At 38.5% G+C, this 144,179-nt stretch overlaps 3 long non-coding RNA genes across 3 annotated transcripts in view; 1 reads left to right on the top strand and 2 right to left on the bottom strand.

The window, feature by feature from the left end:
• The window catches only part of LOC125179948 (uncharacterized), a 119,071-nt gene extending 53,916 nt beyond the window's left edge, over positions 1-65,155 (top strand). Inside the window, exons 2-3 of the long non-coding RNA XR_007158047.2 lie at positions 56,924-56,988; positions 64,719-65,155. This is a non-coding gene — a long non-coding RNA (uncharacterized lncRNA). The remainder of the gene's footprint in view (positions 1-56,923; positions 56,989-64,718) is intronic.
• LOC136788634 (uncharacterized) lies at positions 28,359-58,780 on the bottom strand. Its single transcript, XR_010827290.1, has 3 exons — positions 58,742-58,780; positions 30,387-30,456; positions 28,359-28,548 (listed from the first exon to the last, which is right to left on the bottom strand). It is a non-coding gene; the product is annotated as an uncharacterized lncRNA (long non-coding RNA).
• Positions 65,156-88,168: 23,013 nt separating the features above from the next.
• On the bottom strand, positions 88,169-138,063 carry LOC106043918 (uncharacterized). Its single transcript, XR_007158046.2, has 3 exons — positions 137,942-138,063; positions 92,821-92,953; positions 88,169-88,294 (listed from the first exon to the last, which is right to left on the bottom strand). It is a non-coding gene; the product is annotated as an uncharacterized lncRNA (long non-coding RNA).
• Between the last annotated feature and the right edge of the window lie 6,116 nt (positions 138,064-144,179).

Here is a 144,179-nt window from a genome sequence, read left to right as displayed (position 1 = left end):
TCTCACTCCCCCTCCTCAACAGGACGGGGCAGGGAGGGCAGAAATTAGGATGGGTCAAGATAAAGACATGAAGATCGCTAACGAGTCATCCCCATATGCAACACAGGCTTGACTTGGGCAAAATTGATCATGGGTCAAATTGGTGTGTGTCGTCCCCATGGACTGCAGCCATTCAAGAACTGCTCCAGAGCAGGCTTTCCACAGGCTGCCATCATTCAGGATAAACCTGCTCCAGTGTGGGCTTTTCTACAGGTTGCAGTTCCTTGAAGAAATATGCACCTGCTCTGCCATGGGGTCCTCTAGGTACTGCAGTGTTGATGTCTGCTCCAGCATGGTCTCCACGGGTTTGCAGGGAAATTTCTGCTTTGGCAGCTGGACCACCTCCACCCCCTCCTTCTTCTCTGACTTTGATGTTGCACTACTTCTCACTTTTGTTCTCTTCTTCTCTGCCTGTTTGGCTTTTTCTGCCCATTCTTAAATCCACTTTTACTGAGGTGCTGCTGTCTTGGCTGCTGGGCCTGGCTGGGCCCTGTGGTGGAGCCATTGGAGCTGTCAGCAACCGGCTGTGCCCAGCATGAGGCAGCCCCAGCCACTCCTCACAGAGGAGTCCCCGCTGCCAGTACCTGGGCACCTGCACCTAGTACAAAAAGGATGCTGCTTCTGAGTGCTAAGTATTTTAGATTCTTTTATTTTGGATGAAAGTTTCACAGAATGTAACACTGTTTATGTGACTACAGACTTAACTATAGTAAGAGCACTTACAACTATTACAAAAATTAAAATTCCCTACAGGTTGAGTCTTTTTCTAAATGAGTGAAGATGGACAGAAAAAAGGGATAGTTTTTATAGGTTTTTTTTTTTTTTCAAATACTTCCAGCACAAATTAAGTGCATACAGAATGGATTTTATACAGCCAGATTATCTGCTGATTTAAAGCAATAGAGCTAAGAGTCCTCTGTTAAAGCCATATAAGCTATGTTGATCTACCACAGCTAAGGAGCTCAGTCACTCAGTGAACAAAAATACCTACATCTCTTTGAGAAACCTTATTGATATGACACCATTGACAACAAAGTTTGTAAATAAAATCTCTGGAAATTACAAGGGATGAAGTCTGGGAGACAAGAAACTAAAATAAGCATTCAATGATTTTCAGTTGTTTGGGATATAAGTACTCAGAATCAACTCTTAATACCAAGGGTCATAATTCTTCCCATGTCAATAGGTATCTTGTATCTGCCTATGCTCTTAGTAATTATCTGCCACACCTGCTTTCCTGGTCATGTATTGTCACAGCTGTCCTACCACTTGAACGATACAAACTTGGTCCATGGGGGAACCCCAGACATCAAGGAAAAAAGAGCCTGTCTGCAGCAGAATGCCTTCACATCCTCTGCTGCAGGGAATTTTTGTGTGGGAAGTGTTGTCCTGGTTATTTGTGATCACCTCTATTTGGTGGTCTCAAGGGAATGATACAATAATTCCACTCTCCAGATCACAGGTCTCAGTCTATATCTTCTCCTGCCTCTCCTTGTCTGCTCCACTAGTTTATTTTTTTCCTGACAAAAAAGGCCTGCATAAGTGGCTAACACTTTTATGCCCTTTTAACACAACCTCATTAGTGGTGCTCTTAATACCTGTCATGTTTCTTTGGTGTTAAATAGGCAAGAAACTTTATTCAAACATAGAAGAAAGGAAGATCTTGGCAGCTGTAGTAAAAAGGGATCTCAGACTCCATATTCTTGCCCAGAGATGGATCTAGTAGAAATAATCTTTTTTTTTCTAATGCAACCCCCCCCCCAAAAAAAAAAAAAAACACAACTTAGGTTCAAACTAGAGTGAATCATAAAATCATAGAATGGTTTGGGTTGGAAGGGACCTTCAAAATCACCCAGTTCCAACACCCCTGCCATGAGCAGGGACACCTCCCACTAAATCAGGTCACTCAAAGCCCCATCCAGCCTGGCTTTGAACAGTTCCAGGGATGGGGCATCCACATTTTCTCTGGGCAGCCTGTTCCTGTGCCTCACCACCCTCTGAGTGAAGAATCAGTTCAACTTGTTGCACCAAATTGCCCTCTGAACTGTGTTAGCATTATTTTCTAATAACTAGACTGGGTGCCTATCATCACTTAAATCAGGCTTATCAGATAAGTGCATCAATTTAAGTGGGAAGAATCTGTTCCTGTGCAGATTTAATTCAAGTGGTTTGTTACATTTCCTCACATTCCTTTTTTTATTTTTATTTTTATTTGTTTGTCATATTTTTGGCCCCGTTGTCTTTTTAGTTGAAGTGTTTTTTAGCCTGAATCACACTAACTAAAATGGAATAGTTTCAGATTAGACTGCAGTCTTGGCAGAGCTTTACTGCTGATGTATGTTTCTCTGGTGTTTAGGGAAACGGAATACGAATATGGAAAATCCTTTGCAATCACAAAAACATTGACACTACTAAAGTTTTCTTATGAAATTGAATGCAAGAAGGCAAGAGTCATCTGCTGATATGACACTGAAATTATTATCGATTCAGTTTACTTAAAATGTCAGAAGATTTTGTCAAAACCTGTGGTTTCCGTACCTTCTGACACAGTACAAAGAAAGGATAACAATGGAGAAAATATTCTGATGTCAGTGACGATGTGTATAGTTTTATGTTGATTCTTAGACAAGTTTTTTTGTTTGTTTGTTTTGTTTGTTTGTTTGTTTTATGGTCACATTTAAAATACCAGATGGTGTGTTAATGCTGCCTTTAGGTGTTTAGCTTGAGGCTTCAGTGACCTATATAGTCAGAATTAGTTGCTCTGAGGCATCTCCTGGAAGAATTTTTTTTTTTCCAAGCAGGAAACCTAGGTTGCTAATTTAGCACCCTAAACATGATGTGGCTTGTTGTGAATATCCCTCAAGCCCTTCTTTTCTTAATGCTGTGTAGATTCAATCTTTGGCAGAAGAAGCATCTCTATGATGCTTTGAGATCTTTAGACCTTTTCAAGCCTGCGTAAAACCCTGCAGAAGTATTAGTCCTGCATAATCCAGGAGGATTATGTGTTCCAGCTGAGGTTTATGCTCCTTGTGTATTGGAGTCATTAATAAATTGTATATGCTGCACAGTAGTAGAGAAGCCTTGACAGGACTGGGGACTTGTTCAGCTGAATGCAGTTGGAGACTACAAGTTGAATGCCCAAGCATTTTAAATCTATTTGCATGAAGAAAACAATCTCCAAAATTCAGCAAAAGCCCCTCAACCTTCAATGCTCTTCATAAATGTTCACTGCTGCGCTGTCTCACAAGGATCCATGCTCGGGTCCTGTGTAGGGTATGCCTTTACAGTTTTTGCAAGCAGGTTTCAACTCACTTTCAGTATCTTCCAAACTTATACTCCAGGCCTAAGACAGTTAGGAACCAGCAGTAATATCACCACTTTAGCATACCTCAGTGATCAAACTAATAACCCTGGACTTTCAGTTAGTGGTGGGAGTGCTGCTTTTACTAAGACTTAAGCTTTTTTTAAAAAAAAATTGAAAAAAAAAATCTAGTACAAATCTCTTCTATTTCTAGCAGCTTAGTTCAAATGACAGCTGATACATGAAAATTGGATAAATAGATTAGCATAATGCCTTTTAAGAAATATATTCAGCACTTTTCATTGGCTTGTGCCAAAGCTCTATTTCCTTGGATGTTTTGAAGTAGTCACGAAGTAGTACACTTAGTAGTCAGATTTTCCTTGAGGGTATCTTATATTATCTGGTTTCCAGCACAAGTGTTAAATTGTAATGATAGTGGAAGGCTAGAAAATAGTGAAAATCAGATTTTGTCAAGGTTTTTGGACTTTTCAAAGACATAAGCTGATATAACCTCTTGTAATTCCCCTTTGGCTTTTCTGACTAATGCTCTTTTAGTTGCTTTTTTTTTTTTCTTTTTCCTGTTTGAGAATGTAAGACCATGAAGCATTTGTGGGTTCAGGGATAGAATCCTCTATTACAGTTGAGTCCAGAAAAGATCACAAAACCACAAAATTACACAGTTACTGAGGTCAGAAGGAACTTCTGGAGATCATCTAGTCCAAACCACCTGGTCAAGAAAAAATTGCTAGAGCAGATTCTCCAGGAGCACATTTTGGTTTTGAATATCTCAAAGGAAAGAGACTCCACAACCTTGCTCAACCTGTCCCAGTGTTTGACCTCCCTCACAGTAAGAAAGTCTTAAGTCTAAATAGACATTTCTGTGGGGTTTTTTTTGTGCCTATTGCCTCTTGTCCTGTCACTGCACACTGCTGAAACAAGTCTGGCTCCATCTTTATTCCTCCTCACCACATCCCTCCAAGCCTTCCATTGTCCAGGCTGAACAGTCCCAGCTCTCTCAGCCTCGCCCACCATGTCAGATACTTTGGTCCTTTGGTCACCTTCCTCGAGCATAACTGGATTCAGTATGTCTGTGTCTCTCCTGGGGGAGCCCAGAACTAGACCCACCACTTGAGACATGTCTCACCAGTACTGAGTAGAGGTGAAGGATTATCTCCCTCAACCTGTTGGCTACATCCTACCTAATACAGCCAGCGAGGCCGTTGGTCCTCTTTCCTGCAAGATCACATTGCTGGCTCATAGTCAACTTGCTGTCTACCAGAACACCTTTTTGCAGTCCTTCTCTGCAAAGCTGCTTTCCTGCCAATTACCCGCTGGACTGTGCTGGAGCACACGCAGACTCCCAAAGACTGCTCCCAAAAGCATGCAGTGTTCCTTACCTGCTCACTGTCTGCATGCTGAGATGCACTTTCTCACACACTCCCTAAACTCTACAGTTTGCCAGCACTCATGGTCAGCAAACTATGGATCTGATGACTGGTAGGCCGTCCCTGTGGAGATATCTGTGCAGTATGTCCATTTAGGTAGTAAAAGGTTTTAGTGTTTCATGCACACCTTCAGTAATGCTTACACTTTATCCAAATAAAGGTCTTATATTAGCATACACTTCTGAAACTACCAAAGCTTCACACAGAGTTTTAGACTAAACTTTTGTGACCTATTATTTTCAAAGATGCTTAACAGCACGGAGTTAAACAGGAAAATATCATCCTGCTGTTTAAAATCATTTTTCTCTTCAGTTATCTTTTTCTGCAATAGATTGAATTCACTGTGCAATACAAATTAGATTTTCAAAGGGTTAAGCAGCTATGCATCCTAAGAAATTTGTTAGAGTAAAATTTTGCTTCCAAAGGGTAACAAAGAAATGAGTTCAAAATATATACATGTGCATGTGCTTCTGACGCAGCATTCGTATTTTAATAAGCATATTCGAATTAATTCAAGGTCATATGTGCTTTAGTGTTGGAAATGTACATAGTACTTTGCAGGCTACTTCCCTCCCTTTGTAATGCACACACTTTGTAATACCACAGAAGGGAATTACTGGCTTGGTGCTAACAATTCCTTTCAGAGAATTGCACTGTCTTGTGTGCCACAGTGGAAAATACATCAAGATAATTCCCTCATCACTGCCTACCCACCCACCCGCTCCCTGTAGTCTGAGATGAACTGTCTAGTCACATATTCTAATGTTGCTTCTGGTAAAATGTTTGATTCTTTTTTTTTCTTCTCAGAGCAGAGCTCTTCTGGAGCCTATATTTATTCTGACATTTCTTTTTTTGGTGCATACACATCACCTGTAAGAGGTTCTTTGTATATTGTCATTACCAATATTATAAGAAATTCTAGAAGTAAAGAGTATTTAAAGTGGATTCACGTGTGAGAGATTTTGTAGGTTTTTTTTTTAGAAGTTCCTTGCTACTTTCTACTTAACTCAGCATTGTAATGGTTTAAGAAAAACATACTCACATGTAGGATGTGTGCTGTGGGATAGGAACCAAGAAAAAAAAAATTAGCCAACAAATGAAAATCTTTTGTTCTTAATGACAGAATATAATGGAAACCTAATCTCCTACTGTATATTATCAGGCAAATTAGTTACACATATAATAAGGTTTTGCTGTATAAATTATAAATGAAATAAACAATTCTGTCACCATGGAGTGCAATGAATACACGACATGTTATATGTAAATATATTAGTCATTTGCCTTTTGTTTATGTGTCACAGGAATCCATTTCCTTCCTGGTGTAGTTCCTATTCCCTATGGGTTCTTACTAAAGTCATCTCAGCCCTTCATGTACAAGCCTTTTAAAGTAGAATTACTTTTTTTTTCTTTTCTTTTCTTTTTTTTTTTTTCCGTTTTTCAGCCCAGTTTTAATAATGGCTGCTTTTGTGCCAGTTTCATTTAGTGCTTCAAACTGTAATTTTATTTGAGAGAGAGAGAAAGAAATAATAAGGAAAGCAGAAAGGGTCTACGTGATATATCAGTACAATACAAAAAACATATTGAAACCATTTTTTTTATTTTCGTTTTTTTCTTCAAAAATTAAAATATGTCCCATAAAGCAACTATGCATATTTTTTCTCTCACCAAACCTTTCCTTCTTTAATGAGATAATTTGTTTTTAAGGAATGCATTGTTCAGTCTTTCTTTCCATGGGGTGACATTTTTATTTTCCATGCAGTACAGTATATGCAAGAATGATATAAATTTGGGGTTTTTCACAGGGTACCTACCATACAAGAGCCTGGAAGCCCTTTGAAACCAACATGAGAGAAACAGTTACTTTCAGTGAATTATGGCTTTAACATACAGATTCCAATCAATAATCCAGAATTTTATATTCAGTCACATTCAGTTCATACTCATCAAGGATTATCTTTTGTGCTCCCATAGGCTGTTCCTGCCCTCCACAGGGATACAGAGTTGAATTGAATATACCTCATTATATTTGGGATGGCTGTGGACCTTAATGGAAAAGGCAACACTTAGCACATAAGCAGACTAAAGTTTCATGATCAAGACCAGCTAAAAAGGATATTTCTCACTGCTATTTTCATTTCTCCCAGTGTCAGCCAACACTTTCTGCAGGGTGAATGATTGTACCTTGACATTGTTTACAAGACCAATTATATCTTTATTTTGAGAGCTATTCCAAAGGCTATTAGAAGAGGGTTTTTTTCCCCTCCTGTTGTATTTTTATAGGGAGCAGAGGCAAGCAAGGATGTTTCTTTTACAGTTTACTTGCAGCTCTATCTCCATGGAGGCCTTTTTCTCTCTCTCTCTCTCTCTCTCTCTCTCTCTCTCTCTCTCTCTTTTTTTTTTTTTTTTTTTTTTAGCTGGAGCGGACAGTGGTTAGCAATGGAATACAAAAAGGCAATTCTACTGCCTCATAAGCCACAAAGTGGACTATGGAATTAACGTATGAGATGTTATTTCTAATTTATTTATCTGCTCTCTCTCTGTACTCCAAGTACTCTCGAAAGCACTTACGTATTTGAAGTCTGGTAGAGATACCAGTTAATGGGAAATGGTTTGCTGTGAGAAGTGATCTACTTGAGTGCATAGAAGAGGCCTCTTTCTATCAAATATTTCACGGGTAATGTTTTACTGTTTCTTAGATGGCATGCCATAGAGTGTAATAAATTTCAGTTTGTTTGTATTCTTTGTCTGTATTTGCACTTTGGTGATTATATTTGAATTCATGCAAGATCCTCGTTTTCAAAAAAGAACTTTAGCATAATCTTCTCATTAATCCTGTCCTGTTTGTCTGTTATTAATAGGCCACTGTACAATGTATTCTGCTGCAAAACTCCACCAGGCATGACTAATTCAGATAATTAATTTGCTAGAACATTAACACCATCAAATGAGCCTGCTAAACCGGTAAATTTAAAGTAAATTAAACTTAATTTGCAGGTTATTGCAATTAAGTCTGCCTTGTCTTTCTGAGGGATTTCAACATCCTCAGTATTTAAGAGGCAATCATAATGCATGCAAGTGGGCGGGCTTTTTGGCTAATTAACACGAGTCTAATCTGCTTTTCAATTAGGGGGGATGTTTATAATGTGCTGGTGACAGTGTTGCAATTCAGTACAGCATAACAGGAGTGCATGGCATAATTATAGCTGAAAAGAAAAGCTCATGCAGGGCCTGTTTAGGGGTTAATGAGACATTGGCAGCTTCCAGCTGAGGAGATTGAGCCAGTTTAGTGCAGCTTCAAGAGGAAACCACCCATAGGGGTTTCCTTTGAAGTGTCAAAAGGTCCCCTTGTTCTGGGTGGCTTATGTTTCATTTGTCTGAGTGGCATATCAAAAATTGATGAGCTGCCAGCAGCAGTCCTCATGACATTAATTCACCAATTGTGTTTCTAATAGTTTCATCCTTAAATACATTTGGATGATGATAATGCTAAGAAAAATCAAGGTTCTGAAAACAATGAGAAGGTCTGTGCGGTTCCAAGAAGTGTATACAGACTACGCAAATGCATCAACTGAAAATGTTAATGATGCAGATGACCTACACTGCTCATTATGAGCAGGAAGAAGACAAAGATGTATTGTGCATCCTTTTGCTGAACAACATTCGAGCTGTGGCAGAGTTGTGGTATTTGTTGTTACCTAGGTTCTTGAAAAGCTTAAAATGCGTCAAATTCATCCCTGAAGTAACTTCACTGGCTTCAGAGTAGCTGTACCAGAAATGGATTGGGTCTGTTGTCCTAACAGTAACAGAAAGAAACTAAAAAAACACCAGAGCTATAAAGAGTACTGGGCATCTCTAATACTAGTAGGTGATTTCTTCAGTCCACTAAAGTGTATGTGCATTACAGTCCTATGCATAGGTAACAGGGGTTCTCAAACTTTTGTGAAAAAATTGAATGTTCATGGACAGAGTGTACTGCGTGCCCACAGCAATGATAATGTGAATTTCAGGGAATGCTAATTACATGGAAAAATAAAGTTATTAATATATTGAAAGACACTTAAAACCCTGAAGAAAAGAGAAGGGGTCAGCAGCATAAAACTGGCTACCTAGATCAGTCAGAGAATTCCTGATTTATAGGATTTTCTATGGCATTAGCAACCACAACATGTGAGCACAGAGTACTGGAGGAGAATGCTTTAGTTGCTGGGTGAGATGCAATGTTCAATGCAATGTTCAATACCCTGTGAATCAAGTGCCGTGCTCCTTTTTTTTTTAAACCTGGGAGCGGTACAATATAGGACTTTGTTTTCTTCATGTATTGAACACCAAAAAAAAAAAAAAGTTTTAGCACTCCAAAACTTTTACATGAACCTTTTGCAACTTTCTGAAAGTTTTGCATGAAGATTGATGCTCACAAGGCAAATTTGGCCCACGTCACCTGAGGCTATTAGATCTGCATCTACCCTGTTTAATTTTAGGCAATATGAGATAGCCAAGGTGTAAGCACAGTTGCCATATACTCCCACAGGACTATTGTAGAGGCTATTCAACTCACCAAAGATTATATCATGAGCTGGAAATGCCCTCTCTCCCTTGTCCATAAAAAAGAAGTTTAAGCTGATTAGGCATCTAAATTAAAGTACCCGCATTTAGGCAGGCAGCATATTGGAGCTGTGTGATCTCTTTTTGGGTGTCCTCTGTGGAAGGTCAAGATTCATTGGGATCTCTTCATACTAAATGGATGCATGAGTGCTTGTGTTAGTGCATGACAGATTTTTGATTACTGCAGAGAGGAAAGGATCTTCCTTTTTTTAACCTTTGATAATTCAAATTGTTGAACAAGCTGAGTAAATGAATAGTGCCTCCACTGACAGATGATGTTGTATATTAATTAGACACCATACCATATACCTATGGATTTTGCATAGGTCAGTAAGACTAAATTCTTGTTGGTTTTTGTTGTTTTGCTTCTCCGCCTGGACTTTTGACCATGACTTGTGGTGTCATCAGTAAACGGGGCTTACTAAGATAAAAATACTACTGGTGGCAGAAGTGTCCTCTAAATGACTAAAACACTCTTATCTGAGAAGCACTTTAACAACTCAGCACATGAACATATAGTTCAAGAGTACCTGACAGATTTTTGTGCTTAAGCTCTGTGACTGATGGATCAAATGAGAAGACAGGAAGTACCTGTGTTGAGAAGGCAAACTGTCTTGTTTTAGAGAAACTTTCTGTCAGTCTTCTCTGACCACCAAATGCAAGATGACACAGGTACAGTTGATTCTGCTGTTGTTATTCACCAGCAGAGAAAGGAGTGCAAGTCCATCAAGGAGTATGGAAGGAAACAAACATCAACACAAAAAGATTTAAATGGCTTACACTGCAATATTTTAACTTTCTTTTTTTTGTGGATTAAATTATGTAGACAGTATTGGCAACAAAAGCATAGAATGGTATTGACTTTAATATGTCATTTACTAACTCCTTTTTCCCAGACTGATTTCACATTACCAGCTGTAACAATAGAATGAAAGACTAAGAAGCAAGTAACTCAAGTACATAAATGGGTATATCTTCTATACCTGCATGCACATGTAAGATCGATGTTTATTCATTTGTCCAGACATCAGGGTACTTTCAACCATTTGCAAACAAACATCATGAGAAATATGAGTGTAAAACCAAAAAGGAGGAACAGGAGCTAAACTGGATGTTGATGACAGAGGGACAATCCCATTGGGATCAATTAATAAAGACCATATAAAAAGTGGATTGTCTCCTGTTCTTCACTTACCAGAGATAAAAAAAAAAAAAAAAAAAAAAGAGAGAGAGAACACCACACTTGGGAACAATATGAAGTCTGTAATACCTGCAGTCCACAGATCACTCAGGTCTGAAAGAGAAGGGACATTTCTAATAGAAACTTTCATTAGGAATTCTTAACCAACTACCCTTAGAAACATCATAGTATTTGCAACTGCTGCTGAACTCAGGACATTTCTAAACACAGAATTTTTAAAGGCTATGTTAGCTGGGTGCAAATTTGATGGAAGCACGCTGGCAAGTAATGATTAATGCAGTATCTGCCAAATAATTAAGTGACACTGGTGAAATTTTCATCCTTTTTTTAACAGCATAACAATAGCATTTAAGGGACTGTGAGACAGCCAAAGTTTTAAATAGTTTGTGGGATACAACATAGCATGTTCACAGAAGGAAAGATGCATTAGAAAGATTAAAGCACACATTTCTCTTCCAGTTCTCTACCTGCCTCTCCTCTGGGATCAGAGCACCGATGGTGCTGGGTCTTGTGTTGATTCTCAGTTTGTTCTCAGTGGGAGTCTTCCAGCACTCTTATTTTATAATCTAGGCAAAGGAGTAGAAACTCTGAAAAGCTTCTTTTATGCAAAACCCTAATATCAGTCAAAGACATGTTTTTTTGTTTGTTTGTTTGGTGTTCTTTTTTTTAGCTGGCTGGGTTTTTCAGAGAGTTTGGCTCTTGGAAAATATCAATTATACAAGAATTAACATTTTAAGATTATGGCTTTCAAAGAGAGGATGATACCTGTCTTGCTAAACTTGATGCAATGATCCATTTATAAAGTAGCCAGTGTACTTCATACCAGCTGGGTTCAAAAGTTTATTAGTTCTTTTGCTTTCCTTTGGGGTAGAGAGACATTTGGTCAAAACTTTGATGTGAGCATACAGTTGCTAAGAAGCAATATATAAACAACAGATGATATTATTTGTTAAGCATAATAAACATGCTTGAAAGTAACAGTATACATAAAACTTTATTAGTGACATGACGGTAGGGCAAGATCTTGGACCTTTAGAGAAAATATTGTTGCACATGAAATCATTTCCATGGTATCTCAGGATAGCATATACCTGCGGTAGGATTAACTTAAGTTAGAGGTGATAAAAAGATGAAGTGGTCCTGAAGGATAGTTTGCAGGGGTGTCCAGGATAAAACTAGTTAGTAAAACAATGTAGGATGATAAACTAGTGGGTTGTCAAAAGACCAGGACTATCCCCATGACTAGATACTTTTTTATGAAGTTTGGATCCAAAGGCTCAACAGATACCTTTACAGTGGAGGATATGTAAATATTTAAATAAGTTAAAGGGACAACAAAATTAGTAAGAATGTCTCTGCACAGTGCCATAATATTCACAAATCATAACAAAGATCTGGTTAAGTGTTGGAGTATATTGTTGTGAAATCAGGGAGTATCATAGTAAAGTAACTGCCATATCAGAATATCAGCTGTAGCTGGGCAGGAAAACAGATGATTAAGCCTTTGAAAATGCCAGATGGAACCTCACAGAGCTCTGTAGTTATGTGCTGATTAGAGAAAACAAGCTCTGTAAGGCAAAACCATGGTTGTTACTCTCTTATGTAACTTGCATTTTATGCAATATTATAAGGGTAATATTAAATGATTTAAGGTGTAGATATCTTTACAAAGAAGGGGTGAAAGAAGCTCTACCAAAATGTTTCTGATGCGCTATGTATTCAGTAACTGATTTTTTTTTTAAATCACTACTTTTTGCAGGATTAAATTATAACTAGACAAACCTTGAGGACTAAAGATGTATACACAGATGACTCCATTTGTTTTCTTAACACAAGGAAATGACATTGAAAGTAAAGAAGTGATGAATAACTTTAAATATCTTGGAATATTGCATGCCAAGTGGGGAAAGCATTAGTAAAAAGAGTAAAAGTGCATTTCAGTCCAGTAAAATCCAGTAGCTGGACCAGAGCACTCTGAAAATGCTTTTACTGGAAACATCATCTGGACTTGGTATGTGTGGATGGTGTTTATTACATTCTTAAAAATATGCACTTCCATGATTGCTGAGAGGCAAACTGCTGAGGCTAATAGCTACAAATGCAATTTATGAAACACATGGCATTGTAATTTGACCAACAGATTTCCATCCAGAATCAAAATTTGAAATCACAGTTACTGCAGAAATTAAAGAGAAACCCCATACCCCAGTAAAGATATGTATACCCAATAAGTAAAGGAACTATAGGGAAAACAAACTGCATCAGAAAACTGCATTTTCTTGCTCAGAGGGAACCATTAGACCATTGGGCATTGTTAAGGGGCAAATGTGCTTTTTACCCAGCAAGAGTTATTTCCATTTCTCATCCTGAAATTAGTTTTAGATTATTCATGTTTGTGTTTTCCTTTGATCTTAAATCTCGAGCCACTGGGTCATGGTCCCTCTGCCCAAGGATGTGATGCTTTTAATACTGCATCTAAATCAAAACAAAAATTGTATCAATAATAATAATAAATCTAATAGCATTCTTATTTTTCAGGTACTTTAATCATTAATGATGATTTTCGTTTAAGGTTCTTAAAACTTAAATTTGTGTATGTTGTTGATTATTGTCATAGCTGAATTACTTAGATGCTTATGACAGAAACCTTACAATATGATCTATGTAAAGCATATGTTGTTGCTAGTTCATGGTCAAAGCATGATTTAAATTAAATTAGCTCAGCCTAGAACTTCAGACATCCCTTTTTGTACTTTTCTTCTTTATGATGTATGCCTTCACAGATCCACCTAAATTTAATCTGTTTTTCTCAGAAGTAGAGGTAAAGAAATACCAAAATGGTAAATATCCAAACCATTCTGACATCTGTCTAGGAGGTATAGAAGAGAAAACATCAAAACTACAAAAATAGAAGAGTCATCTACATCTTGGTCCATTATTTAGGTCCAAAGGGAAACACACATATGACAATTCTTAAAGTTGGTTAATTAGGATAAAAATCATGTAAAGTCTTCAGGTTATGTGGCTGAGGATTGTGTGCTAGTTTCTATATTTATGCTAACAAGCTGATACCAAATAGGCATCTAAATAATTACACCCCAGGACTTAGACTCCTCCAAATCTTCACTGCAATATCAAGGTGTCAAAGTCTTCCACAGAATAAGGTTTTCACTGTGAAGCTCTGCAGGTCTGTCTGATTGTCTTTCTCCCAGCAATTCTATAAAATTTCTCATGCTGGTTCCACATTTTACGCTTGGGAGAATTCACAAACTGAGTGGTCTTCCATCTGTATTTCTTAAGACATCCTCTTTAGGAAGTGTTTCAAGAGTGTGCCAGGTAGATTGTATTTGACAGGAATTGTAAGTGGAAATAGAAAAAGCTAGTGTTTTCTATTTATCCACTAGAAGAATTGCTGTTCTTAGGGTAAAGATTCAGCATATTTGCCTTAAAAGTTAAACTTCACTGTGCTTAGGATATCTGTTCTTGTCTCCATCAGCAAACTCAAATCTGGCTGTTTTATTCTTGTAAAATATATAAACTCAATCATTCTACTAGTTCAGGAGTCATTAGTTTATGTAATTGTTAGATGTGAAGGAGAGAGAGATAATGATAATAAGAACTAGGCAGGTGAGAGAGTTCCTGGTTACCTCAGATATCATCAAAGAATTGGCTGGTAACAAATGAGGAAGACCCTGCAGACCCAAAATCAGCTCATTGTATTTTTTTAGAACAAGTTATTCCTCAAGTAGTCCATGTAATTTAAAAGAGATTAACCATGTCTTTTCTGAAACTGAAGAAGGTTGAGTTGATAATACTGATAATACTAAGTACTCTAAATGAAACCTTCCCTGAGGTTATACAGCATTTCTAGAGCATTGTAATTTCAGAAATCATCCCCTGGTGTTAAAGAATAAGTTTTATGTAACTGTTTGGTCCATATACCCTGAATTTACAGATACAATGCAAAGCATTACAAATATAAAAGCCGATACTATGGCTAATTTCTTTGATGATTTTCACTTCTCTATTATTGTTACTTGTATTCCAGTCCTGCTTAGATGTGCCAGTCAGTATAAAAAATAGTTGAGCCAGGTAGCATACATAACTGTAAAATGCAAAGCCTCTTCCTTTCACTCATCTGCATTTGAAGGGTGCTGTTCTAGCCCAGTTCAAGTCAGTTAAAGAACTGCCACTAATTTCAATAGGTGCTAGATTTCCTTCCTTCCTTCTAATATTGAGTTTAAAAAACATCTATACCTAAACATAGATATAGGCTCCCTTCCTGCATACGTAGCTGCTACTTAGGCTTGAAGTACTCTAAATGCACTGAGATCTGCATGCGCTCAGTCTGTTACATGAAATCATATTCCCCAACTATAAACATCTAAACCAGGGACATTGCTCCTGGAAAAGATATGACAAACACAGGAGGAATGCTTCCTCCTTCTAATGGAGAGCGGTACCATGCTTTTAAAGAATGCTCAAACCCTGCTGTCTTTGTGATTCCTATTGTTGCTATTATTCTGCCAGAGAAGTGTTAAAGTTGGACTAGATGACCTTAGAGGTCTTTTCCAACCTAAATGATTCTATGATTCTGTAAGTGGACTTGACTTCCACATGTGAGGGGAAACCTCACAGCTCCCAGTATTTGTAAACTATAAATAAAAGGAAGATTGTCAATTCATTTCCATTTATTCCAGTGGATATAATTTTCATATAGCTTAAACTGTCCCAGACCTGTGACTTTATTATAGAAAATTATCAATATATCAGAGGAACTCCCAGATAATCTGTTTTGTTATTCAATTTCATATATCAACTTTCATATTAAATAATTTAAACCTATTTTTATTTTTTAAATTACTTAAAAAGAGATATTTCCTGTTTTCAAGAAGGAGATAAAATATTACTCTTCAGGAAGGAGAAAACTTGCAGCTTGGAGACACTGCAGGATAGGTGTTTGTGTGCAAATTGCTTTCAAGAAGCTTTTTTTTCTTGCAGTAAATTGATGGGGACTGATATTCTTGTTGAATAAGAATGTGCACAGATTCAAGCCCTCAGTTACATGATTAATCTAATTGTAGGCTGAAGAGGGGCATTCTGTAATGCTCCCATTGGAGTTCTGTACAAAATAATTTGCTTAAAAAGCAATTGATGTCTTCTGGAAAACTTTGAAAAATGTTCTAGTTAAAAACACTTTGTCTGTGTGTCATGTAGCTTCTGTTTTTTCTTCTATCATTTTTATCATTAGGGACATGACAATATTATAACTGCATGAGAATATACTTGCTTGTTAAGAATTTATTTATCTTTCACCCTAAATCATTTCATAGCATCATATTAATTCCCATAGCAACCAGTTATGATGTCACAAGTGGAAAATCTGAGTTTTTTAGGAAAGTAAGTCTGACAGCATACATTAATGCATAAAATTAAAAAAACAAAAACAAAAACAAAAACTTTCTATTATCATGCACAGAAGGTGGTGTAAAGAAACAGTCACTTAGGTAACAAACACAGGTTTGGTGCCCTCTGCTATTTCCTGAAAGTCAGGTAGCAATGCATTTCTTATTTGTACAATAGGTAAAACAATATTTTTTCATCATCAGAAGACTCTTGAGGGAATGAATGATGTTAAATACTAAGGCAAATTGCATTAGTATATTTGATGGTGCTGGCTATATAAGGTATAAGCAGAATTATATTTGAAAATTAAAAATTGCCTTGTACAAGTCATCAGTTGGTCTGTCAGTACAGTTTATTTAAAAATGTACAAGAATTTATAATCTAGAAGTATACTTTAGTCTGGTTAACCTCAACTGTATTATGAGTAGAAAATATTTGCACAGATTATGTACATTTATGCAATGTTAAAAAGACTATTTACTGATACCTGAAGTAAGGTGCTAAAATTAGAAACATAATCATCCTTTACTCCCTGTAGTTGACAGCCCCCTCTGGCAGTGAAGAGGCAACCCACAGGTACCATTTCTTCACCGTAGACTAGCAATGAACTCATCTTAGACACCTCAGGTACCTGCATTTCAACAGAATGAATTTACGTCTGAGTATCTTTGCATAAGGATGCTCACGTGCTGCATGAGAATAGACCCAAATTTGATTAGAACAGTAGGTTTCAAGTTTGGTCCTACATTCTATGATATATGTCATGCTTTATTTGAGCTAGTTATACTTTTTAGTAGTAGTAGTAGTAGTAGTAGTAGTAGTAGTAGTAGTAGTAGTAACATATGTCCTTATCAAGGTACAACTAGATTCAGTTACCCTTAAAGTGAATTGCAAGTCCTTCTTTAGTTGCAGTGGGAACTGGAATACACATATATGAATGTACTTAATGTATGTAGGTACAGAAAAGTACATAGATAAATGAAAAATACAGAGATGTTTGTACCCCCATGTGTGCTAACATATGTAGGCTATAATATTTAAAAATATCTCTTAGAATTTGTAATGATTATTAACGTAGGAACTAATTCATTTTGTTGATATTAGTTATGTCTTTGAAATCACATATGAATATATCCCAGAGCATGCTTTTAAATGAAAACCTATCCTGCGAAATACAGTCTAAAGATGCAGTCATCTTAGTATCTCTTAATAAAATGCACAACATTATGGATTTTAATTTTGAGCACATTTTCTCCTTGTAAGTATTTTTTAATGATGTATAAGGAGTCAGTTAACATTTCTTAGCCCCAAAAGCCAGGAGTCACATAGACCAAAAAGTAACAGGTCTCTTTCACATGATGAGCTGTCAGTTTTCTTTCACAAGTGTTGTCACTGCTTGACTTGCTTAGTCTTTTACAGTTAAAAAAGAATGAAATATGTAGATCAACTCACAGAATCAAAGCAAAGCTTTGGAAGGGAAGAAGTATCTAGTTTGATCTACCACTCAGAAAAAATAAAATAAAAATCAGTAGGAGTGGTACCACAACAAGCTTAAAGAAAGTTTATCAAAGTCTTTTTTCAAAAAAAAAAAAAAAGAAAAGAAAAAAAAAAAGCTATATGTATAAAAGTCTCTTGATTGATTAATATCAATCAAGCTGTCTTATTAATATCAGTCTTCATCAACAGACAGAAGTTTAGCTCTGCTGTTCAGTTTTGAGTCAACAGTTATAGTAATTTTATTTGCTTATGATGAGAAAGACGTATAAAGGGTGAAAAAATCAGGTGCATTGCATTAGGAATTAGAACTTTTGGTTTATATTTTAAGGCTACAAGACAACTGTTTACCTGTATAGATGTATGGTGCTGGAGGCTGGCCATAGCGACTCTTGTTCCGGAGTCTGGCACTCATTCCTTTGTTGGCATTTTTTCTGAACTTCTTCCTACATGATGCTGTCCACTTCTCAGGCTGGATATCTAACACACGATATTTGATTCAGCCATTTCAAGCCCTGTTAGCAGAAACAATCCTTAGGTGGTAGCAGCAGAATGTCTCATATACACTAACACTTATGAAAATGCTCTTTACTCATAAATATTCATTGCTAGAGATGGGAATGGCCAAGCTCTCAATCCTCAAAGTTTCAAGTTCCTTTAACTTCAAATGTTCATGTGATCGCAACTCTCACCTTTCTTCCCTTTCCACCTCCTACTGTCCTCAAACCATGACCCCAGCAGCATGTTCCAAATTTCCTCTTACCTTGTGCTTCCTTAACACTACAATACCTTCATCACAAGTTTATGCCTTTCTCAAATCCCTCAAAAGTGGGTTACACCTACTTCCAAGATGCCAGGTTCTCTATAACTGACCCCTGTGTGCCTTTCCATCTGTGCCTTCCTGACTACTCTTAACACAGTTGTAACCTCTAGCTCTGAGCTCCTCTGAGCTCCTGTGCTCCTGCCGGCTTGCAGACCTGTGAGGTCTCTCTGTCTTCATCGGTGGACAAAAGTAGGTTAGGCACTGATTCTAGGCTTTCGGACAAAGTGGCATCAGATTGGCTTATTGTCTGAATACTTAAGACTAGTGCCTCCTTGGAGAATATCTGTCTTGAAGAAAGCTGCTGGGGTAATCTAAAACAGACAGGAAGCAAACTAAAACTAAGTAGTGGCAGAGGTCCTGTCCTTAAACTTGCTCCCTGGTCCTCTTCTGTTTAGCTGCACAGACATAATCCCTGTATCCTACTGTCTGCATTTGACACCCAGCTCCAGCTTAACACAGGTTGCCAAGCCCCCACCCTCCATACAGTGAGCTGTGCTGGAGGACAATGTGGCCCCCTCCTGCAGAAACCAAGGTATGGAGGGGCAGGAGAAGGAGAAAAGAGAGTGCATGCCGTGATACTGTCCTGACATATGGTCAGGGCACAGCAGGAACAAACACCAGCTGGGAGCTGGAGAGCACTCACAGTCTGAATCAGTGATACATCTTATTCTACATACCCATAAACACATGCATGCATTTGTGTGTGTGTGCAAATATATATATATGTGTAATGCATACATATACATATAAATCTGTACTACATATATAGTATATATACTGTATACATAGACATATATACAGATATATATGTACCATATGCGTATCTCAGTTGTCCACAAGCTACCAGAGAGATAAATAGCAAAATGTCAACAGAGTACATTCAAGTTGCCTCCGTCTAAGTGATTATTTTTGCAAAAAGTGTGAATATGACAAGTGATATTTGTGTAGTGTATATTCCCAAAGATGACAGACGCATTCAGGTCCCCCACAGACAGGCTATCCTTTGTGCATGCTAATTGTTTTAGGTCCTTTAAGAAAAGATGGTATTGTTCTAAACTTTTGTCTATATCTAATCTAATCTAATTGCAACAATCTACTAAGTTATGATGCAGGCAGAGTTTCTAGAAAACTAGTATTCAGTACGGTTTTACCTTTGCCCTTGAAAGCATAAACTTTATTTCCTCTCTCTCTCTCTCTGCAATGAATGAATAAAATAATATATTAACATATTAGTATATTAACATTTCCTTTGGAAACTAAGGATAAGCTCAGAAACAAGAACAAGAAAGAGGCTGGATAGAAATTACGTTCCTGCTATAGCGAAAACTCACAGAATCAGGGAAATTGTAAATCCAATTAAGAAACAGATGAATGTTTTATCACTGAAACCTTACAACAAAAATACATTTCAACTGGGATCAGTAAATTGTTGCAACTGTACAGAAAAGAAGTGGCATGATTTAAAACTGAAACTCAGCAAATTAGAGATTCTGAATGTCTTACATAACTCTATTTTGAAGAAGTCTTCATTTCTGCTAAAAACCTTTGAGTAGTAATACCTTGTTAACAGTGTTCACTGTTAGCAGATCCTCTTTTAATGTTTTAAATAAATATTACATAAATTACAAAGGCATTCTGCTTTTGATAATCAGAATTTGAAATTAATGTTGGCTGTAAAGAGTGGCTTTACACATGAATGTTTGCAAGGAGAAAAATATGGATTCAGAAAGCTGTAGAATTTATAGCACTCATCTGATAACTGTGGGCATAATTCCATAACGAATTAAAGCATGTGCCTAGCTTTATGTCCATGGCCAGCCCCACTGTTCCCAGCTGGTGTGGCCACATGTTTAAACTCATCAATTTACGCGTGAACCAGAGCCCAAGAAGCATGTCAGACATGAGCCCCATTCTCTAATGGGATAAACTGAGCATCAAAAGCTTTATAAGCATTTTCATAAATCTCTACAGCACGTCCTCTTTCTGAACACTTATGTTTAGAGCAATAATCATCAAAATGCAAGCTAGAAGGAAAGAGTGGGGAAAAAATAACATGTACCTTTATATTAGCCAGAACTCATTTACTACAACACAATGCACAGATTTTTTTTCTAGGCCAAATAAATATGTCCTCAGGCAAATAATCTGTCCACTTAATAATTCAGTTACTGTACATATGGAGTCTCATCTTCTGTGACCAAATGGAACAGGTTCTTGTTAAAATTAATATTCTTTCCTATCTCTTTGAATTAGCAGACTGACTCTGCATTCTCTATCTGGCAACATTTCCACTGTCAAAACTAGGAGCTAGGCCTAAGAACTACCAGCTACATACAATTTAAGAGACTGTAGTCAAGTGGCTGGGGAGGACTGGTGTTTTAAGGTAACTAAATGTCTCAGATTAGCAAGACCTCACTCAAAGAAAAACTTGAGGTCAAAATTGCAGCCCAAAAATCCCACTGCCACCTAAACTTTCAGATTCCTTACTTTTTTACTGATCATTTTCCCTGTCTTCTTGGAGACTCTTTATCCACTGACAGCCACCATGTTCAAACAAATGTTCACATGTTCAGCCAAATTCAAAATAAATAAAATATTCAAATTGAATTAAAAAGTGAAAACAGTTCCTATCAATTATGACCCAAGTAGGGAGCCAGATATCTAAATCCAATGGACACACTCAGCATATATTATCAGTAGACCTAAACAATTATTCTCTCCTTATTCTTCTCCATTTTTTTTTAAAAACTGAAGCTTGTTGAGAAAGCTAACAGAGAAGTTGGCAGTTCCCACACAGCTTTCCTTTCTCTGATATGTCCCCTCCCAATTATTCTGGAAATCCATTTCTCTCTTAGAATCACAGAATCATCTATGTTGGAAAAGGCCTTCAAGATCATTGAGTCCAACCATCAACCTGACCTATCAAGTCCCATCGCTAAACCATGTTCCTTAGTACCACATCCGTATGTCTCAGAAATACATCCAGGGATGGTGACTCCACTGCTTCCCTGGGCAGTCTGTTCCAGTGCTTGACCATGCTCTCCATGAAATAAAATCATGCTAGTGTCCAATTTAAAGCTCCCCTGGTGCATCTTGTGACTTGAGATTCGCCTTCTAACTCTGTGATGCAGTCAGTCATTTATCTGAAATTTCCAAATCTCAAGGAAAGACATTTGGAAGAGGAAGACGAAATGATGCCCATCTAACTAGAGAGACTGCAGGCTTGAGCAGTCCTGATGCTGCAGTCCAGAGAAGCAGAGGGCACAGTTTCCTGTGAGTTCTGTTAGCCTGATGTGAGTGGTTTTCTGGCCATTAGCACCTATGAATGCAAATCCTATTAAAAAGAGGAATAGCTCAGTGTCAGGGCTTTCCTTCCTCGATAACTGCCCTAGTAGCTGAGCTGTCATGGGGAGGGCATGGCTGCTACCGCTCACTTGTCTTTTGGCTGAGCTTTCAATTAAATTATTCTTGAAGTGTGCTTGGAGCTGAATTAAGTGTGATCAGTACATGTTCTGAGTCCTCTGAGATCACCTTAAGGGTTTACATCTGTAGGAAGTGGCAGGGCTCCTACGCTGCAAAACAGGGCAAAAGGATCAGGACATGTATTTCAATTGATGTGTTGATATGTTTGGGAGCTAAACAGGAGAAATTGAGGTTCTTATGTAAATTGGATCTATCAGTTTACCTGTGTAGATAAGTTAGGCACAGTCTTTTGGATATTTTTTGCATTGAGGCACTTCAAACTCACTTTTGGAACGTAAGCAACATTTTTGACCCAGTTTTAAATCCTGGCAATTGCTGGATAGTTTTGTCTGAGCTCTGACAAACCAGCACGCAGAAGAACACCCAGGAGGTGTTTTAAACCAGCAGGAATCAAAGCTCTGCACCAGCAATAGCAGTCTCAAACAAAAGGAACTGGTCGTACAAAACCTTGCCAGCATTCGAACTAGTCATTGCTAGCTCATATAGTTTTCATGCAATTAAGTTGCTATTGTGACTACACATTGACATAAGAGAAACGAAAGCAGATGGTATTAAGGATTTCACATTTTTCTCAGTCACTAGAATTATGGTAACAGCGTTTTAAAAAGCCTAAAAAATTAGCAAAACCTAAGGGTCAAACCTTTGATCTTATTTCTGCAGGCATGTTAGTTTCTATTGGAAGTGCAACCCCTCAACCAATTTATTGTAGTCCGTACTACAGATCTGTAAAAGGCATCCCTGTATGGGAAAACTTACTATTTTGATGTCTGAGATGTGTGGGACTGGACATGGCTTGTGTCCAGATTATCTCAAATCTCCTGATATCAGCTGGCTCTGTGGGGCTTTTTGATTTTCTTCTGTTCTGGTTGTATGATCCTTTCTTGCCCCCACTGCAATCACATATGGGCAAGGGCTTCTACTAAAAGACTGTTCCCTTATTCAAAACTGGGACAATTCTGTATTTCCTGCCCTTTTATCCATGTATATTTTATGAAAATTCACAAAATATTCAATAGTTCTTACAATCATTCTTTGTTATCTCTGCTGGGTTGGGAAAGTGATTGAACATTGGGGTACATTATAAACATGTAGGGAAAAGGGTTTGAGACCCCTTTAGAGGGCACTTTGCTTTTTATTCTGCCTGCAAGGTACACCTATGCATCTTTGGCTAGAAATGTTAAAAAGAAAAAGCAGATGAAAGCAACAGACTTTTTTGTCAAGCTGTGACAGAAATCAAATGCAAATAGAGCTCAGTTCAAGACTGTTTGTTAAGTGTCACGTCAGTGAGTATTAAATGCAGCACATGTCGTTTTACAATGAGCATACTGTATATGAATTTTATTGATTTTTTTTTTCAAAGAGGATACATTGAATAATGTACTCTTCCTTACCAGTGCCAGCTTACAAGTGTGTCTTCATACTTGTGTTTGCACATTCATTAGGCTCCTAAATGCTGCTGCCTTACTTAGCACATCTTGTTTTGTGGAGGCTGGGATTCAAGCTGCAGAAAGACCTACACGAATGACTCTCTCCCTCTGAGGAAAGTAGGACAGAGTCATTTAGACTTCCCGGCATGAAAGTCGTCAATGAGCAGCCTCTCAAAATGATTCACAATTAAAGTGAATTAACTCACATTAATTGCACCAGGCTTTCACTAGGAGCAGATTCTCAACTGATTTCTGTTCCACCAAGAAGTGAGTTTGGGGCTTCATTTTGCTGTTAAGAATGCTCTTAAGAATACATACAAAATGTTAAGAATATTTACTAAGCCTTGCCCTGGGATAAAAATATGTATAAAAACCAATTAGAGGGGAGTGCCATGCTCATCTCCGTGCAGTAGAAGACAGCCATTAACAATTCAGCATTGGGGTTGCTGCTCCGTGGGAGATGCTATATATGTCTGTCCACCCACATACAGTTGCATCAGTATTTGCAATGTCTTTGCTTTTGTGTGTTCACTGTCTTTTTGTTGCTTGGTGTAGGATCATCTCTGACTCTGCAGCCATCTTCTTACAACACTGATCATCTTAGAGAAACATACTTAAACCTGTGGCAGCTAGACAGCTGGATGGTCTTATAAGTTCCGGATTGTAATGGTTAATCTTAGACATTTAAATGCCAGGCTAGGGCATGTTAAAATTGACCATACAACTAAGGTATTTAATCCATTTAGTATTATTCGTTTCTTACCTGCAGGTTATAATGACAGGACACTCAGAGTCCTTTGGAAGCTGCAAAGCAGACAGTGCATTTGGAGCCCAGGCTCTTTTCTCCTGACATGCCTTACTTCTGGGGACCCATGAACCAAAATAGTGGCCGGAAATTTGGACAATGCCCTGAAATGCTGGGCAACAAAATACTCATGCTAAGAAAACTCTTCTTCACATATTGAGTAATCTAGATTTCTTCTGGTAATTTGACATTTCTCCCCTTGTCCCCCACACAGATGTTATGCCTTCTTATTAATACATTTAATCACTGTCTGTTATCTTAAAGAAAGGAACTGGAAATAGTTTTTTATACATATTGCTCTTCTACATCCATGCAATCTTAAAGTCCTCAAGGTTTGTATATTTTTGTTTAAGAAAAAAGTGGGTTACCGAAGCATCATCTGAGTGATACCTGAAAAAAAAAAAAAAGTTTTTGTGCTATCCTCTTGAAACCAAAACTAGTGTTAGGTTACCCAAGCTGTGGTCTGATAAGGGTGCAGAAGTTAAGAATTCAGCTCCTGGAGTCATGTGATGGTTCCAAGTCTGATTATTTATCCATTCATTATCCATCTATCCAATCTATATTAGAGGAAATTGATAGTCCATTAGACAGGAGCTCCTTCCGCTTTGTAGATATTTCCTCCCTTCCATGAATGAAGGTGAACAGCAGTTTTGTCTCTAATGTAATAGAAAACATGGGATGGTAGCCATTTAAGGCCACTATTTCTGTGAGCTGGCAAGGGAATACTAGGTAGGCTATATAACACATACATTTTGGAAAGAAAAGAGTCTCAAAAAAAAAAAAAGAAAAAAAAGAGAGAGAGAGAGAGAGAGAGAAAAGAAAAAAGCATTAACCCTAACAAAAAGTCAAAGTTGTTTCCATCTAACTGAACACCTAGTAAACCTATTTCAATTAAACTTTCTATGTTACTTCTTACTGATGCTTTTTTGGGGGTTTTAACTGTCATGTTCAAACATTTATTTAGTTTTATCATAAAATTAAAGTGGCAATCAGTTTTGGAAACTAAATTTTAAGTCAGTCAGATATATTTATAATGCCAGATGACGTGAGTTGAAACAAATGCCTATGTCATTTAAACACAGCTTTCATTCACATCTCATGTTTTGAGGAAACAAAACTAAAAATCAGGCCTAAAATGCTGAAAAAAAAAGTTTTTGTGTGTGAAATGCAATAACCATCTCTACTCAAATAATGAGCAGTGTTTCATATAAATGCATTTTTCTTCTTCCTCCTTCTATCTACTGACATTCCCCTCAGAGGATTTTTTTTATCCCCTCTGCATCTTCTCTGTCCTTTGCAGTCTTGTCTCTTCAGTGTTTCTCTTTACATTTCCTCCAAAACATTTTTCCCCATATTTGCCTCCTTTAGGGAGTGCTGTTATATTTCTGTTCTTTTGCTTTTTTACCTCTTTTATGATTTTCTTCTAGCTCCTTTCTTACCTATCCCAAAGCTTAATTCTTGCAATCTGACATGCTCACCTTCTGAAATCTTTCTTGCATTGTTTGCCTTACCTTTTCTTGTAGTTCTTCCCCATAGACCAAGCTCATTCTTATGTGTTCTCAGTAATGTGCCCTGCCTGTAATGAAAAGGAGTGCTTGGGAAGCTATGTAAAGAAATTGCATGTATTCTATCATAACTAGATTTTTTTTTAAATTGCAGGTCAAAAGCAACATTTAGGATAATGATAGAAGGCAGAAGCCCCATATCACAGTTCAGTAAAACCTGTAACTTATTAACAATATTGAACTGAAGCACTTTAACATTTATGAGTAAGGGCAAGGAGTCTACATGTGTGTTCTTCTCTTTGTGTCCAGATATTCTGGGGCCTTCATACAGATACTTGTTCTCAAATGCTAGAGAGCCCAAGACAAAAAGATAACATTTTATTTTATCCACAGACTTCCACCAGGAATGGAAATACTTTTACTGATTTTTTAAGTTAATATAGTTCAAGTAATAATCATTTAATCTGTAAGGAAAATTAATCTTTTGCCAGTGTTTTTGTGTTCACTTGTTGATAAGAACTATATTAAACCAGTCAGTCATTTATCCTGACTTATACTAGTATATGTCCTAAAGACATTTCACTCTGCAAACATTTTACAGTAAAAATCCAATTTAAAAGAGAGAATTACTCTAATAGACACTGTAGTCTTCCTTAGAGAGTGATTGGACAATATTTCCATTGTGCATATAGGGCTGCATCAATGGTCTAAGCATACAGCAAAAAAAAAAAGACAATGAATCTTGTCTAACAAGTGTTAGAGCACTTGGGGGAATGAACCTGCCAACCAAGATTGACATTTCAAGTCCAGGGAATAAAAAAAAACAACACATTCAGTTTCCCACACTTAGTTATTGTATGGCTTTTGATATGGTATGATGGTGTCCAAGACTTCTGCATCAAACTGGCAGATCTTCCACAGAGCAATATCAATCCCAAATTGCTGAGGTCCAGATTCAAGCATATAAATGTGGACATCTGCATGTAGTTCTCAGTGTGCAAGCCAGGTTTTCACTCCATCATAGTCAGCTGATCTACAGCTGCTATTCAAGAAAGGTAAAGATCTCTTATAGGTCTTATCCGATAGCTGTCAGACCAACAGGGCATCTAGAAATCCTTCAGGTGTCTCCAGTGGCACTAGATGGAATCAATGTAGTCTGGAAAGTTTTTTAGTTCAGACACCTACCTCCAGACTCTCTAGAAACTACTGTATCTAACTTTGATCTGAGCACATGAATATAAAGCTATATTATTATTATTATTATTATTATTATTATTATTCTCTAAAGAATGGCTATTAAGCAAACATAGCAAGCAAAAGTGGGAGACAAGAATAGCTACTCTGTCCTCGGCAGAGGAGGAGTAGACAGGAATTTGCAGAGAGCCAAGTGATGTAACTTGTTGAGTTTCACAGTGGCGGTGCTTGGCAGAAGGAACTTACTGCAGAGACTTTTCTGCCAGACCTCATCTAGTTCTCCTGCGGTGGCTGACAACATTACACAAAATTGATAGGAATTTGATGTGAAGCAGCCAGAAGGGCCACATGGTTTTTTGTTTGTTTGTTTTGTTTGTTTTTTTCCAAGTCTAGCACTACTTCTGTTGAAAACCATAGGAGTTTTGCCATTACTCTCCACAGCTTTGAACAGGTTCTGGGAGATTACCCAAAAATTTCTGTGTGTTTAGTAAAATGTCTTTGCTCAGATAAAGCAAATAATGGTCTGATCTCCTTCCTGCAGACAAAAGTTTTTAAACAGAGGCAGAAGAGAACCAATCAAAGTACATGACTCATGCAACACACCATGTGTCCTGCTCAATTTGTGGACTTCCTATGTCTGCAGTCCTTACTCATAATGCAATACACAATATGCTGCTCAGTCCAAGTGCCCCCTCTAATCACTTCAGGTTAGAAGAGATTAGAGACACTTTTGGTCACACATGGAGAGGATTTCTCTATCTTGCCTGAATGTCAAAAACTTACGGTTGCTTTCATTGTGGCAGGACAGGAAGGTGGTATTGGTAAATCTGGTGTAATCATCTTGAATGTGCACCTAAAAATGCCAGAGGACCACAAACATATACAGCTTTTTTTTTTTTTTTTTTTTTTTTTATGACTACATGAGGTCTCCTTTCTGTTTCTGCCTCTAGAGACTCCCTGTCATGAATATTGTTTAAAATGATTTTGTTGAGCAGTACAGGTATGGCTTTTTCACTTTGAGCTTGACTAAAAGCATTATGACTACTTTTATAGTCATTAGAGAAAGTAAGGACTCAGGCTAAAAGCTAGGGTGGGGCTTTCTAAGGATTAGAGAGAGAATTCAAGTATCATGATCTTTCATGATCTTTCTGTTGCTAAAATTGAAGTCAACCCCTTAACAATGCATAATGGTAAGGGAATGATTAAATTCGCATTGGCCATCTGAATGGGCACTAAATAAAGACTTTTCCAATAACCTTTGAGCTAAGCTGAAGCGATACTTGAGCTACGTGATGATACAAGCGATACATGAGCTACATGGTGTCACCACAGCTCTAACCCATCCCTTCCAGGATGATTCAGCAACATAACATGTTGAGTGAGCGTTCTTTCATGTTTTAAACATCTGAAGGTTGTAGGTTTAACAATCCAAATTCCCAGCAACATAGATCATGTTAGATACTCAGAGGTTCTGAACTTTCTAAAAAAGTGGTCAGTGAAGACATGGGACATTCTAACACCTCAACGAGTAAGCTGGGATGGAGCAGCGGAGCTGCTTTATATTACTGAAATTGTGTATGTGCAGCAATCTTCTGCTGAATACAGCCTTAATGGAAGTAAAGCCTGACATAATCAAGTCTACGTGTTAGAGAATCACAGCTCAAGGTCACCACAGTGTGTACACTATGTATTTATATAGATTTGTATTCATACAACATACCTTGCTTGCAGAAAAGGAATATACATAATACAGCAACAGAATTGCCACACTGAGGGAAGAAAGAACTTACTGGGAAACATGACGTGTATAAAACATGGGCCTAGGGAAAAAAAAAAAAAGAGAGAGAGAAAAGAAAAAACATTAAAAATTGCACTTTCTTATATTAATGGCAAAAGTCAAAAGTCTTAGACACAGCTGTTCAACATGCAGTTACGGACACAATCAGCAATTTTAACAAGTTAATATTGGGTCACTTTGTGTTATCTTACAACCAGTCAAAGTTTTGCTCACAGAATCATAGAATCATAGAATGGCCTGGGTTGAAAAGGACCTTAAAGATCACTTAGTTTCAACCCCCCTGCTCTGGGCAGGGTTGCCAACCACTAGAGCAGGCTGCCCAGAGCTGCATCCAGCCTGGCCTTCAATGCCACCAGGGATGGGGCATCCACAACCTCTCTGGGCAACCTGTTCCAGTGCCTCACCACCCTTTGAGTGAAATACTTTCTCCTAATTTCTAACCTAAACCTCCCCTGTCTTAGTTTAAAACCATTCCCCCCTTGTCCTATCATTATCAACGCATATAAACAGGCATTCCCCTTCCTGTTTATATGCTCTCTTCAAGTACTGGAAGGCTGCATCAAATAACCTTATCAATTGTCTTCAAATAAAGAGCTACCAGTTATGAATGAAGTTTGGTTTATTCAGGCCTAGTGCTCTTTATTCATTTTTTAAAACATTTTATCATTACACCTGTATTTTATGATTTCGAAGGCAAATATTAACCAGTGTATTTAGAGCAGAAATTGTCTTCAAGATATGTACGCAGCTCTTGCTCTTAGAGGTAATGGGATGCTTAAGTCTGCAGCCAAAAATCAGTTTCAACAGAGCATATATCGTATATATGCTGTCAAGGAAGCTGGTAGTCTAAAGAGTAAAAATCATTATGGCTTCTTAAAACAACTATATAGCATTTTAATTGGTTTGTTATCTAAAGATCTACTTTCCTTATGTTTTGTACGCTACTGTAGAGAGTAGCAGTTCCATTTGACGAGGTTCTGAAACTAGAATGTGTTTTCAATGGGATCAGACTCTAAGAGTTGCACCAGCTCTATGGGCAGCCTGTATTTGGAACATTTTCTGGGTGTAAAACCTTCATGTCAACTGTAAGATGAGTAAGATTTATCTTTTAAGGGGATGATTTACTGATGTCATCAGTGGAAGACAGCAGAAACAATATGACTTCAGGATGCCCTTTTCTAGGGTGAAAAAATCTTTGTAGACGTTTTTGGCAGAGCCATACAGTACTTCACTTTTACAAAGGACATAATTTTCAGTGTTGATATAAAATGTCCTTCCCTTCATTTTATGGTCTTAAAACAAAAACAAAAACAAAATTAAAAATATATAAAATTGCACATATATTTAGGACTGGGTTTTCAAGAGATTCCCCAAACTACTCTTTGAGGACAATATAAATAACAGGAACTTTTGACTACTGAATGCATATCATTTCTTCACTATCCAGTCTGCCTAGAAAACAATTATTGTTACTATAATTTTGAGATTGGTATAGAAATAATGTAGTTCCCAGACAGGAAAAACTAACTTTTAAGCTGGACCAGATTCTTCCATCCTGATTCATTTTTATTAGTTCATCTGTAAATTGTTTTATTCACATGACTTTTGCTATGCAGTGTGAAAAAGCCACCAGAAAGCCCATTAAAAGGATTTACTCAGATTTAAGATGTGTGGTTCATTTCCATTCATAGTTTTATTTTAAATTTATTTGCATATTAGCAAGTCATTTTTAAATGATGGCATTCTACCCATCAAATAATTTCCAAAAACCACATTCAGATTCACATGCCCACAATACTTCATACTTTAGCATAATATTGTCTAAAATTCATCTAACATTCAGCTTTTTAAGCTTCTTACCCAAGAAATGAGAATCTGAAGAAAGGCTATTCTTCTGAACATTGCTATCACTCAGATATGACGCAGTCATCTACAAGGAAAAATATTTTCTGAGAAATCAAATAACATTAAGACTAAAAGTAATAAAGCCATTAAAATTAGGACCAATTAAGATTTACGTGAGTGACATAAGGATTCAAGGAAAATGGCCTATTAGGATGTTTTGTTGTTGTTGTTGTTGTTTTGCTTTTTTTTTTTTTCCCAAGTACATTCTATTTGAAACACTATATTGTCAAAATCAACCAGAGTAATGGCAGTATGATGTACTGTGCCATTTCAAATGCATTTTGGCTCTTGCCTGAAAATCATGACCACACTTAAATTCGTGGGAATTGCCTGGGACATAGCAATTTCTATTTTGGCATTTTTACATTTGTATAAAATGTTCTAAGTATTCTAAAATTCCTAAATTATCATGAAACATTCTAATAAATAATAATAAAGCAAAATAGAAGATTACTGAGATTGCAAATACAATCTTGCTTTTAAAAACACTGTTCTGCATTTATATTAAAAAAGAAATCACCATGATCTGAGAAAAAAAAATAATAAATTACAAATACAGACTGTTAATCACTGTAGTCACAAAATCCTTTCCTTTTAAACCAAAACTGCTTTAAACTATACCTTTTGTTTCTAAGCCATTTCTGTTCTATGTATTAATTACCCATATATGAAAAAGTCATTTTGTAAATGTGTGTTCTTATAAATAACCAGTGGAACTAAAATTATTATGATTGATTTGAAATAATTGATTACAGTGTGACAGCTTTCTTTTCCGTAATTATAAAATACAATTACATTTTTGTGCTTTCATACCTGAACATTACAAAAGCTGAGAGAACTATTTCTGTTCTACTTCTGATTAGATCAGCAGTGCCACTTCTTCAGGTCTTATCAGATTGGTTTTGATAATAATTACTTGGGAAGTGTTTGATCTCAATGATGAATACTTGATTAGTTTTTCATGAAATCAGTCAACCACACCACTCAACACTACTCATGTGAGACCTTGTTGATTTAGCTGTTCGAAAGAATGCATTCTTTTTCACTGCAGTTATGGGATGTCAGTCTTTGGGGAAAAGAGGGCGGAAAAAGGGCAAGTTTATGGGTAATGATATTGCAGCAGCAGATATTTAAGGTTTGCTAATTCTCTTCTCAATTATGTTCATTCCCTGCCTTGTCACACTGCCTGCTACATGGCTACCGAATCAATCTTAGCAGTGGAATACATTTTTCCTGTTTCAAAAAAAGGTTTCATGACACCATTGTCATCTTTGAAACCCTTGGAGGGTTTTGCCCTGATGAATAATATTTCATATGTGGAATGTTTATGTGATTTTCACGGAGTGATAACCCCGCTACCACCTAACTTTGATGCATTGAGATTGCTGCTTTTCCCTACTAAAAGTGCTTTTACACACCACCTCCTACAAATTGACTTAAGAGTTAGAAATAGAAGATTCAACAAAACTTCAACTCTCCATGGAAAAAAAGGGTCTTAGAGAGAAATTTATACATTGGGCACAATCTGCTTTAATTATTTAAAAAGGAGCTTTTGCTGAATAAGACTTCTAGGCATTTTTTTTTCCTTCATCTTTTCTCTTTTGCTTTATGCAGTTAGAATCAGTTATTCTAAGCTGAACATATATTCATATTTAAAAATGACTGCATTTTTTAACCAAGCTTTGTTTTAAGGATTGGTCTGCAGACCTGTACTCAGTGAAGTCAATAGCATTGTCTGCGTAAGTAAAATCTGCTCACATAACGAGACACTCAATGGATTAGTCTCCAAGCTATGGGGAGAAAAATCCTATAGCTCAAGTACTTATGATTAAGTATCTGTGCAAGAAGAGATTTTCAGGACAATACCCTTGCTTGTCAGTCATAAAATAGCAAGGCAGAGCCTTTTATCAAAAGAGGACTTAATGCTGCACTAATTAAGAGAAAGGAAGAAAATTTCCAGGGAGGAGATATTTTACCTAATGCTTTTCTTTTTAAAGTTGCTAATAGAATTATGACAGTTTTAACAGTCAGAAAATACAATGCATTCCAAATGTGTCTTTTGCTAATTATAAGATCCCTGGAAATTGTCTAGATCTTTAAAACATAATGTTTCACTAATAAGCTTAGATCCCTTTTGTTTTTGTTTGTTTGTTTGTTTGTTTTCTATATATCTTTTTTTTTTTTCTTTTGTTTTTTGGAGGTGGCAATACATTTCTCTTTGAAGACCCAATTTAAGCAGGTTCTTCTCTTGGATAATCATACTGTTTAAAAAGAAAATAATGTTCCAGGACTCTGATTATTTTGGTTCTTTCGTCATCATGTTAATGTTGTGCTGTAAGAAACATTCAGCTGAACATTTTATAGTTCTGATACAAGTCTAAAAAGAAGGCGAGAGCGATCAGGCTGCTGAGTGGAAAAATGGAACATCTCTTTAAATGCTGAAAAGCAGTTTGAATGCAGTTACCTCCAAATATTACACAAATTCAGCAATTTTTACTTAACTGTTGTGCACTGTCAAAGTACCTGTCATCCTAAGACATCATCTTTATGTAATAGTTGGCCAGCATTTCTGAAAAACTCAGCTCACTGTTAGAAGCTGAAATGAGTGGAAAGGTTTTCATACAGGCTTACTACTTTGCATCTCCCACTGAAAACAAAGGAAACTACTAGGTGCCAGCTCCTTTGAAAGTCTGTCTTCTTTGTTATGACTCTTAGGAAGAACCACATCTGAGGTTTTCAAAGTAACCTAAAGAATTAAGGTGCCCAATTCCCATTGAATGGCTACAGGAGGTGGAACATCTCAACATCGTTGAGAAGCCTGTCTCAGAACTTTCAAAATTCATAACATGTAAAAACAGATAAAATATCCACAATTGAGAAAATGCCTACACCTGGGGGACATCAGAACTAAAAAGCATCTATCTCACAGACCTTGGACCCCAGATGAAACAGAACATCCATGAGCAAAAGAAGGAGTACAGAAAAGCAGATAGTCATTGTATTTTCACTGATGTCAACTAATTCCAAATTTTGATCTGCAGGCTATTGTTAAAAGCATATGCACCAATTACCCATAGATGCTACTAATACTCCTGTTGCCTTTAAATCATCATAAATATCAAAAAATGGGGAAAATGAGATAAAACTCTGCAATGGCATAGTGACTGCTTACGCACTGATCGCCTTATTGGTAAAATCCTTACTGACTTCTCATTTAATTCTTCTCTCATTATTCCTTTCAAAAGGAAGCATGCATTCTGGACAACAATAAAAAAATCTATAGAGTAGTACCATTTCTGTCATTTGCAGCTAATGAATGCTTTTTAGTATTGACTAGCAACTAGTCTAATAATGACAATGACTCCACTGATTTAGAGCAATAAATCCAAAGACTTGGCAGGCCTCTATTAGTATAATAAGCTCAAACATTCATTCAGGAACATTAAGAAAATGGGCAGCAGACACTTGAATATTAGAGATTCTCATGTTTCTTTCCTTTCAGTAACACCATCTGGCTGAAAAAAACATGATTCCACAGTGTTTAATGTGTAAATTTAAGTGACAGCTAAGGTAACTGTGAGGATTTTTTCCTTTGCTGTTGCTAAGAGAGTGGGTCAATTATGATGAATATTATAAATGTAGGGCTATGAGAACCTACACTAACAGCATCTATTAGGAAAGGTTGGGGGGGGGAGGCAGCTAAATGCCGGTGTTCAACATCTACGGTGGACAACTGATATTACTAGTGTTTCCAGATATTATCAGAATCAGATGCTTGATACTTCTCATAACAAACAAACCTCTCAGTGTTTTATCACTAGATAACAGGCTTAAAAGACTTCAGATAAACAACAGGGATATGCTTCTCTTCATCAGTGATACAGAAGTAAGGATAATGTGCCAGGCTTTCCTAGTCTGTTTTATGCACATTTATTTTTCTCACTTAATGAGGATATAACATATTTTTACTATTTTTTGTCATTATTACATGTAGATGAAATAAAGAAAACAGATGTATTACATTGGTTTCATTAGATCACCATGCAGATAGTGTTCCAAAAAAAATAAAAAATAAAAAATAAATATCTAAATAAAGTAAGAAATAATCTTGACAGATAAAGTCAAACAAACAAGACAGTCAGGAAAATTATGAGAGAAATCTATCCAGTTGATACCTCAGTTGAAGCTGTAAATCCTTCTCAGAAGCAAAGTTACTAACTAACCTTCAAAGTGGTCCCCTTGTACACGTGTTTTGTTTTTTTTTTTACACTTTTTTTTGTTGTTGTTGTTCATCTATAGGCTTGTATTAAACTGCAGAAAAATCTTTTCAGCTTGAGGGAAGGCAAAAGCACTGTCATGCCTTGAAGCCTGTGAGACCTAAGATGATCACTGCCGGAAGAGCTGATGAGATCCACCAAAGAGGGCAAAGGGCTTGCCTCCCCTATCCCTATGGTCATGAGCCATAAAATCCAGGGAACATCCAGTACTGAACTGCAACAAACCATGTGGGTGAAATAGCTTCCTGATGAAGCCATTGACCAAGACTTCACAGTTGCATTTATTTTGTACAGCTTGTATTTACAACTGATTTTCAGCAAACAGAGGCTCATTGAGAGCTGCATGGAAACAACAGAGGCTTGCAGCTCAAGCACTGCAGTGTCTGGGTGGCAGATGCTTCCACAAAGCAGTATTTTCCTTCAGGTATTGTAGATAGCAGCTGTAGACCATAACTGTACAAGGAACAGGAAAATGTGGCTAATGCCAGAGTTCCCATGACAGTTTGCATACAAATTTGTGGCTGGAGGTGGATTCATTAATAAAGTCAATACAGAGTTTATGTCAGCTCTACCAAAGCAGATAGCCATAGGAGAATCTGTCTAACTTAGTAATTCATCTGATATATTTAATTTGCTGATTTATTTAGTAATAATGAATAGATTTATTGTGTTTGAAAATGGAAAGTGCTCTGTAGTGTGAAACATTCTGCTGGAAGAAATCTGGAAGCCTATTGCAAGTATGATGGCAAGGACAGAGAAGCAGCTGGAAGTTCACAGGTCACTATATCACAGCAATAAAAGTAAAGATCTCTTATTGCCATTTATTAGTTTATTATTATTTCTGTTATCTTGCTGCTGTACTTGGTCCTGAAGAGATGCTTATTACACTCAGTGTAATGATTTTCAATCACATTTTCTCCTGAATCTTCGCAGCAGACCTGTGAAGAGGGATGACAGAATTGGGGGTAAGGAAATAATGATTTCTCATCCCCTCACTCTCCTCACTTCACCAAAACTCCCTCATTGGTGCTTTAGTTTAGTACAGTATCAAGGTAAGTCGATGTTTGTGGACTGAGGTAACAGTAAATAAAGGAATATTAAATGGACAGTATTCAGTTCCTCTAAAACTAATTTAAGTGGCAAAATGGTGTAAGAAAAGCCAGTTAAGGGTTCAGCCTACCTACAGCGAATGGAATTTTTCTCCATTGGCTGTAGGGAGCTTCAGATGTGGATGTCCCCAGGGTTCATTAAGTGAGATGCATTTCACTCCAAGCACCCAGTAGAAACGGATGGCATGAAGCAGGAATACTCCTGCGCATCTTATGTGAGGCAACTAGTAAAACAGGCTCTAAGTTTAGCACAGCAGCTGCACCTTCAGCATGTTCAGCATAACAAGTTCAGGAGTATGGTTTAAGTTCCAGGGTTTGGTTATAGTCCTAATGCTGCGTATTAGAAAGTGCCTAAGTGGGGTTTGTATTTCCTTTTTGATGTGAAGCTGGAAATTATTTCAGCCAGCAGTGTTACTGGCACACTGTCAGAGGACTGCAGATGGCACAGTGTTACTGTGTCTTGAGCAGGGAAATCAAGAAACCTTGAAATAATAAGCCATTGAACAGGAGAAGCTGTTTCTGTGCCACTCGCTATTGCACATACAGATGATTCAAGTGTAAGAGGCATCAGGATCCACACATCTGGTCTTCACAAGAGGACTACAACTCCAGAGTGACACTGGCATGCTACAACTAAAAAATGAACCAGAAACAGAAGCTTTGTGATTCATAGCCACATTTCCAGTTCCAAAGTGATTTTTAGCATTTTGATCATAGCCTGCACCCACAGAAAAAGGCAGTCTGGTTTTCTGTTATTTGTAAGGATGAAAAGAAGAGTACAGTGAAAAAGTAAGAAACCTCATTAAAAGGAAAAAAAAAAAAGGGATTTTTGAGTCTTGACAAAGAACTATGTGGAGTCCAATGCCCAACTGAAAGCTAAACAGGAGATCAGTTTGGATTTAAAGAAAACGCTTGTCCCATTTGGAAAAATTATGTGTTTATCAGACTGAGTTTTGATTCACAGGATACAAACAAAGACAGTTCTGAATTCATTCTGGCATATGCATGCTGTATTTCTGGAAGGAAAGGGTGACTTATATGCTGTCTGTGACAAGGGAAGTCATCCTAGTTCTGTTGATCAAAGCCCTCCTTAGAAGTGGGGCTGCAAAGGTTTCTTCAACCAAAGAAAAGAGGCTTTTAAGAAAAAGGGTGATGCAAAGAAGGAACAAAATCCTGAAGTAAATGAGATAATTACCACCTGGTCGTAGTGTTTTACACTTTGTAGGAAACTTAGTAGAGAGACAGTAAGCAGATTGCATAGGTAGACACCATCACAGACACACAAGCCTGCTGCAGAAAGCAGCTGTACCAAAGAGAAGCAAAGCACTGTGGAATTACATGTAATAAGCCCTCATGCAAACAAGGAGGTGTTACAAATACAGCTGCAAACAGGGTATTTCAAAACAAAGACTATGGGTCATATCATAAGACGGCAAAATCCTTTGAAGCAGTAACTCTGGAAAAAGGTTTAGATATCAAAGTAAGAGAATCAGTTTTCAATGCCACTCTTTACCAAAAGGGCAACGGTTGTTGTTTGTATAAACAAGCTCTCAAGCAGCAGTTGGAGAGCTTAAATGACTTCTGCTTGCACTTACTTGGCAGCATTATTATTGATATTGAAATCCTTTGTACATCTCAAAAAGAATTTTAGGGGAATTAAAAAGGTTTAGAAAGGAGCAACAAGAGTGCTGTAAAGCACACAATGTAATAAAAGAGTTATGGACCTAAAGCTATTTAAAAATGCTCCATCTACTGTGATCTCAGCCAGTGAGAACCTATATGAAGAACAGAATTCTGATAATGAGGGTTCTTCTGCCCATTAACCAAGGACTAATAAAATCCTGGGAAAAAAAATCAGATTCAGAATACAAATTTTCAGTACTGAGGAAACTAACCACTGGAACAACTCATAAAAGTTGGTGGTAGCTTTTTTTTTTTTCATTGCTATCAATTTTTAATTCATATGGGCTTTGTTTGTTGAAGATTTTTTGTCTAATTTAAACTGGAATATTTTAAAGGAACTCTACAGTGCGCATTAAACAGGAGACCAGGTGGGATTATCACAATGGTCCCTGCTTGCATATGAATCCATAAGTTTATGAAATGAACAAAGAGCAACACAAACAATGAGCTTTAACAGTAGTATAAATATCAGTTTGGGGGCAACGCAGTGTTTCTGAAAATGGGAGTGTAGCTTAGTGCATTGTGACTATGGCATTTTCAACCTGTCTGTGTGCAGTATGAGGAAATGTATTGGGTTCACGTGGCAAGGTTTTGGTAGCAGGGGGCTGCAGGGGTGGCCTCTGTGAGCAGAGCCCAGCAGCTGCCCCAGGTCAGATCAGAGCCAGCTCCAGCCACCTCCAAAAGGGACCCGCTGCATATGTGACATTGTTATGAGTGACGTTGGTTGGGCCTCTGGGAGAGCAGATTTCAGAACGGGGAAAAAACCTGCTGTGCAACAGCAGCTGGGACAGAGAAGAGTGAGAACCAGCCCTGCAGACACCAAGGTCAGTGCAGGAGAAGGGCAGGAGGTGCTCCAGGCATGCAGCAGAAGTTCCCCTGCAACCTGTGAGAGGCCCCTGGTGGAGCAGGCTGTCCCCCTGCAGCCCATGGGTCCCACACGGAGCAGATCTCCACGCTGCAGCCCGTGGAGGAGCCCCCGGTGGAGCAGGTGGATGTGGCCTGGAGGAGGCTGCGGCCCATGGAGAGCCCCCGCAGGAACACTCTATTCCTAACAGATGGACCCTGTGATACGGAGCCATGTGGGAGCACTTCTTGAAGAGCTGCTGCCTGTGGGAAGCCTACGCAGGATCAGTTGGGGGAGGACAGAATTCTGTGGGAGGGACCCCACGTGGAGCAGGGGCAGAGTGACTGTGAAGGAGCGGCGGAGATGAAGCGTTAGGGGCTGACCACAGCCTCCATTCTCCGTTCCCCTGCACCACTTGGGGGTGGACATAGAAGAAGGTGGATGGGGGAAGGTGTTTTTAGTTTGGTTTTAGTTCTCACTGCTCTAGTCTGATACTGATAGGCAATAAATTTTGTTAATCTCCCTATGCTGAGTATGTTTTGCCCGTCATGATAATTGTTGAGTGATCTCCCTGTCCTTATCTCACCCCTTGAGCCCTTTCCATCATATTTTTCCCCCTTTTTTCTTTGAGGAAGGGGAGCGAGAGTGGTTGTGATGGAGCTCAGATACCCATCGGGGTAAAATCACCACAGAATACTTAATAAAGTCAAAGAAATGCCAGTCCAACATAGAGTCAGAAGATTGCCAAGATCAGTATGTTCAATAAGAGTAGATAAAATGTTGTGTTTGCTGGTAGCCCATACAACAACATGGCAAATCACGCCTTTTTGAGGTTTTAAGTCTTGCACCAAAATTTGAATGTTACAATCTGTCAATATGGAAAGAAGTGATATTAAAATAATCGCCATTTCTAGAAACCAATCAATTAATGAAACACTATTTGGAAGATGTTTTTTTAAAGGCATTACTTGCATCTATGACTATCAGCCCAGATAAAGGTTAGTTCCTTCACAAAGAGACTGTGATAGTATTATCCCAAAGAAAGCTATGAAGAAAGTTATGTTATTTGTCACACTGAAAAGGTCAGGAATTGTTTGTGTCCCTCTATTGTAATGCTGACGTTCATATTCATCATCAGAAAATCGATTAACACCATCAGAAAATCAATCAACATTGCTAACTCCGGTGGAACAAGACAAGTTTGTGTATGTTGATGAGATACCCATTCCTTCCTGAAACTCTGCAGATACTACTGAGAAATAGTGCAGACAGTCATATATGCACATCCAGAGCTGCAATAGACAGTGTGCTCATCCTACCACTTTGACAGTGATTCCTTTCTTGATTTACAGTGGCACATCTGTCATGGGAATTATGTCATAAGCATCCATGTTCCCTAAGTCCCTTAACAAACTCCCTACATAATAATTAGATAGCAATCAACCATCACATTTTTTTTTTCCCTAACCTGTTTATGTTAAGCCATAAAACCAAGAGCAAGTTTAAGAGATTTTTAGTAGATTATCTCAAGGACAATAAATGGCATAGAAGTCATCACAACATCTGATATACTTTCATCCTGATCAGTTGTATTATCTGTGACTGGGCATTAAAATAATTTTATTCAAGGTTTGGAAAAACAGAAGATGTTGAAGTACTCCTTAAAATGAAAATCTAACACCTATAACACCTATAAGCAAGAGCTCCCAGTAAGACTATGCAAAGCTTCTGGTAGAGTTCTGTATTTATCCTCCTGTTAACACCTGTTCTTATTGCTGGTTCTGGTCTGAGCCTGTCAGATGCTGAGCTCTGATGGCACTTAGACCTCCAGTGTGAGTCAGTCTCTGGCAGGCCCAGCTCCTTGATTCTGTCATACTGTGCGAAGGGACCACCTGCTCTTCCAAACTGTGTGGTTGCCTATGGGGATTAGGCAAGGATGCACTAAAAGTATTTCCACTTGTGACCTGAGCAAAATTTAGATATCAGCGTTAAAAAACAATTGCAAAGAACTGCCACTCAGTTCCATTAAATATTAACTATCTTACAGAAGCTCTAGCAAGTGTTTAGAAGAATTGTCTGTCCCTTTTTGGCTAGTGTATTTGAATTAAATTTGTTCTTTCTTTCTGTCTTTCTACCACTCTCTCTCTCATTTTCTGGTTAATAGATCTTACTCTTTAGTTGTGTCTTCCAAGAGCCTGAGGATGGACTTTACCATCTGTTGTATAACTCTGTATATCTGTTTTTCTGTAGCCTATTACCTGATCAGTAGCACATAGATTTATATGCTACTACATAGATTTATTTATTTATTTATTTGTACATTCACTCCTCTCATCTCACAAGATGCAGGGAGAAAGTGTTCTTACCAGCTGAGGTCATTTAGGGACAGGCTAAAAAGAGGCAGTCATTTTTTCCTGTGCTATAAAGTCTGGTGGTCCTTACTTGTGACACTTATGTGGAATATAAATTTGCGCATTAATGTATAGCTGAATTTGATGCTTCTGGAGAATTTCAGACCCGCCTCTCTCAGGTTTTATTTCATGCTTTGGGTGTGTTTTTCATTTAGTTTTGGAATTCAGTTTATTTGGTGCTACCATGAGGCTTCCATTAGCCATTTCACAAGCAGTAGCTACATATTTTCTGAATTCTAATGCATGGGGAATGGAGAACAAGGAAGACAGAAAGTCAGTTCAAGGATAGAATGGAAAATTAATGTGATCTAATGCATGGATTAGGCTGAGCCATATAGGATCTTCTGGAAGCTCTGTAGGTCCACACACTCCAACTCCTACACTCCTACATCCAAGAGCTGGAAATACTGCTGAGGGATGCCCAAAACATACATTTCTATGCCTGGACTATGAACTTGGGTATGTCACTTTGCCCGTTTGTGCCTGCATTCCCTCCCTCTTGTTTTTATAAACTGTAAATTCTTTAAGGCAGTCTCTTACCCCAGTTTTTCAAAGCACTTTGTAAAGCAGGAGCCTCTGGGATTACTGTAATGCAAATAAATAACACTAAACCTATAACAGGTATTATGTGAAATGAGCAGAGATTTTGTATATGAGCCATTAGATGTGTGGGATAAGCTGAATTCATTAAATCTGAAAATATAAACAAGTAAGGTGTGCATATCCTTTCAGTCTACTATATCATACTGAGCGTGTATAGACATATATATGCTTATCCCATTATATAAAATGGATTTAAAATGCATTATATTAAATAAAGTGTGTCCTCCAGTACCGTGCACATTATAGGCACTCAGCAAATAATAACTGCAATTGAAATGACATAAAAATTAAAATGGACTGTATTCATCACTTCTTAACCACAGTCTTTGATGGAGCTAGCAAAAAAAGGGCAAAAGTATGTCAGCCTAGCCTTCCTGAAGTACACATGACTGGAGTCCATCTACACATACCTGAAAAGCTTTGAAGTACCTAACATAGCAGTTGCACCAGCGCAGCCTTGAATTCAGCTTGCAAAAACCTTCCTGTGATCCCAGGCCCAGCAACTGAGCCTCATATTGTCTCAACTACAATATTGTTACTATAGCAAACCTCTAAACAAGTTTGTTTAAAGCTAGAATACATACACTGCCTGTTGGCAGTGCAGCTGGGCCTGTGGATTACTGTGCAAACAATGTCCAAATATGATCCTCAATGTTTTTTTCTCACAAAAAAAGAACATTCAGTCTTGTGACTTAACATTATGGACTACTGCAGTACTGCAGCTGTGGCTGGTTTTGTTGCCTCTGCTATTTCTACTTCACGGGCAAAGTGAAAAAGACCAGATTTTGGTCCAGTGACCTACACAGAACCTTTTATTTACTTCCTCATCTTTTGCTTTGGCACCTGTATTGCCCCTGCCCTTGAGTATTTGTCCCCTTTTGCCTCCCTACCAGCCATGACAACAGGATGCACAATGAAAACTTGTGTTTACAAATCTTGCATGCAAATGATTATGGAACAGCCATGATATGCAGTAATTTAAATTTGTTGACAGAGTTGCTAAGGAACAAACCTTTTGATTCTGTGAAACCCTTTTTGATACAGCTCCATGCTCTGACAGTTGAAGTTATTGAACAAGAGTGAGGACTCTTTAAAAGAGGAATTTCTGACATTTGCCTGTTTTCAGACACTGTAACATAACATAGAATATTCTTTCAGTGTCAGTTTTATTCAGTAGTGGAATGTCTGATTCCATATATATTTAAGCTATCTTATATTTCAAAAAAAAAAAAATGGCTTCAGCACTTCAGCACTGCCTTCTCCCACTCATATGCACAATTGTTTTGCAAAAATTGTGATCTTTACATGCTCCCCTGCCAAATACCTTGTAAGTTTCTATACTTTTTCCAATCTGTTCTTTAAACATCCTTTCTCCAGGGCATTTTCACAAAGGACCTCATAGCATGCTACTCAGATATCAACTGTAAAATATACCATTATTTTGACACTCCAGTATTTTTGAGACAGCTGATACTTTAAGAACATATATTCACACTATAGATACTTAACCATTAAATAGTGAAGCAGCCCTGGGAAAAACAAGACCCAGTTTAATCCCAAACCAGATTACCTATATCATTTAGCTGACAAAATTAGAAGCATTGTCATGTAAAGTCGTGTCAGGAAAGGAGAGGGTGATTTAGCCCTCAGGTTGTCTCAAACACATTTGGAGGCATCTAACCTTCACTTGATTCCTAAGGCAGCCTAGAGCAATTATAGTCCTAATTTAAGCACTTCAGTTAGGTGTTTAAAGTTAGGCAGAATTAAACCTTGTCTAATTGATCATAACCTTAGTTTTTCTTAGCAGGCTCAGCAGTTGTAATTGCAGCCTGCCTACATCAACACTACCTTTTGTGCACATCTGTCACTCTGTAGCATTCAATGTGCAATAGGGAAAAGGCAAAACAGCAATTTTGTAGGGATGTTTGTTTGATGATCAGCAAATTCAACATTTTGCAGGGATGGGACATAGGCAAAGACAATTATGGGACAGAGGTAGAAATGAAAGGCACAAGGAAAAAACATGATGGATTACCCATTTGAAGGTTTGCTTCCTAGGATCAATGTATGACTTGATGGACATTTTGCATTTTTCTGGTGTGAAAAGCAGAAGAACCTAATGTCATGTGTCTGCCAAGGTGCTATTTTTAATCAAATAAAATCGCTGCACAGTCATAAACTGAGGATGCAAAGGCAGAAGGAAGACTCTAGGAGGAGATATATCAGTCCATCATAGTCGAAAAGAAAAAAAGCAAAAAAAAAGAAAGTGGTGTAAAAAAGAACCAGTCACTTTCAGATTTACTCAGAAGCACTAAAGATTATCTCTGCCTACCATATTCTCTTTGCATTTTATTCATAAGGAGCAAACTTTTTTCCTTGTGAAAAAAAAAAAAACATCTGAAATTGTGCAAAAGTGTTTTGAAAAGGATTTTTAAAAATGTGAAATAAATGTAAAAATAATGAGTCATACTCTTTAATGGCCATTGCAGAATGTGCATTAGAAGGCAAACAGAGCGCTCTCAGCATGCACTAATAGCTTGCTAATGCACAGTCTTCAGTGCCTTATTGCTATAGTCGACATTTACCACAACGAATACTTTGCAGCAAGACATATTTTGGGCTCCATTACGCTTTCACAACCTTGAGCTGCGCTGGGAAGGGTTGGAAGTAGAGTGCTGTGAGCACTGTGGGCCGACAGCCTAGAGAAATAACTCACACCTTTGCCATTTGTTGGAATACAGGTGGAAAAGGCCTTCATGTGACAGAAGAAGGAGAGCCATTTCATCCAACCCAGCTCTGTGCTCACCCACTAGGAGGCAAGGGGCCTTGATGTGAATGCCCGGCAGGTTTCTCACCCTGGGACCACTGCAAGGTCCTCAAGCTCCTGTCCCTGTGCACTGGACACCACGAACCACGTTGTGACTGCTTGCATTTTAAAGCTCCCACTTGCCCCACACTTTTGTAACAGCAGTCTGTTTCCTCTCCACTGCTCTCCTCTGTCATGTGTGTGCATTTGTTGGTGAATGTATCTGCCAGGGACGGCGCAGCTGTGAGTGTAGCTACCAAAAAATGCTCTGTTATCTGGGAATGCCAGCAATTACTTTTGCAGCTCAGAGCCTGAGCCAGAAGCAACCTCATAACCATTATGGTTTGGATAGACTAATTTTGCTTCTTTTTTCTGTTTGTTGCCATTGTTCGGTTTCTGTTCTTTCTCATCGCTGAGAAGCTTGATGGGGGACTGCTCCGTGCCCTGAGCAGCACTGTCACACCCACACAACACCTGTGTCGATACAATGACACGTTCAAAACCTCAAGCAGTCTGTATGCCAGCGGTCAGGGTGCTCCTTTGGAGGTCAGGATGGTATTATAAAACCCTTTTGGCACAGAAAGTGTTGGAGCCCTAATCCCACTCCACTTGGGTGAGACCTCTTGGAGATTTGACTCATTGCCGGATGAGGCAGAGAGCTTTCATGACAGCATCTGAGAGGTTAACCCTGAGCAACCATTCCCACAGAAAATACTAATTTAATTTATTCTACATGTGGCAGCTCTTTATGAGAGACCAGAACTCCATTTTGTGCCCAGCTCTTCAGATGAGGGTTGTATTTTTATTTACAGGCCACTGCTGGTTTATCTGCTGCATGCTTGGCATTGTGCCACTGGCTGGGTAAAGACACTCCACTTCATCTCTCTGTAAGTGGGTTTGGCTTCGCCTTCTCATAGTGGCACTTGCGTGAGGTGCTGCAAAAAAGCATCAGCATCAGCCCAGGTCATGATAAGACGATAATTAATTCTTGGCTTGCCTCTCTCTCCAGAAACATCTTTTTTTTTTTTTTTCTTTTTTTCTTTTTCTGGATGACATATAGGATGACTAGTTCCTCAGAAGCAAGAAATGTTGTAAATATCATAAACGATAGTTCAAATATAACACATCACTTATAAAATCTCAATGTAAACACCAATTTCACTAATGCAGTATGCTGTCTAATTGACTCAAAAATATCTAAGAATGGGTAATTCAACATTTTGTTCGGGCTTGGAGAGTAAAAACTTTGGTCTTTTTTTGTTCCATTTCCAAAGATCTCTGACACCTCCCATGCTGTATGAATGGGATCTTGTTACCTCCAGCAAGTCCCAGAGTCCATCATCACCACACAGCTACTGCTCTGCCCTGGGGTTCAGATCAGGAACTACAGAAGACAAAGTGTGGAGTTGATTATAATAATGCCCAGAGATATTATTACCAAGATATATCATTTCTGTTGGACTAAACCCTTGGTTTGTAAATTCTTCATGTGAACAGTCCTCAAAAAATAAACCTCTTTTCTCTCTTGAGTTTTTGAGAAAAATCAGCCACTGCTCATGAGGGATGGGACTACATTGGACTAGCAGACTGGCACTGTTCAAAAGGATCTTGCTCATGGCAAGTGAAGGTTCCTCGTTACTAAGTTTTTCAGTGGAAGGAAAGCTAAGTTCCAGGAAAAAGCAAAAAGTATTAAAATGGATCTCTCAATTTTCTCTGCTGCTTTATTGTTGTTTTAAATAGACCATCAGTAAGTTTTGCTTTATACATGAACTGGATAAACTGTTCCTACCAAATCACGCAGTGCAATGAATTGTATTGAGCTGTGTAAGTCCTAGCAGTCAGAAAACCAATACATTTCATGGCTGGCTATGCTTTGTTTTCCTTTAATGCAGACAATTTAATGTTAGCAATCGAATCAGTGAATTTTCCAGCGAAAATGACAAGGCAGTCAACTTGAAACATAGCATTATTAGCAGTCGTCTTTTCTGGTTTTGTGTGCATGTCGAGTGATCTGGGATGAAAAACTAACAAGCACCTGTCAAATCTGAGACATCAGGTTTTTTGACAGAGGGCCCACTGGACATTCCTATCAAGAGAGCCTTTATGAGTAAACCGTGGAAATCTCTCTCAGACAAAAAGGAAACAGAGCTCATCAGATTCTGCAGACCCTTGACTTCGAGGGCATACTGTCTCCAATGAAAGGCTTTTGATCACAATGCTTTTTTATTCAGATTTGACTTCACATTATGGCTAATCAATACCTTGCAACAGTCTAAGTCCCCAGTTAGATGCACATCTCACAGTCAGGCAGGGAGACCTACTAATTGAGAAAAAGTCAGAGACCCAGGTACCATCGCCCTCAGGCCATAGTCTTGCCTCAGCTCAATCCTTTTTCCTATCCCTGCCTCTCTTATCATAGTACCCTAGAAATGGTGGAAATAAAATTTAGAGACATGACAGGCACAGAAAAGCAGGATCAATTCCTGTCACTTGCCACCAGTGTTTACTGCCTTCCCAGGTCTTCAGAGGGTGTTTTTCTTTCATAGCTTAGGGGAACTTAACCTTTTATAAATAGGAAGATGGTACCTTCATGAATTTTAAATTGTTTGATTTTTCTAGGCCTAAGATTATCTCGACTTTCGCAAAATGACTCCATCTTCAAAATCTCATTAGTTTATATACGGTCAGAAATAGAAACTAGAAGGTTTTTTGTTTGTTTATATATATTCTATATATATATATATTACTTTTTTCCATGTGCCTATTTCAAAAATTACCCTTCTCTCCCTTCTGCATCATTTTTTACCAGCCAGCAAGTGCAAGTGAATGATACAAATACCATTTTGTAGAAAAAAAAAAAAAAAAAAGACAAGGTAACTGCAAAAGTAGGACATGGGATGTACTCATGCAGGGCAACAGCAAAAGATTTTGGCAGCAGTAGAAGGATTTCAGTGTGGTCTGTCCCCCATAGTACCTCACTGAGGAGCTGTGCTCAGCGGAGCATGATGAGGGAAGTGCTCAGTCCTGTGACAACAGATATAAAAAATGAAGTTCTTCGGTTCTCTTGTCTCCTGCCTCCATTTGATGATTTCCTGCCAGTTCCTACCACAGCCAGCTTCACATAAAGAAAGAAAGAGGAAAAAAAAAAAAAAAAGTACATTTGTAAACCTGTTGTAAACTCTGGTAAACCGACCGCTGGAGGGAGTCACAGATTAGGGAGCTGCTGGAGCTACCAGATGCTGCTGGGTAAACTGGCTTTGCCTTGGGAACCACATTATGTCTGTCCTGAGTGAAATGGGTATTCCAAGATGTCTCTCTGTAAACATTAGTACGTGGACATTGGTGTGATAGAGATTGAAGTGATAGAAAGACTAGGTGTAGGTTGAGAACAGGTAGCAGAGCTGGTAGAGGGGTGAGAAAAGAAAACACTAAAGAAAAAAAAGTACAGAGAAACAGAAAATGAGGTGAAGAAGACAAAGACCAAAGAAAAGAACCTATGAAAAGGAGAAATACTTCGTTTTCACTCTGTTTTTCATTTTTCCCTATAAGTTCAGTCAGGAGGTCCTGCTCATTGCTTCCTATTCTTCATGACATTCTCCACTTATATCCATAAGCTGTTTTTCCTAGAACAAATGTCTTAGAAGGTCAGCTTGGACAGCTGCTTTGCAAATAAAACAGTTTAAAAAAGTATACACTCCCAGTAACTAACAAGCAATATGCTGTGTATGTGAATTTAACTGAAAGTTCAATCAAGTATAGGAATTATAAAACATGGCTTAAAACTTGGTTAAATGGAAATATGTCAGTAAATGTTCATACATATAAGTATACCCCTGAAATAACCCTCTTTACATAAACCCCTTTCTTGTTTTCTTGAGTTCACATTCTCATTTCTTTTTGGATGTTAAAATATTGCTTCCTTGGTTTTTATATCTTTTGGGGAGAATAGGGAGAAATAAGTTGCCTATGAGAATTAACAATTATTCAAAATCATTAAAAATATGATAAAAAGCACTTAAAAATAAACGAAAGAAAACAACAACAAAAAAGTTTCAGGTTGAAAGAAAAGGTCTGCTGTTTTTAAAAATGAAGATTTTTTTGTTGTTGTTTTTGCATACACTGAAGATTTTACATAAAAATGAAAATTTTTACATGCATTTGTCTTTCCAAAAGGCTCAGACTGTAAACATGAGTAACTCAGATTGAAGATGTTCAAAGTTTCCAATAGAGCATTCAGGGTCTGGAGACATGAATTCAGTAACAATGGTCATACTTAGGGCTCCATGTCCTAATGAGAGCACACATCCCAAGGGATTTCCTGGAATTCCTTGAGGCTGAAAGTAGCTTTTTGATAAATCTATTTTCCAAACCACTCTATTCCAAGAAAACTATGAAAAAGGGCGTAGTGAAAAATGGTAAGAAAATGTGGGACTGTGAATAATGGTGGTAGTGAAGTAGTTCCTTGTGGTAGAAGATCAGGCAAGTATTTTCAAGCATGCGTGTCTGCTTCTACTTTAAGTGTGCAGATACTTACACACATCTGAAAATTTGCCTTTTGTGGTTTCCCAAAGGACAAGATGTGATGACTTTAGGAGGCAGGATTGTCCTCCTAAATTGTAACTTAATTACCTAGACAGGGTTACCTTTTACATTGTTGAGATAGTTTTGCCTCCCGTTCTGGTCATCAGCGTTTATGCCAGCCCCTAAGCAGAACCACCTGCAGCTAGCATAACACAGGCAGTGGGACTGCAAGAGGACTCAGGTATGCTTAGGAGCACTGAATCCAAACACTGCCAACCTGATTTACAGTCGTCTCTCAGAATAAATAAACAAACAAACAAACAAACAAATAAATAAATAAATAAATAAATTGCATATGTAGAAGTAAACCTTTAGACAAAAGGGCATGGGTGCCAGAGAAATGGTGGGGACCAAAACAGTCTGGGACAGCCAGCAACTTTATGAAAAGCCTCCAAGGAATTCTTCCTGAAAAGGGGTTTATTAAATCTCTGCACCTGCCCAGGCACCTTCACAAAGAGAAGGTTCTAGAAAAGTACTTAAGGTATGCCAATATGCTGAGGTTTTCCTTTATATGTCTCTATTTTTCTGTTTAATCCAGGCTTGTCAGAGACTCTGTTAGCAAGAGGACTTGAAACAATAAAATATAAAATGCTCACAAAGCCATGTTTCTGTAGGACTGGCATACTTTTAGCTACAAGCCACTCATTTTCCCGCAAAGAATGAAAGCACACGTAGCCTGTACTCAAAGACAAGCCGCAGAATGCATTTTCTCTAATTCCCTCTATTATTTTGCTGTTAGCTGGGGAGAACTGTTTGGCAGGGTGTTAAGCATCTGAAAGTACAGGGGAAAGCTTATTGTTTCACAGGCTGAAATCTGGCCAAATATTCCTTCTCTTTTCCTCATTGCTCCCACTTTTTGTTGACCGCCTCATGTGTGTTATTTTATACCTGTATCTTCTCTGTATGATCACATTAATTACATTCCATTCTTTCCACTTTGATATCTCATTAAAATCTTATAAATGATCATGCAGTGACCTTGAAGGACATGCATAATACATGAAAGTAAACCTGCAGTAAAATGTATTCTTTCACTCCTGACTGGCTACATCCCACATTTCTTTTTCCTATCCCCAATGACCCCAATATGGGGAGTTATGCTAGCTGAGCCAAGGTATGCAGGAGTGTGCAAATCCACTAACTCCATTAGCTTTCCCTACTGATGACAGCTGCAATATGTTAATGGCTTATGTTTGGATGTGATGGCCCTGCTACTACTTAGGGCACTATGCTAATTACCATAAGATGGTGACAACAGGTGCAAGTGTCACATCATATCAGCATCATGTGAATGAGAAAAATAGCTAGCAGCACCAAAAGCAACTCAAGAAAATGTAAACTTTAGTCAGCAGCCTGTGATTCTCTGAAGAACTATTCTTTAATGCTTATGATTAAAGGATTTACAGACGGATATTGTTGCTTTTTCTGCAAGTACAGTAATTTTGAATTCATAGGGATGTCTTCATAAGCTATTTAAAGTTATGTTTCAACAACATGCACTTATGTGGCAGTTCAAGTAAAATGCAGAAGGCCTGCCTGTATTTATGAAGATTTCCTTACTGAATAAAAGTTTTACTAAACCACATCCGCTGCAGTGAATACATATTGGAACAGACATGATTTCCAGCTGAATGAAATCACTGCGTCTCTTTGGCCTTGTGCTCTTAACATAGCTCTGCTCTATTGTCAGATTTGCTTATGCATATATATACTTGTCCTCTTTCCTCTTTGTCAGGGTTTGGTACCTCACTTTTCTCAATAGCAAGCAATTTACTAAAGCCCTGTGGTAGCCCTCCAGCAGGCTGAGCCAGCAAGACTGTTATCATTTTGCCCTTAACATAGTCCTACTATCTTAAGAGAAGTTTAATGCAAAGCATATGGACATACCTGAATCCTTTGTTAGAAACAACAACAAAAAATACCTTAGGAGACAGCTTTATGTGAAGTAATGAATAGTTATTCTATTCTGCTGACTATTATGGGAGTAAAAATGTTTTTCACAATAGTTTTTCTTATTATTGTTACAAATGTTTGGTACTACGTGAACCCACTGAAAGCTAAGATAAAACCTGAAAACAGCTATGTTTTGATTTTTTTGATGGTGGTCTTCAATTCTGAAAAGAAAATAGGCATGAGATCACTCAAAAACACTCCATGTTCTTAACTGATTTTAAGGCAGGTACAATTATGATGACTGATTTTGATCTCTTGAATAACCATAGCTACAGAGTATGCAAGTGATTTGACTCATTGTAAGAGTAGTCAGTATAGTCTTACTCAGGAGCAACTTTTTAATTCACAAATAAAAATACTCTCACAATACTCAGACATAACCTTAATACTGACATTAAATCCAGGTGATCAGCTGGATTTAATGTATTTCCATTATTCCAGTATTTCCACTGAAATGCTTTCATACCATTATTTTTAACTTAGCAGCACTAATAGATAAGTAAAAATTAGAGATAGGTCAATAGAGAACAAGTAATTATGTATAAATTTCCAAAGACAGTCCTTAGAAATGGCATAGTAAATGAAAAAGCAAAAGATTTATCCTCTACTTTTCCACAAAGAAGCTTCCTACTTGCAATTTTTGTGATGTGAAAAAGAAGTTGTACTAAATGCAAGTGCATCTTGACCATAAACAGGGAAGATCAATATTCAGTTCACCTGTCTGCATAAAGTCTAGCCTGCATCATACAGAGTTACAAGTGCAGCTTTATCCAACTTGCACTTGCATTATCTCTTCCCTTGACTGCACCACCATATTTTACTTGATAGCTTTACACTGACTGCACATTGGAGTGCTTTGATTGCATTATTCCTCCTTGTTGTCGAAATCTCTCATTTGGGAATGCAAATGTAAGTTTCTTATCTTATACCAGAAAGTCCTATCTTTTGCCTGTATATGCACAACAGAAGAGTTATGTATATTAAGATGTAATGTTCAGAATGTAACAGAATAAAGACCAGTGCTTCAGGCAAACCCCCACATACTCTACAGGTAATGATACCCTAGTACAATAAATTATAGGGAATTTTCAGAGAAAAACTTGCATTTGCAATGCAATTTTACCTACACCTGAATTGCCAGAGACTGTCAAGGGATTCACACCCCTAATAAAAATTTCTACAGCTAAAATAAAACACAGCAGGGACCAAAAAAACATTGAAGCTGAAAAGTGAATATGTAAAGGGATGGCTGCATCCTGAAAAAAAAACCAGCTTGCCAGATACCCATGCCACCATGTGTGACCTAAAAGTCTGATTGCTGTATACAGGTGTATTCACTTTCTTATTGATATTTACTGAATTCATTTTTGCATTTTCTGATTTTTTCCCTTTGCAACCAGGTAGCCATGGTGCTGTGTTGTTCCTGGTGACATTGAACACGGTTAGGGAAGCTTCATGCATTAGCCTCATTGTGCAAGCCATTATTAACTAAGTGGTAATACTGCGAGCAGTGTGACTTCTGGGGCAAGAAAGATTTTCTGGGGCTGTTCTCAAAGTATTATTCTTCATATCTTTTATTTCATACAAGTGTTATCAGGAGCCTGATTTGAAATCATAAGAGAAATAGTGCAAGGCCTTAATTCTTACATGAGTTCCTGGACAAATTCTATGTTCTCAGAACATTGTAAAAGCATAAACATCTAAACATTTACCACAGATCTAAACATGCTGAAGACAACACCCCACCCCCCCACCCACAGCAGGACCCACTGCCTTATCATGTAAAACTGCCATAGTCGTGCTGGAATGAAGCTCCTATCCCATATTCCTCCATCTGGCCAGTCATAGTCACTACAGTGAATCCTAAAGGCCAATGTTCACTGGGCTTAATCACACAAGCAGCAACCCTGAAACCAAAGAGGCAACTTATCTAAACCAAAGAATACACAGAAACATGTCTTAGGACAACTCTTCACTGTGTTGCATTTGTAGACGTTTGTGACAGTAAAATGAACATACTATTTCCTGATCAATCACATTCATTCCTTTAAACTGGATAACTTCAACTATCATTTTTAGTAACTGGATAACTTCAACTATCATTTTTAGTAACTTTCCATTTCATTTGCTGCATGCTACAAACATGCAATCAGTGAGGAAGTCCTTCACTCATATGTGAAGTATTTTGTGTAACCCTCATAGCCAATATCTATTATTGCTCTTCTGATTATCCTAACTTCTTCAATATTTTAAAATTGTAAATAACAATCTTCCCACTCTGAAAAACAGGCATTTAAAAATGTTGTTATTGCCACTCTGTTTAAGCACATTGTCTCTGTTACATTCCCCCTGTTGAGACTTAGCCTGAATGAATTGTAACTGCAGCATGTCCAACTGTTTCTTAAATAATTCCCATTTTTTTGCACCAGGTTTCCCACACAGTCATGAGATCTTGCATCATTTCCATCAAGATCATTCAGTTGTTTGTGTTACCACAAGCTATTTCTTCTAGTTAAAGCAAAGATGTAAGTAGTTCATATAGTAACATATAATGAAAACATGTTTATCTTCCAGAAAAACATCCCTACTTTATATAGTTACCTCCGTCAAAACTTCTTATAGTATTTATATTTTTTTACAAAACTTCCACTGAGCCAAAACTCATTTTATTGCTTCCTCTTCATTTCTTTTTTGTATCATGAATTTGTGATCCCTAAATCAGCCCTGCTCTATTTATCAAGATGGGCTAATTTCCTAGCACTGGGTGCCAAGAGCCTCTGATCATGAAGTTCAGTCAATAAACTGACTTCAGTAAGTAAGCAATTATGCATTGCCTCTGGAAACATGCTTCCCACCTTACAGGTTTTGCATACTTGTTATCCCAGTAAGTATCTGTGAAATTAAAATCCCCCATGATCAAAGTTTCAGTTTTTTTATAAGTATCTCTTAGCTGTAAACATGTTGTTTGTTGCAGTTATTCTAAAACACAATTTGCAAGGTAAAGTGTCTACAGTCACCACTGTAACTTGTTCCTTTTAATCAAGCAGCTATCTACCAGAAAAGTGAAACACTGTTTTGCATATACACAGTTAAAATATACAAGCCATAAACAATAACGCTTTCTCTCAGTTCATCTTATATTAAATGTAGCAAAATTAAAATTACACAAATTTTGCCCTAATCTACAAAAAGCCAAGAAAGACCAAGCAATTCTCCTTCATGTCATTTACTTAAATGCCAACAAAATTATTATCTCCAAAGTCTTTATGTTAGGAATAGGGCAAGTACTGTTTTAAAATAACAATATTAATTTGTTGTAATTTATGAAATATCTAATTATAACATTAAAAAAAAAAATGAGTGAGCAGTTACTTAACTAAGTATATATATATTTCAAGATGATATTTGAAAAAAGAGGTTTAAACTTTTGCATCCCTGCCTGTGGTCCAACAAGATATTTTAATCTCCCAAATACCTAAAAGTATAAAAGTATATTTTTTTTTGCTGAAGCATTTCTTTCCCCTCTCTCTTTCTCTTTTTTTTTTTTTTTTTTTTTTTGTTACCTTGAACACAAAATTAGGACACTGAAATTGCAGATAGTTATTTATAGTAGAGGAATATATACCAGAATATTTGAAATTTCTACCTGAATAAGTGTTGGCGGGTCCCTCATTCTGAATGTTTGTCACCTACTCTATGCCACACTGAGGCTTCAGGAAGCTACAAAGTAGGCCTAGATATTAATTGAATAGACAGGTAAAATGATTATTTACATTTTTCTCTAATCTTTTTTCTTCCACACTGTCCCTGCTACTTTCTTGATTGCTGTGGAAAACACCATCATCCTACTTACTGTTCAAGCCCATAAACAAGTCTTCAGCTTGGATCTCTGCCTAGGTACTGTCATCCAAAATAATATAATTGAGATTTTATTTTTGAACAGCAGATGATAAGGTCTTTTCTGCTCACTTTCACAGTGAAGTCTTTTAACATCTCATATCTCAATTATTCCTATTTTTTTAATCTCTGATTTCGACAAACATAACCTTTCTCCACTCATATTCTTGGCGCAGATAACATACCTACCTGGCATTTTAACCACATTTGACTTATCCCTTAGGATCATTATTCTAGTCACATGAACTGTAGAGCTTCTTTTCACCAAGAAGATCCCTCACATGAAGTACCAGATACTGAGGCAAATTCTCAGATTAACTTCACCAGCTTCCCATGTTACTGCTTAGAAGATCCCCCAGTCCTGCAAAACTGATTTTTCCATCTCTTCTAAATCCCTCCCTGAAGTTCTCTCTGCCTACAAACATACCTTGGGAGCGATGCAATTATTCAATCACCATGCCACACTTGTGTTCTCTCTTTTTTCTTTTTCCTTTTCTTTTTTTTCTTCTTTTTCTTGTACCCTCCACATACACTGTGTATATCTGTCATTGGGCCTTGTCTTAAGCTATGACTGTAAGCTGTCTGGAGCAGAGGTCATGCCTTTGTTTATGTTCAGCCAGCCACAAGGCACGGGGCACTGTGTGCCACTAGCAAGCAACAACTCAGCAATGGACCACCAGGGAAGCACTTCAGTTTACCTAAACATATATGCAGGTGCCTCCATACGAGATTCATCTACACTCCTTTTATAATCATTGAAACCTAATCCACACCATCAGGAGTCAGTTCAGTTGCTTAAATAGTTTTCTGGCAACATTATGGATGCTCTGATGTATTTAATGTGTTTCAGACATATGCAGCAGGATGGCAGATGTGGCACAGGACCTATGGGAAACTCACGTCCCCTGGACAGGGCAGCTAGTGGCTGGGCAGGGTACTCTAGGAAGTCTCATATGGCATTATACACTCATGTTTAAGCAACTCTCTCGAGCCCGCAGTGAACATAAGAGTAGCCAAAACACTTGGGTGACAAAAGCTGCATTTAAGTGTCTGAATCAGGAGCTAAATCTCACCTTTGTTAAGTACTGCTGTTTAAGTGTATGTTCATCTGGCCTCTTCCTATGCTGTTTTGTTGAAAAAGGAGCTGGAAATAGTAGTTCCTCTTTTCTGTTAATCAGAATACAGCGGCCATTCCTCAGGTTCAGTTTTACTGTGAATTCAAACATCTATTTTACTACAAGTATCTCTCCTACATATGCAACAGCCATTCTTTTCATGGTTGGAAGTCCCCAGAAGATAACAGTTTATCAATCCTCTACTCACCTGCTGGAGAAAGTTCTGTAATGGGTGGCTGATCTGGGGAAAAGACTGCCAGTTGCTCTGCTCCATTTCCTCTGCTGCTCATTGCAGTAGATAGCTTTTTCAGACAACATGCCTTGCAGTTCACAAAGCTGCATTATCACTACTACTGAAATGATCAAAAAGACTTTGCACTTGTGTCACTGCAGTTATTTTCAGGAAAATTGGAAACAAAGAAAAAGGAAGATGAAAGCTTCTGTGAAAGTATCTTTGAAAAGCATTTAATTTAAATAAACCTGTCCATTTTTCTTGCCAAAGGAAAAAAGTCCAAACACTTTAAAGCCAAAACCTTTGAACCACAGTCTCTGAAGAGCATTCAGATAAAGCTGTTGAAGTCTTGATGCAATAACAGAAAGAACTCAAGAAAGGGTTGATTTTGCCATCCTAAAAACCTTCTTTTGTCTCTGTGGCCAAGTAGTCTTCCTTGAACCAGTTTCCTTGTTTTGTATCTTATGATATGAAAATTATATCAAGACCTAGCTTGTTAAAGGCTTCTTTGTTGGATTTTTCTTCATTGTACATTGAACCACTAGAGATAATGGTGCCAAAACAGGCAGATTTGCAAATGGAGAGGAGGGAAAATAGTTTAGCCCAATAAGGACAGAAAAGAACTAGAAACATTTTGGTGCTAGTAAGAAGGGGAACAAAGCAGACTGACAGGGAGGGGCATGTAACCAATTACCAGTAATTATTGCATTAAATTAAATGTCCAATCTGCCTCCTAGGAAATCAAGTGCTATAAATGGCAGAAAATAAAAAGTGAGATCAAGATGTGAAGTCAAAATCCCTAATAAAGACTCAGTTTAAGGGCTGGCTTCAGAAAAAGGGAAAACTTTGGGACCTAAACCTGTGAGTAGCCTGGTAGCTAGCTAGATTTGTAGGAAGCAGTTCATTTTTTCCTCCATAAAACAAAACTAGGGAGAGGCAACTATTTCACTTTTTTTTTTTTTTTTTTTTTTCCCCCCCCAGAATCTGTGGCCCCTGGAGAGACAAGCAAGATGTTTCCAGCATTGGCTGGTCAGTTTTGCACCATGGTAAGTTTGAAATCCCTTTGGCACATTAACAGTACACTAGGTGCCATACTAAAAGAAGAATGCATCTACTGCATTATGTAGCTACTTGCTATCCTGGAGCAACCAGCAGAGATACTATTAAGCAGCAGTGATTAATCTCTTCACAGCAAGATTCCCCACAGTGAGAGCTAAGCTAGAGGCTGAAGAAATATGGAGATTTTTTTTCCACATTACTTTGCTGTGCACCACAATAAGGTTTCTTTTCAGGTCTTTCGGCTCCCATTAAACATGTTTCTTGGGACTTCAAAAAGCTTGAATAAATCAAGTTTGTTCTGTGAATATTTTAACCTTCCATCAGCCTTCCAGTTTTTATTTTTTCCTTTCTCTTAACCTCAGTAAATTTTTGAGAGAAAATATTGGAAATATATCATTTGCATCTTCTTTTTCTAATTCACCTTTTTCTTTGATTTAACATAAAGTGATCTTAGCAAAATTAGTTTAGTGTCTTGGCCCTTGGATGCAATGTGTATCTCATACACCCTACATTATATGGAAACAGCAATGCAATAACTGTCTTCATGTACTGACAATACTGACTCTTTCAAGGAGATGATCTCACTCAAGGAGCTGTGTATTTCATTTCTGTATTAGTTTCAGTGAAGGCATACTGTATCCTGACTGGTTTCATTTTTTGCCTCTGATATTGACATTAACAATTTTCCTTCATGTACCAAGGGAGTTTGCTGGCTGTGCTGAAACAGGCATTTTAAAACTCTACTCCACATTCTGTTCTCATTGAGATATTGAAAATATGAATTAACGCCACTGAAATCAAAAGATGTTTACAAGTACAAAACTGACATGAATCAGCTCAGGAACAAACTCTTGTCTGTAAGCTCAAGTCATATGTTTGGTTCAGAAGTAATACTTAGCCAGAAGTAATATTTAAACTACATCAAGATTAAGGAACTGATTCTGACATTTTTATACTCATGTCTTTTATGTACTGAACATACCAGGGTGAATACATAACTGCAGAGAGTCAGTGCACTGAACATACTACCTTTAAAATTCTGTTTTCTTGTGACACTTGTTTTGCCCCAGTGTCACAACCCAAAGACATTACTATAGAGCCCATATCAGAATTCAATTCACTACCTCCAGTGTTAAAATGAAACAAAACTAGCACACAAGCAAAAACAAACAAACAAACAAACATAACAAACAGTAAATTCAATAGCTAAAGGCTACATCCTAGACTGTGTGTTGCTTTGGAGTATCTGAGAAAAGATCTTGGCCTGTAACTTAGTGCCATCCATGGCAATGTGAAATTATTTCATCTTTGAGCTTTTCATCACATACATGTGTCAGTTATGCACTTCATAATGATGATTACATCCTCTATGATGAAACAACTTCCAAAACCATATTGATTGGGGATCTTTGAAGTGTAATACGTGTGTTTGCAGTTATGCAGTAAACACAGATGTGTACCATGGATTTGTGTAACTTGGTTTCTTTCCTGATGGAACCACAGATGAAGCAGTGCATGAAGTAATATAGACCCTTTTGTAATGTGGGCATAAGGTCCTACAACAGTTCTCTCCTTATGCTTGCATGATGCACACCTAGGACTTGCAGTCAGTGTGAACTTCTTCACCAGGAAATCACAGACAGTGTAGGTCTGTGATCCAAAAACCATGACACACCACAGCGAACTGAGCCCCAGTCCTTCTCTCTGCGCATTGCATTGATCAGTAACGTAGACACATACTTTCCATCCTCTTTCATATGGTGATGAGGGGCAGTTGAGGGGCTCTTCTGTGCTGCTGCTCCATATACATCTGAGTCTGGAAATGACAAGAAGAAAAGTCGAACAATGTCTTTGGAAGGAATGAGACAAGTTTGAAGTAAAAAGGTTGATTTGACAAGTACAAATCTAATACCTGAAACTATCATGCCACTTTGGCACTGAAAAAGCAGGGGAGAAATGCAGGGAGAAAGATCAACTACTGCATCTCAGCAGTTTATCTGGCACTGAGGAGGACTCCCTTTCAATCTGATGTAGTTCACTCAACCTTATTTTGCCAGCAACAGGACAACACCAGATTTCAAATTACACATTTTAAAGTATCCATAAATAGATTCTTTAAAAAAGTGTTGCATGAATCAAGCACCACTTCCCCAACCGTTGACTGCAACTGAATTATATCCATTCTTTACCTCCAGAACATTCTTTTCTGTCTTGATGCTTGAAATTATTGCAGATGTCTTCAGCTCTGTGACCCTCTGCTATATTTTCCCGATAGACTACACTAATGACCAAACAACCACTTTCTACCTGTTGGGTTCTACTTATCATATTTCACTGAGTCTAGAAAGAATCTTCAAAAACTTCCTCACTGTAAACAGATAAAAAATCAATATATATATATATATATCTGCATACAAGTGCTCAGCACATTACTGTAAGCATTTATGACTAAGAGACAGTTCCCAAAATGAAGACAGTCTTAAACATATATAAAAGCTATATTTTTAATGACAATCAGCGCTTACATTTTCTCCCAAAGTACATTACAGTCTTGGTAAATGCTGAGAAGTGCTACTGTTTGACTGAGGGAGGTGTATACAACTTGAAAAATATTGGAGTATTGTCATTTCTTCCAGAATTGAAAATACTGAATTTACATTTCATTGTAATCAATTCATTGGTTTATAGACCTCCAGTTCTCCAGGGAGCACCACAGATTCAGATGATCTCCCTGAGTGCTAGATTTTGTATTTGAATCTCTGATTTACTGAAAGATGTATTAAGAAACTTCATGTAGGCAGACAGTTCCCTATTGACTACACTTCTGAGGAGGCTCAGGAGCACAAGTTATTCCAGCAAGGATATGGAATAAATTATGCTCAGTAATTTGCCTCTAGATCAGCCTTTCTCCACACAGTGGTATAATGCATTCATCTGGACAAGCAGGCCCCATTTCAGAGAGTGTTTTATGCAGAGTGTATATCTTGCAAGAGAACAGAACAGATCAAATATTTGGCATAGAGACTGACTTTCACAGTCCCTCGAGAAAACAGTACTTATTTCAATTTGTGGAGGATTGCACTGTCAACTGGAAAATTCGGTTCTTATTTATCTGTGTGACATTCATTGAATTAGCCATCCCTTTGAATAAACTTTTCAAGGGAGTTTGAGGATAAACCCCACATTATCCCATATAGGAATGGTATTTAAATCTGAAGAGGTGATCTGTGATGGGTAAACCACAAAGTCTTTGACATTTTTGTTAAGGTTGACACAAATTGACAGCTATGGTTAAATGTCGGAATCCCTAAAACATGTTCTTCATTTACCAATTTTTTGTGCCTTTTTCACAATAACATTTTAATCTTTTTATCTCAGTGAATTGCTACCTGAATGATTGGCCTGGGTTTCCCCAGTTCAGTAATGTGCCCATATTAGGGGCAGTAAATGTCCCAGATAACCCGCTCTGACAATTCAAAGTGTTTCTGAAATCTTGTTATGTTGAAGAAACAGAAGGCTCCAACACTACTAATATACATTGTACTCTGCATATTTGAAAATCATGGAGAACTTTCAGATGTAATTCATCTTTCAAGAACAGAAAGAAGTAAAATAAGGAGGTTTCCCGGACCTTTCACAAACTTCAACCTTACATCTGGAGATTCACAGTTTATTTTGATAAAAAGTCACTTGCCCCTTTGCTAGTGCCCATAGACCTTAACAGAAAGAGACATCCTGATTCCTGTGGATAAGTGAAACAGTCATGTGTTCAAGCAATATGTCAGATGATGAGAAAATCAGTTCAGTTCACCTTTCTCCTGGCAACGTGCTCAGCCTCCAAAGTTTAACCCTTTAGCAATGCAAAGTTGCTTGCCTGAGTTTCCAGGCCGTCTCCCACATAATGTCAAAATACTGCAAACAAAGCTATTACTACAGTATTTCTGGCAGCACCAAATCTGCAAAACACTTGAAATGTGGTGCAAAATATTGTTCATTTGGCATGAGACTAGCTGCCCTCTCTCAGGCCTTCTCTAACCATATGTTCACATCACTCCTGCTGACATTGGTGGGAATTGCTACGAACCCAGAGGAGAAGCCTATTAAAAACAAGTCTTGTTGTATAGGTTATAATATATGCTTCAGTCAGAAAAAGAGGAACTTAGCTTTATTCTCTACATAAGTTATAGGAAACTACTTGGATAGAATGGGAGTAAGAAAAATCTCTTATCTGGCTGATATCTACATCTTGGAAATGAATGAACTTTTGCCATAGCTGATCTAGAAGTATTTCTGTAAAGCGTTGAATTTAGAAGAAAATTCATCAGAATCACAGAATCACAGAATGGTTAAGGCACCTTTGGAGACCATCTTGTACAACACCCCTGCTCAAGCAGGGAAATGCCTAGAACAGGTTAACCAGGACCATGTCTAGATGGCTTTTGAAGATGTCCAAGGAGGAAGACTCCACAACCTCTATGGGCAACTTATTCCAGTGCTCCATCACTTGCACAGTAAAGTGCTTCCTGATGTTCAGAGGGAACCTCTTGTTTTTTCCTTTGTGCCCACTACCTCTTAACCTGGCACTGGGTACCACTGCAAAGAACCTGACTCTGTCCTCTATGCACCCTCCCTTCAGGTATTTATAAACATTGATAAGATCTCCCCTGAGCCTCTTCTTCTCCAGGATGAACAGTCCCAGCTCTCTCAGCTTCTCCTCACAGGTGCTCCAATCCCTTCATCAGCATGGTGGCCCTCTGTTGGACTCTTTTCAATATGTCCATGTCAAAACTTTAGACACATTCAAAAAAAAAAAAAAAATTACCTGCTGTTAATTCTATAGTACCTTGGCAGAGAGCTAACTCCAGAAAAACTCAGAATATTTAAAATCTGAAAGAAACATGAAGTGCTACCTATTACAATAATTTGAATGGGGAAGTTCACGACATCCAGAGCACTTGACTCATATTTTTTGGAGATTATATTTGTCTACATTTGCTGTGTACCTGGAGACATCACCTTCACAGGTAGGAAAGCCAAATGTTTTAAAGATAAAAACTTCTATTTACTCTATGGGTAGAAATTGCTGTGCAGTTTAAATCAGTTTCTTGTAGTAAAACAGTTAAATGGTCCCTATATATCGACACTGTTTTAACAAAATAGCTGTTTATGCAAGCAAATGTATCTTTAGATACGTTTAGAATATTATATGAATTAAACTTAAGTGTACGGAATTCCTTTGATTTATCAGACCTGGAATGTGTTTCTCTTAGCTACCTAAATGTCTGACTAGACTTCAGCTGTTATACTTAATATCTTATACTTTACAGAATCATAGAATCATAGAATATCCCGAGTTGGAAGGGACCCATAAGGATCATCAAGTCCAACTCCTGGCACCGCACAGGTCTGCCCAAAAGTTTAGACCATGTGACTAAGTGCACAGTCCAATCTCTTCTTAAATTCAGACAGGCTTGGTGCAGTGACTACTTCACTGGGGAGCCTGTTCCAGTGTGCGACCACCCTCTCGGTGAAGAACCTCTTCCTGATGTCTAGCCTAAACTTCCTGTGCCTCAGCTTGACACTGTTCCCACGGGTCCTGTCGCGGGTGATAACGGAGAACAGGTCACCTGCCTCTCCACTCCCTCTCGCGAGGAAGTTATAGACTGCGATGAGGTCCCCCCTCAGCCTCCTCTTCTCCAGGCTGAGCAGGCCAAGTGACCTCAGCCGCTCCTCATACGTCTTCCCCTCTAGGCCCTTCACCATCTTCGTCACCCTCCTCTGGGCACTCTCCAACAGTTTAATGTCCTTTTTGTACTGTGGTGCCCAGAACTGCACACAGTACTCGAGGGGAGGCCGCACCAGCACAGAGTAGAGCGGGACAATCACTTCCCTCGACCGACTAGAGATGCCATGCTTGATGCATCCCAGGATACAGTTGGCCCTCCTGGCTGCCAGGGCACACTGCTGGCTCATATTCAGTTTGCTGTCAACCACAACCCCCAGATCCCTCTCTGCGGGGCTGCTCTCCAGCGTCCCGTCGTTATATATGTACATCAACTGGGTTAGATAAAATACTTTCTAGTATTTAGATCTGAAAATAATAGGTGAAACATGGCTTTCCATTTTGGTTCCATCCTTGAGAACAATGTAAAGTGCAATACAAAAATAACTTCACATTGTTTTGTACTGCAAAGAAAGCAAAATGAAATATAGACGAAGTGCAGATTTTTTCATCAATGTAGTTCATTTCTACTCAGCCTAAACAACTTATTTTTCCATATGTTGTGGAATGTAAGTGTATAATGTACATCCACATTGCTAACAAAAATCAGTTTAATTTAAAGCACTATGAAGTTGATAAGACAATAACATCATTTTGTGACTAATGAATTAGAAAGTGTGTGTCAGCCTACTGTATATATGCAATTTTATGAAATTTTAGAGGTTTTTTTCTGACAATTCTTGCATATGATGGTCTCAGGATCAACAGTACAACTGAAAACTTCAATTAATTGAGTAATATAGGAAGTCATTCTTTTCTAAATGGACTAGAGTGGGGGTCTGGATAGAGCAATTACAGATTAAAAGAGGAGGAGGAAACACTACAATCATTACATAGCAGAGGGCATAGGAATTCCTTGAGCTGTTTTCTCTTTAAATTTGGAAAATGTTGATATTTCTGTTTGAAAGTTCTTCCCCAATGAAAAAAAAAATGCCATATCTCTTTTTAATTTATAATGGTTAACTTTCAGGATTAAAAAATGTACCTTGAATATGGTTCTGTACTTTGGATTTTTCTGACCTCAGGTTCTTTCAACTTTCTTTTTGATCAGCTGGAAAGACAAGGTTCCTTGATCTGTCTGCCACTTGTAAAGTGAATTTCTAGTCTGTCAATGTACACAGAGCCCATTTTTGTGGATGGTTTTGCAGATATGTTCTGGAAGAGAGAAGGAGGATTCAGCTTTCAGTTCTGGAAATGCTTGCATCCCTTAGGACAGGTTGTGCTCGCCCCTTTTCTCTCTCTGCCCAGATATCATGCTGCTTTCTTCTGACTTCTCAGCCCTCACCTTGTTGCTCAGTCAGCCATCACTGTATTATCTTGGCTCACAACTGTAATCCAACACTCTTTCAATCTCATTCTCTTTCCAGATATAATTCCAGCTCCCCAGTCCTAATTACTCAGGCATTACTCCACTAAGTTTTTATCCAAACCACTCTGGACTGAATTTTTCCTCCACTGAGCTTCTTTCTCCAGTCCTATTGTCCAGCCAAACTCTATTTTGATAACACCTCTTTGTCAGGTTTATGCAATCTCCTGTTGGTGTTAGCACATTTTCATAATTTCCTGATTACAGTTTCCTTGTCCTGCAAGCACCACATCTCCCTACTTGAGGGAGGATAACGTCACCCTCTTTCAGTATTCAATATTGAAATATTCAATATTCAATACGCTGACTATAGATGTAGCCTACATAAGACTATACTCCTAAATTATAAACTAGTAAAGTGTAATGAATCATGCTCTGAGAATATATAAGATAATAGTTTTATATTTATTATTTACCGAGATTTTTTGTAACACTGAACTATCTCTGAGTTGTGATAATTGCTAATAATTTTAAATAATATATTAGTTGACAACTTCTATATTCAAAATATATTTTTATTATGCTATAATTTAATAAAGGACTTCCATTTGCAAATGTTTTTTACCAAGGTATACAGTTTCTCCCACTAAAGGATTCGTATCTGCGGTAAATGTTCAACGGCAAAACTGCTGGGACTACGGAAGTGGCATTTAGCTGGAAGAAATGAAATGTTGAGTATGCAAATGGACCATGGATGCTGATTTGTTCTCAGCCTTGCATGAAACATGCCTATAAGGAATACTGTGCAGACTCGTGGATGACCCAGAATGTAAAATTTTTTCATTTGTGTAAGTTAAAATGTCACCAAGGCATCACAGTAGTTAAACCAGACAGTTAAACTATCATATAAAGGAAATCACAAAACTGATCAAAAATGCTTTTTCTTTACTTTTTTTTTTATGATAGCAATCTGTATCTTTGAAAATAAACAGTTGTGGTTTTTTTTTGTTTGTTTGTTTGTTTTTGTAACGGTAAGACAGAAGTCTTGTAAAGCTTGTAGAGTGTTTAAAAGCATGAAAAACATGGAAGGAATTGGAGTGGTAGAAGTGGAGGTGTGATTGCCCTCCCTCTTTTTAAAGGTTTGTAGATTTACAGTCTGACTCCTTCAGAACAAGTATCTGGCAAAGAAAAAGCACTAAGTTCTACACCAACATTAATTTAAAAATAGTTGTACAGCATTTCCTGGTGCTAGTTATTTATCTAACTCCTGATTATTTGAATTGTTCATTATCTAATATATACTAATGAACACTGATATTAGCACAAACACAGAACACTGTTTTGAAATTTTCAGTACCAAATATTTCTGTTTACAGATAGACATCTTATAATTCATGTTTTATTTGCTCTTGAAAATGCTTATAAAACATCATATGCAGAGTTCTGTAATCACAACCAAGACTACTCTATTTTTTTTTGTTACAGCACAGATCAGTAGACACAGCCAAGAATGGGGTCCTGTGAAACAAGACAGTTGAATATATCTGAATATTTGTGAAGTTACTGATAGTTTTCTGGGCCCTGTTACCTTGCCTGTCTCCCTTGTGTTTTGATGGGCACAGACCAATCTGAAAATCAAGAGAAATGTTCAGCTGATGCTAAACATTTTAGGGAAGGAAGCTGGATGTCAGTAGGAGAATTAAAAGGGCGGTTGATGTGGAATCACTATGGCTGTTGAAGGACCACCGTGGTCAGAGGTAACAACTGAAAATCACATGAATGTGCCCCAGTCTGCCTTACTGTCTGGAATGAGTCAAAATTATTATAATCAGTTCTGTCCACAATCCTCTTGATAGTCATAACAAATTCACCTTTTAGTACGTAACTCTTTGTGATAAAATAAAAATCTTCTTTTCAAAGAGATAAGTTCACTTCAAACATCAGAAAGATTATGTAAATCAACTGTTTATTCTGCTAACTATCTTATTTTGAACATTTGAACAGGTGATTCTATATCAGACAGGAAATCATTTGTCTGTTCTACCTGTATAGGTACCAACATACAGTGTAATGCTCAGTAAATATCACGGTTCTCAAAATGCAGACTACAAAGCTACTGATGAAGTATTATTGACGGTGAAGAGTAATCCTGGTTTTCTGTTTCTACACAACAGTAGAGTGGCGAACACTGGCATCACTGTGTAGGCTAAGGACCGGCATGCCACAAAGACAACCAATCTCTCATGTGAAGAAACGTAGTTTCCTCAGGTTCTAGATGAGAAACTTTGCTAGGCTGATGAACATCTTGGATACCTATGCATAAAGAAGAATACTTCCGTTCTCTACTGTGATCACACCAGCACTTACCTTTACCTAGATTAAAGACGTAAATAAAAAAGCTAATTTTCTTAAAATAAATAATTTGACATTGTGAGTTTCAGAAACAACTCTACAGAAGTGGTATATTCCAGTACAAACAGCTGTAAAAGCTTTAAAGGTACATTGGAATATACATTTTCATGTTTTCACCTGTTGTTTCTTTTGAAACAGGCAGGATAGAATTAGATGGAGGGTCCTGATCATTCCATCTCCTCAGGTGAATTTCATATGTTGAAGACAAACACTGAGGTCTGCTGGGAAAGATGCAGTTTGTCTTTTCTTGGGAATAAACAGGGCAATGGATTCAGGGCTATTACTCATACTTCAGATTGGATAGATATTTCCATCAATCAAAAACTTGCGGTATCCTCCTACATATAAATCCTGGTACTTGACTGAAAACTGCTACTTTCTGTAGATATGATACTGTAGGAAGTGCACCTTTGAAATAGCTAACATCAAGATTTTGTCTCAATAATTACCAGCAGTTGCAGTTAAATCACTTTGAAGTAACCACATTTTTATAATTTCCTTATGAAAATGTTTTCTTTACCACTGTAAGGAAATTGAAGTGAATTTTTGAATGTTTGTGGATGGATTACATGACAGTTTCTCTGCAGCCATAAGCACACTGAAATGAGAGTGTTGCTGCATGGCATGGACCATAGTGCTGCCAAACTTTCTCCTCTTTTCTCCATTCCACTGTTCTGTTTTCTGATGTCCTTATTTACATATGTGCTGTCCACAAATTTGCTTAACCCATCTTGTTCTGTCCCATTAGTGCCCCAGATAACTGAGGGGACTATAGAATATATTCACGAGTCTATGTTGCTCTAAACATGCCACATGATGAATCAGAAGCAAACTTAATCATGCTTCCCTGCTTACTATCCATGAAGTTTGATGACAAGTATCAGATTTATCAGATCTGCATTTCTGATGGCCTTCTGGTTTCTTTCATTTCATGGAAGGACTTTCTCCCTTGCCAAGTGTAAGAGCCAGCCTATTAGAAACCATCCTGGAAAGGAATCATGATAACTTCGTATGAGGGGAGGATTCATATGGATTAATCTGCTTATATGTACAGGTCAGTACACTGTGCTCCAGCAGTTTGTGTTGACCATAGTAACATATGCTAGTAAAATTGTGCAAGTATTTAATGAAAACAATAAGAATTAACAATGTCCTTGCAAAAAGTTACTGGACTGTAATTCTAAAATTTATTTATTTATGTATTTGCATTCTTACTAACCTTGCCAGAATACTTTAAGGTCCAGAACTCTTTCAGTCTTTGTATTTGTCTTAAGCCTAATAGAGTAACAGTCTGTTGAAATAACCCCAAATACCCAGCAGGAGAAACTGCAAAAAGGGTGGGCAGGTCACAAACATCCTATGCAGTATGCCAAAGCTATCTTAATTATTATTATTATTATGCACTGTTTCTATTAGTAACACACAATGCCTGTATCACAGTGTGGTCCCAAAGGCAGCTTTTGCGTAAGCAGCCAAAATTTCATATCCTGCTACCTATGGCTACCTTGCACTTTTCTTGGTTCAGAGTGGTGAAGCCCTTTACATAGCTCACCCTCTAAATCAGCAGAGTATATATGCATAGACTTAATGTTAAACATACCTTGAGACCTGTTTAGATCCTCTGGTCAATCAAGAAATGCATATAACTCATTTGTTAAGTCAATCACATGCTCAAGTGCTTCACCACACTGGGATCTAGGAATCTAGAGTTGAAGAAGATGTGTTTAAATAAGTTCTTCAAAGGAAGAGGAGGGAAATAACATGGCAAATAGTTCCATGTGCAATACAGCTATTCTGCCCTCCCGGTGACAATCCTTACTTCCTTCCCATAACACTTGTGGGCCATTTTACTTTTTCAGTTCCTTAGGGAACTTCAGTTCCCTTTCCCTGCTTTCAGCCTGCACCCCCACCACAGCCCTATCTCCCAGACATCTCACACTATCTCCAGCTGTTCCCTGTGCTCTGGTCCAGGAGGGAGGCACTGCAGTGCTGGACAAGCTGGCTGGGGTGATTGCTTTGCTGACTGGTTGGCCTGTGTGTGCACTGACTGGCCAAACAGCAGCCTAAGCTGAACACATCACCCCTGAATTCAGATTGATGCTTTTCTTTCAGAGGGCTTTAATTTGATTCTTCCTCCTGTATAGATCACATTCCTTCTTATAGTTACCTATGAACATGTCACTACTGCTTGTTAAATGTCTGTCGCTGAACCAATAAATAACACAGCAGCAGTAGGGAGAAGGTAAAAGACTTACTAGGACTGGAAGACTACTAGTGCATAAGACTGTTAGGACGCCTTGTATACCCAAACACATCAGTTTAAAAGATTACTTATAGAAACTATATATTTCTTAGGTACTTCAATGAAAAATACAGGTTTATTGTTCATTTGGATGTCACAACAGTGATCTTGAATAAAACACAATAGTTATACAGCGGATAAATACCGTCCCACTGAAAACCATCTAGAAAAGTTGCCTAGAAAACTTAGTGAGATGAACTCACCCTGATTCTCTATAGGACTCCTGACTCAGTTTTAGTACACTGAAATTAATCACTGAAATTAACCATTGATGCCTGCCTACTACATCCGCAGGTGCATCAGTCTTGATTGTTTCCCCCTCACTTGGTATTATGTGAAGACTGACTCCTGGAACATTGTTATATCATTTGCATTGGCAAAGACTTAGCTCTTGTTACAAAAATCAGGTGTAAAACATACCCCAAGTATTCTGAAACGTACTTTTAAGTATAAATAAATAATATATGTATATATATATATGTATATATAAATATCCTGTCTCAGGTAATAATGTATTTTCAGGAGTTTCCTGGAGGATATGTTAACGCTGAAATGGGTGTAACAGGAAAGGATTAATATGAAGAAAATTTAAAAAATATATACCTATGTAAATAGTTGCTAAGGCTGAATCTATTATGCATGTTCAGGAAGAGATGAACAAGTCCAAAACCTCTATCTTGATAAATCTTATATATTATGTTTTATAACCATCTATAGAAGAAGTTTTAATAATTCCAGAGAAAGGAAAGAAAAATTTGCTGTGAAATCTGTCATACAAGCTATCCAAAGTAATAAAGCAGTGCACTTTATATTGTACTCTGGGGCTGATACTATCAACAGTGCAGCAACTGAATTGACCAGGAATTTGTTTGTGCTGGTACTGAGGTAGTATGTGTCCTACAGTAGGTAAATTCATAACAACTGAGAAAGAAAAGGGCAAGATCTGTCTGTCCCACAGGATCTGGCAAATGAATTTTGAAAATTAAGGAATCAAAATCCACCTCTTCTCAGTTCAGTATCATCATCATCAATCAACACCAAGTAAGATGGCTACATTTGCTTTGTAAAACTAAATCATTACCAAAGGCTCAGCAGCATGCCTTCTACTATGCCTGTTTTGTGTTACTTTCCTCCAGCATGGTGCTTTTGGCTCCTCTCTTCCAGTTCAAGCCCCATTATGCCATTCTCTTTTCCTGGCTCATGACGAACATGCACATTACCCATTATTTTCCATGAACTGTATACAATCTCTCATGTCAAGCTACACTGCAAATTCATCCTTTCCTTTTTGATGTCTTCCCAGTCAACCAGCTCTAGCTTAACTGAATCCCAGACCCACAAACCCAGATGATTTTCTACCACTTTTAATTATATCTCAGATCTTCCCCCTTTCCTGCCTTTACTTTTGTTTCTTCCAGATTTTTTTATTCTTCCAAAAAAGCATAGGCAACACAAGTCATGACCTTCCTTCCTCACCTCGGCAAGCATCTGTATTTTCCCTCTCCTTTTACAAATCCTGCACTATTTTCTGTCACAGATATTGACATTTCTCCTTTGCTCTCTCCCCCATACCTTGTCCACGTGGCCCAGTGAACCTGTTCTATTCCATCTCTTCACATCCTTTGTTGCTTCACAGAGCCTCTCTCTTACTCTTCTTAACCTCACACTCTATTTTGACTTTCCTCTCACAGTACAATATGCTTTAGATGCTTCAGTCTTAGAAAATTTCACTTTTGACCTTTATTTCCTCTTCAAGTACAGCCTTAACTCTCTTATCCATTTCATTTTAAATTCATCAAATAGCTTGTTTACAATAAAGAATCTGTAATTCTCCCCCTCCATTTCCAGCCCACATAGCCTCCAAGACAGCCTTGTGCCCCCTACTCTCTACTGAAACTGTTCTTTGCTAGAAAACCTAAAACCCTCTAGCAATTCTTGGTCCCATCCTCTTTGACACATCCACCATCTTTTATGTAGATACCTTTCCTTTTCTTTACAGAAGATTGTGTGCTCCCTTTTCATCATATTGTCTTCTACCAGCCTTCCTTTCTATTCATACTTTTGCCCAGTCCTTTATTAATCCATCACAAATTTCTTCCCCATGCAGGAAGGAGTTACAAAATGGCTCTTCTCTTCCTTTTTATTTATATTATTCATAAAAGAAAATGAACAGTAGATGCTCGAAGACCTACCTTCTCTAAACCGGACCATCTTTTTCATTGCACAAGAAAGTCTGCTTTGTGAATTTCTACTTGCTTGTGGATTTGTAACTTCTCAAGTTAAAGAGGGCTAAGCAAGGCATTTATCTTCTGACAAAAACAGTCTACTAACCTTTTTCTGGATCACTGGATAACATTTTCATCTTCCTTCCTGTATCTCAGGCATATTATAAAAAATAAGACCATTTAAAAAAAAATAAAAAGGTATATATTGTAGACTCATCCCATCCAGACTGTACCAGACTGTATAAGATTTCTAAGACTTTTGGCAAAGATGATTTCAAGATGACTGTTTCTGTGTTCTCTCACTCAGTTATTCACTTCACACACATGTGCACAGAGCAAGTCCTACATCACATTCAGTCTAGGTTATTGCAACTCTGTTTTCTCCACCATTAATAAATGCTGTTTGTGTCATACTTGAATTGCTATTGCAAAAATTACCTCCTATCTCATTGCTTACATATTTCCTTTGTTTTTCTTCTCACCTCTTCCCTTGCTTGCCGCAGTAGATATTATCAAATTTTGAAAACACTCTTCACTCTTTCCGTACTCTACTAGTTCAAATTTTGTATTGATAATCAGACTGTGATGCACAGCCAGTGTCAGGCAGTGTCAGGACTAGTTATCCTGGTTCCATTTTCAAATAAATGTCCTAATTTTTGCCCAAGCTACCCTTCAAAATTGCCTGAACACCTTAAAGAAAAAAAAAAAAAAAAAAAAAAAAGCTTCACAACTTCTTTTATCATTTTATTACTAGAAATATCATAATGTTGTTAAAAATAACAACAAGCAACTGGCAAGCATAGCATAACCATCTATCAGTATTCCTCCAGCTATGCCCATCTACCAGTAAGTAGACATGGTTTCTTGTTTTATGGTTAAATTGTATGCTCTTTAGGGCATGGTCTACCTGTCTCTTCTGTGTTTGCACATTGCTTAATACAATGATGTCCTGGTTCGTGACTCCTAGGTGGACAAGTAAATAATAATGATAATATCTCCACTCTTCCTTCTACAGAGCTCACCCACTGAGCTGACGGCCTAAATGAAACCCAGGGTGATTAATAATGCATCCTTTTACTGACTCTTACATGTTATTATTCTTGTCACCTGTCAGGATCCACTTTGAGCGAAATCTGTTGTTTTCTGATGAAAAAGAGAGTGAAAAAGAGGCAATTTCTTTTGCCCACGTCTTCAGAAAAAAAAATTAAAAATGGATGAATCATAGGGGCAATCATGAAAGAATTAAACCCCCCTTCTGGAAGGTGGTCCCAGAAGGTGCCAGAGTTTTGAGGGGTTGTCACAACAATCCCTGGACATTGTATTTGTAATACAACTTTCAGCCCTATTCCAGTGCTAATTAGTGTTTGTTATTGTATGGACATTTGTCCACTGAAAACTAGACTGCAAGACCATCAACCCATTTCACATAGGCCACTGAACCGTAAGTAGATGATAATGAATATTGGTTCCTACCAACCTGGACCAGATTTGAAGCAATGACCTAGAGGTGAGAAACTCTACATCTCATTACCATTCCCTGGAGTAAAACAGTTCTCAAATCATGGGATGAAAAGAAGGAGGGAAAAACCAAGCCTTCCTGTTGTGAGTTAAAGGTCTCCATGAACTTTGAATTTCAAAGCTTTTTTTCAGTCATTAATTTAATTCAACTTAAGTATACTCTAAAGTCTTTAATTTATACAACCAAGAAACTCAATAGTCAAAATAAAGAGATATTAAAACAATTTCAAAAAGAATGGAAAGGTAGTTCCTTCATGTTCCCATTCACCCATCCCCCTACTATTTTCTTTTGTCACAACAAGCCCAATAAGGGGGATTGGATTAAATATGATTGCCTACTATTCTGCCTAGCTGACAGCTCACCTACAGTGCTCTCAAAAATAAATGTTATGGCTGTTTTTGTATGAGCTTCAAACATGTATTTGGCCTTTTAATATTTTATTTGGTTTTATTGATTTTTGCTTTAATACTTTAAAGTTTTTGTAGCTCAAAAAAATTGTCAGCATAGTGAACTACACAAATGGACCAGTTTACGTATGGATGCTTGTAAGATCCTGAGCCTGATCTTCTTTAGCAGTAGGCTGATGGAAAAGTTATGGATAGATTGTAAAGAAAAAATGCACATTTCAGCTTTTGCTAAATGGGTCTTGTGAAAATCAGCTGTCAAAAGATTGCAAACTTGCCATAGAAATAAAAGCTAAAGAATAAACATAATGCAATCAAGTTCATTCTCACTAAACTTTAGACCTTCTGCTGTAATTCTTTATATAAAAAAAATCCTTTTTTTTTTTCTTGACCGTTAATACTGATAATTATATCTGTATTTCTTAAGAATATTATGAGTTGCCATTTCTGCATAGTAGCAGATTGAATTTATTCACCTTACGGATATATTATTATCACAGATAATAACTGCAGCATGATAATTATCATTAATTATTCATTTGGATTAAGAGGCAAATAGGCTTGCATTCATGGGTCTTCCAGAGCAGTGTTCATTGTTCCAGGGCCCTGTGTGCCAGTGTGACTAATTCATACTCTTTTCAGTGCCACTGTTGACATCTGACCGGTCCCATATGTATTTATTTCAAAATATTATAAAAGGAATAAGTGCATCATTTCAGGACATAACCACTAAAATAGACATATGGTTCTTTTCTGCCCTCTCAGTGAGAATATGCAATTTTCTATTAGAAGATGTGCTCACAGAGTATCATTTCAATAGATCTGTGTGTATGCCCTATCTTTGCATTCCTGTGTCATCCTGTTTAAGCTTATATAAGCCAATATTTTTACGTAATAGCTTTTAGCACAAATAATAATGTGTGAAGCTGTACACTTTTCTGTTCACTGAACATAGTATTTAGTCAAACTGATTTTAATCCATTCTGAAGCAGAACTAGGTTTAATGTACAAGCATCTTCTCAGTGCAAGGTTAGAAAAAGCCAAGAGAAAGGAAAAGAAATAGATAGGAAGAGAGTATGGCTGATGAAAAAGGGACAATAAATAATATAAATGCTAATTCCTTTATGCGGCTTTCAGCCAATACTTATTAGCAAGCATTTCTCTCTCTCTCTCTCATTCCCTCTCTAATCTTTGCTTCATATCTAAAAAAATGTCTTGAAGGTAGTAACACGATCATCTGAGGACCAACATGACAGCTCCAATATGCACAGAGTGATAAATGTCAGTCTGGCTTTTATAGCTCTGAGGCTGCACTTATATATGCCCTCTGTGACTTACCATCTTTTCTTCCACAGATGATTCCTTTTTATTGTTAATATGTCAGCATGGGTCCAGTGCTATTCAGTATGAATTGTTCTGTAATAGTCTGGAACGCTTCTTCTCTAACTTCAGTTTTACCTTGTTTCACTATTTCTATGCTTAATTTTAAGGTCAAATCTCTAATGTTCTGGAACAAAGGCAGCGGATTCCATTTGGGGCAGCATACAGTTTATAGGATATAAAGACAGGACAAGAAAGAAAGACATAGACAGCAAAATGAAATAGTGTTATCAAAGTTGTTAAAATACATTATGGGAATAGCAGAGACTGCAAATTTCAAGATAAAGCCACAATTAAGAAGGATATTATCATAGTAATTTTCATAATCCCTTCTTGCACACAAATGGACCAACAATCCTGCATTGTTGGCAGGGAGACACAGGTACTTAGGTCAAAAGAGATAGTGGGACATGACAGAAACAAACAACTTATTTGCAGTTGTCCCCATCAAAATATGCACCTAGAAAGAAAGAGCAAAGGCAGCAGAGCTTCACAGACTGCTGGTATTATGTCCTCTTAATACGGACACATTCACTGTAAAGCTGGCTGCAAACATGGGCAAAGTCATCAACTGATACTTAAAAAAAAAGGGGGGGGGGTGCTTGAAATGGAAGCAGAGTTAGAGCAGGATTAAGTGAGAATTGAGATAGGACGGTTGGAGTGAAAGACTCTCTACTAACCAGAGACAGGAAAAGAACTGGAAGGAGCAATGCAAGCTGACAACATAGGATGACTGGTCTACAGAAATTCAGCATTTGTGGAAGCATTAGAGACCAGCAACTGAGCTCACTGGAAATAGTACAAAGGAAAGGAGACATTTCTTGAACCTGTCACAAGACAAATAATTTGACACTGTCCCACACAAGATCCTTGTCTCTAAACTGAAGAGACATGGATTTGTTGGATGGACCGTGGAGGTAGATAAGAAATTGGCTGGATGGTCACACTCAAAGTGTTACAGTCAATGCTCAGTGTCCAGGTAGAGACCAGTGATGAGTGGTGTTCCTCAGGGGTCTGTATTGGGACCGCTCTTATTTAACATCTTTGTCGGAATCATGGACAGTGGGATTGAATGCATCTTCAAGAATTTTGTGAACAATGCCAAGCTGAGTGGTGTGGTCAACACGCTAGAGGGAAGGAATGCCATCTAGAGGGACTTTGCAAACTTGAGAAGTGGGCCTGTGCAAACCTCATGAAGTTCAACAAGACCAAGTGCAGTATCCTGCATCTGTGTTGGGGCAATCACAAGTGTGAATACAGGCTGGGTGGAGAATGGATTGAGAGCAGCCCTGATGGGAAGGAGTCAGGGAGTTGATGTATGAAAAGTGTGAGGTGATCAAGGAACTGGAGCATCTTGCCTATGAGGAGAGGCTGAGAGAGATGGGGCTTTTAAGCTTGGAGAAGAGGTGGCTTGGGGTGATCTTATCAATGTGTATAAATATCTGAAGGGAGGGTGCAGGATGTAGATGTAGATGTATAAGTGCCAGGCTCTTTGCAATAGTGCCCAGTGCCAGGACAAGAGACAGTGGGCACAAAGTGGAAAAAAAGAGGTTCCCTCTGAACATCAGGAAGCACTTCTTTACTGTGTGGGTGGTGGAGCACTGCAATAGGTTGCCCAGAGAGGTTGTGAACTTTCCCTCCTTGGAGATCTTCAAAACCCACCTGGACATGGTCCTGGGCAACCTGTTCTGGGTGTTCCCCTGCTTGAGCAGAGTGTTGAACCAGATGGCCTCCAGAGGTCCCGTCCAACCTAAACCATTCTGTGATTCTGTGAAAAGAATTCTGAGAGAGGGGAGGGTCTGGCTGGGTGTTAGGAAAAGATTCTTCACCTAGAGGGTGGTTGGGCACTGGGACAGGCTCCCTAGGGAACTGGTCATGGCACCAAGCTGCTGGAGTTCAAGAAGGGTTTGGATGATGCTCTCAGACATATGGTTTAATATTTAGGTAGTACAGTGTGGAGCCAAGAATTGGACTCAAAAATCCTTGTGGGTTCTTCCAACTCAGGATATTCTATATTTTACTTCAGGTATATTGCATAATGTGACATAACATTAGTACCTCAGGGCATAACTGGTATGTGGCACTGGCAGAAAAATTGCATTCATCAAGCCAAGGGAAGTGAAGCTCCATGCATTTAGCATAGCTGTGATATTCATGTTTTGTTTCCAAACATTTCTTCATTCAGATAGTAGAGAAACGAGGAATAGCTTTTTATTTGGTGATAAGTGTTTGGTAGTGTGTTTTTTTTCTTTTTTTTTTTTTGGGGGGGGGGGGCGGGGGGAGGGGAGGGACAGCAGTAAGGCTCCTAGGCTGGACAACAAAAACAGCATGAAAGTATTTAAAATTAATTATACAGTGCAATGTATGCTGTATAACTATACAGAAAAATGAATGCTGTATAACTATACAGCAAAAAAACCAGCAGCACAATGTTGGCAAAAAAATATGGTGATGATGCTTCTAGGAATCTTTTAAAAGATAGAAATAACATCAGACCCAATTTTAGCTTTGTTCAGTATAAATTGTGAAGTTTGATACTGAATCCCAACTAGAGAATGTTTATCTTGGAGCTTTCTGCTTTGAACAGACCTTTCAAGTCACAATCTTATGAAATTTTAAGAGGAAAAATTATACTTTGTTAAGCAACTTTATTCTTATTTTTAGAATATATTGATGTGAAAACCTCACTCCCATTCTCTTACATTATGTTTTCTTTTATGGTCCACTGTTTGTTAACAAAACAGCTGACTCCCTGTAGTTCTGCACTTTTCATGCAAATTTATGCATATTTGCTTCAGAAGGGTCTATTAAGTCAGAATGGTGGCTTGCTATTTATCTTTGTGTTAACATCAGTGGCTATCCAAGATGAAGGCAATGGAGCAACCAGCAGTGATTGCAATGGAAGGTGCAAAACTCGTTGTCAGCATAAGTTCATGATACAGAGATATAGGAACAGAAACTTTTCAGTTGTTAAATCTAATGTTGTTCAGTTAGTTAGCAGTCTGAGATATCTTCCAAATGTGTCAGAATCTGTTTTCAAATGCCCACCATCTAGTCCTCATTGAAAGCTGTCCCCACTGGAGAGCTTTTTTAATTTTCATTAGCATAGTTTACTTGTTTTTAAACTTATTTTGAAAAGAGAGAAAATTGTCTCTTTTACTCTACGTTCCTCATAAGGAACTTTAGAAAACAAAATATTTTATAAATTAAAAAAAAAAAAAAAAAGATTTTTCAAGCTAATTATTAAAAAAAACAACAACAACAACAACAAAAACAAGTAATTTCAAAAGAATGAGCAATTAAACTGGAGTTCTTAATGGAAGCAGTTCATATTCTTAATTAGCAAGTTCTAAAATAAATTTTATATAAACAATTATTTTGTCATCTGTTAGAACGTCAGAGCATTTTACCCTGGGTTTATGAGAAGTCTAGTACTACTATGTAACCCTCCTCAAAACAAAAGTGATTTTATTTTAAAGGTTGACATAAGTGTCATAATTACATACAGTATTTGTATGAGAAAGCAAAGTAGATCAAAGAGGGTGACAGAGAAGAGACAAACAGGCACAGCAACAGAGATTTCATACTTAGAAAAGGAGCCAAAATAAATTATATTTGATCTCTGTTATCACTTTTATAATTTCATCAGGAGTAATCTCTAGATTCTGTGCATTACTTCTAATCCTCCTCAGGTACTGAGCTGTCTGGAAAAGTCACTTTTTCTTTGTGATGCTGTCATGCTTCTGCTCTGCTACTGCGGTGTTGAACATGTTGCAGGCAAATGCACTCTTGATCTCTCTGTGGATAATTTTACTTATATCTAAGTTGGCAGGACATGAATGAGCTAGAATAGATGAATAACAAACTGGGTGTGACTGGACATAATTGAATCTGGAATTTTCCACATCATCAAGCACAGAACAAAGAAAAGTAGCCCAAAGCTGACTACATCCCAAAGTTACAAGTACTGACATTTTGAGACAATGTACACAAGACCACATTATCATGTTATTATATTTCCCCCCTGCATTTTCCGATCAAGTCCATTAGAAGAGGCTGCTAGAGTGGTGTTCTTTATTATTATTATTATTATTTTTTTTTTCCAATTTATTTATGGAAAGATATTTTTACGGGCTAACCCAGTTAAGCTTGACAGCTTGTTTACAATAGGACCCAGAAGAGACATTACTCTATGCACAACAATATAAATATACATTTGAGATGCGTACTTACGCTCATAACATTTGTTAAACATCTGAAGTGCACAGTGATCAGGTATCCAGAATTATCTAATTCACTATTTAAATATTATGAAGGTAGAGGGATTGTTTAGCTTGCTAAATGAGAATGACACATTATCATAATTAGCATGTGTTTTAGGAAAATTGCATATCATGGCTACTTTCTTAAAAGGCAAAAATGATCTGATAGAAGAGGTTTAAATTTCATCAGAAAAATATTTTATCTATATTCACGTAATATTTTTGATTTGGACATCCAGATTGCCTCAAACTGAAATTAAGTAAGATTATTGGTATTTTCCTTAAATGAGTCTATGTCTACTTTATCCAATAGTGCGGACAAACAGGAATGGATTTAAAGATCAAAAAAGTTGTTACTGAGAACCTGAAAACCATTTTATACTCACTTAGGAGATAGGGAGGGAGGAGGAGGGCTGCGCTGGACCTAGTCCAGTTTGGTCCTCAAATGTGGAAGTCCAGGTTTCCTTCCATCCCAAAGAAATCTGTTGTGTCAGCCCATGACTGCTTTGAGATATGGACCTAACCACAAGGAGGTCACTCCAAAAGATCTCCCTTGTGCTTAACAAAAGGGCTGACAGAGCAATTAATGCTATCTTTCAGTAAAATTATGCTCCACACTCCACGTGACAAATAAGACTGACAGTCTGCTCTCCATCTGGAAGCTCAGTAAAGATCTGAGAGTAGAATTCCATATTTCTTTCTGCCAAATTAAATTATCTTAAAAAAATAATCTACAGACATTGTTAGTAACTTGTTTTGAATTACTCCATTTAAAGTCTGCACTGTGCTGTTACAGGTGAATTATTAATCTGCTGCCATGCTCAGGGTATTAACACCAGGAAGCCCTAACAAACACACAGTAGCAGCTCCAAAATGCATTAGTCTTCAGTCCTGTTTGCCACTGTATTAGGATACAGTAGCTGTGGAATATCTTAAAATTTGTCCTGTATTTAAAAAGGAACTGTCCATTGCCAGAACACAGAGCTATGCTAGAAGTTCATTTTTCTCCATCTGTGCAGCATAAAACTTTAATTGTGAAACAGCTTTTTAAATTTCTGTGGCACAACCTGACAGGGGGAGGTTTAGGTTGGAAATTAGGAGACATTTTTTCTCAGAAAGAGCAGTCAGGCATTGGAACGGGTTGCCCAGGGAAGTGGCGGAGTCACTGTCCCAGGGGATGCTCAAGAAAAGTTTGGACCTGGTGCTTAGGGACATGGTTTAATGGGTGACATTTGTAGTAGGGGGATGGTTGGACCAGATGATCCTGAAGGTCTTTTCCAATCTTAATGATTCTATGATTACATGATTTACAGATAACTTCAGAACCTACCCCTATCTTCCCAAAATGATGTCTGCATAACAGAGCATTGCATGCATTACATTGCTAACCTATGCTAGCCAGCATAGGCTGCTACCTAGGCTTCGTCATATTTCCTAATGAAATCTCAGTTCCCATGCCTTTTCAGAAGACGTAGTCTTCTCCACAAATTACTGGATAGTGCTTCTGCTATTCCTGTTATTGTTTAGTTCATTTCTTTCCTCATGGAGGACTGATATTAATATAAAAGAAGTAGAATGACTCCAAGGGATAACTGGTTTGTGGGTCAAGCGCACAGTGCAAAACTTCTCTAGATATTTTGTCACATTTTGCAGTACCCTGCTTTTTTGTGTTAATTTTCTTCCAGCATTTATGGAATTAATCTATCTTAGCAAAAAATATTTTAAAGAATCAATTTGCACATTCATTGCCTGAATATTAATAGATGAGGAATTTTACAGTAACACAGCTTTGAAATTCAGAGCTTTACACACTCATCCTGTTGGCAGGAGGCGAGGGTTGGAAAGAATAATATGTGCCTTATACTGAATCACAGTTCTGGTTTTGATTAAGAATAAAAAATAAAAAATAATTGTTCAGGTACATAGCCAGCTGGCTTGACATGTATGGGGAGTATCTATAGGTAGTCATGAGCTGCACAACACTGTTGAGGGGCTTCACAGGGTCTCATCCATCTCCACAAGACCCTACAGATCCATGTACCCATGTTTGTCAGCATCCTAGAGTAGCAGCTATGAGTCTTGTGGTATGTTGAGGCTGCTTCTGCTCAGGAACGGATAGCAGGTTTACAACATTGCATTGCCACAGCTGTCATGCTTTCTGTCTAAAACTGTGCCTATTCAGAGAGAGCTCAGATATCTCTGCAAAACACTGAACTGTGCGGTCAATGCATACCACAAGCCACCAGATTTGCATAGGATAGTGCACGGTCTTTTGTTAGCCACATGTATGGCTGTCTCTTAACAATCAGGACCCAAGGAAACATTGGCTACCTTGTGTTATCAGAACATTCTTGGTGATCAATTCACAGTGTTTTAAAAGTTCATTAAAAAATTCATTGAATAATTAAGGAAATAGTGATCTCTTTGTGGCTATTTCATGAGCTGAAAGAAAGGTTAAATTCATGAGATAAATTATTCATTGTGAGTTATTCACTCAGCTTTAATAGTTTGTAATTCTATAAAGAGCTTTGCTTAAGAAATGCACTATATAAATCAATCAATAGCATTAATAATATGCAGGAAGGATTTTCTTCTTTGTAATCTGCTTTTCAATAAATTGTACCCCCTTGACACATCACCTACCATCATATGACCATTCTTCTAGCCTCCGCTGACCCAGCCTGTCTATCCCTGGGCCACAGCTGTCACATTCAGACATCAGACTTCCTTCGCCCTCACACCAATGCATTTTAAGGTCCATCAGTGCTGGTATGGACCTTGACCCTCTCCTTTATCTATTTTGTTAAGAATTCAAGGAAACACAATTACACATGCGCCCACACATACATGCTTTGTTATGACATACTTTAGTTGCATCACCAGTGTATGGGATACTGAGCATCATTACCCAGACTTCAAGCACATCAGGTACCTTTTCCACAACTGTGTTAGAGAAGTTGAATCACCTCTCATCTAAAGCCCAGAGCCTGCAACCGCATGCTTACATCCTGCCTGCTCTGTTTTGGGAAATGATGCTTAGAGGAGATACAGCTAACTCTGAATAAAGCTGCAACAACATGTGATTCAGGGAACAGCAGCTACATGAGAAAGCACCTGGGTGCTGTGCAGGTGTGCAGCCTGTGCTGAAGGAGATGCTGTGCCAGCCTTTGATAACCTACGTGGTCCCCATTCATCTCGATTAAAGCTGGTATGAATATGTACACACGTGCTGAACCACAGTGCCTTTAGACACAAACTTAGCTCTACTTCTGTGGGCAGCCTATTTAGTTCTTCTCTGCCATGTTCCAGACCTTGTTAATGCACAGGGGCCTGACACTCCAGTTCCTGGAATTAACCTTACTGGTAGAGTGAGGGGAATTACTGTACAGGATTAGAACTCCAGTCCCTGATGGTGGTCCCAAATGGGATGAATTTATTGGAAAGCAATATCAACAATACTTTTGTGTCTCATTGTCAACTCCCCTCATACTTCCTTTTGGTCTAGTCAGTGTGAGCTGACATGCAATATGATTCTAAATTTGACTACATATGAATGCTTTTTCTCTGCTTTATCCACATATGGCTAGTGAGCTATGTAAACATACTTATATTTTTCTAGTTAATTCTTCTTCAACCTTAACTGGCTAATTTAACTTATTGATTCCTGAGTGGGATAAAACCACTAACGCATCAATAAAATTCCCCCCTCCCCCCCCAAATTATGAAAATGGTCATAATTCATATTCAGTACAGATCTAGATTGGATTAAGTCAGAGTTGAAATCTCACAAGTATAGATTCTCCTGAAATATTTATTTGACTGTAGGTGGGCTAAAAAACTCCTTTTGGGGGAGCATTTCAACCTTTTTATTTCTATTTTTAAACAGTCTCAGAATGTGCAAAGACAATTGATAAATACATGACTCATTCTCTCTGTCTCACTATTTCAGTTGGAAATCTTTCTTCCTTACTGTGTATGATTCAACCTGTACCCAAAAATTCAGATGGAAACATTTAAATGTTTCCCTTGATGCTTCTAATAAATCTTCTGCACAGATAGATACCTCTTGCATTTTCAAGCCTGTTTGCTTATAGTCATTCTTTTGTTGACTAATATACTCAAACTGATGATTTTCAGTGGATTGTACTCTCATTTTTTGAGCATCCAGTCTGATGCTTCTCAGTTCCATCTGTGCTAGTACTGAAGAAAATCTCTTCAACTGAACTGATTGGGATTTCTATTTTGTGCGTACGCAGCACTGCATAATGTCCAAGCTCTGAATAAAACCCAGATGTTAGTCACCTCAGTTTGGACACCCAGACTGTTGAATGAGTGATTTAAATACCTCAGAAGAATAAAGATTAGATGAATTCATTGACCTTTAGGGATGCAACAAAACTTAAAGGAACTGCTCACATAATGAAAATTGTTCATCCCATACAGTAAATTAAGCAGGAATCCTGTGAAAAAGGATAGGTGACAGATCATCTTACTAAAGACTGTACCATAATGAGTCTCCACCAGAGGGACAGATGTAGATTTCACATACATAAGCAACTTTAACTGTGTTTCTCTTCTAAGTTCTTCAGTCTTAATCTTAGTATTGTCCTTGGGCTGTAAAATTTGTATGTCAATACACAAGCAATCTTTTTTAAAAAATATTATTATAATTTTAAATTATCATTGTGTTCAGTCCTCTAGCAAACAAATATATTAAATGATCCTTTTCCACCCTCTCATTTACCTATCAAACATGCAGGTAGAATATGCACTGCGTTTAAAAAAAAAAAAAAAAGTATATACAGAAGGATTAGTCAGGTCAATGTATTACTAGTGAGGGAAGAAATCTGACCCCACATAGTCAGAGTTTAACCTTTTAGGTATTCCTCTTGTTGAAATCTAGAAACACTACCCTGGAGAGTGGTTCAGTGCATATTTGTACTTTTCCTGTATACTTTTAATACTCCACAAAATAAAAGTGCTGACCCATCTCTGGTATTTTATTGTACTCCTAAACTGTTATGACAGATGCCCTCTTTTTCTAACTATAGAAGTTTTTTTATTTTTTTCCCAGCTCAATCACAGAGCATTTCCATTAAAAGCTGAAGACCCCATCTCTAACCCTGGCAATACCTTCTCCACATGATTAATTATTTTACACATTCTGTAGTCCATTACGGAAGTGTCTGATGGCCTCAGGACACAGATATCTAGCCTTTATATGCATTATTTTGCCAACCTCATTTTCTTCTCTACTTTTTTTTGCAGTGAAATAGAAAACACCATATTACTTTGGTTTTCCGCTGCCATATTTGTTTGGCCTATTTCTAATGAAGATTTTTCATAAAACTCATTAACATGCACTCTCAATAACATCTTAAAAGTATAAGTCATTTAAGCTATTAAATGCCTAGAAAAAGTTATGAACACTACATATAAAAAGAATTTTTTATAAAATCTCTTATATTTTCTAAAGATAAATATTTTATCAAATTTTAGGTATGTCCAGAAAAATACCAAAGATTAATGAAGTCCATAGAAAAATGTGTATCTTTTATCGGAAGACAGGATCAAGTATTACTTTTAGTAATGGTAGTGTAAACTAGAAAATAAAAGATGTCAATATTGAGATCAGAAGCATCGTAATGGAGAACAGCAATATGCTTCCAATTTATGTTGGTGATGTTCAATGGTCTGTTGTCTTCTAGTAATTCTAGTGGGAAAAAAAGGACATATGTGGATTTTATCTGCTGTGATAATAACCAATTCTGACATGAAAAATATTTTCTTCACTTATTTATTTATTTATTTGTTTGTTTGTTTTCATTTCAGGTACAGGATAATAAGGTTGCAGTTAGGCTGGTAGAGAAACATGGGGCAAATTCTCAGATATTTCCTATACGATTCAGTATGTTACCACATGTCATAACTGAAGAAAATATGTGTAATCCCAGCTGCTGTGAAAATGTTTTAACAAAAACCCTGCCAAAATTCCCTCCGTTTTCAAAATAACCCAGATTCCACCCTAGACACTGGCTTGAAGATAGATGTGTCAGAAAATCTTACTTAATTGGTTTTCTTGCCTCAGAAGAGTACATAACTTTCCTGACTCCAACATTCTGAAAATGGGACTGCTGTTTAAATTAGGTGTTTTTGTTTATGATACTAGGCAGCAGTAAAGTATACCTTAAATAATGATTTACTGAGTTTTGATTTTAGGATTTTCATATTGCTTTTTTTCCCATCTGTTTTAAAACACCTCATCCATCTGGATTATTGCAATGGAGAGTGAATAAACAAACAAACAAACCTACAAACAAACACATTTATGTAAATTTTAATATGGATATTTCAGCCAATGTGAAAAATATATTTTGGCCTTTTTAGCTAAACTACACTTATGGTCATGGTTATCAAACCTCAGAGCTCAGGCTTTTCATTTCCAGTTGTAGGTGTTAAGATCTCAGGTAAAGAGGCCACGTATGAAGACTGGATATGAAGGTCTTGAGCTTTCTTCAGATGAACCTTCAGTGGCTATACACCTCATTTTGGATTCCCATCTAGGTGCCTAAATGTAGGTGAAATGAACACACCTTTAAGCCAGGTTCATTCATTTTCTTAATATTATCTTCCAGGAGTTGATTTGATTAAATCCCTTTTAGGACAGATGGAGAACCTGGTCACTGGAAAAACCTTGTAGGCCACAGTTAAAATTCCCTGCATAAACTCTTCTACATCTCGCCCCTGCTGCATACCTTCACTGAAATTTCTTGTGCTGCTGTAGGGCAGGATCATGTCTGACCTACACCAACATAAAAAAAAAATCAACTCCAGTCTCACAACTTCATCCTCTGACATTTTAAACTATCTTCTGCAACCAAATTCCTAATGTTTTGACCATTTTGTTTTCAATGAGTTGTGTAGCATTGGAATAGGCTGCCCAGGGAAGTGGCTGAGTCACCATTACTGGAGGTCTTGAAGAAACATGTAGGTGTAAAACTTAGTAGCATGGTTTAGTGGTGGACTTGTCAGTACTAGGTTAAAGGTTGGACCAGATGATCTTAGATGTCTTTTCCAACCTAAATAATTCTATGATTCTATGATTTAGATTAAGTGTAAAGATCTACTAAGGATATGTCAATATCTGAGTGAGTGACTTCTAGTTCTCCTTAAATTAGTGAAGAGGTCAAGAGAAATTCATACTTTTAGATCTGGCTTATTACAGAGATCTACAATAGGATGAGATAGATAACAGCCTACAGCCTACAGTGTCTCTTCATTGATCTGGGAGTTTAAAGGTAGATGTAACAAACTCCTACAGTTGGTCAGTTAAAACACACCAGAGTAGGCAATGTATTCTTTCCTTAATTCTGGATGCATTTATATCTACCACACAAAGTAATACTGTCTCAGGATTTACTTGTATCAAAACTTCTGTTTCTGTTTTTATACCTACAAGAAAACTAGTCTGAACAGAACTTTGACATTTATTCCACGAAATTAGGATGAAAAGACAAAGTAATGACTTCCCCTATGGAATTAATATTCTTTAATAATGCTATGTGACCCATGCTATGTGGCACTGAAACAGGCTCCCCAGGGAAGAGGTCATGGCACCGAGACTGCTAGAGTTCAAGAAGCATTTGGACAATGCCCTCAGACATATGGTCTGTTTTTTAAGCAGTCCTGTGTGGAGCCAGGAGTTGGATTTGATGATCCTTGTGAGTCCCTTCCAACTCAAGATATTCTATGATTTTGTGATCATATTTTTTGTCTAAACAGTGTAAAAAAATAACAAAAGATTGAAAACTTCTTAATATAAAATTAAAACTTTTGACCTCAAAATAAAACAAAAAGGTTGAAATAATTCATTACAGTATGATTCAGAAATCTTAAGGTAGACATCTAAAGTAGGACAGATGCATCACAACCTAGATGTGCTATGTTCTCTCCACAAGGTATAGCTCACAAGTTGCCATTCAGATGCATGACATGGTGCCAGCTCTCCATGGTACATCTACAGCTCCCATCCCAGACCATAATCTGGAGTTTGCCCTTGCCAGCTGTGTCTGGACCACTCCTGGCAGCACAGGCAACATGGGAGCCTTTTCCAGCCTGTGTCTGTGCCTTGTGAGTCAGACAGTTCACTGCAGAATTTTATCGCAGTGGGAACAATCATGCAGGTGATGCGGAGACTTTGGCTACCAACACTGGTCATTGAAATTATTGGGGATGATGATAGTGGATCAGAAAAAAGACTATCTGAAGTTCTCAGAGCAGGGATGCAGGCAGTGATATACAAAGGCCAAACTGCTTATGCTCACTGTTGTCTTTGAAATTTTTTTTAGGGGAAACTTCTCTCTGCATCCCACCCTCTACCCTTTCTCTTCTCTTCTTATTCCTGCTGTCTCTGTCACATTATATCAATGACACAAAAAGCTTCTCGATTGCATGCAAATCAGAGCACAGAATTTGCACTTAGCTAAGTTAAAGCAGTAGATGTGATTCAAGTGTCTTTCTTAGGTAAGTTGATCTTCCGCAGATACAGTTTGTTCTAGGAAGGTGAACAGCACACCAGATTAAAACAAACAAACAAAAAACACCTTAAAAGAGAAAGGACTTTTTTTTTTTTTTCTGAAATCTGTCTTATTATTACAGTGTCTGCAACCATCACTGACTTCAGCACAGGCTGTGCACATTACAGCACAGAAAACTGAGACATTATAGTTCTTCTTTCCTTTCTGGAACCAGTCAAGAGGCTAAATAAGTTCCCGACTAGCTCAGAGACGCTCCTGGCTCTTTATTATATCATGGTGATATTAGATCTGGAGCTGTTAATTAATACATTTTAAAGACATATTTAGTCTTAGTTATAGCAGATGTGGCACTGTTAATGCTCTGCCATTCCACCCTAGGTTCTCTTCACTCTTTGAACATTACCCTTTCATTTTAACAAGATTTTCTCTTTCACTAGATTTTTTTTCAGATATCTGTTAGCCTGGGGGGGGGTGGGGTGAGGGGGGAAGAGGTGTTTGTTTGTTTTGGTTTTGTTTTTTTCCATTACAAGCAGGTGTATAAGTGATTGGTTTATACAAATTTCAGAGGGATTCTTTTTCAGATCATAGACCTATAGGGAATATGTAGCTAATTTAAAATGCTTCACAGATTTACACTGAAAGATGTTCCATAAAAGAATGACACTACAAGTTACATCAAACAAGCAAACATTTGTTATGGGGACAGTAAAATTTACTTTTCACAAAAGGAGCCTACAGTAATAATGCATTCAATTCTATTTCCCAGAATGCTTCTTAAGTATGTTAATAAAGTCTTTATTGTGTCTGCTTATAAAAGTCGCCACCATTTCCCATTAGAAAGTCTCTGTTTATTCATCAAACATTTACTGACAGTGACTGCTGGGAGCAGGCTCAGATTTCCACTCCATTACACGTTTGTGGCATAAAACACATTAATTATAGATATATTACAATATTCAACTCATTGAGGAAAAATTAGATGATCAAGGCTCATTTTCCTTGACAATAAGCAAGTTAATGAAAATACTAATTACCTGATGATGAAGTGGAGCCTTCAGGATTGAACACTTAGCATCTGTAGAAGAGCTCTGTGAATCTAGCACAGAATATTAAAGCCAGAAGCACTGGAAGTCTGAAGGGTGGTTCACGAGGTCATCATATGCCCTTTAATCACAGGACAGAGAGTAGTTAGTTCATGATATAAACTTTTATATGCAGCTTTGCTATATGTCATGAAAAGCCACACAAGCACAGTGTTCATTTAAAAATATATATATAGATAGATAGATAATTTAATTAATAGATACATTGTCTAGCTCAACTTTTTGTAAAGGAACTTTGAGACCTAACTATGATGAATTGCAGTATACAGAGGCAGGAGAACACTAGAATGAAGAAGAATAAGGAACGGTCACAAAACTTCCTTCATTTTCTCTGATTTCAGATAGTCGTAATCAAAACTAATGTCATATGAAGTTAAACCATTTCAAATTCAGAAGATTCATCCATTTATTTATTTATTTATTTTTGTTACAGACACTTATGTTTTTGTGCCTGTGCAGTTCTTTTTTACCACTTCCAACTTAGACTGTAAATTGGAATCACCGATTATATCATCCTCTGGTTTCTTTCCAAGATCAAGTTTATTTCTCATCTGCTTTTGACATTTCACCAATACATCTATGTAACTTCTGAGGCTGGGGAACTCCCTTGACTCTGGACTGCATACCCCAAAACATTCTGAAACACTGTTCTCACTGCCTGATAAAGACAGAAATATATTTTCTGTTTATTCAGATTAACTAATTTTCCCCCCATCACTGTGTTTGATAGTAACTTGTTAGCAATTAAACATGAAAACATATTTCCTCATATATTGGGATTTTCCCAAATTGCTAAATAATAAATAATAATATTTCCAAAGTATTTTTATCTTCTGAATATAGTGTTTAACTAATATTTTCGATTCATAGATTTTCTATGGGCATCAGTACTGTATCACCTGGTAAACTAATATAAATACTTTCTATCTGCCCCAGGACCCTGTTGTAAGTCATGGGTAACAAAATCTCCAGTGTGACTTATTCTGCTGACACCTACTTTTTAATATATTCTGCTTGTGAAAAGATTAGCTATGAAAAGTTGACAACCTCATTTCTAGGAGCAGGATAGTGGGGAGTTTGCAGAGCACAAATGAGTATATTAGTGAAAATCCGCACTGTGTGACAAAGGTTTCATGGAAACACCATACAAGTTTTGATTTTGCATTTTCAAGCCCCTTACATTTGGGCACTCAAAATTCAGTTTATCATGTTAAACTTGTCCATATTGCAACAATTGCTACTGCTTTGTAGCTTGATGTTGTCTGTAGCATCATACTAAAGCAAACAATCAATATCACTTCCCATATAACAAGAAAATATCTATGTAAAAATAATCCAACATCTTTCCAAAACATTTCAAACTATCAGATCTGAAACCATTTTGAATAAATTTCTTTAAAGTGTTCCATTCCTCCCATTCCTTGAAGTGTGTGTTTTTGTATCATCTTGTCGGAAATCACTGGCAAAGGACTGAAAAAGTAGAATGAGCTTTTAACCTGATAAAACACAGAAAGGCCTGCAACTCAGACTTCTCTTGTTATTGATCCTTAGCATATCTCTATATGTGAAATTGAAGCTTTTATTTTATATCCCTGAGTTTTTGCTGAAATGGGATGTAAACAGCACAAATACTATGACCACTTTGAAAACAGCTAGGAAAAAGAGCATCCACAAGCATTTCCACTCTTCAGGAGGCACATAAGATTTAGTAGAAGCTTTCCTCAGAACTGTCATCTAACATTAGTCATATTTCTTTATTTTGCTGGCTGGCTAATTCCACTTTATATACTAAAGAGGGACACAGAATATTTTGACTGAAAAGATGAAAGCTGTACTTATGTTAGCAGTCTCCACCATCTTCTCCGCCACAGACAGCAACTATATCCCATAGGTCTTTTATACCATTTTCTAAGAAACTTTGTGATCTTCATATTCCACGAGTTTATTAAAAAATATTTAAAATGGCTGCTTTACTTCAGACTGGACATTCATCTGATTTGCCTCTGACAATTGCCAGTAGTGAGTGCTCAGGAAAAACAGCAGCAAGGGTGCACTTCCGTACACTTCCTCTGTCAGCTTTCAGAAATCTATAGAGTGAATAGTATTCATCATCTGATATTTCTCCACACAGTTTATATTTGTTTTGCTATAATTTAGAATTACAACACAAATGCAAAATAAGCCTATCACCTAATCTATTTTTGCAGTCTAAGATTTTTTGAGTCTCCCGTTATTAAGGATAATTTCTTAGCAAATTTACTAGCTAGAATCAAAAAGAGGGCATCAGATCAACATTACAGTTATAACTTCTAACATTGTCATTGCTCATAGAGTGTACAGGAAGAACTAGGTACCTAAAAGCATGTACAAAAAAAAAAACAAAATGCTGAGCAACAGGCCACCTAAGTCATTGTGTGAGAAGTGACATGGAGAAGGACGTACTTCTTAGCTTCTCTACTAAGTGCGTATACTCAGACTGAAAGGGAAACACACATTCAAATGACGTATATAATCCTGAACGCACCTCTCAGTATAGGTTTCTAGTTAGAGTTATTTTTTTATTCTGATGGCAGAAGAAGAAGGAGAGATATTGACTCTTTTCGTAGTTTATAAAGTAATGCATACTTTGGAAACAAGATATGATGATTCCTGCCCTTTATCTGTTTGACTTAAATCCCATAAACATACAGGAAGATGCATTGGCCAGATACTATGAGCAAAACAGATAGACATGAAACCTGTTGGTGTTCACGAATGAGATACATGTACAGTGTTGTCAAGATTTGAGTGGTTTTTCCCATTTCCTCTGGAAGAATACAGATGACATATGTTGCACATTGCTAAGGAATAACCCCCTTAAGGCCAACTGGCCACCTTCACAGTGCACAGCATTTGGTCCTGCAGTTATCTATGTTCTATGCATTGGCCTTGTGAGCCTGGAACAAGATAATTATGCTCTTAGTTGTTTTTTGTTTGTTTGTTTGTTTGTTTTCAGCTCAGATGGTCCAAAATAATGTGTCTCAGCCCAGAAAGGTGGTGTTTTCATAGCATGATATGGAAGAATTTGTTGTATACTTTGAGATGTCTGAGGATGCAAAGCCAACTGCACTAGTGTTGGAAGACTGTCTAGGACAGAGGGAACTAAATCAGTGTAGAGTCTTATCTATGTTGTCAGCCGTGCTGAACTATCTCCAGAATGACATTTGGGGTTTCTTTTCAGTAGGCCTAACTGGTCATTCTAAAAGAGACGTTTGGAGCAAACTGATACAGTACTCAGTTATTTGACAGCATGGAAATATATATACCAAAATCATTCCTGCCATATTCTCTTTCTGGTTTGACCTGTTCTCACTTTGTTTTCGTGTTCTTCACTGATAGATCAAAAAGCACCTCTTCAACACATCTGTGCTCTGACAGCAATGTAAACTGAAATTGCAAGTAGACAAGTATCTAGTCCCTTAGCTCTTTCACTGAAGGCCATGCTTAGATACACTATTGTTTTTTACATTCTTTCACATTTAATTGATTTTTCCAACACTTGCCATTCTTTGTAAATATTGCTATAACTTTATTCATTCACCTTACTGTTTCACAGAGGAACACATGTCTAACAGGAATCATATATTGTTAAAAGACTTAGTCTGTGCAAAAGAGAAATATCAAACTGTATATATGCAATACCAAGTTTTGATGTAGAGAGTAGAGACACACTTTACACATATGCACACACAGGGTTTGGGATGCAAAAAGCCTTCATACAAGTCCCATAATCTAAATCTAAGAGCTGGTGTTCCTGTAGACAGTAGTGCAGATTAATTATGGGAGTAATATTTAGAGTTTCATCTTTATAAAAGATCCATCTTTTGTGTGCTAATATGGATCTACCTAAGCAAAATGAAGGCTTCAGCAGAATTTCAGAGAAAAAAAAAATAGTTTTCTGTCATGTGAAATTACATAAGATATTTTCAAAAGAAATTCTGCAAGGCAGTTCCCAGCATTTTTATAGACTCTATAAAATTGACCATATTTTACTCGGTTCAACAGTCAGAATTCTCATTGTACATCAACAGAAATTTTGTGTAATTCCCTATCAGTGGGTCAAGTCACTGCAATGTAATATTTCTGCCTCCATTTCAGGAGCAAAAAGTTTAATCACAATAGAAAAATAGTCAAAATGATGAGTAAAGTAGAAAAAGAGATCTATTTGTGTGTGTGTATCTTAAACACAGTAGCACGCATTTTGAAAACAGTTTGTCACAGGGATGCCACAGGAGAGCATCCTCAGGCAACATGAAGAAGAAACCAGCAACTACACATTACCAGTACAGAACATCTTTGTACAAGCCGAACAAACTCTTAAACTTTGTTTAAATTATGGTTCAACATCAGTCACTATTACACTCTGTGGTTTCAGAAGCACCAAATTAGTGCAAAATTCAAACTTTCCAACTGAAGTGTGAAACTCTATCCCTTTCCAAGGCGTATTTATTTCTCATTTTTCTCATATTTAACCAATCTCAGCTGTCTGTCTCAGGTCCTGCAAGTGAAAAGATACAGATAGGTGCCATGGGCTGAGTTTAGACTTACCTGTAGTAGTCCTCCACAGTTTCTGTTCAGTTGGTGGTCACAGGTTTCCTAGTCACATCCTGAAAATGAGGAGATGCCACTTCACACAGTCACTCTGTCATACAGAGTCTGGACATCAGAAATGCTCTCTGGTCTGGAAATATGAGAAGAGCCATAAGAAGAACACTTACACTAGTCACCCAGCATGGGGCTCAGTTGCCTGAACACACATGTCTAGTCACATTTGAAATAACCCAAACTCTCCCTCCTAGTCTCAATCCGCTGTTCCAGGAGGGATGGAGTTTTCAGCTGGTCCTATATCATATTGGCAATCCTATGGAGTTGTATAAATCCGATGGCATCTCTGATGGCACTGAAGACTTCTGTTTAAAAATCTCACCTAAATTCCTGATCACTGTCTAAAATTAGACAAGAAGAATCCCAGCCATGGTATATAATCTCTCCACAGCTCGTTGTGCATTTTTATCCAGACTTCAGGTGTATTTATATATTTACATGGGAGGATAGGATACCAGAATGATTTTTCTAAACAGCTAAGCGGCTTAGTTGCCCATTTTCCATTGAGATCAAGAGAACCTGGGCACCTAACACATTAAGAAGTTTTAAATATTTTATCTGCATCTCTCAATGATTTATATTTTTAGAAATCGTACCTCTTGCAGTAAAAATGTACTGGTATTAACCGCTTAAGCCTATTCACATTTTCCAGTTAAAAGAACCCAACAAACTAACATCAGAAATTATTCAGATTTCTTCTTTTTCACTCCAGCTTCATCTCCTTTTGTATTTGACTCCATCCTTCAAAATTCTGAGCAAAAGCCCATTTGGTTTTGTAGGATTCAACAGCCCATATAAATTTCATCTGTCAGTGAAAACAAACTCCATTTGTGTAAGTTACTTGCAATACCACTCAGCCAACAATGCTCTCATTCCTGGGGGCTGTGAAATGATCCTGAACACAACTCAGTATCCTGTGAGCATTCATTACTACAGTAGTGATTACCCATCTTTTGTACTTTGGTTAAGGGACCAGATTCCTCAGAAAACATATGTATATGTTTACATTTCCCTTGTATATTTTATTGGATTTTGATTACACCTCTCAATTCCATGTAAATCAGAATTAACTATAAAGAAGACAATGGACTAATACTAAAAAAAAAAATAAATAAATAATAAGGGCATGAAGTGAGGATACAAGGAATCAGGTCCTAGTACATATTTCCAAGCAAGTGCTAGAAATGTTCAGTTTGGGAACTAATGATGGCCATCGTCATGTGAATGTTGTGTTGTATTTCCCTGACTGTTTCAAACCACATACATGACAACTTTCTCCAGTGCTTGTTGAGAAATTTAACACATTCATAACAGACCCACAATCAGAGAATATGCTAATGATGCCAAACCCTGAATGTTATCAAGGGAAAATCAGGGATGCTACATGACACTCCTTACATCATTCTACTTCATGTAGTTTGTCTTGAATCAAAAACTCAGAGTAAAAACTTGCATGACTCCTCTGTAACAGTGCCTCAAAACACAAGCCATTCCTCCTTCATAGACTTTTAAAAATCTTATCTGTGATTCAAATAGGAGACATTTTCCCACTGCTAACACATTAGATATTTCTGAGAGGGGCACATTTTTCTTCCCTAGTTTAATCTCTAACACTTTCAAAGTCTTCAGAGGCTTAGTGCCTAGCTCTAGATATTTGTTAATGTGATTTTTCTGACCTGAACATTTTTCTATAATTTTATCCCTCCAGCACGACATGTTACATTTAAGTTAAAAAGACTGTGGGGATACAAAGAAGGAATTATTTTGCTAGAGTCTGAAGTTAAATTCTAACGTTTACAAAGAATGAGTTGAAAAGAAACCTTTAATGTCTTAATTCATAAAGATGTTAATTTTGACAGCTAAAATATAATACTTACAAAAGAATGAAAGGAAGGAAAGAAAACAGGCTTCTCTACCTCTAAAATGCTTTCTTCTTTGCATGTAGCAGGTGCCCCAAGACAAGTTATACTGCCTGCTTTAATTTGTCTTTAATATCAGATGTGCCTTATTGATTTCTTCTGTGTATGTTTTCATTCTGAATAATTCAGAGGCACATTTTTTTTCCCCATTATGGTCAATAGCCAGAGAAAATTCTGAAGATAATCAATTGAGCTCTGCCTGACGATTACTAGTGTTGATATCCCCTGAAGTGAGGGAGTCGGAAAGGCCAGGGATAATATGACACAACAGTCAATCAGTGCAATCAGTAGAAGTATCAACACTGGCTGTATGGTGAGAGCCAGACCCACTCCAAGGATCCAAACAGCTCCTAAAAGTTCAGATGCTTGACTTCTTGTCATATGTTACACCAGATGGACTATGTAAGACTAGATTCAAAAAGCCTCCCTGACTTCTCATACCCCCTTTCTCAAACTGATAGGATCATAAAACAGCTGTGTTGCATGATTTACATAACATACACAATTGCTTTATTTTACTTTTCTCTCTTAGTTCTCCTGGTCACAAATGCCTTCACAGAAATAAGAAGGATGAACATTTGGCCAAAATAAGACTTGTAAAAACAGAAAGATTATTTTAATTTAGACCTAATACTCTCTTTAGTTATAGACCAGATATGACCACCCTTGTAATTCCCATCACACCCTTCCACATAATCATAGTACCTCACATTGAATTTATAGTGGAAAAATGTATATTTCAGTGTAGAAATCTCATGAAGTTGCTAATAGTAGCTGACAAATGGTAGTCCTAAATAGTGTATAGCTACTGACTTGAGGCTTAATGCAACTTCAGCTGAGTCAAAGCAAGACTCTGGTTGACAGTAAGCACACATATATATGTATGCATATCTGTGCACCTCTGCTCCAGTGAATAGCTCCAGTGAGTCTCTGAAGAAATGCAACTGCCATGCAGGTCAGTGAGCTATAGCTATGCAGCTCACCACATCCACTACCTAAATTCATAAAATGGCAACATATGGAATTAAGCACTAAATAGTTTAGGACTAAATAGCTTAATGGTAATCCAATGTGTACAAACTAAAGGAGTAAATTGGCAGCACTAGCTCAGTTTCCCATGGATAACTTATTTATAAATCTCTCTGTGATTTATTATTAATCTCCTTATGCAATAATCACTCATGCATATAAACAAGGCTAAGCTTAAAAATTATATTCTGATTCATGTTTCTTTACAAAAGATATGTTTTGACTATGAAACTCAAATCATCACTATTTTAAAGGTTTTGAAGACATTAAAGTGAAAAATTATGGAAAATATAATTTTTGATAGTTTCAGGTTTCTTTAATATTTCACTTTTCATCAAGGTATGATGGGAGAAATAAGATGAGAGTCTTACTCTCAGTTAAACATATCACAACTAATCTGAAGCCTTTAAAAAATAGAATTAGTTTAATTAAAATTAACATAGTTTACTTTTAAATCAGAGACCTGGACCATAAAAAATACTTGTTAATTTTTTTCTCAAAAGTAAAGGTACCTCCTCATAAATATTAATATGCTTTCTATGTTACAAACATATGTGATATGCTCCAATTATTTTCATAAAAGTAGGTCACTATGCATTTTACTCCTGTTTTCCATATTCCCATGATCACGAAACACACTATGATTCTTGTTCCACAGTCCAGGAAAACACAACCATAAAAGTGGTTGATGTCTAGAACCAAAACAGCGCACGCAGTTGGGATGAAGTTTGTGTACTGCAAATGATCCACTCTACTGCAGCACTATATGAAGCAATAACCGTATGCCACAATTGATTAACACACAAGTGAAGCTGAGGTACCTAATCAATCGCAAAAGCCACTTATAATGAGTCTATTATAAAGTAATAGGGATTTTTACTGTTATTCAATGAGCTGAAATATGAAACAGGAGGAAATAAAAAGGATAATGTTATGCTTTTCTGTAGAAAATGGCCGAGTGCCTTTTAGCAGCCTTTTCAGCAAGGGAGAAGCAAATGCTTCAGAAATCAAGTAAGTAAAACTAACTGAAGGCCTTGGCACAGCACAGCTTGCATCCAGGCTGTTCACCTCTCCCCTCCCCAAAATGGGGTGGTATGCTGATTTCTGGGCAGAGTCTCCTGCCCATGCCCCCAAGCATTGGTACGGAAAGGGCAGGTCGTCACCAGCCGAGTCCACATCAAGTCCAGGACCACAACAGGGACTAACCAGTATTGGTCCTCAAGCCTGCACCTTGGGACTGTTGGGCTTATGAGGCATAGCAAATGGGAATAAAAATGTACCTCTGGCAAATCCAGAAACTGGAGAGCAAAGAAAATAAATTCAATGCAGTTGAACATTACATGTTTTTAAGATGTGTTTCTTGTGAAGACAAAATAAGTTTTCAGACTCCAAGGCCAAGATTTCTTACTTCTGATCAAAAGATTGACATTTTGGTTAAGCTACCTCTACAGCCAGTGAAGGATGATGGATACCTGTGGGGAGTGATTCACCTCATTTATCTAGACATCTCAGACTGGGATGAATTGCCTTGTGATGGCAATATGCTTGTTACAGAATATTCTCTCTGTGGTTTTGTACTGCTGTCCATAACAGTAAGCAAATGCCCAAGATCAGTATAGTTTTCATTTCTTCTTTTCCACTAAAATTTTTATCACATTCAGCAATGTTTAACTCCCTCCATATGTGGCTGGATAAGAATCCAAGCTTTTGTGGAAGACCATCATGTCTGTCCTTCCTACACCGCTCTCCCTTTTTCTGTCTGCAATATTCCTATTCAGCTGCTGCTCTGCACCTTTTTTCTTTTTTCTCCCCCACACAAGTGCAAAAACAGTGGCAAAAAAAAATGTGTTGCAATAGAAAGTATTATCTCAGTGATACTTCCTGCCCCTGTGAAGCAAAAGCATAAGCAAAACAAATACAAGATCTTCTGAAGCGCAAGTCGTGGAAGCCATCAAAACACTGGTGTGCAGCTGTCAAGCCTTTCATATGCACAAGTAATGCTCCAAGTAGCACCTCTGTATGACTTAAAAACTTTCCTTGCCGCAGTTTAAGATGCGTAATTCTCTCTCTAACCCCACTCAGTACTAGATTTTTTGTTTGAAAATGAAAAATGACTAGACTGCCATTTCCAGACAATATCAACAACCTCTGGAATCTTTTATTACTCCAGAGATTTTTGTCAATACAAAACAGAGCCATGTTTGTTTAAGGAATTAGTTAAGTTTTACCAGTTCCCATTTGATCAGAATCCAGATGTTATATAAAAGAACACAACACTTAATTTTTTACATAAAAATTGTTCTTTATTTCAAAGAGAAGGAAAAAAAATAGAAGTTTTTGGCTCTGAGCCTTTGTCAGAAAGGGCAACCCAAGAGAATCATTAACTGTGGGGTAATTCCTTTGCTCATGGATGTAATATTAATGTAGTTTCTGTAGCCTACCTATTAAATGAATTGGAATGAAGGATTTTATCAGATGAAGCTTCTGTGAATAAAATAAATCTTATATAAAATTCACTAATTAAGTATATTACCACCAATAATGTTGCAGTGAGCACATTAGTAGAAGCTGACTTTCAGGATTGATATATTTCATTGAGGAAATGATACTAGCAGATTTGAATTAGAAGTGCTAAATTTCTTTTTGCCTTCCTGTGAAGCTGATTTCTTTATAAAACCTTACATAAAATATGTAGAAATACATTATGGTAAGCAACACCAGACTTTAATTACCGATATAATTTACTGAAAACTTAGTATGTTACCAAACTTCTGTTACTACTCTGTGAGCTCCCACATTTTTCTTATGTTAATATTTCCTTTTATTAATACCAAAGGAGACTAAGTAAAAACAGTAATTTCACAGACATTTATACTCATCTGAAATCGTTTTAAAGTGACATTTATGAATAAAGTGTTAGAAATTTTTAGTAATATGGTTCATAATTAGTGTCATTACTTCCTCCTACATACTGATCTAAAAAAAAAAAAATGTGAAACACCTCCATAGAAAGTTTATTTTTGTAGAGCTGTTTAAAATGGTTTATTAAGTTGTCTATAAAAGCACATGCCATCCTCAAATACATGGACTTCTATTTCATAAATCAAGAGATTACAGTAGGTGTGAGTTCAAGCTTCATTACAGGGCAAGTTTAACAACATTTCAGATAAACTCCATTCACCTTAAGGTCTCATGTGACATATAAATTTCATGCATATTGCATATTTCCCTCCTCCTCTTCAGTGCATACAAACAAAAGTGTACAATTTTTTCCCCATCAATTTGAACATAAAGGTCCCTTTCCAAACACCTCCTCTGCCCTGTCCGTTTGTTAATGTATCCACATATAAGGATATAGATAATTTTTAAGCTCAATAAATTTTATCTTGCCTTTTACACCATTTCTCTTCACATATCGTCACATGCAAACTTCTCTTTTTGCAGTGCTCTGGGCCAAATTCCTTCTCCCCAAGTAAAGGTGCCCATTGTCAACCAAGTAGATAGTACCTAGGATTTTATCAGCTCCTTTTTTTTTTTTTTTTAACTTCTTACTGTGTTGCACATTCATTGGAATACGGTTTTCCCTCAAGCATTTGAACTGGAGCTTGCATATAGTGGGCACATATGGATAAATATCTGAGGTGACTAGTAGACCATACTTAAGCTGGTTATAGGGGCAGAGCTGCAGGGGCAGCAGTACCTCTTGTAGGGTAGGAACAATCTGGGGTGGGACTAGGAGTAACTACACACCATGATCTGTCAGCTGTTTGGGATTTTTCTTTTAATGGTACCAGACTGAAAAAGTAAATAAAAATAAATTTAAATTTAAATAAATAAAATATAATAATGATAATTATAATTAAAAACAAATAAACAAAAAAATCTGTTCCCTTTATAGTAGAATTCAGAGTGAGAGCAATGATGTCATCCAGGATTGCCTCTCATCTATGACCGTATTTTTTTTTTGTTTCCTAATATGTCCTTGCTCTATGAGCTGCTGGGACCCTGGCTGGAAGATAAACCTAACTGGGGCATATCAACTGGCAGACAACGTCTAGGCCAAATTGGCAAGGAAGCAGAGAACTGAAAGAATGAGTAGCAGGATGAGTAGCAGGATGAGTACCCTAGTCAAGAGACGTTCCAAAATAAAAGATTTCTGGGACCATACAGTAATTTTTGAAATGTATTATAACCAGAGTTCAGTCTCTGGAGGTTACTCCAGATGATTTCACCTTAAAATTTATACCATTAAATTTATGGAAAACTGGGTATGATCTCCAAGTATACATAGCAAATGTATGTAGTAATAAACATAGTGTGCCCTCAGTTTACAACACATAACTAAAAGGTTATCAAGCACTAAAAGTTAACATGAAGCACTTTGGTATCCCACATCCCAGTGATTCCTTAGGGAAAGTAATCTTTAGCCACATCCCCCGTCCAAAGTCATGGTTTGTGTGCACAGTTGCATTGAAGTTACCTGTTACTTTTGTTCTTCTTCTTTACCTCTTCTTCGACTATAAATGATGTGGAGCAGATGTTTGAAAAGGACGTTGTATGGTAGTGGGAACAACTAAGCAGTATCCTAAGTAACAGTGATTGGCCATATTTAGACTGCTTACTTTATGTGTCTCTTTGAGACAAATTTCATCCTACAACTAGAATCATTGCTTTTACCACTAATTGTGATAGCAATTTTCTCTAAACTGTTTGCCATAAGGCTTCGAATGAAAGCAAATCCACAGACTCTACAGTCACATTTCAGATGCCAAAACATAGGTGCTAACTATTGTTAACTGAAATTCCCAAGAGTATCCAAGGTGTCCATGTAGGGATGACAGATAATTCTAACTTTGTGCACTTATAAAGTTTTGTATTACTAGAATAAGTTTTGGTCTCCTCTTTAGCTTGCTTAGCAAAACCAAACCAAACCAAACCAAAAAACTTTAGCTTGATTCAAACTGCAGCTGTTGGTTTTGTTTCACCAAGTATCTGACAAAGGAGAGACTTTCCAGTTCACACTGTATTTTTATTGGTTATACCACAGTGAAGAGGCAACTCAAACTTAGGAAATATCCATATTTTCAGGTACTCGTTCATATTCTCTTCATTTTTTCCATCCAAGGACAATCAATTCATTGAACCTTTCTTTAGGTCTTAAGGTTCCTAAATGTTATATCATTCTTGTTCTCTGCTGGACTTTTGCCCTTTGTCTATATCTTTCTTTAGGTTTGGAGCCCCAGACTAGTCAAAGAGATTCCCCGAGCACCCAACTGCAATGCAAAATGGTAATCTCCCTGACTTATACATGCCAGTCCTGTTAACACATCTGAGAATCACAGTTGCCTTTTTTTTTCCTCAAGAGCTGGTGTATTTGGAGCCAAATATATTTTCAATATATCAAGATCATTTTGACTTCTGGTCTAATATAATTAGATCTTGTCTCCCTTCTCGCTTACAAAAGTCCTTAGTTCAGTGTCATGAACAAAATGTACAAATGCAGTTTCACTTTCATCATCCAAGTCATTAATCTAAATCCTGCCCAACACAGGCTTCTGCAGGATCCCTTTTAAAATGTTCTCACAATGCAATTCATAATTGCTTTTAAGCAGTTTTCCACCTCTGACACAGTGTACCAATGATTTCATTCAACTGTTTCTCTGATTTGTTTATGAAAGTCCTATGGGAGAGTGTACAGATTGATCCAAAATTAAATTACAACCTATCTTTACATCATCCACTGATTTTTTTTTTCATTTTTCATTTTAAAATGAAGTTAAATTGGGTTGCTATTGAAGATAGACTGACTTGTCTGTATTTCCCTTACTTTTTGCCCCACTTTAGCTCTAAATGAGCACTTCTACTTTACCATTCTAATTCAAATCAAGAGCATGATTCTAAAGCAAATGTCATGTTGGATCTCATGCTTTTTGGTTCACGCTGTGGAGCAGTCTCAAAGGTTTCCTGAGTTCCTTCTAGACTAAACTAAACTGGAATACACTCACCAATCAACACTGCAGGTGTTCCATAGGACCAAACAGAAGCCAATTTGAAGAATTCCCAACCAAAAAAAAAAAAAAAAAAAAAAAAACATTTTGAAGAAAAATGTTTTGAAGACCCTACTTCCATGCCAGCTCTGCCTCTACATAACCATTTCTACTATGCTGCACTACTTACTGATGTACACAGCCTACGTGCCCTTCTTCCAATCTCACTTATCTTACATTAATTCACCAAAGTGACAGCTCAGCAATTGCTTCAGCTGGTGTCCTCTGAATTCGAGGATGAATTTTGTCAGGGTCTACTGACAAGTTATGTTAATGTTTTAAAATTAGTTTTATTGATTATGGGAAAACAAGCAAACAAACACACACACAAACAAACAAAAAAAAAACAAAACACACCACAACATACTTTCTCTGCACCTTCTGTTATTTACTTCCCTTTTTTCTTTAGTAGTGAACTGATACTTTTCCTTGCTTTCTCTCTATTCCTTCCTAATGTATTTATAGAGACTTGCTTGGTTGCCTTTCATTGCTAGTTGTAAGTCATTTTACATTTTAGCCTTCCCAGGTTCTGTTATGTTTCATACACATCCTGATTCATCTGTCCTTGTTTTCACTTTTAATATAGCTCCCTTTTTTATTCTTTAGTCCTTAAAGAGTTTCTGATTCAGCCACATTGTCTCTCAATATGCTTCCAAGCTCTTCTTCACATCAGAATACTTTGCATTGTGCCTTTAATATAGTCTCCTTCAATAACTGCCAGGTCTCCTGAATTCCTTTATCCTGTATATTATCTTCCCAAGGGACCCTACTTACCAGTTCCCTCAGCTGTTGAAGAGTGTGTTTTTGAAGTCCATTATGCCTACTCGGCTGTTCTCACTCCCCCCTGTTCTCAAAATGATGAACTTGTGATCCCTTTCACCCAAAGTTATACTCCACCATCAGATTTTCATGAACTCTTCCCTGTTAATCAGGCTCTTACTTAAAATATCCATTCTTTCCACACAGCTTGATCTACCACACCATATCCTGATGTCAGCAACATGTTTATTTGGACAAGGTAATGTAATGATTAGCAGGCTCCAGTACAAAGATGAGTGTGATGATAAAATACATACAACCCAAATCAATCTATTTTATTCATCTTTGGTAGCTTTTTGGCTGTTTTATAGTGGTCAATGTGCCTCAGTGAAAATTCACAATATCTGGAAGCAGTTCAAAGAACAAGGATAATCAGACTGCAAGAAAACAGGGAACAGAAGAAAAAGTTGACATAATCAGGTTGTTCAGTCTACACAAATCCTGAGAGGAGGTGGGATTACATTTTAATCTTTTTTTTTCTGGGGGGGGGGTGGAGATTATTGTTTTTGGTTTTGTTTTAAAGTGAGTTTATGTGAAAAAGAGCAAGCCAACTATTTTTCATCTCCATAGGGTTTAGTAGAAAAAGGAATGGGTTTAGGCTGTTACCATGTGGTTCAAGCTAGTCATTAGTCATTTTCTAACAAGGAGGTTAATAAACAATAAGTTCTATGGCCCAGGAGAGAATGGATTTAAGAACTAGGTAAGAACAATTTAACAATTTAAGTGCAGTTATCTGGCAGGATACTATAACCACAGTAACTCACTAAGGTGTCCCACTGACAACCAGATCACTTTGACAGCCACGCAGAATAGCAGCAGCATAAAATTTCATAGGTGTCTTAACAACTTTTCAAAACAAGGGCTAAAAGGAAGCGCGCTATGAACAGTAAAAAAAAAAAAAAAAAAAAATGTTTCTGACATCCCTGGCACCTTTTAAACAGCAAGCAGGTAATGAGTTCCATTTTTTTTCCCACCAATTTTATTTATTCTTACATTTGGCAGTATACTACTGTACTACACAACCGTTGAGCATCTTCTCCAGAGACAAACATATTCTCTTGACACAAGAATTCTTGTCACCTCTACATAATATAATGTATATAAACATTGCATGCTATTTTCAGGGACTAAGAGTGAGACTGTGTGTTCAAGCCTGCAGAGCAGAGGTATATGAACCTCTCTATTCACCATTTTCCTGGCAGGGAGCGGACTTCATGAGAGTCCTTGATATTTCCATCAACTTCTCTACTGTAGGTGAGCTGAAGTCCTAGAACATCATGCAGACTAGAGCAATTTTAAGACACACGGCCATTTTTTTCTCCTCTAGGCTATTTGCAAAGAAACAACCATCCTTCTGCTAGACAGGCTTGCTGTCACAGAAGGTACAGAGTATCCAGACAGTATAGAAATGCCCTTCAGACACTTAAAAGTTTCCTGCTATGCTCGATTGCAAAGGAGTTGCCATAAAGGGCTTTCCCATAGCCAAATGTGGAGTACAATGACTTGACTTCATGGTGGCTCCCTTAGACAGGTTGCTAGTGCTAGGGCATTTGATGGTGATGTTATTTCACAGAAAGCAAAGCAAGGTCATGAGGCTGAAAGTCTCTGACTCTGGTGGGTCTTCCGAGGCCAGGAGAGCTGGCTGCGTTTGGAGGGGAGTACATGTGGCACCCTGTACAAATGGAGTGCATTAGCCACACTCCCCAGGAGCTCCAGGAGGCAGAGTGCTTGCCTGAGGCACAATCCCTCCTGGAGCTCTTGCTGAGGTGATGTGTCTCTGCACTATCCCCAGTGTGGCGCCGTGCCTTCAAGGCACAATTGAGTCCTTAGTGTTTTGTCCAAGCTATTGCTTCAGAGCTTGAATTGATGATATGAAAAAAGATAGCATAGCTCTTAACCAAAGTTAATCATCAAATATTTATGTACATTAAATACTACTACTATTCATAGTCAGAGATAAAAATACTGCTTTTTAGACAAGGCCGCCATTTACTGTATGTTTTTTAGTCTACAATAAATACCCCAAATCTTCACTTCTTATCACAAAAATACCCTCCTATGGATTCTCTTATATTAGAAATACTGTGCAGAGTTACACGCCCATGCTTGGCCTGATGGGTTTCTGCTCAGGTCATCTCATCCTTTCCCCTTTCTGTCCACCACAAAGAGAAATTCCCTTACAGTTACTATGTTTCAGTTGTTCATATGGTATGGAGATTTTTTTCCTGTTTATTAAAAAAAAAAAAAAGAAAAAGAAAAAGAAAAAGACTTGAAAGGACATTTTGTTTTAGGTGGATCATCTAAAGATCTGATTTAATGCACTCATAACTCAGGAGTTATGGTTTCCAGGGTGGCCATTTGGACTCTGCTAAAATGAATTTACTTCTGCCAAACACAAAGGTCAGAGAACAGCAGCATGGAACCATGACCTCTAGTTTTTGCATATATATGCTTAGCACAGTTATGCAACATTTTTTCCCTGAGTTCCACTTACTTTGTCTGCTTAGGTCATGGTTACTCAAGGAATAAATCTAATCTAACAACAACCCCCAAAAGAGGGAGATGGTCTCATTCACCCCTTCATGTTCCTACCACTCTTCTCCCTTGATAACAACTAAGTGGTCCTGCTCTTCTTTTTCCTAGATATGGAACTCGTCAGACTGATTTGGCTTGGTGACCTATCAGAAGCTACCTACTTCTTGTTGTTGTTCTGTTATTGATGGAATAATTTTAAGAGAGGTTAATAAGATTAGTCAGCTCACCAAAGATCCAGAGAGCATCTGTGGTGCCATAAGATGAGCAGAAGAGGAAAACAGGACAGGACTTAGTAGCAGCAGGGAACTTAGCTCGTAACACGCTATGAACACCCCACTGAAACAACAGCCTAAGCAGTAAAAACTCAAATCAAAGATGCTTCCAACAACAGGTAATCTGAAAAGAGTGCTGGACCTGACAAGAAATGTCCTTGGATTTAATGCTCTGTACCTTGTTAATAAGCAATAACTTAGTTGTTGACTATGTTTACACTATAGAGACCAATGCATAAGAAAACACTAGATAACCCAATGACATAAGACAATATGATCAAAGGAACACAATGCTGAACTCAGACTAATTAGCCCTGCAGAGAAGGTAGGCTTCTTGTTTAAAGTGCAATAGTGGTCTGATATAGGTATATGATTTCCAGGACCAAAGCTTGCATTTGTTCTGCATGGTACTGCATTACTCAGAAATAACAGCTGTGATTTGTGGTAGTCAAATAAATTTGATGGCCTAGTTCAGGTATGCCTCAAGAAATGTCAGTGTTTGTTCGGGATTTTCTGATATTAGTATCAAGATCTACTTGCATAATATTGTTTCAAGAAAACTATCAGTGAAACAGTATTCTTAAAATAAATAAATAAATAAATAAATCCTTCCTAATACACCTAACATTCATACTGATTATGCTTCAAGTACAGAAAAAAAAAAAAAATCAAGCATTCTCTTACTTAATATTGTCTTTGCTTCATGGTCACAAATGGTGCTGAGTATAACCCTATGGTTGCGCACCTACCAGAGGAGAAATCCAGGTCAACAAACACTCTAAAATATTTTTGGTGTGATAGGAGATCCAGGGTTGTCATATACCTACTATTTTGGGTGATCGAATACTGAAAGTAGCATCTTACAATTTATGAGATACCAACTACAAAGTTGTAAGGTATTTAGAACGGACCTTAACATACATTTCCCCTTACACGTTTGAAGTAGCTGCAGAGTTCCTTCATCACCCTTCGTTTTCAAATGCTGCTTTATCCTCTTCCAAATTTCATGCCCAGTCAATGCAGGTTCTGCTTTTATTTGCAGTCAAGTCTTAAGATAAAAAGGTGAACCACTGAAAAGCAGATTCTCTATTATAATTGATCAAAGGTGATGAAGAAGAGAAACAAAAAATACTTGATGCTAAGTTGCCTTTTGTGTAACAAACTTATAAGGGCAAGATCCATATCCTATGGATCTCTTCTTCTGCCTTTTCACTGCAGTGTTGTCATAAAAAGGCGGTAAAGTAGAACAGAGTTAAAGACTCCTTTTTTCTTTGTTTAAAACCTGTTTTGCAATAAATTGATAGTTCTTATAACCCCAGTGGGATAGAATAAGGACAAAGAATAAGTGTCAGTACATCACATCAAGAACCATAAGTAGAAAAGAACCAGCATAATAAATATACAATTTTTCAAGGGTGTGAGAAGGGAGGGGTGAAACTGGGTTTCAGTGGTCACAGGTAAAGAATCTGGAACTGGCACCAACATCATCCTGGAAGTATTATATCTTCTTAACCAGCTTGGAGATCCAAAGAGATCTGGCCAGTGGCCCTAATTTCATGCTGGGAGCATCAGATTTGTTTGGCAAAATCCTCTTAAATGGGAAGGTTCAGAACAGTGAATGTTTAACATTTTTTGTCTGCAGGCACTCTTTTCAAATGCCTATTCTGAGGATTTTCTCTCTATCTGAATTATTTCATAGCTCAGTGTAGAGACTTCTAAATGCCACTGACATTAACAAGTGTTACAAAAATGATAATCTCAGTTGGGCGCCACAGATTGAGAACATGCCAGCTTGTTTGAGCTGCACAGACTGTCAGGGATAAGAAATGGAGAGTGCACAAAGCCAAGTGTCATTTATGTAAGAAGGACTCTCATGTTTGAGGAAAAATCTATCAGAAATGGGTGTCAAGACAGATCCTAAAACATGCAAATCATTCCACAAATGACTGATTTGAAAACAAAAGTAAAACAAAGACTTGGGAAGGTTTTGGGGGACCAAGATAATCTTTTCAGGACAAAAAAAAAAATACATATTAAAAAATCATAAAATTGACTGAAGAACTAAATTGGGCAGAGCAGAAGAAACAAGAAAGTTTATTTACTTTGATGCCACATAGGAGATCATGTGTTTCCAGGTATTGGAAAAAAACTTTGTATAGCTACTAGAAAAGGAAATTGGAAGTGGTGTTCTTATAAAAGACAATTATGAGCAGTGACCTGAAGCATGTTAAAATTAAATGCACAACTTTGATTGTACCCATTGAGGACTGGCTGTACTCAAATCTGGCTATGAAGATTTTCAATTATTTTTATTAGATACCTCAAGGACTGAAGCTAGTCACAGACTTTTGCTAACTATTCTAAGCAGGGTCTGCAGCAGGAATAATTTCATATTCTAATTTCATCACCCACATTCAAAAAAACTGAGTGCATTTGTGAGTTCCAGTAAGTCTTTTCCCTTTTCCATTTTTTTATTTTATTTTATTTTATTTTGGTCAGAAAAACATGGCAAATTCAGTGTTAAAGAGAGTGAAACTGAAAACAGTACTAACAGTCACGGCTGAGCACTGACTGCCTGACTTTGCAGGATGGCACAGGTACAGAAACGGCTCTTTAGTCCATATGCCATATTACAGTTTCACAAGTGAAAAACTCAAACGGTGACCAAGAAGTGCATGTATTGGGAAAAAAAGAGAGCTGATTTTCCTCAAAGTGTGCATACTGTGACCTCATTTATAAGAATAGTGACATTTGAATAATACAAATGACACATTGGAACAGAGAAGAATAGTAGAGGCAGTAAGGGGAAGATTCTCAAAGAGATTTGGAGGAGACCTAAGTGTATAACTACTTTGGAGGAGACCTAAGTGCATCTTATTTATTTAGGACCTTCGCTTAAATCCTGGCTGATCCAGAAATTTCTTCCTACCTCCGCTGTCAGTAGAGGTTATCACACCGAGAACACAATCAGCCACCCATTCCCCTTTTGCTTCATAAGGGGAATGCATATATACATCTCCAGTTCTTTTGCTGGTTTTCATGATCAAACTCCATTAACAGCCCAACCCTTCTTTATGATAGCAGTTCATTTCCCAAATGCCTGGCAAGTTCAGCATTTAACCTAACATGATAATTTGAAAAAATAAATAAATAAATAAATAAATAAGGAGGAAAGAGAAGCGAGGTATGTGATATTGTTTGTTAGGCAGCTTTGGAGCTCATGTTCTTTAGAAGAATCCTCCCATGTCCTACTCTAGGGACCATCCACACAGGTTCACTACATAAGCCAAATCTAAAAACAAATGGTAAACCAGCCCAATCCACACCGCTAAATAATATAAGAGCTAAGGTTGCCTATTGCTTTTTTCGCCAAAGTCCTCTGAAACAGTATTTATAGATATGGGGAAAAGTCATGTCAAACTCAGTAGGCTTCTGGAGCTTACGAAGAAGCTAATCAGCATTTACTGAATGCCCTCCATGCTGTAAATGAAAGCTGTGCACATGCTGTTTACTAAAATTGCAGGATGTTTTTCTATCAACTTGCTTTTCCTTTATGTTATGCTCTGTGATTTAGATTGCTAGCTCTGCTGGGTTGTGAATATTACCATGGAGGGATATCTGAAATATGCAATTCATAATTGAAGTTGTGGATGCATGCTACCGTATCTGGGAAGCATTCTTTCCTTCTTCGATTGCTGCATGTACAGTATCAGTTAAGAGATGATCTAAACATTTTTGAGGGAGCTGTTCTAAATTATTACATTAGAATGTCTTTTGCAATCCATGAGAAGATTCCAAATAGATCAAAACCAAAATGGACTTTTGAATATAGTTATACCTATTTCAGATGATAGGGTTATGCTTTTTGTAAATAAAACGTTTTGGCTTTATCAAAGTAATTATTTGTAATAGGATTATTTGAAGTAACTGAATAAAAAATATTTTAGGTTTTGTATGACAGAAAATAATTTGAAATTTCAGCATCTCACACATTTTTATGATGAGCACATTCTGGAATGTGAAAATTACTGTGAAATGGAAAATTCATCTTCCAATTAATTCTACTATTTATTATTATTATTTTTTTTAGTACTAAAGGCTGCAGTTGTATTTTTCCAGTGGTATTTTAATGCTTGATCTCAAATACTCATTAACTGTATTTTTTCATATACATTCCTTTCTATTTTCATGCTGTCTTCTCTCTACATTTTTCTCTTAATATACCATTTTGACTTTCCTAGTTATTTGACAAAATATATGTTAAAGAAGATATTTTAAATTAAGAAAAAAGGTAACTTGGCAGGTCAAGTCAGCGGAAACAAGTGCTGCTGGATATTTAACAGCAGAGAACCCCTAAGTGAAGGTAACAAAAAAGGACAATGCTGTTTGCAGTTGCAGCTATTGGTAATTATTTTCGATGACTGAGGACAGCTGCTGGCAGGTCCCAACACAGAGGTCCCTGAATAGTCACAAATTGGTCTGAATTGTCAATAATGATGTAAATATCTGCAAAGTAAGCATTGTGTCCTGATGCAGCAGACTGGTAAAGATATCTACTTATCAGCCAGCTGAGAAGCCTCTTTGGTCTTGATTATGATCAAATGTACAGCCTTCCACAATATTAGGCAGTAGCTTGTGTTATGTTCTCAAGAGATAAAGATGCCATCACAGAGTACTAAAACATATCCACTTCTATCCCTCCTATAGCTAGCTCTGCAGTCTTGCAATTCTCACAGCATATGATGGCCTCTTGAAACCTTGCCAGGCAAGGGAATTAAGTGAATAACTTCTCCTTTTTCATCACTTATTTTAATATCCCTTCCCCCAGTCTTAGATCAGATGAACCGGTGCTCTTTGGCATAATGAAAATATAATAGAAGTGTGTGATTAGATAAATGAGATTTTTCACTTCAATTGAAGAGGCATTGTGTCTTGCTGCTCTTTATTGTATATATCTATTATACACTCAGAAGACTCCCTCCCAAATGAGGTGAGAAAAATGACCAACTTGGAAAAAAATAAAAAAAAAGAAAGAAAAAAAAAAGATTTTCTCAGATTCTCCTCAAAGAAATGGTTTTAAACATTTTTACACACTGTCACAAATAATTTTTTGGTTGGATTGCATGCAACAAGAACAGCCATTTTATGACATTCATAATACATAATATTTGTGTCGTGCAGACTGAAAAAATATTTTTTTTTTGCTTCCAAATGCTAAAAACCTTGTCTCACTTGTAAGAAGTAATTAGGATACCCCTTAAATGTAGATTTTTGTTTCACTATTCCTCTGCATTTAAAAAGAACAAAATCAGTTTTGTGATGTAATTGCATTTAGAGGGAGAAAGAGAACAAAAGAGTCAGATTACTAATATACAGGAAATATATGTATGTGTGTTCCTTCTTACAATAAATACTGTCATTTTATTTATTGCAATTAATCAATGCATAGGAAGCCTACCAAGAATCATTATAGCACTACACAGTAAAGGCAAACCAGCAGCAAAGAATTTTTTTTTTTTAAATCAAATATCAGATGAAATACTTAGCTAAACAACACAGAAATAACCATCCTACTCAGAAAGAAATCAATTTCCAGTTAGTCAGAGAATGAAAAAAAATAAGAGAGTGACACACAAAATCAAGACAACAGAATGCAAAAAGCAAGCAAAGAGGGGGTTCCTTCAAACAAAAAGCTATGAGGATATATGTAAACACAACTATGCCATTGCTTCAATATTCTTGAAGGTACCACACACCTGTAACCAAACGAAATAAAAACTGAATTGCTTAGGTTCATTTGTCTTTTAACTTGAGTGTTTTCTTGAAAGTTTTGTTTTCTATTGTTCAGTATAAGCAAATTATGCACTAAACTAAAATAATCCAAAAATGCACATAAAAATAATGTGCTAAAATCCGAAGAATCATGAGGTGGTGTTTTACAGGTGGTGTCTTCGTCTATCCCTACAGCAGCAGGGAGGGGTACAGAGAGGGCATGGAAAGCCCACCTGATTAACACGTGGCTCAGAGGCTGGTGCCAACACAGAAATTTTGTTTTTTTTGACCATGTGCTTTACTCGGCACCCGGCCTGGTGGCCACAGACGGGTCCCACCTATCTCTAAGGGGAAAACAGATCCTAGCCCAGGAGCTGGCAGGGCTCATTGAGAGGGCTTTAAACTAGGTAAGAAGGGGGACGGGGCTGAAATAAGGCTTGTTGGAGCTGTGCCAGGGGGAACAATGGCAAGGCCGGGAGAGAAGGAAATGGCCCAAATGAAGTGCATCTACACTAATGCATGCAGCATGGGTAACAAACAAGAGGAGCTGGAAGCCATCGTGCAGCAGGCAGGCTATGACTTGGTTGCCATCACAGAAACGTGGTGGAACCACTCTCATGACTGGAGTGCTGCAATGTCTGGCTATAGGCTTTTCAGAAGTGACAGGCAGCACAGAAGGGGTGGTGGTGTGGCTCTCTATATTAGAGAGTGTTTTGATGTTGTGGAACTTGAGGCCGGGAATGATAAGGTTGAGTCCCTATGGGTTAGGATCAGCAGGAAGGCCAACAAGGCAAGCATCCTGGTGGGGGTCTGTTATAGACCACCGAACCAGGATGAGGAGACTGATGAGAAGTTCTACAGGCAGCTGGAAGAAGTTGTGAAATCGTCAGCACTCATTCTTGTGGGGGACTTCAACTTCCCAGACATATCCTGGAAGAACAACACAGCCCAGAGAAAGCAGTCTAGGAGGTTTCTGGAGAGCGTGGAAGATAGCTTCCTGATGCAGCTGGTTAGTGAGCCTACCAGGGGAGGTGCCCCGCTAAACCTTCTGTTCACAAACAGTGACGGACTGGTGGGAGATGTGGTGGTCAGGAGCTGTCTTGGGCAGAGTGACCACAAAATGCTAGAGTTCTCTATTCTTGGCGAAGTCAGGAAGGCAACCAGTAAAACTGCTGTATTGGACTTCCGGAGGGCTGACTTTGAGCTGTTCAGGACACTGGTTGGCAGAGTCCCTTGGGAGGTGGTTCTGAAGGGCAGAGGAGTCCAGGAAGGCTGGGCACTCTTCAAGAAGGAAATCTTAATGGCTCAGGAGTGATCTGTCCCCACATGCCCAAAGACGAGCCGACGTGGAACTAGACCGGCCTTGCTGAACAGAGAGTTGTGGCTCAAGCTTAGGAGAAAAAAGAGGGTTTATAATCTTTGGAAAAGAGGGTGGGCCACTTAGGAAGACTATAAGGATGTTGCGAGGCTGTGAAAGGACAAAATTAGTAAGGCCAAAGCTCATCTGGAGCTCAATCTGGCTACTGCCGTTAAAGATAACAAAAAATGCTTTTACAAATACATCAACACAAAAAGGAGGACTAAAGAGAATTTCCATCCTTTACTGGACATGGGGGGAAACTTAGTTACAAAAGATGAGGAAAAGGCTGAGGTGCTTAATGCCTTCTTTGCCTCAGTCTTTAGCGGCAAGACCAGTTGTTCTCTGGATACCTAGTACCCTGAGCTGGTGGAAGGGGATGGGGAGCAGGATGTGGCCCTCACAATCCATGAGGAAATGGTTGGCGACCTGCTACAACACTTGGATGTATGCAAGTCGATGGGGCCAGATGGGATCCACCTGAGGGTACTGAGAGAACGGGCAGAGGAGCTGGCCAAGCTGCTTTCCATCATTTATCGGCAGTCCTGGCTATCAGGGGAGGTCCCAGTCGACTGGCGGCTAGCAAATGTGACGACCATCTACAAGAAGGGCTGGAGGGTAGACCCGGGAAACTATGGGCGTGTTAGTTTGACCTCAGTGCCAGGGAAGCTCATGGAGCAGATTATCTTGAGTGTCATCACGCGGCACTTGCAGGGCAACCAGGCGATCAGGCCCAGTCAGCATGGGTTTATGAAAGGCAGGTCCTGCTTGACGAACTTGATCTCCTTCTATGACAAAGTGACACGCTTAGTGGATGAGGGAAAGGCTGTGGATGTGGTCTACCTTGACTTCAGTAAGGCTTTTGATACCGTTTCCCACAACATTCTCCTCAAGAAACTGGCTGCTCGTGGCTTGGACTTGCGTATGCTTCGTTGGGTTAAAAACTGGCTGGATGGCTGGACCCAAAGAGTTGTGGTGAATGGAGTCAAATCCAGTTGGAGGCCGGTTACTAGTGGAGTCCCCCAGGGCTCAGTACTGGGGCCAGTCCTCTTCAATATCTTTATAGATGATCTGGATGAGGGGATTGAGTGCACCCTCAGTAAGTTTGCAGACGACACCAAGTTAGGTGCGTGTGTCGATCTGCTCGAGGGTAGGAAGGCTCTGCAGGAGGATCTGGATAGGCTGGACCGATGGGCTGAGGCCAACTGTATGAAGTTCAACAAGGCCAAATGCTGGGTCCTGCACCTGGGGCGCAACAACCCCAAGCAGAGCTACAGGCTGGGAGATGAGTGGTTGGAAAGCTGCCTGGCAGAGAAGGACGTGGGAGTACTGGTTGATAGTCGGCTGAATATGAGCCAGCAGTGTGCTCAGGTGGCCAAGAAGGCCAACAGCATCTTGGCTTGTATAAGAAGCAGTGTGGCCAGCAGGTCTAGGGAAGTGACTGTCCCCCTGTACTCGGCTCTGGTGAGGCCGCACCTCTAGTACTGTGTTCAGTTTTGGTTTCAGTAAAGTTGGTTTCAGTTTCAGTAAAGTTAACCAAGCTGGGTATGTGAGCTTAGTACAAGAATGCCCAGCTGATAAGAGTGAAGAAGTTACATTTTAGACATGCATTTAAGTAATTTTCTAGAATGGATGCTTTCCTGAATCTCTACCTGAAGGAATTTATTATAGGTGAGATGCCTCTCAGCCAGCCTGAGACGTTTTGTATTTTGGCATTTACTCATATGTTAATTGTCTAGATTTTTAGGTAATGGAGAGCACCAGACGTTTATAGAGCTCAATTCAATATCTGACCTATTTAGAGGTCTACTTTCAGGAGTGGTGAATCACTCTCTAGAAGCTTTTTTTTTTTTTTTTTTTTGGTCTATAAAGGCAATTAGTTCAGATAGAAGCATACAGTGCTAATCCCAGCCTAACCAAGTAAAGCTATAAATGCTTCCTTTTCCTTTGGCCATCATCAGTCCCAAAATATCTTAATAGAAATGAGCTGCTGCTGCCTTAGACCCAACCCAAATAACGTGAATATATTTTGCCCATTACATGTCTACAATGTCTGTATAAACCAGCATATCTTTTCTTTTGAGTATAAACCCATTACAACAAATGAAAGCAAAGTAATTTCTTCTACTTGAAAACTCGCAATTAAAACCTAGCTTCATACACCTATTTATTTTAAAAAATCATATTGATCCATCTTTTATGTCATGATGACAATATCTCTAACATTTAATCCAAAGGATGTGGACTCAATACCAGGTGTACCAGGAGGATGAAGATAATGAGAGTTACAGAAAGCTGTTGTGCACAGATAGACGATCTGCAACAGAACTGAACTTGCACATGGCTTCTGTTGTGGTTGATAACAATTGAGAAACAGAGAAATGGTTCTGGAGGGTTCTAACCAAAAAAGCAACAGTCAGATGTGTTGAATCTTGAGGTCCACTAGCAACTGCATTTGTGACAAGAATAATATAAACAAAAAAAAAAAAAAAAAGATCTGAATATATAGGTCAGTGAGTTTGTATTTTCTTGAGACTGGAAAACAGCAGTAGTCACTAATTTCTCCCTCTATCTCCATCTCTCTTTACAGTATTTAGATTGTCTATGCAGCTAATCACTTACACATACACACAAGTATGTGTACTCAAACCACATCTCTTTGCATTCTACCCTGAAGAACTTGCTTTTCTCTTAAAAGTGGTATAAATACAGGACATTATGCCAGACTGGACATTACCATGGCAGTATGCAACATAGTTCTTCCTAAATTCTACTGCTTGACTGCCTTTATACCATCTGTAGTTTCATTATGAACTATGGAACTTGTGTTTGGCTCTCAAAACTAAGATCTTCATTAACAATGGCTGTGATTCTTCTTACATCTTAAATTAAATATTATGTTGTTAATTTCACTCTCTTTTTCATTAATCTTAAGTAGTCCTTGGCAGGGAGAATTCTGAATAAATAAATAAATAAATAAATAAATCTGAGTTGGTAGAAGTGATCAAAATTGCTTTTCCGCAAGTGTTCCTCTTTTCTCCAAACAAGTGACTTTAAAGAATATCTAGAAGCAGTGACTCTCCAGTACATGCTCTATGTTGTCAGAAGTATGTCAAAACTTTTGTGTCCTGGAAACTTCTTTTTATTAAGAATGCCCTGTCAAACAACAGTTGTTGATATTTCTGCCCATATAAAAATAAGTTTTGGTACATAAAAACTGTTTGGAATTTTTCAGTCTTTCAGGATTGTCTCCAGAGTACCTGGAGCTCTGACAATGCTATAGCAACTAAGGCCTGATAGTGCTATTAAGCAAAGTAGCAGAAGAAAGAGAAATTCCATGCAGCCCCCAAGATAGACTTTTAATAGACTTGCTATAGTAAAAGGCAAAGACTTTTTTTTTTAATTACGATTATTTTATTTTAAGATGCTTAGGTAGTACAACAGACAGATTGTATCTGTCTAATATGTACATAAATATATAATGCTTAAGCATTCCAGCATGATCCTGGTTGAATTCTAACTTGAGTACATTCTAACTGTCCTGCAATCTCAGCTCCATGTTCTGATGGATCTATTAGCATTTTTGCTCACTGTTTCCAAGTTGTTACACCCTAGTTTCCAATGCATTCTGCTGCAAGGCAGAGGACCATGGAGGTTGTTACTGACACTGCATCTTCTGCAATTTAGCAATTGTTCTCCTGTTTTTTGTCAATAAACACAAAAATTTGCACTGTAGCATTTTGATACCAGTGTTCTTTTTGATGTGCTTCCTGGATTACATCAGTTTTGAACAGTCTCTGTGCAAAGTCAGCTATGAAAACTAAGCATTCAGAAAGTATTTTTTTCTAAATGTAAGTCATATTCTAATTTTAAGTCACATTATTTTATTTTTCATTTTTAACAGGGATGACTTTTTAAAGTTCTGCCTTGTGTCTATCAACACTTCAGAATGGCAGTAAGAGAGGGAGGCTCCCATGAGAAGCTGATATGTGAGACCAGTTCAGACTGTCACTTTTTCATTTGGACTCTGCTGAGTATGATACCTCCCAGCCATTACGTATTAGTCTAGTAGATAAAGCAGGTAACCATGTTATACTTTAATCCTGGTCTTGAAGTTCCTGCTCAGTGGTGAAAAAGCCAGATTCTAGGTGAACCCAGCCTGCAGTGTCACCCCAAGTTGATCCTCTACTCCATAGGTCTATATTAAGTGAGTGCATGGATTCACACCTTTCCTTCTGAAGTTTGTTTGAAGGGCACAATTAAGGTGTACCTACCTATGAATTCATATCCTCAGACTGGGAGGATTGTGGAATACCTGGTCTTCTTCTTTATTAAAAGCTATATATTAAAACAACAACAAAAACACATACACAAAAAAAAAAAAGTGTTGTGGCCGACTGAAATTCTGATATAGAAGTACCATATATAGTATATATAGTATACCTAAGGGAAAGAAATTCAGATATACATTTTCCCCTTGTCATTTCTAACTGGCAGCCATTGATGTCACAGAAATCAGTGTGCAGTCTCTCATAAATCCCTAAATAGGTGTCTAATTCTCATATTTGGCCACTTCCTATGACAAAACGGGTCATCCTATTTTGCCTGCTGACAACCAAGCATCCTTACTGAACATCTGTCCTAGTGATACTGCGGAAGATTGGTAGCTCTTCTTTTGACAATTCTATCTCTGATGGGGAGACCTTTCACGTATCGAAAGAATATCTCAGGTAGGATGGCTGCCAGCAGTTGAAACAGAAACACAGGAACTCTGCTACAAATGCCTATTCTGGTCTTTGTGGACAGTGGTGAAATACATAGCAGAAGTGCTGGAATGGCATGGAAAGACAAACTGCACTGTTTTTGCCATTGTCTCTCATCTTCTCTAAAGATTGTTGCAGGTCAGTTGTCTTCTGATTCTTCGATATTGTCATGTCAGTAACTTATGCGGTATTTCTCTGATTCTGTTGATTGTTCTTGCATCTGCACACATATTGTTGGATTTTTTCTCCTGCCATTGAGTATTGTTTTACAAAAGCCATTTCAGCTGTTAAATGCCTCTTCTCTCCCCTGCTTGCTCTTTTCTTCTTTTGGTATCAAGTATGCTGACTTTCCACACGTGAATGACAATGTTTTACCTGTACTCCAAAAAAAAAAAAAACAAAAACCTTTAACATTTACTTCATCCATTTCCTCATGAGAAGTGGTTCAAAACAGAGTAAAGCCTCAGGCTTATAAACACAAAAACATAAGGACAGTCATGCTGCCTCAGATGAAAGACACATCTAGCCCGGGATCCTGTCTATTGGCCAATGCTACTTGATAGAAAAAGCTCAGGGAAGAACATAGAGCAAAACCATAGGACACAGTAGTGCTTTTGCAGTATACTCTGTATACAACAGTAACCTGTGAGACAAGGGCTTCCTGAGTAAGACGGGGTATTTCTGGTAGTTTAAAGCACTTCATGAATTTCTCCATCATCATACATTTGCTTTGGCCTCACACACACATGAACTGTCTGGCATTCATAAAGTATTTCAGAGTCACTCTTTTAAAATGAACAGTAGCACGTCACAGGGTGAGGACCACACTTTGCATTGCCGGGTAGGAGACCTGTCTTTGCTTGATTAGAAGAGAAAGGCTTAGGGACAAAAGAGGAATGAGGACAATAGTAAAATTGTTACGAGCAAATTTCTTTCAAGACCTTCCCCATGTGTTCCAAGAATCTCCTTACTTTTAATTAAAATGTCACCTAGCAGCAACCCCAAGAACTTCCCAGTTTATGGGTTAATTAGAACATGAATCTCAGATGCCAGGCAGGAGTGGAGCACCAGCAAAAAAATGTGTCAGCTGCCCCGTCAGAGTAAGCTGCCTACTTCAGTCTGCTTCCATGCTTCTGACCCACACCAAGGAAGCAGCTTTCTTGCTGGTTTCTCATTTCTTCACCACTTCTCTCTTTTCTTAACATGGCTAAATTTGGAATTGTTTAAAATGTCTTCTATATTTTTATTTTCCGTAAGAAAAATGTGGAAAGCTGCTGGCATGTTGGAACTAAAAAGGTCATTAACAGCAGAAAAGTGCAGAGGCTGTAGGGAGAATTTCTGTATCTTTTGCCCCATCCTATTCACTTCTCAGTGTTAATCATGAGCCCTTTCAGCCTGGCAGAGCATATGCTAGTTTTCTGTAGCCTAATAGTTTTCCTTTCTAGTACCCTCTCTTTTCCTTTGTGCTTTCAATAGATTTGACGATCAAGGCCTAGCTATTTCTTTTAGGTTGTTGAACTTTAGTGAATAAGAACAAAAAATGAACAAAGCCAACATGTTTTTCATAAGTGATAGCCAACAGAAAACTTCCTCTGGCTGAAAAGTTCAAAGACTATGTTTTCAGAGGCAGAGAATCATAGCTATCCTATCATGGCTTTCTAGATAAATATTTTGTACTACTGGGACAGGAAATGTAGTTGTGAGTGAGTATGCAGCCAAAGTCCTCTGGTAAGGATGATTTTCATTGTCTTTGTGTGCAAGTGAGCCTGGAATGGATGTGGTTGGATAGAGGGAAAATAGGAAAGGAGAGAGAGAAGAAGGGAAAAAGGAAATAAATAAAAGGAAATGGTAAAGGATTAACAGTAGGAAGGAAGGAGAGAGACACAGAGATAGAAAGCAAGGACAGAAAGAAGAAAAGACAAAAATGAAAAAGTGGGTAGTTCATGTCTACTGTATCTTCTTGCAAAAAAATAAATTTAGTCCTTTATTTTTCCTTAACCACTTCTTTCAGATTCTTTATGAGGCAAGGAAAAAAAATAAATCAGTTATTCACATTTCCAGGTACAAATTTACCTCTAGCTTATATTCTGACATTGAAAATATTTGTCTAGTTGCTTCTTTTAATTTTTTGATATGTTATATAAGCAATTCAATGTTTGTTTTGCTTTTCTTTCTCTCACTGCATAACAACAGAGGTTCTCAGCATCCAACACGTGTTTTCTTGAGTAGCTATGGGTATTCCATGTCCTGAGTCAGCAAGTTCACAGACTTAATGTATATATTCAGAATCACCCCGTACAGCAAAACCCTGAAAATCCCTAGGTAATGCACTGCTGAATCAGAGCCATTCATCTCATTCATCTCTGAGGTATACCAAACTTCAAATAATTTGCATCAATTTACATCATTTTCTAGTTGTCATCATAGAAACATGACCATTAAAAATAAATAAATAAATATAAGGAGAGAAAGTGAAAGAGAGAGAGAAAGTGAGAAAGTGAGAGAAAGAGAGAGAGAGAGAAAGAGAGAGAAAGAGAGAGAGAGAGAGAGAAAGAAAGAAAGAAAGAAAGAAAGAAAGAAAGAAAGAAAGAAAGAAAGAAAGAAAGAAAGAAAGAGAAAGAGAGAAAGAGAGAGAGAGAGAAAGGAAGAAAGGAAGAAAGGAAGAAAGGAAGGAAGAAAGGAAGAAAGGAAGAAAGGAAGAAAGGAAGGAAGAAAGGAAGGAAGAAAGGAAGGAAGAAAGGAAGGAAGAAAGGAAGAAAGGAAGAAAGGAAGGAAGGAACGAAGGAAGGAAGGAAGGAAGGAAGGAAGGAAGGAAGGAAGGAAGGAAGGAAGGAAGGAAAGAAAGAAAGAAAGAAAGAAAGAAAGAAAGAAAGAAAGAAAGAAAGAAAGAAAGAAAGAAAGAAAGAAAGAAAGAAAGAGAAAGAGAGAAAGAAAGAGAGAAAGAGAGAAAAAAAGAAAGAGAGAAAGAAAGAGAGAAAGAAAGAGAGAAGAGAAAGAGAAGGAAAGAAGGAAGGAAGGAAGGAAGGAAGGAAGGAAGGAAGGAAGGAAGGAAGGAAGGAAGGAAGGAAGGAAGGAAGGAAGGAAGGAGGAAGGAAGGAAGGAAGGAAGGAAGGAAGGAAGGAAGGAACCCCCCAGCTTTGCATCAAGAATGTGGGTGGTCCTGGAGAAATTCAACAGAATATTTCTCTAATATTTCTCTTTTTAAAACTACAGGGGAAAAGTGGGGTATAAAAGACGTCCTTGCTGGTACAGTTCTGCCTCTTCTTAAATCCATGGTAAAATTCATCCTGATTTCAATAGGAGCTATGGAGACAATGCAAAATGTCTTTGAGTTTTATTTGAAAGGACAATTTTGCAAGGAATTTTGTTTAAATGCCACAGCACCTCTCCAAAAGATATACTTTTGTAGTAGCATCTGCAGTCCTGAGTCCTTGTAAAATATATAGGAAAGATGGAAACCACAAAGACATGCTGAGGGAAGAAGTGCTGCTGGAAACGTTAAGGTTAAGGATATACCTTAAGCTTTCACCTTACTCTGCAACTTATTTTGGATTACAGGAGATGCCTTCTTCCATTTGATATTCACAGTTCTAAAACCCTGAGTTACAACAACATTTAACTTCCGAGTAGAAGGGGTTTCCTATTCTAGCTTTTGGATAATAAAGGACCCAAGTAATACACATGTAGTTTTCTTTGCCATATGGACTACAGTCTCCCACCTCCCAGTGGAGTGCTCCCTTTTCCCCAGCTAGAGCTTTCCAGGATAATTAAGTAATCACTAGGACAGAGAGAAAGTGAAAAGTACTTGATAGTTACCTCCCCTTACTGAGAAAGAAGAAGCTGGGTTCCAGTTCGTGAACCAGTGTATGTATTTAATACTAAGTAATCATTACAGGAGTGACTGGAATCCAGATCTCTCTTTTTCCCAGTTGACTGCCTTAAGTACCAGACTCTTTCTGTCTTTTGAAAAGCTTGTTCTTTCACTAGCTTGATGAATATTTAATCACTCCCTGTGAAGTGGAACATCACATCTCACACGGAGAGACTCTGATGCTTAGAACATTTTGGTGAAAAATGCAGTTTCAAAACCCTAACAAAACAAAACAAAACAAAAATCCAAATTTTCTACCTTAAATTAAGATAAGTTCACAGACTTAACTTAAGGCATATGCTCTGTTCTACTTTTATGCAACAAAACCTGAATGACTTGGCACCGTCCATACATCTGTGGGGCCACGAAAACCTGCAAGGTATATCAGGAGTTAAACCTATTCATATCATATTGCATACACTACAAATGCGTTGGCTAGAATAACTTAAAATCCAAGCATTGCATAGGCATGTGCTACACATCTAGCAGATCAAGATTTAGGCAATTATCAGACTGTCCAGAAGCAGGTTTTAGACTCCTGTACAATTTTAATAATGAAACACTGGCTGCTTGAGCACAGACTCAAGGATGTATATCATCTCCTAATTCCTTTTTAGAAGTTAGGAAAATTAAGAACATTAATTAGGCAGTCACAAACTGCCTAAATTGGGTGCTTAGGCTTCCTAATTGATTACTGGAGAGAACTAGGCACTAAAGAGCAGTTCAGAGAGTTTACCTGCTGGGAGCGGACTCACTTAAAGATAGCTGTTATGAAACATTAGCCACAGAATATTGCTATCTCACTACCTCTCTCTGAAGTTTAGGCATTGACATTAGGAGCTTAATCCAGTTGACTGTACGCAGGCATTTAAAGCTGTATGAGATATTTCAGGGTAGCACTCCATCTGCCCTCTAGCTGCCATTGTTGCCAGAGGAACAAAGGTCTCTTAGATCCTCTGTCATGTCCACCAGCTCCTCAAACAGATAAACCTGGGGTATTTGAAATAGCACTAGGGGCTTCTGTACAGTCAACCGAATCAAATCTTGAGTACAAGATTCAACACCGCACTGTAGCAGTATAAATTTAGGAGTCTGTATGTATGTGTCTACCAGTAAACTATTTGTCTAAGTGAATGGGGATCATAGGTATGATTTCTACATGAAATGTGGGTGTTCCTTTGGATTTTCCTTTGGATCAACTTTGTATCTTGTATGCAAAAATATCTAAGACAGAATTTGAACCCAAAAAGAGGAGAAGTGAATCCAGCCTTTAGCCAATATAGACAGCAGGTCTAGAGAGTTGAGTGTGAATCCATTGCACTTAATTGAGCATAATCTGAAAGACCAGGTTTCATGGGACAGTGATGACTGCAGTTAAAATGGAATGACATCTCACAACACAAGATATGTGGGACCAGAGGGAAGGCAGCTCTATGGAACTGTGACTCAATGCAGGCCAAAGGAAATGTGTGTTCTCTGCTAGAAGGAAGAAAACCGAGAATGTAAATAGTCCAATATTTTTTTTTGGAAAAGGTGCATCTGTTTTATTTTAGGCAATCCTTGAGTAAAATTCATAAATAATCGCAAGCAAATAGACCAGACTCTAACGATTTCCCAAATACTAACCCATATAAGCTAACATTTTTTTGCACTCCCAGTGACCAATGTCTAATGAGCATCACATCTCTAACAGGAGAGAACACAAGCCCTTTACTCCCCACTGACCTGATGGTGTCATAAACAGGATATTCATTGGGATGAGGTTCAAGTCATTTCAAACCACAAGTCCTGAAGCTCAGCCTTGAACAAGTAACCTGATGATTAGTCTTTGTTAGAGTAAAGAGCACGATCAATTCCAACTGTCTTAATGAGCATATTTGAGACCTGTAAACCAATAAGACCCATTTGTTTAGGTGGTTTGGCATCAACACACTGTTGGCTTTGGAGCTGGAGATCTATCAGTTTATGCTTATAAATCTTAATTTAGTTGCCCAACTTCCCGATGAAATCCAGGGTGTGAATAAGGAACTGAAATATTCTGTGGGTCTTCCAGGATGAAGTGTAAGCTAGACAGAAGGTTAGATCATTAAATTTTAGAGTTGGGTCTCACAGGTAGGATTCAGCCCACTTACCTTTAGTTCTACTGCACAGATGTCCATGAGTAGGACAATCATTCCAGATTTCCTTTATAGTTGCCAAAGAAAAACACGCTCTTCAGGTGTATGAGTCATGTCTTTGTAAACTCAATGTCTAGAGCAGGTCAGCTAGGGACTCCTTTTCATCAATATAGCATCTAGTGCCTTTCCAGATAAAGCAGGATGTCACGCCTGGCCTCAACTGTGATTTGGAAAGGCAAAGTATATACGTCCAGTTTTGCATCTGCGAGTCCAACACATCATATAGATATGTTGGTTACCCTACAGCCTTTCCAGTGGCAGTTGGTGTCTCTGTAAGAAATGTAACCAAGCTCTTTTAGTGTCCTAATCCAGGGAGCAGAAAAACCTATCACTACTCTGTCCAAGACTTCCACATTGCCAACTGTAAAACACACCTGAAGATCTGGAACAGCACCATTTTTACCAGTACCACCTAGCATCTGTTCCACCTAAGGAAGGACTATTCCTATAAAAAATAAGGCCATATCTATTTCATCACAAACTGTTTTATAGTGTAACATCTAAAATCTAGTTCTTCAATCATTTTGAAATATAAGCATCTTAAAAAGATCTTTTAAAAGGAAACAAAATCATCTGTATACTCATTAAGTATTAATACTGAAATGTAAACCATATAAACACATAGTTTTACCTTAAGCCAACAATGTTGTACCTTTTTCATTTTTGCGTTAAATATACAACATTATTATGGATAAACAACTACTATAAATATTTTAACACAAAGTGGTTATAAAATAATATTTTAAGTATATTATTTTCTCATACTTTTAAAACAGGTACAGAAATAAAAATGCATGTTATACATGAAAGTAATACATTAAGAAGCTTCACCAATAAATGGATCAAAGTTAAGGCTTATATGTTGCAGTGATATTTCTTTCTTGTTTAATAAGAACGTTTGTTCATTACATAGTCAAAGTAAGATAAAAGATACCCCCTTCCTTGTTTTTAAGAGCATGGTATTTATAAACAGTGTAATGAAGAGCAACATGTTCTCGTTCTGAAACTTATCTCCCTTTTAAAGTGTTCGCTTCTGAAGACATTGTCATTGTCTGTGTTGTTAAAGCTCCTAATGTGATATCAATACATACTAAATATTTTCTATAAATAGTACAGTTGAACCAATAATCATAATTCTTCTGTGCAACAGCAGGCTGTTAGGAGTTAATAAATGCTCACCTACAGCTTCTACCCACTCTGATATTTCTGTTGTTCGAGTCTGAAAAAGTGAGTAGGATTTCCAGTCTCTACCACAGCTACTGGACTGGAAATCTTCTCCAACAGAGGAAGAAAAATTTTGAATTTTAATATTTTCCACTGAAACATTTTTGGTATATTTCCTCTCCCATATGAACCAGTTCAAGTCCCCCTACTTCTTCTGGTTCCTGAAGCCATATCAATGCACGTGCATATATATATATATATACATGTATATATATGTGTATATGTGTAGAGTATGCTATGTGTTATATTATATACTCCTCCCTGCATTTGTTATGATTAGATGACTACTGATAACATATAAAAGTTTGGCAAGAGGGTCAGGATTAGTTCTCCCTAGTTTTAAACCTCTAAAAATTGAGAGAAATAGGCAACTCCAAGGAGTGATTCATCCTACCTACATGAGATATTTGTCCAGGGATGGACTGAATTATGTATTTCTCAGATGTTTTTCTCTTTTCACTGTCTCCAAATGGAACCTTATCAACTAGCTCTGATTCAATGCCCATTTTTTAATGAAAATATCAGTATACTTATATCTGCACAAAATAAATTGATGATATCTGTGTAGATAGTACAATATGACTTTGGAGAATAATACTGCTTGTCCACTCATTGACTGTTGTTGCTTCCTCACTACCTCTCTGTGAGAGCTCACTATTGTGGCTACTTATCTCAGCTATTCCTGCTTTGCTTGGAGTAGCTGCATCCAAGCCAAGAAATCACCTCCAATGCCCTGGCCCAACAGCACGACACCATCCTTATCAGGATAAGCATCCTCACATTGGCAGTGTCCACACAACTCAGCACTTGACTTGTGCTCTTAACTAGCACTTGCAGTGTTCAGGTAACACCTAAAGTCAAATTCTGGAGTGAGAAGGGAGAGAGGAAGGCAAGGCAGATCTTAAAAAAAAAAAAAAAAAAAAAAAAGTATGAGAGATGCCCATTAAAGTAATTTTTAAGAGCAGGTATAAGTAGCAAAACTTAAACCAAAAGAAAGCTATCTTCCTACAAAATGCATTTTGCTATTGATTTTGGGGGAATGGGATTATTGCTGTTTTCATTTACCTTCTATCTCTCTCCCCTCCTCCTTCTCCTCCCTTGAAAGTCACAGAAATCAATCTGGATCTCTGAAAGGGCAACGAAAACTTCTGGTATAACAAACTCATCCCATCAGTCTGCTGTTGTTCCTTTCAATCACAGTAAGGCCATATATGAACTGTCATGTTCACATATCTGTGTCCAAAACTAATTCCTGAATGAATAGACTCCTGATATTCCCAAACCTTTTTGAGACATTCCTGAAAGCCAGGTAGACCTAGGTCACAAAGGATGAGTTGAGGATAGCTCTCCAAGGCTGGTTAAGCTGCCCAGGCCTTCTGTCTGTGGTGAAGCCAGAGAAAAGGATGGGCACCTCCAGAGACCTATTCAGGTCAACTACTACAGTCAGCTGTCTTCAAATGAAATAGATTACCATTCAGAAATGCCTACCTCTGTATTTATGGACAATACCAGAAGTCAACTATTCGCTTAGACTAGACAACTTGCCTCTTTAAAGCTAGGAGAGATAAATGTACAGCTCATTGACCATTTTCTTTGATCACAAGGTTCACTCTGCAATGACTGATAAATATAGAGCTGCTACTCAGAACAGCAGATGTCCTTATGAAATCACATTTGGGCCATTTATAACAGCATGTATGTTGGGGTCTCACACCCCAAGGTGACATTACTGGTGGTAACCCCTTTTATTATGATGGCAAAAAACACTGATTCAGTCACATACGAAGCACTGTACAGATTAATGCCAGATGTAAGGTACGAAACACAGGAAAGAGAAAAAGAGCGAAATATATAGATGAAATGATTTCATGTGATGACAGCAAATACAATATTTCCTCTATTAAGAAGTGAGGGGTGGGGTATGAAGAATGAAATGGGGTAAATGGATATATAAGGTTAGGTGAAGGGACTCAAGGTCAAATAGGTGAGAGGGATGCTGTATTTATGTCATATCCAGAGAGTAACACAGGAAGGTTTTTCTTGGGATCAGTGGGCATTCCAAGCCCATGTGCTGCCTTCAACTGGATTTAAAGGAACACTGCAGCTTGGTGGTGGTGATTATTGTCCATTAGAGATTGGGGGGGGACCACCACACTCATTCCTCTTCAGATTGTAGAATAAACTAAAATTGAGGTCCTTGAGGTGAAAAGATAGTTTTTTTTATCCACTATGCTAAAGAAGTCATTCCTTTTTTTCTGATAAGCAACTGTGAAAGGCAAGATTGTGCAATGGCTAGAAGTACACTATCAGGGTTACCAAAAGACACAGAGAAACCTTTCAAATAATCTGAAGTAGTGATAGAAAGAGTGATACAGTGAATTTGTATTGATGCAACAGTCATTAACCCTACACTTTCACTTTCATTTGCATTAAAAAAGCAGCTGACTATTTTTGTGGTGTTCATTGTTTTTATCCCACTGAAATTGTTCGGCAGGTTGGCAAGTTTACTGTCTGTGAATACACACATGCATACGTGTGTGCACGCATGTGTTTAAGCAAGTACATTGGGAAATACATTTAATACTTTAAGGTCCCTATGTTACAAAATAGTGCCAGTGTTATACAAATATTTTAAATATTCATTACCAAAGACCACTCAGGATTGCTCTATTAATGTGAATCCAGATTATGCCACTTTAGCAGCTAAAGACTATTTCTTCAGGCAGTCCTACCCAAGCTGTAAGACTCTCAGGGAATGAGTTAAATGTTCAGAATCTGACCCAACCTGTTATTTCCACAAATCACTGTGAACTGCTATTTGCAATTTCGGTCTTGTGCAGGAACTGTTGTCACTCCTGTCTTCTATACATTCTGTGACTTGTCCTATCCTTTATAGGTGAGCCTTTGTAAAGATAAAGCTCGTTGGAATGTCTGACACCATTAGCCACATAAACCAGCAACTATTCACATCTTTTTTCAGTGGCAGTGATCTGAAATCCTATACTGGGCAGGTAATTTTGACTGGAAAACTGGGAAAGGCTATTTAATACAGGAATAAGTAAGCAGGAAGCAAGTAACCATGAATCATTAGGGTGGTTATGGGAAAAAAAAAAAATCTGAAAAAGCAAGGATAAAATTAAACAGCAATAATGATTTATAGTAAGATAGTCTGAGACATGACAGAAGTCTCAGTACACCAAAAGGAAAATCTTGTTTGCTCAAATTATTTGTTTCTTCTGTCTAATGAATGTAATTCTAATATACAAGTGATAACACTGGCATTTCTTTGAAATGTTGATTCAGTTTAATTATGAAAATCACCAAGGTATTTTCTGGCTGCTGCATCACTCCCTGTACTAAGATTAATCACATCAACATCATTCATTTAATCTTCAAAGAGGAAGCAGTTGTCCACAAAAGCCTTCAAATAGCTTCATTAGTGCAATTTTTCAGACTCAAACACTTAGCTGGCAGCATATGATTGAGAGTAAGGAAGGTCATTATATTCATCTGTTTCCTAATCCATATTTTTTTTTTGATTCCACATTTTTCTGTGGATATGCATAAGCTTTCTTGCCCTTTGTTTTGGCCAAGCAAGCCATGTGCTGTTCAAAACCAAGGAAGAGTAGTTGGTGGCAATCATCCTTCAATCAGTTTGCAGTAAGATGAATTTGAACCAGAATACGTTGCTCTCCTGAGCCTGGCACTGATTTAACACATAGCTTGTTTTTGTCACCAATCACTAACACAAAAAAATCTTAAGATATGTTTACTTAAATATACAAACAGGGTTAAAAAGGTGAGACACACAGCAACGTGCCTAATGTTTTCTTCACCAGACTGAGACCTATTAACAATGTTTTAGAGAATAAAAATTAGCCCAACTTCTCCCTATTATTAATATTTAATTGCATGCTAAGAGCATCATCCTCTTCAGTCTCCCATGGATGCTGAAAAGACCTTCCCTGTTACTGCTTCATATTATTATAAAACTTCTCTAACACCACCCTATGCATTTTCAAAAAAATCATGATACCCAATGTCCAATTAGCTGCTGTTGTGGCACAGTTTCTGAGCAGTTTTAATTTTTCAGAAGTGTAGTATTGCAATCCAACATATCACACAGTGCACAGCAGCTCACCACCAGGATCGCGATGACAACATGGTCAGGCACAATTATCCTATCTGCACAGCACTAAACGAAGCCACTGATCAAAACGTACTTAGTTCTATTACTAAGAACCAAAACTGCCAGCTTAGTTTTGAAGCTCTTAAAAACAAAGACTTTATTAAAGTTTCTGCTAACACATTTGCCTGCAGCTGTCAGTGACTTGTGCAAAAAAAACAGTCAGAAAAGTGGAAGCTTTGAGATGTGAGGCAGCAAATGCAAATTTAGTAAAAAAAAATATTTAAAGGAATTAAATTTTTCCTAACTTTTCATTTTAGGTGAGGAGAAATATAAATTTTATATTCAACAAAAAAGACTTGGGAAAAAAAATATCAAAAATGGATCTTAATGCTGTGGTGGATTGCCATGATTGCAAACACGCCAGTCATTTAGAAGCTCCCTAAAATGATGGAAAGATGCATTTGAACCATGACTGCATTTCTTCTATTAAATACTGGACTTAGTTTAAAGAGGAGTGTGAGATAGCTCCATAGCTACAAGGCTACTTCAGCTGTCACTGTCTCTTATTCATTTACTTACATTTATTTCCCTGGCATATAAACAGTGCTCACTCTCCATCCTTAGTTCAGAATGCTAAAATCAATTGCTGTACATAAGAAGAGCATAAATATAGACTGTACAATACTCATTCCAACCACTCAAACCGTAGGCAAGGCTTTGATGCTGCACAAGCAAGGAATTCCTTTGTGCTTATAACTTTAAAAAGTATAATTAATATTCTCAAAAAAAAAAAAAGTCATGTTAGCTAACAACCCCTCTTACACATTTCTGTAGAAAAGGCTTCCCCCGTTCCTATGTGGGCTGAAAAGCTTAGGTTATAAGGTTTTGTATAGAATAAATGATGTTCTATTCATGGCAGAGAAAATGAAACCATATCAGAAGGTGAATTTACGTCTAGGTTTCAGTCCTTGAACGGATCTACGAAATGCAGTGGACTGTTTTTTTCCTTGTGAGCTCTTTGGCTATGGAAGTCATACAAGGGCATGCCTCATTCCTGACAAGAGCCTGAACAATAGTTGTGGAAATCATTTCATTTAGGGCAGAGATCATGGGATAATGGATCAACAGGGCAGGAAAGTCAGGGCAGATGGAATAGTGAGCAATGCTGAAGTGACACAGGAGCCACAAGGGTTTGTCTCCACTGGTCACCTCGGTATTTTAAGCTGTGTTGATATCTCATCCTTGTCCAAGGTGTTAGGGACTCCAAATGCATTTACTACTACTCCAATATATGTATAAGAACTTTCCTTGCAGAACTTGAGGGCTTCTCTGGAGGATTCTTTGAGCGAAACTGAAGCTAGAATTTGGGGTGCCTGCTCTTTATTAAATCTTCCCATGAGTTGCTTTCAGATCCTATCACTGGCTCTTGGCAGGTAATTTCAGCCTGTGAACAACAGAGGGAACAACTAGGCTGATCCTGCAATTTGTCCCACTTCACTGGAACAGATAGAAATTTTTATGCAAAGTAAGCTTATTTCTGCTGCTATCTTCCCTCTGCAGGACAAGAGGAAAAAATAACAATTCTACTGTGCACTTTTAAACAAGTTTTTAAAATAAAAGAACAGCTGTATCTCCCTGGGACCATTCCATCCACGGAAGCATCTACCATCACAGTTCAGTGCTATAATCAGTATATTTCTAATTTCTTATCCTTAACAGGTTATACTCCTTGAGCGACATTTCCTTCCAAAAGTCCTTTGCCTTTTATTCAGACAGTGTTATCCTACAGAACCCCAAGGCTTCTGGGTCTCAGTCAGGCCTTAAAAGAAGGAAAATTCTTCAGACAGGTCTTGATGTGATAAATGTGGGTGTTATGTGCGACTGTCCTTTTACTGCTCTCCTCACATCTCAGTTTTCCTAATTACACTCTAGTTCTCTGAAAACTATGAATTATATAATGAGTCGAACCAAGATGTATGCTGCATGTTCCACTTCAGTTATTAGGTAGAGATATGAAAATAAAGCTAATCACGAGGAAAGAATTTTCAATTAGCCTGCCTCACGCCATCCATTTACAATGTATTCAGTTATTTTGCTTGCTTTTAATTTTAACGTTAAATGAACATTTGTTATTAAACTAGGAACAGACCCCTGAGTGAGTGACAATGTGCAGTGTAAATGAAGAATCATGTAAGGACTTAAATCTAAAAAGTAAGTTAACTGCTCAGAGAGGAATAATCTGCAAAGGCGACTATGAATACAAATATATTTAGATCACAGCTAAAAACAAATCAGGATTCACCCCTCCAAGAGTCGTGCTCTGCCTTTTCTTGTTTTAACAATGCACAAGGTTTCAATCAAAATTGGTACCAAGTGAAAAACCTTCTTCACAGAGCATGAAGAAGTAGAGATTCACCTTTCTGACCACCTTCTTTCCTGTCTTCTATATATCCTCATAAAATATTTACTCTGCTTCTGAATGACCACTCTGATTATCCTTAGACTCCTTTTCAGATTCCCTGATGATGTCATGGAAATGTTAAACCCATTATGCTAAGCTAGGACCTCCATCTACTGTGACCTCTTGGCACTAGCTTCTGAGGACAGCATGATACTTTTACATAAAAGTTAGTCTTCCTTCAGGTCATCAATAGATGGGCTCATAAGATATCAGCACTTCAGTCAACGCCAATAAAATTTAAGCCAGGCCATATATATAGCTACATAAAGTACGACTTCGTTTTGTATTTGCAACAAAGCGATTAAAATGCCTATGAGAATGTACAATCATCTTCCATCGAAAAAGAAGCATTCGTATTATTTCATGGGTCTACCCCATAGGTAATACACGACATCCCTTTTCATTAAGCTATTAGGGAAGTGATTAGTGACTAGCACCCTGCTCTAATTATCTTTAATGTAGTGTTTCAAATTGATCATGCATAATGCAATTAGAAATCATAATTAAATTAATTTATATTGATTTAAGCCTTTATAAGTTGTTAATAACGGTGGCCCATTACATTAATTCCTACAAGCCAACATTAGTATTTTCAATATGCTGAAATATTTCACTCCCCCCACCACTACCACCACTCCTTCCCTTCTCTGCTCATGATGGAGCTCGGGGGGGGGCAGCTGCCACCAGGAGCAGCCCCAGCCCTGCACAGCCTGACAGTCACCTTATTTCTCCCCCCTCTCCTTCCTGAACCTGTCCCCAAAATGAAAGCATTTCCCCCCCCCCCCGTGAAAGTTATCTCCATTTGAACTTCTGCAGCCTGCCCCCCTTTTCGACAGGTTTACACATAAAAACTAAAAGTAGACAGGCCCCCAGGACTCCCCAGTGCATGCTTTTCCATCCCATCCTTGTCTCCCCCCTCACAATCATCAACGGGTGGCCCAGGGGCCAAAAAGGGGCTTTTATTATTTATTTATTATTTTTAAGAGAAAGATCCCGGCTATACTAAAATCCCGCAACAGGAGATGTGTGGGTTTGGGGGAGGTGGGGGGCGGGGGGGGGGAGTGTTAACCAAGTATTTAAGAAAACAATTTATCCTCAGGTAATATTTCTTTTAAAATAAAATCGGGGTTTGCAAATCAGGATTTGATTCGAGAGGCATGAATTCTATTATATGTACAATTTAATCATGGGGTATTTAAAATAGATATTTCCATCTAAAATCCAATCAGAAATCAACACAGCACCTCGAGGCATTAAGATGATCATCTCCATTTTGCATTTGTAAACTGGTAGAAATAAATGTGGCTTGTGGATACCAAGAGGTCAAGTACGGCTGCTCAAATATTTTTCTTACAAAATGACGGATTTATTAGACAAATAAGTAGCCCGGCTGATGCAAAACCCCCAGTGATTGAATTTTGACGTTGAGTCAACAACAACTCGAACTACATCAGTGCTCCAAGATTTAGTTATGATGGTAGAGATTACTGAACAAATAGGAGGCAGAAATGAATACAGATTTCCTAGGATCTGCCCCTGGCACCCTCTTCTTGACATTCCCCTCCATATGCTATCCCTATTCACACTGTATTCTAATTAAAGGACCGGGCTATGTCTTCTAATTTTACAAGAACTTTTAAATAATTAGTCTGGTGTGTGTTAAAAAGGAAAGCTTCAGACATAAGGGGATTTCGGTCCCTTTAGGACGTCTCCCCGGCTTTGCAGTTATCACGGTCCTTTCCAGGAAGAAGGGGGAAAAACTCCTCTGACTTGATTGCAGGCAGATATGAACTCTGATCAAACTGCCGTCTGCAAACACAGGCATCCCCGGCTCATTTCCAGCCCGTTCAAAGAGGGTGGTTTGTAGGGTGGAGTTTTTTTTTTGGTTTGGTTTGGGGTTTTTTTTTTATTTGGGATTTCTTGCCAGATGATTTATTTATTTATTTAGTTAGTTAGTTATTTATTCGTCCTCTCCCCAGAGGAAGGGATCAGAGGGTCCAGCATTCCAGGGAAAATCTCTCCCAAAGCCCCAAAGCGCCTCTGACACAACGCTGGGCTGCAGCCTGCGCAGCCTCGCCGGCGGAATTGTTCCCCCTGAACCTGCCCCTTCCCTCCCTCCCCCGCTGCTCCCCTTCCCCACCGCACAGGTGTAGCAGCTCGCAGACTTCCCCGGGATGAGAGATGCGAGCCGGCAGGGATCTGGGCATGTGCTGGAAAGGCGACGTGAGCCGTGGGAAGGCGATGTTATTCTTGCTTCATTTCTCCAGCGCTCTGGAGCGTTACTTTTACTTGCTAATCACGAAGGGGCGCTTAAATAATTGACAGTACGTTTAAGCATAAAGCAGGCCGTTTCTAATCTTTTCAGGGGAAAAGGGACTAATCTGCACCTGCTGTGAGAGCCCTTTTTTTATTTATTCTGTATATTACTTCCACTCCAAGCTGGACCTGATGGCTCCAATTACAGTTGAGCCTTGCGGTCTTCATACCCTCCCTTTCCCAGTCCCTTTCTCTGCTCCCCTCTTCTCCACAGGTATAAAACTTCTCCTTCATGGAGAGGGAGTGGAGGCATCTTGCCAGACACCGTTTAGCTGAGACTATAATTATTTTATTTAAGAGAAGCTCTCCAGAATTCCCAGGCTCTCCAAATCTGCCTACTTTCTGTTGCACTGCATGTATATTCGTAGGAAAGGGAAACACGCTGCCTGCCCCGATCTGGGTTGTAATTTAATAGGGGAGATCTCGAGAGCAGGATTTTAACGCAGATTCCCTTCCATTGAGCACTCGGGAAGAAATTGTTTAATAAACCTTTATTCCATTGCCTATTTTCCCTGCCGAGTTTTTTACGCTGGGTAGAGCCTTCTCAGAGGATTGCCAAAGTTAATTCCAGATTTATTTTTCTGTAACCTACTTAGGATGCAAAAAAAAAAAAAAAAAAAAATCCTGTCAAATTAAAGTGAGTCCTCCTGTCTTGCCTGCTCCCAGCAAATAACTTGCAGCACCTAATAAATCCAGATGGAGTTCCTCATATAGCCCGGTGCAGAAATAATTATTGTCCTGGCTTGTTTCATGTCAGAGGCCTCTTCGGCTCATCTGTCATGAAACCAATTTCACTTTATTTACATCCATTTGCTAGTTTAATTACTGTGCTGATGAATAGCCTGAAGGAATTAAGTTACGAGTCTTTGGAAACCTAAAACGACAGATATATGGGTTACCTTTTAAATAGAGGAAGAAAATGATGGGTGGTGTGTGCACCAAAATTTAAAGGTAATAAGAGCCTTTCCCTAGGTGGAAATGCAGCATCAGCTGACGCTCAGCCCGTGCATTTACTTCTGTCTTGATGCAAAGTATTGCTTAGAAAGGCATTCATATTTTTTTGCCGGTTATAAGGCAATCTGTGTTAAAGAAAACGTTCCGGGTGCAAGGTTTAGATCTAAGCACGGATGCACTCATTATTTTTCCATCCGCCGAAAGGGGAAAAAAGGTCAGCAAATTAGTCTGTTTTAAAGACTGACTCCAGCATTGGCTATTCAATGCGCGATACAACCCGAAACTGTCTCAAACCCTTCTTCACTCTAACTTGCCTCCCTGCCATCCCCTGCACCATCAGGGGGAATTTTGGCAAGGGAGACGGTCTTGTGCGTTTTATGGAAACCTACAAAAAAGCAGACTTTCTCCGTGCTTTCCGTGTCCCTGGACTAGCCCACGTCCTTTTCTTTCCCCCGGGCGCTTTTCCACCATTTCCAGCCCATCCGTGTGTGCCGCCTGGCCTGGAGAGCGGGGCTGGCACGGCGGGATCCGCCCGATCCACTGCTCGATCCCCCCGAGGGGATCCTGCTGGCGCACCTCGGCGGTCCCGTCCTCGCCATCCTCCACCCCACAGCGACTCGTCTCACCCCCCCGTCGCACTTTTTTTTTTTTTTTTTTTTTTTTTAAGGATAATCTGGAACGGCAAAACTTCACGCCGCATTATTTCCGAGGGAAAGACCGGTCGGTTTAATGTCCCTCTTCCCGCATCACGGAAGAAAAGCCAAAAATTGCGCGGTCCTAAAGTTACTCTGAGGGTAATGATTGCAGCATGTCACCTATAGATGACCACCGGGGTCTAGGAGGAGCCCGTGTGAGCATGTTCACGCTGATCCCTACGACCCCCCCAACATCCTCCAGGCAGGGAGCAGCCCCGGGAGCACCTGCACCTCCTGGGGCGCAAACCCTCGCCTTGGACTCATCGGAGCATCTTTATTCGCCTGAACCGCAGAAATTTAGGAGGTCCCGTTCTTAGGGCAGCGTCAAAAAGCCCGAAAAGCTCCTGCACACGGGGGCTTTGACACCGCTCGTCCTGCGCAGGCTTCTCCTTCCCCTGCTCCCGGCACTTTTGGGGGGTCCGGGACTTTTGGGGGTCCCGCGGGCTCGGTCCCCCCGGAGCAAAGCTCCGGTACAAGAAGTGGTGATGTCCTGCGAGGGGGTGACAGGCCACAGGAGAAGGGGGACAGGGACGGTCCGAGCTCCGGCTGCCAGCCTGCCCCGTGCAGGGGGGGGGATGCTCAGCTCGCCAGCTGAAGCACCCTGCAAGGGAGGAGGCTGCAGATGGAGGGGAGGACCGGCACCCCATTTTTGTAGCAGAAGTTGAGCAGCACTTTACAACTAAATCCTCTGCAGGGGGAAAAGAGACACAACCCACCACACACACACCACACACCCCCTCAAATCTTTCTGTCGGCTGGCTTGAGCTGGTTACACGGGGCTATAAAAGAGCGGATCAGAAGAGAATTACAGCTGCGTGGTCGAGGTGCTTTGGCTCTTTGCATCCCGGAGAAATGAAAGGAGAGCGTACGCGGCAAAATGGGGAGGGGTATTGAAAGCTCCCCCCTCGTTTCCCTCTCCCTCTCCCCCCTCTACCCCTTTGATTAATAGATCCATGTGGCTAACGGCCTGACATATGGCGTGCGCAGCAGCTTGAGATGGCACCTCGGGCGTACCCCAGGGCCATTAACACAGCAGAGCCGCCCCGGAGCCCACCGCCCACCGCCCCGAGCAGGGTTTTTGGAAACCGGAGGCTTTAGGGGGACAGAGCTGAGCGGCTGGCAGAAGAAGGTGACGAGAGAGACAGCAGAAGCAATCCATAAAACAGAGGGTTCATGTTTTTGGGGGGTCTTCCCCCCACCTAGGAAAAAAATAAAAGCCACGTTGCTATAAATAAAACCTTATAAATAAAACGCACAAATCGCATTGAAAGGAAATCACTCGCATTTAGCATGCAGAGCAGAAAAGGCAGCTTTCTGCAAAAGTTAGGAAACTCTTCTCTGCAAGGGGATGGCACCTGGCACAGAGGGAGTGAAGCCAGCCCCTGGCTTGTTCTTTGGAGAGGGGATTGTAATGCACGATGCGGTGGCTGGGAATGAGGCGAAACATAAGGTTTATTTAATCCGTTTCAAGGCTTTTGACAGAAACATAAATCACTCCCTGCACTTTGCCTTTTAGTCCCCCGTAGATAACTGCCCTAGCTCTTTTGAACTTTGTTCTGGCTGTTTTGTTCGGAAATAAATGTTAACACTAGATTAAACGTTTCAGGTAGCTTCATCTTCTGATTTCATGAAAATAGTGTTAATAAGGAGCTTTGATGTTGTTTTACTTTCAGACTGTATGCCTTAAGGCAGAAAAACGCATAAAGGTAGCTGGGAAAGTAAATTGCCAGAAGGGAAGAGCACCCTCGCTTTCAAAATCCTGTAAGTACTCCTCTAAGCTACATCAAACCGATCCTATGCAGAGCAGCAAGAACTGGGTTAAGATTCCCTCGCTTTTGCCACCATCTCCCTTTCCAGTGCACACCCGAGGATGTGCGTGCCTGCGGTTTTGTGCGTGCACCCCGGTCTCACCGTCTCACCAGTGGTTAATGGAAGGGAAGGTGATGGGGGAAAATAAAAAAGGCTCATCGCCTTTTCTTTTCTTTCCCTTTTTTTTTTTTTTCCCTCCCAATAAGAATATAAAACCCCGTGGGGAAGAGATTCCCAGGGCTTTGCGGTGAGGAGTAAAGCCGAGGCAATGTCAGCAGAGAGCTGCAGACTTCCACCACGCCGAAGCAGCCCAGAATAAAAGTTTGGCACGGTGCACATTTGGGGTCTTGCTAGCTGTGCTGCCAGGAGCTTCCCTCTATTCTTTCGGGAGCCCAGCGCATCAGCATGGCAGGTCCTTGCACACAAATCAATACATTTTGCATAACGCGAGCCTCTCCCGCACGCCGGCTCTGCCTCGCCCTCTCTCTCCCTCTATTTTGTTTGCTTCCCGTAGGCGGCTGGGCTTGCTGCAAGGGGCATTTCTGTAAGAAATTAGCGCTGAAGACGCGCAGTCTCCCAAGAAAGCCGAGGCTGGTGCTGGTCGCTGCTTCCTCGGGTGGGCGATGTGGCAGGCGCCCAGCACGCAGCCTTTTGAAGCTTTTTTCCCAGCCCGCGGTTCGGTTTCAGACAGACCCAGCTCTCTCCAGCCTCGCCTCTTTCCCCCCTCTCTCCCCTCGCTCTTTCTGCTCCTCGTACAGCAGCGCTTTAATAAAGTCACATAAGTGATTGAAATTAACATAAATCATTATTAGTTATTAGGATTTGCTCTAAATTACTCCGTGAATATAACACCAAACCCCATCTGCCACTCCTGCTCTAGCAGCAATAGATTGCAGATAAAATAAATGTCCTTACCCCATTAGAATGTTCCTGTCTCTGTAGCCAAAAGCCAAACAAAAGCAATAAATACAGAGCTTTTTTCTCTCCACTATTCAGCTGTGACTGTTTTCATCAGCTCTTCCTCTAGAAAAGCTCGATAGCTGCCTGAAAATATTGCATTTTATATCACCAAAGGGCGATTAATATTGCATTAACTGTATTTAACATTTTTTAAGCGCGAGTAATCTGAAATGAGTAAGTTTCTGTTACTAAATACAGGGGATGTCAGAGCTGGTGAAAACAGCTTAAAATATCTGTATAAACAGATTATTTGTTTCATACTTTGTATTTTTATAATGTTATGGTATAGTGTGCTCTGTTTGAAGTAGAAGAAGCCATGCTAATGGTCTGTTTAAAGTATTCTGACACTGTCTGGAGACATCCAAGTCTCTGCCTTCATTAAATGTTTATTGTCAACACTTCAGTGAAAAAAAGTCTTGTGTAAGTGAATTTCCACTGCTGGATGCTGTCAACACTTTGTTTTATTCTGATCCGCGTGTACAAAAGTTTGTATACATTACGCTGAAGTGAAGAGAGGCAGAGATTTAGCGAGCTATAATTAGTTACCAAACAAACTTTTGGTAGTAATTCTGTTTACCTAATGACCGTAATCAAGGACTAGGTTATGGATATCGGCGCCTCGTCTTCTTTCCACGCAGCCCGTACAAAGACGTGCTCATGTTGACACGCTATCCTCTCGTCAAGGAGCATCTTTTGCAAATAAAAAGAGGACGGAATGAAAAAAAAAAAAATAAAATGCAACAAAATAAAAAAAAACCTCCGCTTTCACAGGTATTAGCTTTGGCTTATACTTTTAACTCGCTTTCTTTTACCCGGCCGAGGGATGTGGGGCTGCTGGCAGCCCAAAATGCCCTGGCTGCAGCCGCTGCTCGGTGCCGCAGCCTTGGCGGCCGGGAGGGGCCGGTGGCTGAGCGACCGGGGGACTCGACGGAGCACATCGGGGCCAAGTCACAATTTCCCCGCAACGTGGCAGCGTGGGTTTTTAGTTTTGATATAAAGCCTTTTGAACGCTTCAGTCCTCAGAGCTTCTTATGGGATCAGGTTTTTTTAAGTGACCCCCCCGCCCCCCCCATCTCTCTTCCCAATATGTATTTTTAAAAAGAAGCATGTAAGAACTTTTTATTTTATTATTTTTTTTTTCCTCCCAGAGTTCGAGATGCTTTGGCAGACTTAGGCGAGCAGGCCGAAGGAGTTAAAGCTCAGTTCAAAGGAGTACGAATGCTTCCCCAGAGGGAAAACCCAGAGAGCAATTTGGGACCGGCAAGCTCCCGCCCCGCCGCAGCAGCCGCTGGGGCCGGCTAGAAGCTGTGCCTGCAGCCTGCAGGAGGAAGGGCAGGGGTGGAGAAGCAGAGGAGCAAAGTGCACAGCAATGTGCGGAGGCCAGCGTGCCCTGCCTGTCCCCAGCCCGCATTTGTTCTCCTGGGGACAGGGCTTAGGCAGCTTTCTGTGGCTGCTGCTCCCTTTGCTTCTTCGAAGATTTATATGCGAGATCCTATTTTAAATTAAGTTTTGAGCCTTGGATTTTGTCCATCTGTCCATCCACCCATCCATCCATCCATCCATCCACCCATTCATCCATCCCTCTACCCCTCCATTCATCTATCTATCCATCCACCCATCCAGCCAGCCCTCTACCTTTCCATCCTTCCATCCACCTATCCACCCACCCACTCACCCACCCACCCACCCATCCATCCATCCATCCATCCATCCATCCATCCATCCATCCACCCACCCACCCACCTACCCCTCTACTCTTCGTTCCATCCACCCACACATCCATGCACACATCCCTCTACCCTTCCATCCCTCCATCCCTCCATGCCTCCCTCCCTCTCTCCACGCACCCACCCGCCCACCCGCCCACCCACCCACCCATCCATCCATCCATCCATCCATCCATCCATCCATCCATCCATCCATCCATCCATCCATCCACTCCTCCACCGTTTGACCACGATGCAAAGAGGTCTGTTTGTAGTTCTACCACCCCGGTCCCATCCCCACTGCAGCTGACCTATATATATATATTCACCCACTGCCAGCCCTGCTTCTCTCCCGCACCGAGCCTCCTTCAGGTGCTGAGGGGGGTTGCAAAGGAGGAAAAAAAAATGTTTCCCAAAAGCGGAAGGGGAAGAAGGAAGAAGGGGAAGCTGGAGGGGGGGGTGGTGGTGGTGGTGTCTTGCAGCATGCCTCCCATCAAGCTGTCTTGACAACAATTACTAAAGTTTTTAATTAGCCTCTTGTTATAATTCATTTTATTAATTTTCCAAATCTCAGGCCATGAATTATTAACGGCGGCTGTGTAATTGTGTTTGCAGCAACCCTTCCTTCCGCGCCGCACGTGATGGAAGCGGCGCTGCAGCACCGCCGCTCTGCCGGCGTGGGGCCGGGCTGGGGAAGGAAGGGGCCGAGGCGGCAGCCAGCGAGCTCTAATATTTTATCAACTCTTAAATAACATAATTACTGATAATAATCTGCCTGTCTCGCAGGTGGAAACAGGTTCCCATGCGGATTGGAGTTCTGCTGCCTGATCTGTTAAAATCAATTAGGCTTTTCTCCTCTTCGGAGTCAGCAGGTAAATACAATAAAGCCTTAAAAAATAGCACCGGCTCAAAAGCAAGCCATAAATAACCGGGGGAGGGGTTAAACCGTTTGGGAAACGCCAGAGCACCGCGAGGCAGCCTGGCGCTTTGTGCCCCGTTACCTGCGGACGGACCCGGAGGGCAGGGGGCGGCCGGGCAGCGGGGCGCCGCCGACCCCAAACCCTGCCCTGGAGCCCTTTGGCTGGCCCAGCCCGGCCCAAGAGAGTGTGAACAGCACCGGCGAGCACGAACCAAGGCGGCTACCGCTAGCCCGCTGGCGACCGCCCAAGCCCCGTTGGAAGCCGCTGGAGCGCAGGGACTGGGACCCGGGGGCTCGGGGGGGCTCACCCGGGGGCGGCATTTCCTGTTTCCTTTTTCCTTTTTTTTCCTCTTTCCTTTTTCCTCTTTCCTTTTTCCTCTTCCCTTTTCCTTCCCTTTTCCTTCCCTTTCATTTTTTTTTTTTTCCTAGGGAGCGAAAGTTTTAGCACTCCTTCTGTGCATCCTTACAAACACGAATATACAAGCTTTTCTTTTATTTTTCAGTTTTATTTCCTGAGATATTTTTAGCGAGGCATTTATTAAAAACACCTCATGAGTATTTCGTGTATTTTTTTTAACGAAATATTCATATTTATCCGAAGGAAAGCGGAACGTTCCGGTTTTGCACAGTTTCCTACCATAAAAAAATAGGAAACCCTGCAAAGCTTTTATTTTCATGATCTGGTTTATTAACATATTGTTTTTTCTCTGTACTAGATAAGGATTGTACTGATTACAAAACAAACTCCTTAACTTTTCAATACATACATTGCCCATTATGTATAACACAAATGTGTTTTCGCTTGTAACATTTTAATCGTCTGGGGCAGATGGAAAGAAAAAAAAAAAAAACAACGTTGGTAATTATTTTTATTTGTTCATTCCTGACTCTCCAAAAATGATATCCGGTAATACTTTTCTATAAAATAATATTTTTACAAATGCATTTATTAAAAATTCTGATGACATTTCAAGTTAGTAACAACAGAAACAAGTCAATTTCCGGTGGACGAGATCTATGTTTTTAAAAATACCTTTAGTGCTTATTTTTCAACATCAACAGTTGTTTAAAATCACAGCTTTTTGAACGTATTATTCTTTCTGAACATCACGTGTCTTGATTCACAGATTTACCGGCGAAATCAAAAAGATTTGGCTAAAATATGTCTACAGAAGAAATAATCCCAGCTATTAAGTAACTTTTTACATTTGGCATCTGATCTAGTCACAGGTCATCAGAAAATAGAAAGAGGTTCTTTGATCACTTGAAGCAGTAGGTGGCATCCTATACGTTCCTAATGAACAATGGCATTTACAACATAAGGAGAGATCAGTTTAGGATTTTCATATTTATTAACCCAAAATAAAAATAAAGTATTTTGTTACATAATTAAGTGCAATTAGGCCAGTCAGAACAACATATAAACCTGAAACCACCCAAGCTTTTCTTCTTTATACATATTTTGTAGGTGCATAATCCTTTCCAGTAAACTGAAAAGAAATACTTCAGAAGTCCTTCTTAAAATTTTACTTTGATTTATATTCTGCAGTTATAGAATAAACTTCAAGAAACACACGCAGCTAATATATAGTTAATTTTATTCAGAGCACCGATTTTCACATAAGAGCTATCTCAAAGTAATGATTTCTGGATTTAGCAGAAAAATACATCTCTCACTATTTTCTTTTTGGTAGAATTAGTCCTATCGGCTAACGGCTCTACTTTGAATTTACCAGCCGTGTCTCGGAAATATTATTATTTTTTTAAATGCACCCAATAATAATAACTATTCTGTTTTCACGTTTGATTTATTTGTAAGTATGCTGGGACGCATCTCCCTGTTGTATTTTGGCGTACAGAAATATTTCTGATAGAAATAAAAGTAATATAGTAAAGACACAACCAAGGAGAAAGCTCAGCAAACATACATGGACAGGTAGATTATTCAGTGAGACATTTCAGGATCCACACGTGGTTGCAGTTTGTAACCTTTTTTTTTTTTTTTCTTTGTGCATTAAAGAAAATATTTACAATCGTCTTTCTTCTCTCTTTTTTTTTCTTCCTTTTTTTTTTTTTTTAACCTCTTTTAAATCTAAATACAAGAACGTGACAAGAATGTTTGTGTTTTCGGTGAAAACAGGCAGTTAAACTGTGAAATTACACCATCCACAAAAGATTCTACCAGAAGCTAGTCTATTTAGTGCTCAGTTTCAAAATGCATAGAATGTTTGCGCTGCAAACAATGATACACAAAATAATAATAATAATATTAATAATAATAATAAAATAAATAGTTAAATAAATAAATAATATCGAGACTTTATCACGGATCTTTCTATGCTTTTTTTCTTCCTTGTCTTTTTTAGGTCATGCATAATTTCAGTCTATTGTTTGTTTTGATTTAGACGGGAGGGTATTTTCCTTTCACAGATTCCGCCTTACTTAAAAGCATTAACAGTCATTCCGTAACAGCCGGACCCTGCAATGGCTTCTGCACCTAGCTGACGTTTCACACAAGGAGCTCTGACCTTTTTCTTTCTTTTTTTCTTATTTATTTCCCCCCCTCCCGGATCCGCGAGACACCCTGCCTAGCAGTACCGGCACCGTTATTGCGGAATAGAATCGCTGCCTAGCCGAGAGGCTGGGATAGTGCAAACGGACCCCCCCACCCCCACCCCCGAAAAAGCCAGCAGCCCCCACCAAAGGTGTATTATTTCCACCAGACGACTTCCGAGCCCCTTCTCGTTGCCATTGAGCCAAATGTCATTTCAGCCCCTGCCTCCTCGCACCGGCGGCTGCGGTCGCTTCCCGGCTGAAATAACCCCCAGCCCTCGGGGGGGAGCCGGGCCGGGATCTTGCTCACGAACCCCAAATCCAGCGGTTTTTTGCGGGTGCCGGGGGGCACGAGCCCTGCCGGAGCTCTCTGCACCTCCTCTCGGGGTTAGGGGGAGCGGAGGGAGCATCCCCGCTGGGGCAGGGGAGGGAACGCCAACCCCGCAGAGACAAAGGGGCTCGGAAGTAACTTCTGGGGGTACGGCGGCAGCAGCGGGGAGCAAAGGGGCTGCCCCCGAGCGGCTGCGCTCCGGGTGCCCCGCACCGAGGGGCAGGCACGGATCCGGCCCCTGCCCCAAGTCCCGGCCCCAGCCCGGCTCCCTCCGCTACCCCGGCGCAGACAAGACCCATCGCCAAAGCCTCGCGGAAAACAGCACTCGAGGAAAAATAAATAAATAAACAAAAGCAAAATCACAAAACCAACCAAAAGAAAAAAAGTATAAACCAACGCCAAACAACCAGAACCAAAGACAAAAGCCGCCCCCAAACCGAGCAACCCCACAGCCCCCACCGCCGTCCTCCTTTACCGAGCGAAGGGAAAAGAAAGAAAACTCTTAAGAAAGGAAAAGCAACGCAAAGAGACCCAAAGCAAAACAAACGTAGTAGCATCGTCACCGACAGTTTTCGCCTTCGGGTTTGTTGTTCGGATTTTTTTGTTTTCCTTTGAAAGTTGTGACTTAGGTTGGTCGGTTTGTGGCTGTTGCTGTCACGGTATTTATTGGTGTGTGTGTCTGTG

Source organism: Anser cygnoides, chromosome 1 (genome assembly GCF_040182565.1).
Source record: "Anser cygnoides isolate HZ-2024a breed goose chromosome 1, Taihu_goose_T2T_genome, whole genome shotgun sequence".
NCBI lineage: Eukaryota > Metazoa > Chordata > Aves > Anseriformes > Anatidae > Anser > Anser cygnoides.
The sequence above is the reverse complement of the archived record's forward strand: the minus strand, read 5'-3'. Positions and strand labels throughout refer to the sequence as shown.